A 144,179-nucleotide genomic window follows, 5' to 3' on the forward strand; every position below is an offset into this window, starting at 1 on the left:
AGCATCACATCGTAAAAAGGGATTAAAAGTAACATTGTTAAATTTGACCAGTTTACGTGTTATCTCTATGGGAGTGCAGTTTTTCTGGAAATGAAAACTGACATGACTATCTTTATCGAGCACTAGCTCACTTATGCTTCGGTGAATTTCTCCCATATTTTAGTATGTTGTAGCTGAGACTTTGGGCTATCGTAAGTGTGCCCTTCGTTTTTTCATACGGAGTCGGCATCATGCCCAAAAACTTGGTTGAGATTAAAGCTTATCTTCCATGTATTTTCATATTCCTTTCTTTCTGCAACTTTCTTTGCAATAACTCAAGAAAAACAAGCTCTATCAGCCCAATATTTTGCACATGTTTAGTTTATGTCACGTACATTATTTCATAAAATAAAAACTACTTGATCGGGCACCTTCTTGGGTATGTAAATTAGGGTCAAAGGTCAAAAATGTTTCATCCTGTATCTTGGTGAATACATGTCTTATCTTTCCCATATTTTGCATACGTAAAGACCATGTTACAAGAATCATTTCACAAAATAACCACTTTTTGCGCAGACGCCATCTTGTCTGTGCAAAGTAGGGTCAAAGGTCATATGTACTTCTTTCTTTATCTTCATTATGACGTGTTATCTCTATGGGAGGGAATTTTTCTAGATGTGAAAATTGACATGATTGTCTTTATCGACGACTAGCTCAATTACCCTTCGGTGAATTTCTTCCAGATTTTAGTATGTTGTAGCCAATGTAATACTCTTTAAGTTTTCTTCAATCAAAGTTTTAATCGGATGATGTCTTCACCTCGTGAAAATAGATATAATGTAACCTTGTCAAATTTAACCAGTTTACGTGTTATCTCTATGGGAGGGAATTTTTCTGGAAATGAAAATTGACATGACGGTCTTTATCGAACACTAGCTCACTTACTCTTCGGTGAATTTCTCCCAGATTTTAATATGTTGTAGCTCAGACTTTGGGCTATCGTGACTATACCCTGCATTTTTTCATACGACGCCGAGATCACGTCAAAAAACTTGGTTGAAATCAAACTTATCTTCGATGTATTGAGATATTTCTTTCTTTCTGCAACTTTCTTTGCAATAACTCAAGAAAAACAGCCCCTATCACGCCCATATTTTGCATATGTTTAGTTCATGTCACTTACATTATATCATAAAATAACATTGATCAGACACCATCTTGGGTATGTAAATTAGGGTCAAAGGTCATAAATGTTTCAACCTGTATCTTGGTGAATACATGTCCTATCTTTCCCATATTTTGCACACGTAAAGAGCATGTTACAAGGATCATTTCACAAAATAACAATTTTTTGCTCAGATGCCATCTTGTCTGTGCAAATTGGGGTCAAAGGTCAAATATACTTCATTCTGTATCTTCGTTAGTGTATACGGAATTGTGTACCATAGATGGCAGGTCTGACTCCCTTTTCTAAATGAGAATCCAAACATCACACGGCCAATGTCCACTAAACACAGATGAAACCGGTATGGTCATGCCTATTGGGATCAGGAGACTCAAATCGTTGATTTACGAACAGATCGGATCACCTAATTTGTCAGTGTTGACAAATTCCAAGTCTAGTTCTTCTTCTTTATTTCTCCTCAAAAGTTGTGTATCGATTAGCTCAGAAAGTGCTCCTCCTATCAATTTCAAAATTATACCATATATATATCGTCTCCCAAAGACGGCAATCGAACTAAAATCAAAGTGATCAGTCGACCGTGACGTCACTATGACGTCATTATATGAAAACACATTCTCAATCATATCTCATTAATGGAATGGAATTTTTAAATGAAATTTACGTCACATATATTTCAAGTTATGCGCATTCTACTCATATTCTCAAAATTCATATTTTCTCTTAAAACGTGCGCGTACGCGCGCGTTGAAATATTTGTATGCTCAAATCGAGCTCAAATTTTTTTTGCACACGTTTCAGACCATTTGCAGCATTTTTTGAAAAATTGAAAAAATTGGACGGACGCGTACGCGCGCGCACATATTCGCACACACAGCTCATATGCAATGGAAATTTTCCGTTTTTTTACACTTATCGGATGCCTAAAATGTCAAGGAATATTTCTACCAAGTTTCAAGTCAATCCGACTCAATATGACGTCATATGGGCCCGTCAAAGTTGAAATTCCGCGCGCGCGTCAATGGCGATATACAGTGCAACGATGCCAAAAAAACGCCAATTTTAAATCCGATTTTACTCGTCAGGATGGACGGTAACCCCCCATTTTCTTTACATATTCTGAAAGCTGATGAGTTGGACATGTTATTTCATGGGTTGGCGATGCTGGCAAAATGATTAAAAGATATCAAATTTCTCAATAAAGTAAAAAAAGTAAATTTTCAAAATGACGTCATCAAATTTCAAGTTCACTCGTGCGTATCCCACTTATCCTTTGCCAATTTACATCTAGATTTCAGTATGTTGTAGCTTATTGAATGATCTTTCATTAATATAATTACAACATTTTGATTGGATGACGGCATCACCTCGTAAAAATGGATTGAAAGTAATATTGTCAAATTTGACCAGTTTACGTGTTATGTCTATGGGAGTGCAGTTTTTCTGGCAGTGAAAATTGACATGACTATCTTTTTCGAGCACTAGCTCATTAATGCTTCGGTGAATTTCTCCCAGATTTTAGTATGTTGTAGCTCAGACTTTGGGCTATCGTGAATGTGCCCTCCATTTTTTCATACAATGTCGGCATCACGTCGAAAAACTTGGTTGAAAATGGCACGAGGCTTCGATGCAGCGTCATTTTGCTTAATACACAGGGCCTATGGAGAATGAAATAGGTCATTGCGTAGCGCATCCGACTCGTAATCCTAAGGTCCCTGGTTCGAGGCTCACCCCTGCCAATATTTTTTTTGAATTTTTTTAAACACGTTTTTACTTCTTTTTCTTTAGTTAATCTTAATCTCCCTTTCCTTACTTTATCTTTTTCTGATTTTTTTATGCTTCTCCTTCAAATTTCTATAAAATAACATATTTTTTTCTTTATTTTTCTTTCTTTCTACTACTTTCTGTGCAATAGATGAACAACAACAATGGCTATCAATCCCATATTTTGCACATGTTTAGTATATACATGTCACGTACATTATTTCATAAAATAACAACTACTTGATCGGACACCATCTTGGGTATGTAAATTAGGGTCAAAGGTCATAAATGTTTCATCCTGTATCTTGGTGAATACCTGTCCTATCTTTCCCATATTTTGCACACGCAAAGACCATGTTACAAGAATCATTTCACGAAATAATCACTTTTTACTTTGACGCCATCTTGGGTCTACAAAGTGAGGTCAAAGGTCAAATATACTTCATTCTGTATTTCCGTTAGTGTATACGGAATTCGGTACCAAAGATGGCAGGTCTCACTCCCTTTTCTAAATGAGAATCCAAACATCACACTACCAATGTCCCGTCAACACAGATGAAACCTGTATGGTCATGAATATTTGGATCAGGACTCAAATCATTGATTTTCGAAGAGATCGGATCACCTAATTTGTCAGTGTTGACAAATTCCGGTTCTAGTTAGGTGATCCGAGTATCCTCTCGGATCACCTTCTGTTTTTGTACGGATTCTTTCTTCTTCTTCTTCTTCTTTTTCTTCTTTCTCCCCAAAAGTTGTGCATCGATTAGCTCAGAAAGTCCTCTTCCTATCAATTTCAAACTTATACCATATATGTATTGTCTCCCAAAGACGGCAATCGAACTAAAATCAAAGTGATCAGTCGACCGTGACGTCACTATGACGTCATTATATGAAAACACATTCTCAATCATATCTCATTAATTGAATGGAATTTTTCAATGAAATTTACGTCACATATATTTCAAGTCAAGCACATTCTATTCATATTCTCAAAATTCATCTATACCTTAAAACGTGCGCGTACGCGCGCGTTGAAATATTTGTATGCTCAAATCGAGCTCAAATTTTTTTTGCACACGTTTCAGACCATTTGGAGCATTTTTTGAAAAATTGAAAAAAATTTACGGACGCGTACGCGCGCGCGCATATACGCACGCACAGCTCATATGCAATAGAAATTTCCCGTTTTTTCACACTTATCGCCTGCCTGAAATATCAGGGAATATGTCTACCAAGTTTCAAGTCAATTCGACTCAATATGACGTCATAAGGGCCCGTCAAAGTTGAAATTCCGCGCGCGCGTCAATGGCGATATACAGTGCAACAATGCCAAAAAACCGCCAATTTTAAATCCGATTTTACTCGTCAGGATGGACGGTGACCCCCCATTTTCTTTACATATTCTGAAAGCTGATGAGTTGTACATGTCATTTCATGGGTTGGCGATGCTGGAAAAATGATTAAAAGATATCAAATTTCTTAATAAAATAAAAAGAGCAAATTTTCAAAATGACGTCATCAAATTACAAGTTCACTCGAGCGTATCTCACTTATCCTTGGCTAATTTTCACCCAGATTTCAGTATGTTGCAGCTTACTAAATGCTCTTTCATTAATATATTAACAACATTTTGATTAGATGACGGCATCACCTCGGAATATTGGATTGAAAGTAATCTTGTCAAATTTGACCAGTTTACGTGTTATCTTAATGGGAGTGCAGTTTTTCTGGAAATGAAAATTGACATGACTATCTTTTTCGAGCACTAGCTCACCTATGCTTCGGTGAATTTCTCTAAGATTGTACTATGTTGTAGCTGAGACTTTGGGCTATCTTAAGTGTGCCCTTCATTTTTTCATACGGTATCGGGATCATGTCCAAAAACTTGGTTGAAATCAAAGCCTATCTTCTATGTATTTTCATATTTCTTTCTTTTTCCAACTTTCTTTGCAATAACTCAAGAAAAAACATACTCTATCACCACCATATTTTGCACATGTTTAGTTCATGTCACGTACATTATTTCATAAAATAACAACTACTTGATCAGACGCCATCTTGGGTATGTAAATTAGGGTCAAAGGTCATAAATGTTTCATCCTGTATCTTGGTGAATACATGTTCTATCTTCCCCATATTTTGCACACGTAAAGACCGTGTTACAAGGATCATTTCACAAAATAACCACTTTTTGCTCAGATGCCATCTTGTCTGTGCAGATCGGGGTCAAAGGTCATATGCACTTCTTTCTTTATCTTCGTTATGACGTGTTATCTCTATGGGAGGGAATTTTTCTAGATGTGAAAATTGACATGATTGCCTTTATCGAGCACTAGCTCACTTACCCTTCGGTGAATTTCTCCCAGATTTTAATATGTTGTAGCTGAGACTTTCCGCTATCGTACGTGTCCCCTTTGTTTTCATATGGTGTCGGGATCACGTCCAAAAAAGTGGTTGAAATTAAAGATTATCTTCGATGTATTTTCATATTTCTTTCTTTTTCCAACTTTCTTTGCAATAACTCAAGAAAAACAGCCCCTATCATCCCCATATTTTGCACATGTTTAGTTAATGTCACGTACATTATTTCATAAAATAACAACTACTTGATCAGACACCATCTTGGGTATATAAATTAGGGTCAAAGGTCATAAATGTTTCATCCTGTATCTTGGTGAATACATGTCTTATCTTTCCCATATGTTGCACACGCAAAGACCATGTTACAAGAATAATTTCACAAAATAACCACTTTTTGCTCAGATGCCATCTTGGGGGTGCAAAGTGGGGTCAAAGGTCAAATATAGTTCATTCTGCTTCTTTGATAGTGTATACGGAATTCGGTACCCAAGATGGCAGGTCTGACTCCCTTTTCAAAATGAGAATCCAAACATCACACGACCAATGTCCCTAATCTCAGGTGAAAGCTCGAATCATTGATTTTTAAAAAAAAAAAAAATCGGATCACCTAATTTGTCAGTCTTGACAAATTCCGAGTCTAGTTAGGTGATCCGAGTATCCTCTCGGATCACCTTCTGTATCTGTACGGATTCTTTGTTCTTCTTTTTCTTCTTCTTTATTTCTCCTCAAAAGTTGTGTTTCGATTAGCTCAGAAAGTGTTCCTCCTATCAATTTCAAAATTATACCATATATGTATCATGTCCCAAAGTCGACAAATTTTATAAAATCAGAGTGATCAGTCAACCGTGACGTCACTATGACGTCATTATATGAAAACACATTTTCATGCATATCTCATTAATGGACAGGAATTTTTCAATGAAATTTACGTCACATATATTTCAAGTCAAGCGCATTCTACTCATATTATCAAAATTCACATTTATTATTAAAAAGTGCGCGTACGCGCGCGTTGAAATATTTGTATGCTCAAATCGAGCTCAAATTTTTTTTGCACACGTTTCAGACCATTTGGAGCATTTTTTGAAAAATTGAAAAAATTGGACGGACGCGTACGCGCGCGCACATATACGCACGCACAGCTCATATGCAATAGAAATTTCCCGTTTTTTCACACGGATCGGATGTCTGAAATATTAAGGAATGCTTCTACCAAGTTTCAAGTCAATCCGACTCAATATGACGTCATACGGGCCCGTCAAAGTTGAAATTCCGCGCGCGCGTCAATGGCGATATACAGTGCAACAATGCCAAAAAACCGCCAATTTTAAATCCGATTTAACTCGTCAGGATGGACGGTAACCCTCCATTTTCTTTACATATTTTGAAAGCTGATGAGTTGTACATATCATTTCATGGGTTGGCGATACTGAAAAAAATGATTAAAAGATATCAAATTTCTTAATAAAGTTAGAAAAGTAAATTTTCAAAATGACGTCATCAAATTTCAAGTTCACTCGAGCGTATCTCACTTATCCTTTGCCAATTTTCACACAAATTTCAGTATGTTGTAGCTTATTAAATGCTTTCTCATTAATATATTAACAGCATTTTGATTGGATGACGGCATCACCTCGTAAAAATGGATTCAAAGTAATCTTGTCAAATTTGACCATTTTACGTGTTATCTCTATGGGAGTGCAGTTTTTCTGGAAATGAAAATTGACATGACTATCTTTCTCGAGCTCTATCTCACTTATGCTTCGGTGAATTTCTCCCAAATTTTAGTATGTTGTAGCTGAGACTTTGGGCTATCGTAAGTGTGCCCTTCATTTTTTCATACGACGTCGGCATCACGTCAAAAAATTTGGTTGAAATTAAGGCTTATCTTCGATGTATTGAGATATTTCTTCCTTTCTGCAACTTTCTTTGCAATAACTCAAGAAAGACAGCCCCTATCACCCCCATATTTTGCACATGTTTAGTTCATGTCACGTACATTATTTCATAAAATAACAACTACTTGATCGGACACCATCTTGGGTATGTAAATTAGGGTCAAAGGTCATAAATATTTCATCCTGTATCTTAGTAAATACATGTCCTATCTTTCCCATATTTTGCACACGTAAAGACCATGTTACAAGGATCATTTCACAAAATAACCACTTTTTGCTCAGATGCCATCTTGTCTGTGCAAAGTGGGGTCAAAGGTCATATGTACTTTTTTCTGTATCTTCGTTATGACGTGTTATCTCTATGGGAGGGAATTTTTCTAGATGTGAAATTTGACATGATTGTCTTTATCGAGCACTAGCTCACTTACCCTTCGGTGAATTTCTCCCAGATTTTAATATGTTGTAGCTGAAACTTTCCGCTATCAGAAATATGCGTTTTGTTTTTTCAAACGATGTCTGGATCATGCTAAAAAACTTGGTTGAAATTAAAGCTTATCTTCGATGTATTCAGATATTTCTTTCTTTCTGCAACTTTCTTTGCAATAACTCAAGAAAAACAGCCTCTATGACCCCCATATTTTGTACATGTTTAGTTCATGTCACGTACATTATTTCATAAAATAACAACTACTTGATCGGACACCATCTTGGGTATGTAAATTAGGGTCAAAGGTCATAAATGTTTCATCCTGTATCTTGGTGAATACTTGTCCTATCTTTCCCATATTTTGCACACGCAAGGACAATGTTACAAGAATCATTTCATAAAATAACTACTTTTTGCTCAGATGCCATCTTTGGTGTCCAAAATGGGGTCAAAGGTCAAATATACTTCATTCTGTATCTTCGTTAGTGCATACGGAATTCGGTACCAAAGATGGCAGGTCTGACTCCCTTTTCTAAATGAGACTCCAAACATCACATGGCCAATGTCCTCTCAACACAGATGAAACCTGTATGGTCATGCCTATTGGGATCAGGACTGAAATCATTGATTTCCCAATAGATCGGATCACCTAATTTGTCAGTGTTGACAAATTCCGAGTCTAGTTGGGTCTTCTTCTTCTTCTTCTTCTTTCTTTATTTCTGGACAAAATTTGTGTATCGATTAGCTCAGAAAGTGTTCTTCCTATCAATGTCAAAATTATACCATATATGAATCATGTCCCAAAGACGACGGGTCAAATAAAATCATAGTGATCAGTCGACCGTGACGTCACTATGACGTCATTATATGAAAACACATTTTCATTCATATCTCATTAATGGAATGGAGTTTTTCAATGAAATTTACGTCACATATATTTCAAGTTATGCGGATTCTACTCATATTCTCAAAATTCATATTTTCTCTTAAAACGTGCGCGTACGCGCGCGTAGAAATATTTGTATGCTCAAATCGAGCTCAAAATTTTTTTGCACACGTTTCAGACCATTTGGAGCATTTTTTGAAAAATTGAAAAAATTGGACGGACGCGTACGCGCGCGCATATATACGCACGCACAGCTCATATGCAATAGAAATTTCCCGTTTTTTCACACTTATCGGATGCCTGAAATGTCAAGGAATATTTCTACCAAGTTTCAAGTCAATCCGACTCAATATGACGTCATACAGACCCGTCAAAGTTGAAATTCCGCGCGCGCGTCAATGGCGATATACAGTCCAACAATGCCAAAAAACCGCCAATTTCAAATCCGATTTTACTCGTCAGGATGGACGGTGACCCCCCATTTTCTTTACATATTCTGAAAGCTGATGAGTTGTACATGTCATTTCATGGGTTGACGATGCTGAAAAAATGATTAAAAGATATCAAATTTCTTAATAAAGTAAAAAAAGTAAATTTTCAAAATGACGTCATCAAATTTTAAGTTCATTCGAGCGTATCTCACTAATCCTTTGCCAATTTTCACCTAGATTTCAGTATGTTGTAGCTTATTAAATGCTCTTTCGGTAATATAATAACAACATTTTGATTGGATGACGGCATCATCTCGTAAAAATGGATTAAAAGTAACATTGTTAAATTTGACCAGTTTACGTGTTATCTCTATGGGAGTGCAGTTTTTCTGGAAATGAAAACTGACATGACTATCTTTATCGAGCACTAGCTCACTTATGCTTCGGTGAATTTCTCCCATATTTTAGTATGTTGTAGCTGAGACTTTGGGCTATCGTAAGTGTGCCCTTCGTTTTTTCACACGGAGTCGGCATCATGCCCAAAAACTTGGTTGAAATTAAAGCTTATCTTCCATGTATTTTCATATTCCTTTCTTTCTGCAACTTTCTTTGCAATAACTCAAGAAAAACAAGCTCTATCAGCCCAATATTTTGCACATGTTTAGTTTATGTCACGTACATTATTTCATAAAATAACAACTACTTGATCGGACACCTTCTTGGGTATGTAAATTAGGGTCAAAGGTCAAAATTGTTTCATCCTGTATCTTGGTGAATACATGTCTTATCTTTCCCATATTTTGCATACGTAAAGAACATGTTACAAGAATCATTTCACAAAATAACCACTTTTTGCTCAGACGCCATCTTGTCTGTGCAAAGTAGGGTCAAAGGTCATATGTACTTCTTTCTTTATCTTCATTATCACGTGTTATCTCTATGGGAGGGAATTTTTCTAGATGTGAAAATTGACATGATTGTCTTTATCGACGACTAACTCAATTACCCTTTGGTGAATTTCTTCCAGATTTTAGTATGTTGTAGCCAATGTAATACTCTTTAAGTTTTCGGATGATGTCTTCACCTCGTGAAATTAGATATAATGTAACCTTGTCAAATTTAACCAGTTTACGTGTTATCTCTATGGGAGGGAATTTTTCTGGAAATGAAAATTGACATGACGGTCTTTATCGACCACTAGCTCACTTACTCTTCTGTGAATTTCTCCCAGATTTTAATATGTTGTAGCTCAGACTTTGGGCTATCGTGACTATACCCTCCATTTTTTCATACGACGCCGAGATCACGTCAAGAAACTTGGTTGAAATCAAACTTATCTTCGATGTATTGAGATATTTCTTTCTTTCTACAACTTTCTTTGCAATAACTCAAGAAAAACAGCCCCTATCACGCCCATATTTTGTACATGTTTAGTTCATGTCACGTACATTATTTCATAAAATAACAACTACTTGATCAGACACCATCTTGGGTATGTAAATTAGGGTCAAAGGTCATAAATGTTTCAACCTGTATCTTGGTGAATACATGTCCTATCTTTCCCATATTTTGCACACGTAAAGACCATGTTACAAGGATCATTTCACAAAATAACCACTTTTTGCTCAGATGCCATCTTGGCTGTGCAAAGTTGGGTCAATGGTCAAATGTACTTCATTCTGTATCTTCGTTATAGTTTATACCAGGGAGGTACCTCCCTGGTTTATACCGAATTTGGTACCAAAGATGGTAGACCTCACTCTCTTTTCTAAATGAGAATCCAAATATCACACGGCCAATGTCTCTAAACACAGATAAAATCTATATGGTCATGCCTATTGCGATCAGGACTCGAATCATTGATTAAAAAAAAAATCGGATCACCTAATTTGTCAGTCTTGACAAATTCCGAGTCTAGTTATTTTTGAGTTGGATCAATAATTATGAAGAGTAAAACATTATGCAAAGCATTTACCAGGATAGCATGGGGAAAGAAATTGGCTTGTGGTAAAATGCAAGTTGTAAATGTGAGGGCGATGGGAAAATATAGCCGATGACGAAAAGCAGGGGTTAATCACGAATAGTTTAGCAACAATTGACCTGGCCGGAATCCAATCCTGAGCTCATTTCTCTCTGTCGGTCCGCCAGGAATTGAAACACAAACCCAAATAGCGGCAGCGAAAATGGATACATGTTGGCTACACGATGCCCACGCAGAGGCATTCCTAAAGCCTCTTCGCTTTCAACCATCAGGTTGCAAAAGTTCACCGCGACCTCATAACCTGCTGCTGCGGGTTGATCGACCAGAGCTACCTTTGGTTTGTCCTTTGGGAAAGCGATTTGAATACGTAAAGAGCTGACACACTAGACCGTCGAGAAGTCATGCAATTCTATGAAATCTAAAAGGACATATCAAAACTGAATTGATATGTCATAAGGGTCTGGCAATATTTTAGACGGAAGATACATAGACATAATTATTGTAAATTACTCAGAAAAAAAAGAGAGAGAGAGAGAGAGAGAGAAAGTAAACACTTTTTTTAGTTTTTAGTTTTCATAGATTTTGATGAAAATCAATATATCATAATACTATATCAAACGTAATTTAATTGGCTATCAAGCTAGTAGGTAAATACAAAGAGAAACTTCACGCATGAATGAGCACATTCATTTTTGCCCTCCAAGGCACAAAAGTAAAAATTGCAAAATGTGACATGTTGTTTTTCATTTGGCAATGCCCTACAAGATAACAAAAAAAAAAAGGTTTAACACAATGGGTGACATGAATGACATAGCAAAAACAAGTTTTTGTTCTCTATCTCTTTATAACCTCAAACAAAAACAAAAGTGGGAAACTAAAGGGGAAATATAATAATAGTCTGTCACCTTAAACTTCAAACGACGTATTGAGTACTGGCATAAAGATCATAAGGTTAACATAATTTCTTTATTTCACTCTTTTTATTTAGTAATTTAAGGATTCATGAGATAGATGTAAGACCTTACGTTATTTCCAATTTTCCTAATTCGAAAACAAATTGAAATTTCTACCATTTTTGTTAATATTGCTTCTTCTCTTACTTCATCTGAATTTGGATTAGACCCAAGATTTTTCATTTTAATTTTCTCCAATACTTTTGATCTTTATTGTTATTTTGGACTTCAAAGATATCATAGAGATCAAAGGTTTATTTTTGCAACTTAATTCATGAGTCTAATTGCGTTAATTTTGTCTTTTGTTCTTATTATTATACGGAAGAGCACTTACGCATGAATGACAACTTGTTCATTTTTGCAATTTTTACTTTTGTGCCTTGGGAGAGAAAAACAAAGATGTTTACTTATGCGTAAAGATTCCCATTTTATTGACCTACTAGGCTGACAGCCAATTAAATTAACTTCAATATGGTATATAATCCATTAACTTTTAGTCAGTTATTCTATGAGAAATACAAAGTAGAAAAAGTGTTTACTTTTTTTGCCGAGTGTATTATACTAAATGGCCTACGTAAATACACTGTAAATACTTGTTAGTGATTTGTCATAATGCATTCACGTAACATTTTACTGCAGCCATGATAGGACGGGAATCGTTATAACAGTGACGTCACCTCAGGTAATATAATTCCAGAATTCGACTGCCTGCCGACGGGGCTATAGTGGAATGATGTGGATATAATATATAGTTTGTATTAAAAAAAAAAAAAAAAGTAATCCAAATTTGGAGGGCGACTTGTTATTGTAAGCTATGGAGAGCGCATTGTTGGTTGAAAGGAAATGTCTTGTATCGTAATGTAACACTTGATGGCCCCTTGAGGTTCTCAACCCCCACCCCGCCTCCCAAGACGTCAAGTGTTTATTCCACACGGTTAGTATGTTATGTATTTGTAAATGTTGTAGATGTATAAAGAATTTTTTTTTTTACACGGGAATAAAAGAAAAGTTGATAGATAGGCGTATACATGAATATTGTTAAAAATGAAAACGTCATTACTATTACTGACGTCATTCAGTCTAGTTATACATGCATTTGTAATCGCATGAATTACAATAAATGAAACTTAGAAACTTATGCCTATATACATGTATATTCATAATGTTAATCAAAATAACCCAGGGTGTGTGGTAGCTGAATCAATCTTGATCAAGGATTTTTGACATCAATTCATTGTTAAAAAACAAACAAACAAACAAACAAACTTTATAAATGATTATCAGTTTAGTGTATGGTTATTCCTTTACAATATCTCTATATGTGTGGGGGAATTTCCCTAGGTTCCTAATTTCTGTTGATAAAAATACAGGAGTGGATGTTGATGCCACTGCTATCATCATGTCTGCGTTCTCATTGGTCCGGTTGAAAGATGGAATAGTAATGACGATCGAATGTTGCCTGCTGAAATGTCTTGGAGAACAAAATCATCGTGAATACGAATTGCTATTCCCGTAATTTGTAAGCACTTGACTTGTGAAATCCTGATTAAGTGATGACATTCCTGAGAATACTCCATTTCTATACTGATCACTGTGATACTTAGCGTCATCAGTTTAATTTAGAGCAACCTGAGGGGTAGCACGCGTGCAAATTATGTGCTCACCGAATGATTTGTAACACACACACACACACACACACACAGACAAGAAATCTTTCTCCAGGTGTTCGGATGGAGCTCTTTTTATCTAGTATATTCCTTCACAAGGGGAAAAAAATGACGGCACTCTCTTCTCTTCTTTTAGCATACCAGTCAAAAGGAAAAGAAAATTGTCAAACAGAATAGGATGCTTATACGGTCCGAATCGTGTGAAGTAGTTATGAAGAGGTCACTTAATATCATTCTAGAGTGTTCTAATGAGATATATTACAACTGTTGGTAAGGGGAAATAAATGAATGACAAATGGCGGTAAATTTACAAAACTTACCCCCCCCAAAAAAAAAAAAATAAATAAATAAATAAATAAATAAATAAATGAATAAAAAAAAAATAAATAAATAAATAAATAAATAAATAAATAAGATAATAAAAATAATAATAACTAGACTCGGAATTTGTCAAGACTGACAAATTGGGTGATCCGAATTTTTTATAATCAATGATTCGAGTCCTGATCGCAATAGGCATGACCATATAGGTTTCATCTGTGTTTAGAGACATTGGCCGTGTGATATTCGGATTCTCATTTAGAAAAGAGAGTCAGGTCTGCCATCTTTGGTACCAAATTCGGTATACACTATAACGAAGATACAGAATGAAGTATATTTGACCATTGACCAAACTTTGCACAGCCAAGATGGCATCTGAGCAAAAAGTGGTTATTTTGTGAAATGATTCTTGTAACATGGTCTTTGCGTGTGCAAAATATGGGAAAGATAGGACATGTATTCACCAAGATACAGGATGAAACATTTATGACCTTTGACCCAAATTTACACACCCAAGATGGCGTCTGATCAAGTAGTTCTTACTTTATGAAATAATGTACGTGACATGAACTAAACATGTGCAAAATATGGGGATAATAGGGGCTTTTTTTGTTGAGTTATTGCAAAGAAAGTTGCAGAAAGAAAGAAATATCTCAATACATCGAAGATAAGTTTGATTTCAACCCAGTTTTTTGACGTGATCTCGGCGTCGTATGAAAAAATGGAGAGAACGTTAGCAATAGCCCAAAGTCTCAGCTACAACATATTAAAATCTGGGAGAAATTCACCGAAGAGTAAGTAAGCTAGTGCTCGATAAAGACCGTCATGTCAATTTTCATTTCCAGAATAATTCCCTCCCATAGAGATAACACGTAAACTGGTTAAATTTGACATGGTTACATTATATCCATTTTCACGAGGTGAAGACATCATCCGATTAAAACTTTGATGAACAAAACTCAAAGAGTATTAAATTGGCTACAACATACTAAAATCTGGAAGAAATTCACCCAAGGGTAAGTGAGCTAGTCGTCGATAAAGACAATCATGTCAATTTTCACATCTAGAAAAATTCCCTCCCATAGAGATAACACGTCATAACGAAGATACAGGAAGAAGTACATATGACCTTTGACCCCAATTTGCACAGACAAGATGGCCTCTAAGCCAAAAATGGTTATTTTGAGAAATGATCCTTGTAACATGGTCTTTACGTGTGCAAAATATGGGAAAGATAGGACATGTATTCACCAAGATACAGGATAAAACATTTATGACCTTTGACCCTAATTTACATACCCAAGATGCTGTCTGATCAAGTAGTTGTTATTTTGTGAAATAATGTACGTGACATGAACTAAACATGTGCAAAATATGGTGGTGATAGGATATGTTTTTCTTGAGTTATTGCAAAGAAAGTTGCAGAAAGGAAGAAATATTTCAATACATCGAAGATAAGCTTTAATTTCAACCAAGTTTTTGGACGTGATGCCGACTCCGTATGAAAAAAAACGAAGGGCACACTTACGATAGCCCAAAGTCTCAGCTACAACATGCTAAACTATGGGAGAAATTCACCGAAGCATAAGTGAGCTATTAGTGCTCGATAAAGATAGTCATGTCAGTTTTCATTTCCAGAAAAACTGCACTCCCATAGAGATAACACGTAAACTGGTCAAATTTAACAATGTTACTTTTAATCCCTTTTTACGATGTGATGCTGTCATCCAATCAAATTGTTTTTATTATATATCTGAAAGACCATTTAAAAAGCTACAACATATTGAAATTTGGACGAAAATCAACTAAAGAATAAGTGAGATATGCTTGAATGAACTTGAAATTTGATGACGTCATTTTGAAAATTTACTTCTTTAACTTTATTAAGAAATTTGATATATTTTAATCATTTTTCCAGCATTGCCAACCCATGAAATGATATGTACAACTCATCAGCTTTCAGAATATGTAAAGAAAATGGGGGGTCACCGTCCATCCTGACGAGTAAAATCGGATTAAAAATTGGCAGTTTTTTGGCATTGTTGCACTGTATATCGCCATTGACGCGCGCGCGGAATTTCAACTTTGACGGGCCCGTATGACGTCATATTGAGTCGGATTGATTTGAAACTTGGTCGAAATATTCCTTGACATTTCAGACATCCGATCTGAGTGTAAAAACGGGAAATTTATATTGCATATGAGCTGTGCGTGCGTGTATGTGCGCGCGCGTACGCGTCCGTCCGATTTTTTCAATTTTCCAAAAAATGCTACAAATGGTCTGAAACGTGTGCAAAAAAATTTTGAGCTCAATTGGTTACTTTTAATCCATTTTCACGAGGTGATACCGTCATCCAATCAAAATGTTGTTATTATATGACTGAAAGACCATTTAATAAGCTACAACATATTGAAATTTGGGCGAAAATCAACAAAAGAATAAGTGAGATACGCTTGAGTGAACTTAAAATTCGATGACGTCATTTTGAAAATTTACTTTTTTTACTTTATTAAGAAATTTGATATCTTTTCATCATTTTTCCAGTATCGCCAACCCATGAAATGACATGTACAACTCATCAGCTTTCAGAATATGTAAAGAAAATGGGGGGTCATTGTCCATCCTGACGAGTAAAATCGGATTTAAAATTGGCGGGTTTTTTTGCATTATTGCACTGTATATCGCCATTGACGCGCGCGCGGAATTTCAACTTTGACGGCCCCGTGTGACGTCATATTGAATCGGATTGACTTGAAACTTGGTAGAAATATTCCTTGACATTTCAGGCATCCGATAAGTGTGAAAAAACGGGAAAGTTCTATTGCGTATGAGCTGTGCGTGCGTATATGTGCGCGCGCGTACATCCAATTTTTTGAAATTTTCAAAAAATGTCCCAATTGGTCTGAAACGTGTGCAAAAAAAATTTGAGCTCGATTTGAGCATACAAATATTTCAACGCGCGCGTACGCGCACGTTTGAAGAGAAAATATGAATATTTATTATATGAGTAGAATGCGCTTGACTTGAAATATATGTGACGTAAATTTCATTGAAATTTTTCATTCCATTAAAGAGATATGATTGAGAATGTGTTTTCATATAATGACGTCATAGTGACGTCACGGTCGACTAATCACTATGATTTTATTAGAAGGATCGTCTTTGGGACATGATACATGTATGGTACAATTTTGACATTGATAGGAAGAGGACTTTCCGAGATTACCTCTACACAACTTTTGCGGAGAAAGAAGAAGAAAAAGAAGAAGAACAAAGAATCAGTACAGATACAGAAGGTGATCCGAGAGGATACTCGGATCACCTAATAATAATAATAATAATTATAATAATAATAATACAATAAAATAAAATAAAAAAATAAAAAAAATAAAAACAAGTTTAGATTGCAACTGATTGACAAATTGCCCTACATCGACGTAAATAAGCACTGAATTGATCAGTGTTTTTAGTAGTAGCCATGATAAAAAATCATGGGCGTACATACTCGAGCAGGATTCGAACCTACGACCTCCTGATCACCGAACAGGTCGAACCTACGACCTCCTGGTCGTAGGTTCGAATCCTGCTCGAGTATGTACGCCCATGATTTTTTATCATGGCTACTACTGAAAACACTGATCAATTCAGTGCTTATTTACGTCGATGTAGGGCAATTTGTCAATCAGTTGCAATGAAAACATCTCGACGGAAGAATTTCATGAATTTGAAGTTTAGATTGTACGGAGATGATAATAACCCACTCATTATGTACGACATCACCAGCACATCCTTGCCGATCAGACGGCAGTTATCTTCATTTCCAGTCCATGCAGCAAGAGTGGCGTGATATACAATGTAGCTGGTATACCCAGATGCTTTAGCGTACGATTTAATATATCAACGCATATTCGCAATAATCCGTCAGATTTGTATTAAAAGTTTGATGGGCAAATGAAATGGGCAAAGGCGGTCTTATTTTTTTCCCGGTTAATATAGATTATATAGATAATATAGTTTATGTGAGAAAATTTTCATAACTAATGATAGACGTCAGATAGTTTCCGTTCATCTTTCACCTTTGAGCACTAGTATAAACCACAATGCCCCCCCCCCCATGCTTTACCTAAATAATTATGTATGATAAAACCATCTGTATTGTTCCACTGCAAAGCATCTCCATTGTCCTTTCTCAAACTGCAGTCTTCTTATACAAGTCTTAAATTCTCTCACACAGACCTAATGACACAAGTACTCACAACTGGACCCCATGGAATTACCTATAGGCCTATAGTGCAGCTTAATATGGGCCATCTGTCATTCTTGTCAGATGGAACTGAAACAATCAAACAATTTATCACCTAGTTTCTCATGAAACAAACCAAGCGCCTTGTAAGCAGAGTGCACTTACAATATCATCATGCTCAGTGGAGACTAAACATCAGGCTCTATCAATCTTTCAAGTTTTTGAATAAGTTCAAATCTCGAGCACAGACAAGGTCATTTAAAAAGTATTGACAGGGGTTCACATCAGAACAATGCACACGGCAATACATGTCAAAGTCCTTAAACTCTTACAATTTGGGCACTATCTACACTGAATATCAAAGAGTGTTTGTGTTCTTGTTCTATTTTTGTGTTTTCCTTTTCTTTTTTTAACCTTTACTTTGGAAGTCTTAAATTTAGTTCTCCTGTCTTTTCTTGGCCCTTACTACCTAAATGAATAATTTTGTCACATTATCGTAAATTTTCTTCCACATGTTCACTGTATGTCTACAAACATGGCATAAGCTCCTCAAAAGTCTCAGATGGGTATAAGAGGGTGTTTTATATGCATGAGACGTGGAAAGATGACAAAACTATAACATTTACTCACATTTCTGTAAGTTAATCAAATGAACAATTTACATGAGCAAAGTGCAAGTTAATTTCTTTTGTCTAGCTCAAACAATTTTGGTTTCTGTTTTTTGTTTGTTGCTTTTTGTTTTTCTTTTGTTTTTTTGTTTTTTTGATCACCGAAAATGGTCATAAGGCAATTTGTCTCAAAATTGTCATCAATGTGTAGTTCTTTGAAACAGAGCTGGAGAAGTCCAGCATTCTCACATACTAGTACAGTATAACATTCTGCCAACAAGAAAGTAACACAAGGAGTTAGTCATACCAAGGTTTTATACATGGAGTTCCAACTGGCTGTGATTATTCAAATAGTTGTCAGATTTCTATTGATGTACAAAAGAATTCCACAGGTGCACTTGTGCCTTTGATGATCGATGTTCCACGCCGCCGTCTTGCTGAGCAATGTGAAGATTCATTTTGAACGTTATCATAATGTTGACCATATTTTGCTTATTTATTTATTAAATGAAATGAAATTTCACTTAATGATAAAGCATGTAACACAAAAGTCAATTCCGTTCAAAAATTTGCGCAAGTGTAAATCAGAGCTGTATTATGTAAAAATGTTTAAAATTGTACCATCCTGGAAAGCTGGTTTTATCACTTTTCCGCTTAATTTCCACAAATGAAACTAATATAGAATAATCTTCAAGTATAATTCTTTATTGATAGATATATCAGATGAGTGCCCGGGTATGCCCAGTCGAGTAATTTTCATGTTCACTTTGCTCAATTTCTATTAATTCGCGCATCCTCGTGTCTGTACCACCTACCTTTTATAAGAAGGGATAGCGAAGAAGTAATTACCATCACAAGACATATCTCCCTTTGAAAGTGGCTGGTGATTATGCAATGAGACACGAGTCAATTGTCTTCGTATCTGCGCGGCAGATCCTGTTTGGCACATGCTTCAAATATTTTTGAGTGGCGGCTTCGAACATGGGATCAAAGGGAATAACTCTGTTGTTACTCCATCTCTTCAACCTCCTTGGTCATACTCACAGAAAATACTTCACTCCACAGCTAATCAAGGATTACCCAAATTCAGGCAAACATTACCAAAAAGATACATTTTTCTTGTTTTCTGTAAGTTCAACATGATGAAATTTAGTTGGCACATAAAAGTCTATTAATGAGGTACATCACAAAAACCACATCCTTCACATTTTCTACAAAAAAAGCACTTAATTCCTGCATTACAGAAACTTTTTTGTTTGACTTGTTTTAAAAACTAACACAAAATGTCATTCAAGTCATATGGTCAAGTGACCACATGATCAAAATAAGCTTTTCCAAGAGCTCCACAGAATGCACTTTTCTAGGATCTTTGATAATGAAAATCATTTTTTATTTCATCTTTCAAACTGACATTTGTATTATCATGTTTTCTGTAGATTCAAATCACACATACTTTTTTCTTTCAGACTGACTTTTGTATGATCATATCAGTTTTCTGTAGATTCAAATCAGACTTCACTCCAAACTACTCTCTTTGCAATCAACCTCTACCAATTCTGAATGAAATTTGAGCAGTCAGAAATGAGACACACTTGCTTTAAGATTCGTATTTATTAATCTCAAGGTGATGAAAATTGCACAAGCTGTCTGCAGCAAATTATATGCAAGATTCTAGAAAAGAAAATTACTAGACAAGTAGAAAATTGCTAAGTGCAAATTGGTGATATCTTCATACTCCTCTTCTACAAACTACTTCTGCCCTAAAGCTGCAGAATGCCAAAGAAGGAACAATCAATTTGAACACACTATTCATACCCTTTAAGTAAAACTAAGTTTCCATGGGTCAGATAAGTTCGTGTGCAGTGTATTAAGAATCATACAGGAACAAACAACTTACACACTCAAGTGAGGAATTTGAAATAGAAATGAAATCAATATACACCAAGAAATGTCACTATGGTGACAAGCATGCCACAGCCATAATGCATGGTTCTCCCAATAGGTCTTTATTACGTCTTGACAATGTGTGGCAACAGTTTCACAAAATTAACCAAAAAACGAAAATAACATGTTTGTAACAAAAGTGTTAAGTGCTTATTTTCCTCGAACTACATTTGATTTGGATGGATGGATGGCTATATTGTTTAGGAGAGAAGGTATGTGGGGATTTGAGTGTTTTCATTTGACCTCCAACCCTTGTTTATGCATTTAGTACCAGTAATCTCCATGATATGGAGACAAAGTGTAATTTCAACATTAGATAGAATTTTAGCAATATAACCTCACCTTTGACGCCATGACCTAAAAAACCAAGATAATCATTATCAGACAGTACATGGGTATGTACTGAGTTTCTATATGATGCCCTGAGCCACTTCTGAGATATGGAGGAAAAGTGGAATTTAGTGGAATTTTCACTTGACTTTTAACTCTTTGGTCAAAAATTCCATAGAGAATCTCTATCTGATAATACATGTAAACGCTACGTTTCCAGAAAATACCTTAAGGCATTGCATAGATATTGGGGAGATACAACATGTGACATTTTGAGGATTTGACCTTGACCTTTCATCCTTGACCTAACGACCCCCAAAGAGTCCCAAGAGAATCACTATCAGGTAGTACATGCACATGTACCACATTCCAAGAAAATACCTTTAACCATTTCTGAGATATGGAGAAAAGAGTGAAATTTTAGCATTTTTACTTGACCTATAAAGGGGATGGCTAGTAACTGATCAGTGGGAATCAGAAGGAATGCTGGGGGATGATCGTTCCAATTTTTGTGGGATTCATTTAAGAGTACATTACGTATCTATTGTGTGAAAATTATTTGCTTCAGAATGGTCTCATATTCAAGTAATGTGTAGTTTAATGGTTCCAGGCTAGCATGCCTGTAGAGTGACGGGGCATTAAACTGCACATAATAATTTTCACACAATAGATATATAATGTACTCTTAAATGAATCCCACAAGAATTGGAACAATCATCCCCAAGCATTCCCACTGATTCCCACTAATCAGTTACTAGCCATCCCCTTTAACCTCATGGCCCAAAGCTTTCCCTGGAAAATCTCTATATGGTAATGCATGTATACACTAAGTTTCAAGAAAATACCTTCAGGCATTACAGAGATACGAGGGAAATATATGTAGTGAAATTTTGAGCATTTGACCTTGACCTTCGACCTTGAGCATGTGCACCACAAAGTTGAAAGGCACAACTTCGCCCACTCATACGTGTTCATATACAGTGAATATCAAAAGAAGAAAAATGTAATCCAACTTTGGAGGGCTACCATTTCTTAATTGTCAGCTATGGAGAGCACAATGTTGGATGTGAGGAAAGAAGAACTCTTCCTCTTTCCATTGGTAATGAATTATTTTGACAAATGTCACACATGACTCAGCACATGAACTTTAAAGACAACAATATGACAAATTGCACTTTTTCAAAGTTTGAGTGTCACATGAAAGAACAATGCATGTTTCACTGAATGGATGAGATCTGTCAATTAAAGTGGCCAAATAAACAGGCCATCCTGTAAGAATGCAGGTTTGTGTTTAGATCTCTTCGAACATTTTATGACACATAAACTGCAACATCGGGCTATCCTGTCCGATAACTTGGTTACTCCCACAAAGGCCGACCCACACAGTCCATTTTTCTCTGCTCATTCAACACAAAGCTTATAGCGACAAACCATGTCTTGATTAGTAAGGGAGAAAATGGATAATGGGTTACCCTTTATGGGAGTGACCAAGTTATCGACAACATGGTCATGTTAACGGTTACGGATCAGAAAAGGTTTTACCAGAAGAAACCCTAAACACAAACATGCAGTCATGCAGGTTGGCCTGTTAATTTGACCACTTTCACTGACAGATCTCATCCATTCAGTGGTACATTCTTTGTTACTTCATGTGACATTAAAACTTGGAAAAAGTACAATTTGTCATTGTTGTCTCAAAAGTTTGTCAACATAATAAATCAGGTATCAATGGGAAGAAGAAGAGTTCCCCTTTCCTCACTACAGTGAGCTCTCCATAGCTTACAATTAAGAAATACAGTAGTAGCCCTCCACAGTTGGATTACCTTTCTTTTATACAAACTGTATAAGTCAAGTTTCACTAGGACACCTCGAATAGTTGTTCAGTTGTCCACAAATTTGATTTCAGACAGAAGGAAGGGCAGACAGGCGGACGGACAGACGGACAAACAACCTGAAAACATAATGCCTACGGCGACACTTCATGGCAGAGGCATAAAAATACGGGTACTTTGTAGCACAGTCATCATCCTGTAAACTGTCATATTGAAATCAACTGCAATCCATGGGTAAACTTTGTAAATCAAAGTTTCGAGATGTACATGTATATATTATGATCTAGATAACCCAGACCACTACATGAGTAAAGTTCATGGGCAGATTTTACAACAGTGTTGTGCGCCTAGTCCATAAATTATTTTAATTTTCAGCACGTAAATATTTCTTAGATCTCAGATCTTGCACATTCTATCCTGTTTCTGAATTCATAAAACATCAAATGACAAGGATCTATTTTTAGGTGTTATATAAATTAATGGGGGGGGGGGTTATTCGTGCAATGGAAAGAATATTTCATGAAGTGAAAGATAAAATTATTGATCAATCATTTCATCTTTCAACTCATGAAATATTCTGTCCACTGCACTCATAAACATTCATTACTTGTATAATGAAATGTTAGTCTCTGACATAACAGAGTACTCCTGAGGAATGTGCATGGAGGCAAGCTATGCTATCTTGGGTTACAACCTGTCAGTTGGTTTGAACTACCTTTCTTCTTTTATCTTTAATTAGGACCTGCATGTTCATGATTTGAATATATACAAGAAAAATCAACTTTGTGAGCAATTCAAGGTACAAAAAAAAAAAAAAGTTAAAGTTTTGCAAGAATTTTCAAAGAGGACGGAAGCAGACTAGCAACAAGAAAAAGAAATGAATGGATGAATAAATAAATAAATAAATAAATAAATAAATAAAGGCAAAAAGAGAATATCTCCTCAAAGCTTCATACTTGACAAGTTGCGACCAACGGCAGTAAACTTTGATTTTGATTCACTCCTGATATTAGAGGAAGAGAAACAATGTATTACTCTTTGATTGACAGCAATTTAGCTAATTAAGATAATTCTCATCTTATAATGTCACATAGATGCTACTTTATCAGAGCTTACTCCATGTATGTATGGAAATACCACTCACTGCTACTTTACTTCAGATGAACAAATTAACTTTGGATGCTATATTCAACAAGAAGAGAATATCCTTGAGTTCGTCGGGGGAAAACAAATAAATGTCACTGAGTCAGTCATCATCTGAAAAACAAACAAAGTAATAAAGGCAGGATACCATGCCTGAATCTTAAACAAAGCCTGGTGTGGAGGTATGATTTCATTTCAACCATGACTTTGTTTGTACAATTCTTTGCTTGTGTTTTTCCTGGTACAGTGTAATCCAATGCCACTGCAGCCAATACTTTGTCTTTGTATCTACACACACTTTCACTTGACTATTTTATTCACTTTACTAGTATTATTCATGACAACATATCATTTCACAGAAATTCTCGAGGGGAAAACTCAGGGGGATAATGCTAAAATTCTGCAAAGCGTAAATATAGGATACAATAGGCAACAATGAAATAAATGAGGAACATGAAAATAAACTTGAGAGCATTTATCCTGGCAAATTTAAAGTGAACTAGTCACTTCTTATAAAACTTGTTCCAAAATCTAATAAAGTCAATCATAATTCAAAAACTTACCAAACTAGAAGATGTTTCGAACACTTCAATTGCCCTCTTTTTAACCAATTTATGGCAAAGAATTTAATCAACCATGCAAGTTCATAAATAAATTTTTTGATGTGTACTTCATGATGACCACAATCAATAAATATTCTATGACAATTGTATTGTCAATAGATTTTACAGTGATCATGAGTAGTCACAATAGGCTTTAACCTTTACCCACTTACACATCCACTTCCAGTTTTTCTATTTGCTTCATTTTTGGTTGGATGTCCTTTTTTAGGACATGTTGAATTGTACATGAACACTTTTAAAACTAATCAATTGCTGAAATATTCAGAAGAAATTAGAAATAACAATACCTCTGCCCCCCCCCCCCCCTTTTGGGTGGATGCTAATGGACTTTACATGCTGTAGCAATTCTTCAGTTGAACATCAGATAGTAAAACCTAAAAAAGAATGGACATGTCTCTACACATCTTCTCACATCAAAATTTCTGCTTATATCATAGACCCTAGCATAGTCTAATGACTGGCATCATTGCAGAGGGCCTCCTAATATCAAATTTGAGGGCATGCTTTTCATTAAAGGGAAGATAAACCCCAAGAGCAATGTGGATTGAGTGAAAGCAGCAACATTAGTAGAACACATCAGTGAAAGTTTGAAGAAAATCGGACAATCGATGCAAAAGTTATGAATTTTTAAAGTTTTGGTGTTGGAACCGCTGGATGAGGAGACTACTAGAGGTTATGACGTATGAGTGGACAACAATACCAAGAAAATATAAAGAAAATTCTACAAAAATCCATTTTTCATGAAAATTACAAATTCCATCAACTTGATATTGACATATGTTAAGGGTAGCAATTATTCCCCCTGCTTTCTGAAAGAGTTTGGTCCATTGCTCTTTCATGATTCTAGAAAAGTGAATTTTTGTTGAATTTTCTTTATATTTTCTTTGTATTGTTGTCCACTCATACGTCACATCCTCTAGTAGTCTCCTCATCCAGCGGTTCCAACACCAAAACTTTAAAGGGAACACAAACCCAAAGAGCAATGTGGATTGAGTAAAAGCAGTAACATTAGTAGAACACGTCAGTGCAAGTTTGAGGAAAATCGGACAATCGATGCAAAAGTTATGAATTTTTAAAGATTTGGTGTTCGAACCGCTGGATGAGGAGACTACTAGAGGTTATGACGTATGAGAGGACCACAATATAAAGAAAATATAAAAGGAATTCCACAAAAATTCACTTTTATAGCAAAATGAAAGAGTTCTTGACTAACCGCTTTCAGAAAGCAGGGGGAATAAGTGCTACCCCTAACATATGTCAGTATCAAGCTGATGGAATGTGTAATTTTCATGAAAAATGAATCTTTATTGAATTCCCTTTTTATTTTCTTTATATTGTAGTCCACTCATACGTCATAACCTCTAGTAGTCTCCTTACCCAGCAGTTGCAACACCAAAATTTTAAAAATTCATAACTTTTGCATCGATTGCCCGATTTTCCTCAAACTTTCACTGATGTGTTCTACTAATATTACTGCTTTCACTCAATCCACATTGCTCTTTGGGTTTACTTTCCCTTTAAAGATTCATAACTTTTGCATCGATTGTCCGATTTTCCTCAAACTTTCACTGATGTGTTCTACTAATGTTGCTGCTTTCACTCAATCCACATTGCTCTTGGGGTTTATCTTCCCTAAGCAAAAGATATGTCAACATTGATTAGGCAATTCTTGGTATTTTAAAGACGATCTTCACATACTCCAAGTCAATGCACTTCACAGAAACGTACTAAGACACTTTCCAAAGGGAAACCGTCGTTTAAAAAAAAAATGTTTTGCACTCTCATTTTTAAACACTCCACCCCCCCCCCCAAAAAAAAAAAAAAAAAAAATACAACAAAATCACGGAAAAATATTCTTTTCATGTTCCTAGCATTAGGCATTCCAGATATAGCACCTGTACAACTTTTTAACCCTGAATTAACAATCAATGCAAATGCTAATGTGATAGCCAAGATTGAAATTTGTCCATAAGCTTGTTTATTTTAAGGCAAGTCCAAGATAATGTCCCCTCAGATGCTCAAAATTCATTTTGATTTAATCAAAAAGTTATTAATATCATGTTGTAGCCAAAAAGTTAAACTATATATTTCCAGCAAAGAAAATATTGAATTATGCAAATTTATGCAAGAAATATGGCCTTAATTTGCATAAATTAAAAACAAACCTTACGTATGGGACAAATGAAAAATATTCATCTAAAAAAAAGCTGAATATGTTCTTTACCTAGTTCCTTTATGGACATGACCCCTGTATGAGCTGGTATAATTTCCAATTGTTAAGACAAGGTCAGCAGATCAATCAAGCAAATTATGCATTTTCCCAGAGTGAAATGTCCCATACATAAGGATTTGAGTATGTTTTTTTAAGTTTTTTCTGAAGATTTCTAACATTGACCATTTATTCATTTTACCTCCAGATTAGCAAAACTAAAAGTTGAAATTTAATTAGTCCTTCATCTTATAACTAATTAAATTTTGTTTATGTATGGGATAAATGCCTTACGTATGGGACATTACATGCAAAGTGAATTGGAAAACCGCCTTTTGACATGGATGCTATATGTCCTTACATTTGTTTGGTCAATGGTTATCTTTGCACCAACTCTGAAGGACATGTCTATATATCTGCCTCTCCTACTCAGTTGACCTCAGGGAGAGTGTAAGAACAGCATTATTGAGTCATTCTCTGAGTAACAAAGGAAAATAAAGAATATTTATTTCTACTTGTATTTTCTTATTTTCATTACAGGCTGTGTAGCTTGTCTTCAATTAACATTCTTCCTTTTAACATTATTTTGGACATTTTCTTAATTCAGTTATCATTTTCAACTTTACCTCTCTACTAAATGACTTTGTCCAAGAGAATGGGATTCTCTGAGTGTCATTTTAGGTGCAGTTCAGCATGTACTACAGGCTGTACAGCCTCAAAAGGGAAATCAAAACAATTGTGCTTGTTGCGCTCATCAATGACAACATTACAGGTCTTACCGAAAAGAAAAATCACTTGAGGTGACAGCAGGTAACTTTGTCATTACCAGAGTTGAGAGTGAAGGAAAAACCCTACGAGAATACTTTTTATTTTGATATCGATGTTTAATATTTCAACTGCACACCCTAAGAATATGTCATGACTTATCAAGGTCATGAACATGATTTCTGAAAATCCTGTAAAATGAAGACTATAGTTTATATTTGCCATGAACCACAATATCAATACTGGTTCTGTGGTTGGAGTGCTAAAACACAAATTACACAATTAAATAGGGAATTAAATTTTCTTTTCTATTTTGTGTTTGAAGAGGTAGATGTGCTCTGAGACACCATCATCAACTCATACTTACTTTGTACCCCACATCTACACAATTATCAACATGCATTGCAATCTGGTAGTGTATGATCAAATGAGGTTATTAGAACTTATCAAAATTGTAAGTTTTAGATCAGTGAGTTACTTCAGTGTTTCAAATCTAGAATTACATTTTCTCCTAAGATTTGAATGTACAAATGATAATCTTTCCTGTATCACTACACAAGCATGTATGTATATACAAAGTATAAACACAAATTTTGTCGTCTTTGGTTTCATAGACCTGAAGCCAAGCAATTTGAAAAAAAAAAAAAGAAGCCAGCATTGGTACATACATTCTTCTATCTCTTTGTTCTACCACGGCTTTTAAAATCTAAAGGTTTCATTCAAATTTGATTGATTTTGCAGTTCAAGCTAAAATTCACATGGCAAAACATGATGATTACAGAGCAAAATGAATTACAGCTGTACTTTTGATGTTGTTGTGTTTTGTGCTGCATTTCAAACAATTATAGAGCTCTATAAAAACTTAGACAACTTGCAAGGTAAGCCTGGAACTACTGAAAGTACCCACTTTAAACTGTATTTACAAATTACATTGTACATGACATTTGATTTTACAGTTGAAATTATCAAGACTACAAATTAGTCATGGTACATTTGCATGTATGCTACATCAAGGTCGCAAGCTAGAATTCGCACATTTTTTTTTTCTTTTTCATTTGATAAAAAACATTGACCAGAGTATTACAAATGGGCTAGAAATAGAGTGTCAGTATATACTGTATCTGTATACACCGTGTGTAGACATCATGAGGACAGTGTTAATGCATGACGGAATCCAAACTAAGACATTTAATTGTAAATTGGTAATTACTTTTATTTGTGTTGTTTTAGCTTTTGTTAGGTATCTGAACCAGGAAATTACCTACATAGAAGTCTATTTCGTTTGTTCCATGTTGTATTATGATTTGTGGAACTGAATATGACACTATGGGGAAATTTAAAGTCATTCCCATGAATACACTTGTGCACTATAAAGACAAATGTCCCATACGTAAGTTGAGGCATGTCCCATACATAAGGTGTACTTTCGTTAATTAAACCAACTTCATGAAAATATGCTTTATTCTTTTGCAGTGAAACTTTGCTGAAAGATACTTCAGTTTTGTACCTTTCTTCACTTCTAAACAGAACTTGATCAGTAAGGTACTTTCAGAGAATTTTCAATTCAAACTTTATTTTGAAAAATCCAGTTTTTCTCTGGTCCCATACGTAAGTTGTCATATTTTTCTTAATAAAATAATTAACCCAAGGTCAAATGATATCAAACTTAAACACAATATTCTTCTCAGGGCTACCAGTCCTCGTGGTGATAAACAGTAAAATCCAAGTGCTTCTTCATTACTTTTCAGAAGTTTGAAATCTCTGAATGTCCCATACGTAAGGTGCGCGATATCTTGGACTTGCCCTTTTAAAGCAGCCTAGAAGTCATCTTCACCAATAGGTTTTGTACGTGCTAATGACTGTTTCTTGATTTTTTCCAGCATTCCTTGACCAGCTGTAGAAGCAAACACATTGATGATACCCTCATTGCCCAGCCGAGTTGCCATGGCTACAGGTGTCTCATCTCTGTTATTTTTTACTTTTGGATTGGCACCATTACTGAGAAGGATCTCAACTCCTCTCTTCCCATCGTAGCCAAGTTGTACAGCTTCATGTAGAGCTGTGTTTCCCTTCCTGTCAATGAGATCAAATAAGAAATAATAATGTCATTGATATAATATACATTAACTTAGTCTCCAAGATAATGTCCCTTACCTACCCTGTGCCTGATACATTGGACTTTTGTGACAATAAATTTATAGATGAAAGAAAAATCCTACTAACTGCAGTGATTTTGGCCTTCAATTTTGTATTTTCTCTTGACTGGCCATGCTTTGCCATATTAATATCTGTACCAAGACTACAGAGAATGCTCTTACTCATGAAAATGAGTTTGATTTCTTTACAGTAAACTTAAGCCCTGAACCATCACTCATTATTCTGACAATGGACTCTTGTTACACCTCTTTCAAAGTGGTTTAGAAACCTATCCATCAATGTTTATTATTATGAAACAGTCAATTCGTTACGAAGCTACGATAGTCTATACATAAATGGTAAATCTTCTATCAACGCAAGAAAGAGAAAATGTGGACTTAGTTTGATCAGGTTGGAAACATGACTTACTGTCCAACTTTTCTGTGGCTGTCTGCACCACTAGAGATGAGGGCAGGCAGACACTGGAAATGTTTGTTGACAACTGCTAGAGTCAATGCTGGGATTCCATCAGTATTTTCACAGTTTGGATCAGCTCCCTGAAGAAAAGAAAATCAAATACACCCAAACAATTTAGGTAAAATGTCCTCAGCTGCCATTTCCCATGGGTTCAAATTGAGATTGCCTTTTAATCAGTGTTCATGCACATTGGCATTTAAACCAACCAGAAGTCTAAAATGGAATCTTCAAAAATCAGGTTGTATAGAAAAATAGTAAGATTCACGACTCAGTAATGAATGCTTTTCAAAAAAGCTGTCACAAAACATGAAAAGGCCTACATTTATTCATGAAAACTACTTACATTTCAGCATGGCAATGTACATGTTACTCATCAGTTTCATATTACTAGCTTCTAGATACCTCATTTAAAGTCATATCCAGACACAAGCAAGTGCCAAAATGTGTCTCGCCCATTCGCGTAGAAGAAATTAATGTTTTTCTAACTCCTGGAAGTTCATTGACCCCACCTATGACCCTTGACCTTGTGGTGACCTTCAACTCCCCAAGGCACATTTACTACCCAAGTTTGGTCACAAACGGACATACTGAGCATATATCAAAAGTTAAAGTTAATTGATCCCTGCCTGTGACCTTTAACCTTGAGGTGACCTTCATGTTTGCTAAAATGTGTAACTCTGTATAACCACTCTTTCCTCCAAGTTTGATTGAAATTGAAGTCCTCAGTAGAGAGTTATTCAAGTTTTTGTAGCGTTACATATGGACGGATGGACGACAGACGGACAGACGATGGACGGACACAGACACCGCAGACGATCCCTTAGTCTCCCTACACCTCCGGTGGGCTCAACAAAAATGGAGAAAGACAGTGTCCTGATCCCTGAGCCATTTGTATAACTCTCTTGAGCCATTTGCAAGAGAAAAAAAGTGAAATTTTAACATTTTCTCCTTAACTTTGACCTTTGATCTCATGACTCAAAATTCTTTCTGGAGAATCTTCATTTGGTAACTAATACATACACTAAGCTTAAAGAAAATACCTTCAGACATTTGTATATATATATATGGGGGAAATAGTGAATATTTGGGTATTTGACCTTGACCTTTTGACCTTTGCTCTTGAGCATGTGCCTTCAGAAGTTCATAGGCACAACTTCATCCACTCATACACACACATACCAAGTTTCATTTGGGTACCTCAAATGATTCTTAAGTTACGCTGTCCACGGAATTTATTACAGACAGACGGAAGGACAGATGGACAGGATCTTGAGGATGGACAACCTGAAAACATAATGCCTCCAGCGGCACTTCATGGTGGAGGCTTAAAAACAAAAACAAAAAATCTAATTGCATGTATCAAAGCATCCCACTCCTTCATTATTACATAAGGGACTTACATCTACAATTTGTTTTTTCAAACATCCTGAACTGTTTAGATGATCAGTTTTACACCATGTGCACTATACTCTTGTGCCATCAATGATTAAAGGGACATTCCAGACGATTTTCATAATTTCACATCATGTAGTACATAAATCAACAACTCCATGTATAGATTTGTGGACTATACTGTGGTTCTTGAGCAGAGAAACAATACTTTGAAAAACCTTAAACAAATTAAATTGGACAAGGACGATGACATAGGAGGTTCACATATCTCAGAAATGTAGCAGTGTAATTCCATTACAATACTGCTCGCTTGCGAGTTCACCTGTGTGTAATCGATGCATGTCTTCTTCTTTTGTTCTGCTTCCTTGAGCCCCAACTCATGCATCCCTATGGTGACTCTGCCATGTCATCATCCTTGTTCATTGCAATTTGTTCTACATTTTGAAAATATTCTTATTCTTCATCCCAATCATCATAAATTCTTAAACTCTGTCCTCAGTAAGTTGTCCAAATGTAAAAATCTGAAAATTATCCGAAGGTCTCCTTTAAGGAAGCTAAGTAAGTAAATTGCAAATGTTTGTGGGTTTTGAGACGCAGGATCTCATATATGAAATCATCATCGCATCCTTTGGTACCACACATTTCTGTCATTGTTAACATAATGGTGAGGATGCGAATATCTGAAAACTTGATTTGGTAATCCAACCACAGTTTTTGGGGCACTTATAGACTGTGCTTTATCAAAGACACTGCCAGCACGTGAGGGCAATATCAAAGGCTTAATTTTCTAAACACGTGTATCATACATAGTGTATGTGGGATAGACCTCAGATGGTATCTCTCTTTCTGGCCTCATATATCATATATTGTGATTTTCATAAAAGAGAACCATGTAGAGAATCCTACAAAGACCTCCAGATGTCAGGACTTGTTTTTAAGACCTACAGGAAAACCAATGCAAAGACTTAAGTTGTGACCAATGTACAGGTATGGGTGAAGACCTACATGTTAACACATACACATGAACACTATATCTAGAACACATTCCAAAAATATAATGTTTTGCTTATTGGCAAATCTTGTACAGCATGTGCCCTTATCTACATGATCAGTATCAGGTTAAGTACATTATGCCTTGAAATGACAATGATTACTATCGAAGCAAAGTTTTATAAGCTGTAAGAGTTTTAAACACCTTTTGGGAGGTGTCTCCAAATGTACATTAAATACAGATGTTGATCAGGTTCAAGTTGCAGTAAAAATTAAAGGCATACAGGATTTATTTTAGATGCTAAATGCCGACAAGCAAACAGACCTTCAGTATAGACATAGTGGACAGTAGTTTAATTTATTTCAATTCCATTCATTTATTTCCACATAGTAACTTAAAAGAAAATTACACATTACAATACAGTCAAACTCGGATACCTCGAATTCGTCGGGACTGAAGAAAATGGTTCGACGTACGCGAATTTCGAGGTACGCGTACGTCGAATTTTCTTCGACTTATCCGATGTTTATCGATGTTCGACGTTTATCGATGTTCAACATGGTGTCTGTTATAGTGCCTACTGATTGTTTGCATGCTTGTCAATTTGGATTGAATCAACTTTTATATGAATGAATTGAGTGAAAATCGGAAATGAAATCAAAATTTCAGAAATAAAGATTTTGGTGGCCCGATTGCGCCACCAAAAAAAAAAAATAAAAAAAAAATCGGATGTTTGCCTTTACTTTTGAAAATGAACAGCGGTAACAATCGGCTACATAAGATGCTAAAATAAATGTCAGGGGTTTGCGTTTAATTGTGGAAATGAATGACGGCAATATTCGACTCGGTATGATACTAAAATAAATGTCGGATGTTTGCTCATACTTTTGGAAATGAATAACGATAAGACTCAGCCCCGTATGGTGCAAAAACTAATGTTAGATATTTGATTTTGCGTTCGGAAATGAATAAGGATAACATTCGGCTCCGGAAGACGCTGAAATAAATGTCGAATTTTTGCTATGACGTTCGGAAATGAAAAACAATAACATTCAACTCCGTACGATGGTTAAATAAATGTCGGATGTTTCCTTATACTTTCGAAAGTAAATAGCAATAGCATTCGGCTCCGGAAGATGCTAAAATAGATGTCAGATGATCGTTTTTATGTTCGGAAGAAAATAGCAGTAATATTCTGCTCCATCATGTCCATATGATGCTAAAATAACTGTCTGATGTTTGCTTTTAAATTTCGAAATGAATAACAGTAACATTCAGCTGCGTTTAATGGTAAAATTAATGTTTGATGTTTGCTTTGACGTTCGGAAAAGAGTAACAATAATATTCAACTCCTGACAATGATGAAATAAATGCTGGATGTTTGCTTTTACGTTCGAAAGTAAATTGCAATAACATTTAGCTCCGGAAGATGCTAAAATAAATGTCGAATGTTTGCTTTGATGTTCTGAAGTGAATAACAATAATATTCAACTCCGTACGCTGATAAAATAAATGCCGGATGTGTGCTTTTACGTTCGAAAGTAAATGTCAATAGCATTCAGCTCCGGAAGATGATAATCATGTCGAATGATTGCTTTTACGTTTGGCATGTTTGGAAGTGAACAGCAGTAACATTCTGCCCCATACGATGTAAAAAAAAAATATTGGATATTTGCTACGGTACATTTCGAAATAAATATCAGTAACATTCAGCTATACGTTTCATGGTCCAAAATGTCTGATGTCTGCCTTGACGTTCAAAAATGAAAAACAGTAACATTCGGCTCCGTGCGATGATAAAATAATTGTCAGATGATTCATTTCACTTTCGGAAGTGGACAGCAGTAACATTCGGCTCCGTTCGATAATGAAATATATGTCGGATGTTTGAAATGAATAACGGTAATATTCTGCTCCGTACGATGCAAGAATAAATAACAGATTGTTGCTTTAACATTTGGAAATGATTAATGGTATTAATCCGCTCAGTTAGATGCTAAAACAAATAGCGGATGTTTGCTTTCACGTTTGGAAATGGATTAGGATAGTATTCAGCTCCGTAAGATTCTAAAATGAATGTCGGTTGTTTGCTTTTACATTTAAAAATGAATAACGGTAACTTTCGGCTTTTTACAATGCTAAAACAAATGTCGGATGCTAACAAATGTCAGCAAATGCTCCCATTTTCTCATTTCAAACGTAAGTTTTGACCTCCTCAATATAATGGGCAACTTTTTAAATAATCTCTACGCCTATTTGTCAAATCTTTAAACACAGAGTAAGATGATTGAATTTTCTATTCATTTGTTTTAGACATGGGCATCTGTATCACTTCAATAATGCTTATTAATAATTTGTCTCTGTTTAGTAGGACCGATTTAGTTTTTGTAATGTTTTTCCTGATTTTTTTTTTTTTTTGTTACCAGATTTTACTTTCGACCACTTAATAAAAATCAAAGATATTGGTGGCCCGATAAAACTTATAAGTGCGGAACCCTGTGTATTCTATTCTTCATTGTGATCGGCCTATACTTCCAGATTTTCATAATCGCATTGCTGGGGAAAAAAAAAAAGTTTCAGTGCTTGCGTTCTCGGGGAAGTAAACTTCGTGAAAGGCCAAAAAAAAAAAAAGTTTAAAAAAAGGCACTACGAGGGAGATTGATGTTTTGACAGTGGAGCGTGATTAATGGCAAAGATATAACTGTCAACGTAAGCAGGTGCGCCCCGACGGTTGGCCCCGACGGTTGAGAAATCTACGCGCACGGTATGACTGTCTCGATCAAAAATCAAAACACAGTGGTTAAAGAAAAGCAAATGATGGGGCAGCGCGTAGTGCTATCGTAAAGCACTCCATTGGCACGGGTGCTATGTGCATACCATGTACGTGTGTTGGTAGGTGTTGGGGATTTTCCTTGTCAGCCGTGTATCGGGTTCTTCTTGGGCGCGCGATTGTTCTGGGTCTCAGAATATTTACAATCGAGTGTGAAAACATTTGTGACATGTCTTCGCTGTCCACGCGCGCTTAATCGGAGATGCTGAGTGATGTTTGCAATTTCGATTCGAGCAACATGCTGGGAAAAACAATAAGTTAATTAAGATCGGGACATTAGATTTCCCTTCGAGGTAACCGAACTTCGAGTTATCTTTGTTCGAGCTACGCGAATTTTAATACACGGAAACTCCATAGGAACAATCGGGACTTTCATTTTGCCCCCGAGGTAAGTGATATTCGGCTTATCCGACGTCGAGGTATCCGAGTTTGACTGTACATGCATTTGCAACTTGCATCATGCAAGATGCAATGAATATATTAAAAGCGGAAGAATCAACATGCCTTTCAAAGGCTGATCCCTGTTAGATAGATTAAGAAACAAGTACTAACAAGGATTATGTAATAAAACATACAGAAGACACTGGACAATACAGTTTATGACAAAACAATAAACAAGTGACTAGGCAAAATAATATCTTTAACTCATTCATGCGTGCATCAAACGAAGTTACTGATTCAGGAGAAACTATTTAATACTTCCTTTTAAAGGACAAAAGACTAATGGTATACATTTGATATTATCTGGTAGGTCATTCCATGAAAGATGGCCAGCACAGACTAAACAGCAGTTATACCTCAGTACAGCAAAATCATGTACATTGTATGATGTACAAGACATGACATTACAGATGTCATATAAGATAAATCATTACTTTAATATGAGCCATCACCAGACTCTGCATTAAAGAATAGACACTTTCATCTACTACCATTGAGCTACTGTGTACATGTACACATGTAGTATCAACTTACCATTTCCATACTAGCACCAGCAGCATTATACAGATGAGCAAAAATGTCACTTTCTGGGCATGGCAAAGGCACTGTCTTTCCAGTTTCACTCCAGTATGTACAGTATTTATAGTGTGACAAACTTAGAAAATGCTTTAATGAGCGGTACATAGTGAATGATATCACAAAGTTTAATTAATCAAAAGATTACATCACTCACGGTCAGACAATAAGATATCATGGCATCACAACCAAAAAGTATAAAAGTATCTATGTTTCTTGGGAGAATAAAAGGAATTTTTATTCAGATGATTGCATTGATAATGATGGTTTGACCTCAATGATACAGTTTCTGCTCAACTTTTGTGAAATCTTCGCATGACTGCACAAATGGTTCATATAATGTGACCTGCCCAGAAAATTGAGTTTGAAGTCAGAACATCAAAATCGGTCAAAACCATCAAATTTCTGTTTTTGCATGATGCTGTAGTGTAATGTTTGTCTATCATCTGCCGAAATTTCGAAGCTAAATGATCAAAGAAAGTGCAAGAAATTAGCATTTCTCTGGGCCATGATTTTCAACTTTTAACAGAACAGAAACGTATCCCAAGATGTGTCCGAAGATTTGGATTTAATGCTACAGATACACTCCACCCCTAGCAACAAGGGAGTGATCTCATTGGCCAGTGCATGGCATCCTGATTACTGACTGGTCATGCATAGACCACTGGCGCTGAGCTTGAATGAACATCACGGAATTTACTATGAGCAGACCTTCTGATGTCAAGAGGTGAAGATTGTCTTACCTCGTGATTGCATCGGAAAGAAAACTTTGAAGGTGGTTTTCTGGAATCGCTGAGTTCATAGACCACTCGGCATAGTCCAATAAAATCATCAATATCTCCGCAACTGAGTGCTTTTATGAGTTGTGTTAAATATGAAATCAAAACGAAAGAGTAAGAGTATAATGTCTGAATGTCATTTTCAGAAAATCGACCTCGCTTGACTTTTGGATCCTTTTGTTGTAGCAGGTCACATATCAATGGCCGACATAGCTATAATTGCAAGAGTAATACTTCAGAGTAATAAAAAAAAATAGGGTATAAATTTATAGATTAAAAGCTTTGATCAGATGTCTGTTATGAATGCTCTATGATTCTTTGCGATATCAAAGTCATTCCAGAGTAATCTAAAAAGGCAAAAGCTTACGAAAATCAGTCAGAGAATACTGATCAACTCTTGGTTCCTCGACAGTTAAACTTTGCAGCTTTAAAGTGCATTTATCAAATTATTTACCAATTCCAAGCAAATAGCCTTTTTTTTTCTTTCTTTCTTGGGAGTTGAATGGTCATTGGTGGGGCTGTTAATAAGGTGATCAAGAGATAAGCAGAAAATGAAAGAGCATCTATTGTGGCTGGGAACAGGTCACTCTCTGTCAAATTGACAAGTTATCACCAGCCAAAATTCACACAATGCTGTCAAAGACTTCAAAGCATTCCGCTACTGTCAGTTTAGAAATCAGGGCCATAAACTACCTCACAAATACAATGGTGTGAGATTTGCAGTGTAACAAAAGATAAACAGCATGACAGAAGGGAATGTGTTATATACAGATTCAGAAAGGGATGGTATGAGGGAAATACAAGAAAGAGAGATGAGAATAGATGTAGACATTAGTGGAATTTTATTTCACAGTAATAAGAGTGATAAACACCCAACCACTGAAGACATGTAAAGCTTCAGCAATAAAGAAGGTACACTGATCTGGTTTACATGCAACAATTTTTGTACTATAGAATCTAATAGCTGCATTAGTTTGTGAATTTTCTAATTCATTCATGAACACAAAGCTGATCATCCACTTTATTAGGATGTTGTTGAGTCATGTGCTACTTTTTCACTCATTTTTGGCTTTCTTAATTGAATGGAGCCTAAAGAAATAACTAAGGGCCTGAGGGCAATGGTATTACTTTGCACTGCAGCAGAAATTTTCAGCTATTTAACACATGTATTGAAAATAAACCATCTGCCTCAAAATTTGTTGGCTTTGCTTTCATTTCAGATTTTGACAAAGCTCTTAAATACCAAATTTGATCTGAAATCAGAGTATTCAATTGTCATAGCACATTAGAAACAAATTACAACCATTACCACATGTGAATTGCATGTTCATTATGCTTAACCTTCTTGCAACAACCATATGTGTAATATTTTCACAGGATGCTAAGTGTACACTATCAATTTACATTTAAACATTCAACTTGAAACTACACTCATCAATGCACTAACTCAAAGTATTAACTTAGCTATATCTCTTGGTTCTAGAGAAGAAGATTTTTAACGATTCCTTAATGGGGGGGGGGGGGGTTGGGACATGGTGCCCATTTGAAAACAAGGCAAGGGCCAAAATGTGTCTCGCCCATTCGCGTAGAAGAAATATGTTTTTCTAAATCCCAGAAGTTCATTGACCCCACCTATGACTTTTGACCATGTGGTGACCTTAAACTCCCCAAGAAACATTACCAGCCAAGTTTGGTCACAAACGGAAATATGGATCAAAAGTTATGAGCCATAATCGAAACGAGCCGTAAAAACTTAACATTGGGCCCTAAGTTCGTTGACCCCTTTCTGTGACCTTTGACCTTGTGATGAACTTAATCTCCCCGAGGGACATCTACTATCCAAGTTTGGTCACAAATGGACATATACATCAAAAGTTATGAGACATAATCGAAATGCGCCGTTAAAACTTAACATTGGGCCCTAAAGTTCATTGATCCCTGCCTGTCCTTTGACCTTGAGGTGAGTTTCATGTTTGGTATATTGTGTAACTTTGTATAACCACTCTTCCCTCCAAGCTTGATTGAAATTAAAGTCCTCAGTAGAGAGTTATTCAAGTTTTTGTAGCGTTACGGACGGATGACGGACGGACGGACGACGGACAAAAGACGGACGGACGGACAGACGCCGCAGGTGATCCCTTAGTCTCCCGGCACCTCCGGTGGGCTCGACAAAAACTGGGATCCTACATCATGTTTGGTGAAAATCGGTCATGGTTTTCAAGAAGAGGATGAAAATATAAAAAGTTTACGCACGATGCACACCACATGAAGAGTGATTGCAATAGCTCACTTGAGCTTTCAGCTCAGGTGAGCCAACAAATCATTCTGAAAAGTCACAATGAAATATCACAAACCTATTCTTAATCATGACTGTGCATATGATATTGTGTGAATCCTATGGCAAATGTAAGTATTATACATCAGTTATGAAACATCAGTTACCGTCATGTCTTCAGTGAAGTTGTCACAGCTCATATATCCAAACTGTTTATTATTTTGCACCACTGTTCCTAAGAACCGGCGTAGGTAAACTGTCAATGAAACATGAACTCTACAAGTCAAGGACATGAGAAATTTTAATTTGAATCTACACCATGATTTTTCATGCCTTTTTTGCATAATGTCATTTAAAGAAGAAATCCGGGACTACATAAAGTCATGCTCAAATGAAAGACAAAAATATGAAACGCTCAAATATGCTCTTAATTTCACAAATATTTGACGGAACATATTTTTAATCATTTTGTTTAATATTTTCATTTTGCGAGATGCATTAAAAGTGAGCGAGACTGTTCTCTACCACAATGCAATTCCCAATGACGTACCACCCACACTTCCATTTTCTACGATCGCTGCCTGCCCTTGCCACAGAAATTGTGTGTGTGTGCCACTTGTATAAAGCACTATGTGTGAGTGTGTGTATGTACGTGTGTTGTCGCAGCGTTCAGCGTTCAGCTCACAGCGTGCGTCGCGTCCCACTACACCGTGAACCATATACATACGTACACGGTACAGCATACAGTTCATACATCGCTTGTTCTTTCGTTTATAATTTTCTCTCCGCTCTAATTATCGCCCATTTTGTTAATATCCGTTTATTGCCATACGTTCATTCTATGTGGTTTTACTGCAAGTGTCATGTCGGGTCCACCTGGATATGCTTTCCAACCAGAGTGGAATCAAGAAGAACTGACTGAGAGGGCTGCCGCTGCTGGCAGTGCTGATGCACATATCCCATCACGCGCGCACGAATGTCATCCTGGAACCAGTGCGACTCAAAATGGTCTTCGCATACAACTCGATTTGGATTAAATTTGTATGTCTTCACATCAGATTTATCCGTTCCAATGTTGTTGAGCCATTTTGCACACCGTTCCCTTTCTATTTCTGGGTTGGGTATCTGAAAGAAGCTCTTTTTCTTGCCTTTCCCAGGCTTATTCGTACACCCGTATGCCTGACACATCGGCATCTTCGCTCAATGTTATGATGCACACACGATGTCAAACAGCATGCATATCATGCATGCAGCTCAGTGTATATACAACGCAGTTGCGCAAGGTACTGTACGTGTATTGAGCTCCTCCTAAGCTCCTCCACAAATAAACTTCGCTCGAGCAATGTGAGGGTGAAACGTCATCGGGTCACGTGATTGATTTCGATTCCGTACAGCAATTAGAACTGTTTGGCTGAAAATATTCCCAAATGTAAAAATCTCGTTTGCTGCAACGGTTATGAAGTAAGGTATATCATTACGCTCATCGGAATCCTGGATTTCTTAACTATATTATGAATAACCTTTGTATAGGTCGTGGATTTCTTCTTTAACAGACACATTTTCTCATCATGTGTGATAAGAAATGCTGTTTGTGCATAATACATTCCACCTATTCTTCACTCTCATAAACTCATTTATCTACATGAATTCCAAGCTCGAAGTATTTTATTCACAAAAATACAATGTAAAAAATTTCATGAAAATTCTACCATGTAACATATGATCAGTTACCCTGGAATTGCCCAATAAAATGGGATCACACTTCACGCCCTTTGACCTGGTGGACATCTCAGAAACAAATTTTGATATTAACCACACTCTCACATGATGCACACATTATGAAGTTACTGCAGCAGCTTATATTTTTAAAGGTAGAACATACAAGTTTGTACACTTACTGAGACCATTCAAAAGCTATCATACAGATCGATAGTCTTTAATCTCTTTTGTAGATATGTATCAAGTTTTGTTGAAATAGAAGATGAAACAGTTCCTTCTGCACTCTGACTCACTTCAATCTCCCATAATACCCTGCCATTATCTCTCAGGATATTTGTCATTACAAGCCTCAGTCAGGAAATATCTACCCTGACCTGTGACCTCCCACTTGACCCCTGCGTGATGACTTCCACATGTGTCAGACAGTGACAGTACTACAAGCTTTTACATGTAACTTGTTACTGAACTCATGTGGGTTACCTTGCCAAAGTAAACTTCTGTGAAAGGTTTTTCATTTGCTCTAATTTGTCATCATTTCTGGCTAATTCAGACAATCACTTTGTCGACAAACACAGGAATGACTACACATCTTAAAGGGAAGGTAAACCCAAAAAGCAATGTGGATTGAGTGAAAGCAGCAACATTAGTAGAACACATCAGTGAAAGTTTGAGGAAAATCGGACAATCGATGCAAAAGTTATGAATTTTTAAAGTTTTGGTGTTGAAACCGCTGGATGAGGAGACTACTAGAGGATATGACGTATGAGTGGACAACAATACAAAGAAAATATAAAGGAAATTCAACAAAAATTCACTTTTCTAGAATTATGAAAGAGCAATGGACCAACCTCTTTCAGAAAGCACGGGGAATAATTGCTACCCCTAACATATGTCAATATCAAGTTGATGGAATTTGTAATTTTCATGAAAAATGGATTTTTGTAGAATTTTCTTTATATTTTCTCGGTATTGTTGTCCACTCATACGTCATAACCTCTAGTAGTCTCCTCGTCCAGCGGTTCCAACACCAAAACTTTAAAAATTCATAACTTTTGCATCGATTGTCCGATTTTCTTCAAACTTTCACTGATGTGTTCTACTAATGTTGCTGCTTTCACTCAATCCACATTGCTCTTGGGGTTTATCTTCCCTTTAAAGGTGCTGAATAGTTTGAACAGTGTCATCTGTACTGTTAAAACATAAAATCAAACACTCACCTGGGGATTGCAACATTATGTCATCAATACAACTGCTGTATGACAAGGCAGTTACAAAGGTTACCATATTCTGACCTTGCAAAAATCAAGATATTGAGGGTACTTAGGTAGAATGTAGATTTACAAAACTTATTAACTGACTGAAAAACCCCAAGTTTAGATGGACTTTAATGAATGGAATCAATTGGACACCTTCAATATGGACCCAGCCTTCAAAAAACACCAATTTTCAACCAATTACCAACATCCATCTCCAGCATGCAGTGGTTGATGAAGATGGGTGGTATCAATGCTATCATTTGGGATTTTTCCTTGGTAAAAACATTCACCAAAATGAAAATTGTGGTTTAAAGGTCATTTATCCCTTTTTCAAACGTCACAAAATTTCGCATGGTTGAAGAATAATCACTCCCAATATTATGTATGAAATCTAGATGGTACTGAATACAGTTATTTTTGCATATAGATATTTTCATGAATGAGGTCAGACATTTTTGCAAGATGCTTTCGCTTTCAAAAGCTGGTATATATATATATATATATATATATATATATATATATATATATATATATATATATATATTGTAGACATGGCTTGATATTAGAGGTGGTCTGGGGGCCCCAGGGTCACCAAAAATTCATGTTAGGCCACCAATTTTAAAAAAGACTACCTTTTGATGGCCTGATTAGTCAGCTAAAATTCAAAATGAATTTTTATATCTCCTCTTATTTCAGGCCACCAAAATTTCAAATTCAGAGATTTCAGTGGCCAAAACTGATCACCAGAGAACAAGGTTTGTGTCAAGCCCTGGTAGAGTTAAGTTGATAAGACCTTTCCATCATATGATAAGCCTGATTGTGATAAAGGGGTAATAGATATCCAATGAATTTATTTGGACCCTGAAACAATTCCAACTGTTATTCTCTGATTAAAAGCAAAGCATATTCTTGAGTGATATTGGTAAGTATTGCATTGTTTTTATTAACCTCTGAGGTGTATTACTAGTACTGTATAAGCTGTTATTTTTGTGAGTACTGAATTTTCTCAAATTTCGCAAAATCACAGTTGGATTGCGAATTGAACAACATGCGAAAATGTCTCAATGCACTTGGGTGATAGTGCATTGATGTTAGCGTCCATGGAATATCTTCATGCTAAGCCAAACAAATTCTACCCACAAACCTAACCCTTACCCTAATCCTAATCCTCACATAAAATTAAACCTAACACCCTATCACAACCCTAACTTCAAGTCCTTGGAGAAAATGATACAGGAGCAATTGTTGCAAGATCAAATGTTGTGTCGCTGCTTTCAATACAGCGGTGCACCATAGAAAATGCCCAAATTTGTTCTGAATGGTTCAGACCTATACACATTCACACAATGTCTGCATTGTTTTAACCATCAACAATTTGTGAGGAAAAATATAATCTATGATGTCAAAGGACTTGAAAAGATCCAGGAAAATGCCAAGAGTATAGCAATGAGCATCAACTGCGCTTGTCGCCTTGTAGGAATGCTCAAACAGAACATGCTGAGTTACAAATACTTTTCTCGACATCAGAAAACAAGACTTTAAGTGTAAATATCTTAAAGTTCTTTTATATATCGGTAAACAATTTTTTTCAATCTCACAGTGTAGATAATACTGGACACCATGATAACATATTGACAACATGAAAATGGTACATGGGGCACATGATTTGATTTGGGGGAGGGGGATTATACAACGCTGCAAACTGGCACTGGTCCAATGGTCCAGGACCAGTAAATATCACTGTCGGACCAGTGAATTTTTCAAGAATGGATCAGTTCAAAATGGAAAAACTGGGTACCTACCTGTCCGACAGACAGGTCAGACCAGTAGAAAAATGGGTTAGTGTGTAGCATTGGATTATAAGAGTATATCTGCGAAAATAATATTGGTCCACAATAAACTTTCTGTCCAAAACATCACTGAAAATTTTTCAAGAAGTTTTTGTTTCAAATAGTTTTGAAATACTGCAAAATTATTGCATGTACTCACTGAACCAAGTTGCATGACAGGAACCAAGTTGCATGACAGGCACCAAAGTTGTCTTGTAAATTTTTGACCTTATTTTTCTTTCTTATTTTCATCCATATTCTACATTCCATGATCTGAACTTATGCTACTTAGAAAAACAAAATAGTTTCATATCATAAAACCATATAAACTCACAAGTTGTAAAGAAACAAGACAAAAAAATTAAATCCCTTTTAAGAAACTGAAGAATTTATGATTTACAGAGAAGTGTATCTGAAGTAATAAAATACATCACAACATTTGTGCAGAAGGAATGAATCGAACATCCTAAAGCTTTGTTTTCCAGAATGGAAATTGCAGACACACACACACACACACTCACACACACACACAAATACATTTATATGCATACTGCATCAAAATTTATTCATAATTTATTCATTTAATGAAAGAAGAATGTTTTTCATGAATTCCAGCTGTATAATTACAGTCACATAGCTGCCAACCCTGAATGTAAAAAGTATGATCAGGAGTATTTTATGTGCCACGTCTGTGTGTGAATATGAATATTGTGAAAGTGTGTTCATGATAACAATAGCTTCTCCTCTCCTGAAAAAAAAAAGGAAAAAAAATTGTTTTACATAACACAGCTAGAAGCCATGCATTCTGTATCTAAGGTCTAAAAACAAAAACAAAACACAACTCACCTCTTCTAGTAACCTCTCCACTTCATCTTCATCACCATTTCCTTTTGGCCCAACTTCCCTCAGGAGGTCTTTGTCAGAAGGCTGCAGTAATTCCAAGACAAAAGCAATGTCAGCTGCCTCATGTCCAGGAGAAAGGACTGTGACCATTTAGTCACAAACTCACATGTTACTCAATTTTGTTCCAATGTGTCACCATTTGTGTCCTAATCATTTGACTTCAGATAATTACTTTATGAGTCCTCCAAAAAGTTCCATCACAGCATTAGGGATGCTTGTCTATCAAACTGCGTTTACACCATGTTCCACGCAACCACAGCAGCCCCGTTTCAGGCCACAGTGGACAAAACGGGATGGACTCGAAACAACGCAGTGAGATCGCATAGGCAAACACAACAGGCCGTGATTGCCATAGACACCGTGTCAGACTTTTAGACTACATGAAAACAACATAACGAGGCGGCACGTAATAGGCTGTAACAAAACTCGGAAGCTATCCGTAGCAGGACGCGACTGAAAATGTTGATAATCTAGCCTGACCAGACGCCATGAGAACAGCATCTGACCAGGGCAAGGACTGGAATGAACAAGACTAGAATGCGAAGGGGGGAAAACAGGAAAATGTCTCATCTACCTACTACGTTTCGGGCAAATGGTACCCCTTTCAGTTACCCTCTTGGCTCGGACCAGGAGCGGGCCAAAAATGCATGATTTACTGAAAGCAGTATGAGGCTGCCGTGGCTGCCAGGAAAATGGTGTGAGCACAGCAGCTTTAGTCAAGTTTCCTCAGAATACTCTGAATTTTAGGAAAACAAGAGACCAGGGGGTCTCGCATTCACCTAATTGTTACAAGTTCACCTTCCATGCATTCTTGCAAACTACAAACTGAGAGCATTGCAAACTTGGGAGATGGGCGGGCAGTTTTGACGGCCTCTATTGGGGCATATTCGCTCACACTAGTAAATATACTTGCCAAGTACACTTTTATTAACAAAATTTGACTATGCAGTTAAGAAAAAAAAAAATAAGACTTGAATGAAAAAATGGAAAAAAAAACCAAGAGACCCAGGGGTCTCGCACTCACCTGAGTATCGCAAGTTCACCTTCCATGCATGTATCTAGTAGACTCTTACCTGGAACATTGGAAACTTGTCATGGGGGTAGCTTTGAGAGCTGGGGGCATGGTGTCTACTTGCATATTCCATCACACTGGTATAAATATCTGCCAAGTACACTGTACTTTATATAATGTTGGACTATGCAGTCTTGAAAAAAAATGTTGGACTATGTAGTTTGAAAAAAAAAGACTTAAAGCTCTATCACTTCTGGTTCTAGAGAAGAAGAATTGTAAATATTTCTTAATGTGGGGGGGGGGGGGTATATTGGGCCCCCTAGGGGCCCCCAAGGGGAGCATGGTGCCCTGTTGAATAAATTTAGATCTTAATCCCATGGCATGCAACCTGCCAAGTTTGGTGAATATTCATCAAGGGGTCTTCAAGAAGAATATGAACATGTACAATTTAAGTCCCCATTTGGACCCATCCCATCCCAATCCCCTGGGTTTATGGGGGAGGGTGGGGGTTACCCCTGATTCTGCTATGAACAAACTTGAAACAACAGTCATTAATATACTGACTTATTCTACTAACTTAGCTCAATCACTTCTGGTTCTATAGAAAATCTTATAAGATTCCTTAATGGCGGTGGGTTGGGCCCCTTGGGGGACCCCCATATGGGGCATGGTGCCCATTTGATGGAATTGAGATTATATTCCTCTATAGGGATGCTACCTGCCAAGTTCGGTGAAAATTCATGATGGGGTTCTCAAGAAAAAGATGAACATTTATAATTTGGCCCCAATCTAGGCCCCCTCTGAGGCCCCCCAGGTGGGGCATGGTGCCCATATGATGGGAATGAGATTCTATCCCCTTAGGATTGCTACCTGCCAAGTTTGGTGAAAATTCATCATGGCATTTCAAGAAATTTCAAGAAATTTCAATGAAAATGTACAATTTGGGCCCCATTAGGACCCTTCCCCACCCCCTCCACTGGGTCTCAAGGGGAGCACCCCTGATTCCTTAATTTTGGGGGGTTTAGGCCCCTCTGGGGGCCCCCAGGTGGGGCATGGTGCCCATTTGAACAAATTGAGATCCTATCCCCCTATGGATGTTACTTGCCAAGTTTGGTACAAATCGGTCATGGGGTTCTCAAGAAGACAATGAAAATGTAAAAAGTTTACTCACGACGCACAACGCACGCCGGCCGCCGGAAGAAGAGCGATCGCAATAGCTCACTTGAGCCTTTGGCTCAGGTGAGCTAAAAATGAAAAATTCAATCCCAATTCAACCCCTAGATCTACTATAAATAACCTTGGAAGTGCACTCACTACTTTATTCACTCAGAGGTTTTCCAGTTTTGAACAATATCACTTTTTTCCCCTTTTTTAAGGGGGTTCTGGGTTTCTTGTAATAAGCATATAAATTGCCATCCTTGTGATAACACACTGGGTTTGGTGACAAATTTAACCATGTGATTTCAAGAAGAAGAAGGAAATGTGCTGACCCCTCCCCTTCCCCAAATTCAACTCAACCCCCCCCCCCCCCCCCCCCATCCACCCCTGGATCTGCCATGAACAAAGTATAAACTAACACTAACTAGCACTAACTTAGCTTATAAATCTTTTCTGGTTCTAGATAGAAGATTCGTAAAGATTGCTTATATTTGGGAGCTTTACCCCCCCCCCCCCCCCCCTCCCATTGTGCCCCTTGGGTCCCCAAAGTGGGGAATGGTGCCCATTTGCACATATATACATATTCTACCACCCTGGTGACATCCCCTCAATCTATCAAAACAAAATCGAAACTACAGTAACTAATCTCAAACCTACCCCCCCCCCCCAGGCTCCATGGGGGGCAGCCCAGCATCCACAAATCCAACTTGAAACTACAGTCATCAATGTATCAACTTTAATAATTGGGGGACTTGGAACCCCCCTTCCCTGGGGCCCTCTGGGTGTGGATAAAGCCTATTTGAACAAACTGAGATCCTATCCCCCTAGGTATGCTACGTATGTACCTGCCAACTTCAATGAAAATCCAACATGGGGTTTTCAAGAAGAAGATAAAAATGTAAAAAGTTTATGCTTGACGCATGATGAATGACGGACACCGGACGATACATGTAGCTCAATTAAATCTTTGGCTCTGGTGAGCTAAAAATGCCTGCCCAAATTGGGCAAGCGAATAGTTTTGAAGCCACCTTTTTTTTTCAGTTTTCCCCCTTAAAACCTGGAAAGTCAACCATACAGAAGCCCAAAGATAATCAACGTTTAATGATACAATGTGCTTTAATTTCATTTCAGCAACTTTTCAACACTTACGTTAAGACGCCTCAATGCAATGCAATAATAACACTTGATCGAATCAAGTTTGTTACTCTAATTGTTTTAGTGTGTGAATTAACGTGTGCTTTTCGTTCAAATTCAAGTGATTTCTACATTATTTTCTTGCATTTTTGTACTTTCTTGAAGGGCAAGTAAAATTCATGTTGAGGCAAGTGTTGTGCAACAATATGAAAATCTGCTTACCTGATTATACAAATGGTAAAATAAAAAAAAATAAAAAAAGTAAGGTAGCACCCTGCAAGGAGACCTTAAAATTCAACCAGTTTGTGTCAGGCTTTCAAGCGGGATAATGTCAAAAAGTAGGAATAAAGTAGGAACAAAATCTCTAAAAAAGTAGGGAAAAGTGGGACATGAGAGGGAAAAAGTAGGGCATTAAAGAAAAAAAAGTAGGAATAAATCAGGACACGTGCAGGCTTTTTGGAGTAGTTTTCGTTGATACTCACCAGAACTCTGGATCAGTGGCGTATCTAGGGAAAACGGTGCCTGGGGCAAACGCGAAAATTGCGCCCCTAAATTCTGAAAAAGTGTTCAACCCCAACCCCATCCCGGTAGGGACTTTAAAAAATGTCCACATGATATGCTTTTTCAAGCACCTAAAAGGGGTCTTTTGAGGGTGATTTAAATGAAATAAATTTTGATGAATTTTGGCGAGCGAGCGCAGCGAGCGAGCCGAACATTTTTGTATTTCAGCTGACAAAACATGGAATTCTTGTCATCTTTTGCTTATTAAATCTTACAATTCCAATCAAGATACAGTGACGGCCTTATAGGTAACGATTAATATCAACAAACTAAGGACTTGAAAAAATACTCTCAATTAGTATGCGCGAGTGAAGCGAAATTTGCATATTTCTGCATCATCATCACGTTTTGTTCTTTTTTTTTGCTAAATTTTGGCGAGCGAGCACAGCGAGCAAGCCGAAAAATTTTGTATTTCAGCTGACAAAACATTGGATTCTTGTCATTTTTTTTTTTTGCTTATTAAATCTTACAATTCTAATCAAGATATAGTGACGGCCTTATAGATAACGATTTATACCAACAAACTAAGGACTTGAAAAAAAAATACTCTCAATTAGTATGCGCGAGTGAGCGGAAATTTGTATATTTCTGCGTCATCATCACGTTTTGTTCTTATCTTTTTTTGATAAATTTTGGCAAGCGAGCGCAGCGAAGGAGCCAAAAATTTTTGTATTTCAGCTGACAAAACATGGGATTCTTGTCATTTTTTTGCTTATTAAATCTTACAATTCTAATCAAGATATAGTGACGGCCTTATAGGTAACGATTAATATCAACAAACTAAGGACTTGAAAAAATACTCTCAATTAGTATGCGCGAGTGAAGCGAAATTTGTATATTTCTGCATCATCATCACGTTTTGTTCTTTTTTTTTGCTAAATTTTGGCGAGCGGGCACAGCAAGCGAGCCGAAAAATTTTGTATTTCAGCTGACAAAACATTGGATTCTTGTCATTTTTTTTTTTTGCTTATTAAATCTTACAATTCTAATCAAGATATAGTGACGGCCTTATAGATAACGATTTATACCAACAAACTAAGGACTTGAAAAAAAAATACTCTCAATTAGTATGCGCGAGTGAGCGGAAATTTGTATATTTCTGCGTCATCATCACGTTTTGTTCTTATCTTTTTTTGATAAATTTTGGCAAGCGAGCGCAGCGAAGGAGCCAAAAATTTTTGTATTTCAGCTGACAAAACATGGGATTCTTGTCATTTTTTTGCTTATTAAATCTTACAATTCTAATCAAGATATAGTGACGGCCTTATAGATAACGATTCATACCAACAAACTAAGGACTTGAAAAAAATACTCTCAATTAGTATGCGCAAGTGAGCGAAAATTTGTATATTTCTGGGTCATCATCACATTTTGTTCTTATCTTTTTTTTTGGATAAATTTTGGCGAGCGAGCAGAGCGAGCCAGCCGAAAATGTTTGTATTTCAGCTTACAAACATGTCTTTTTTTTTTTTCTTTTTTGCTCATTAAATCTTACAATTCTAATCAAGATATAGTGATAGTCTGATTGATAACGATTCATACCAACAAACTTTGCATTGTTTGCATTTCAGCTTACAAAACATGGAATTCGGAATTCTTGTGTGAACACAATAAACATTGTTATTTGTCTGCGTCATCATCATGTTTTGTTTTTATCTTGTTTGATTTGGTTTTCTGTCCCTCCCCCCCTTCTCTCCCCCCCCCCCCCCCCACCCCGTCTTGGCGAGTTTTTTTTTTTTTCCTTCTTCTTCCTCTTCTTTTTTTCTTTCGTTTTCTTCTTCTTCTTCTTCTTCTTTTCGTTTTTTTCGTTTTTTGCGCCCCCAAGGAGTGGCGCCCGGGGCACGTGCCCCCCTTGCCCCCCTAGATACGCCACTGCTACCTGTAAATCTTAATTTGTACTCACAACCCTGCTGCCTCAGTCTCACTTTTGCTCCTTTGGAGAGCCTGGTAATTTTGAGCAATGATGAGAGCTGGATGAGCACTGCTCCATGTCCTAGGCTGCAATATCAGTGGGATCAATCACATCTGCACAGGAGCAAAAGCTGAGGCTGGCAGCAGTCTTGTGGTTGATTGGTTTGTGTTATACCTCTTTCATGCTGAAGAGGCTCCTCCCCACCAGTAAGAATCTGCAACTAGAGTCTACTCATCATTTCTGAATATCAACTATTCAAGTAGCCTTGCACATTTTTTTTTGCGGGGTTTTTCACCAAAAAAGTAGGAAAAAGTAGGAAAAAGTAGGATTTTGAGCAAAAAAGTAGGAAAAGTAGGGACAGCAGTAAAAAAGTAGGAAAAAGTAGGAAAAGTAGGGCCACTTGAAAGCCTGACATTGTGTATACAGCAAGTTTGTGTATAAAGATGGAAGAAAAGAGGGCACTACCACACGTTACAAGCAGCTAGATTTATGAATAATACACTTTCACACTAAATTTGAATAAAATCAGGAAGCACAGCCAATAACTCACACACAAAGACATTAACCAAAATATAATCTTTGACCCTATCAAAAGCAGAACATTGGGGGCAGCATGACCAAAAAACAATGAGTAGTCAACAATTTTACCATGATTCATCTCCATACAAATTTTGACAAAAACTCATAAAGAAATGTGGATGGTAGGGCACGCAGAAAAATGTATGAACATGGTGATGACTTTTGACCCTGTAAAAGGCTGAATATTGAGAACATCATAACCAAGCATTATAGACTTTCAGATTTGACAATGATGAGCATTTGCAGAAAATTGAACAAAATCTGTCACGAAATGTGGCTAATGGAGCACACGCAATCAGACCCTCAAAATCAACCTTTTTGTGCTTGTGTTTAAAGACAGAACAAGCAAGGGCACTATCACCAAGTTATAAGCACCTGGATTTTAACATGATACATCCCCATATCAAATTTGAACTAGAAACGCACTCTGAGAGGGCAGTCATCTGCCAAGGAGCTACTTTCCACCGATGATCTTGCTCTTCCAAAGTGATCAGTGATTTCCACCCACATGTATGAATGCCGAAAAATACATGCCCTATTTCCCAATATAGAAACCTCTACTGCGTGGCACGCCTCGCCCTAGCAGAAACTAGAGCACGCACTTTAGTGCACGTATGAAAACCTAAAAAATGCGCAGCTTGAACTTCATTGATGTTCATTGACGGCTTGAAGTTCATTGACCCTACCTATCAAAATATCGAAAATCCTTCATAAAATCCACAAAAGTTTCTGGATTACTACCAAAATGTAATCATTTGTTCCTTGTGAATTCTCAACCTTCCCTGCAAGTTTCATCTAAATCCGTTCCCAACTTTTTGAGTTATTTGGACACGGACAAACAAACAAACGGTAACGAAAACGTAACCTCCCCCCTTGGCGGAGGTAATAAGATACATCAAAAAAGAGGACCAGTATCATGCACATAAGTGTGACATGTCGATGCAGAGGCAGCAGCATAATACTGCTGAGTCCAAAGTATAGCTTATAGTAAACATACCCACAGAAACAATGAGGGCTAGAATAATATACTGGCCTTGAGGGTGGTACAACATTTATTGCCTGTTGTTCATCGAGACTTATTTTCATTAATTGTTGCAGTCTTCTGATCCAGCAATCAAAGGACATATATCTAACCAGTACTTTCAAAATTCACAACTGTTGAAGGGATCATCTGATATTACTCATATCTCACTACTTTTTCTGATATCAGTGAATCCAAATGTAGATTTGAGGAAAATTCTTTCATATTTGTTGAACTACTGCAATAGCAAATGATCATAGATCCTTATCAATTTCTCAGACCTTGGTTCTTAGAGGTGAATGAGAATACTTCAAATATGTAACTCCTAAACAGTGAATATTTACCTGAGAGGAAGGATATACTCACAGTCAGCTTTTGATTCCCTTGGTTTTTCTTGATGGTTTTCTTCTTTACAGGTTCTTTCCTTGTACCATCTCTTGTTACACTAGAAGTCTTGTCAAGGGCAGCTGAAATGCACAAAATAATATTCTTGTCGCCAAAGTGATTTACAACAGATGTCTTCATTAACAAATAAAATCATTTAGATTATGATGTCAACACTTTACAAGTTGGTAAAACTCAATTTCACCATCTTTTAGAATGCTTTATACGACAAGAGACCCGAGGGTCTCATGCTCACCTGAGTATTGCAAGTTCATCTTCAGGGGGAGGGGGAGGGGGGAGGGGGGAGGGGGAGGGGGGCCTGGGGTGGAGGCATGCTACCCATTCTAACAAACTGAGATCTTATTACCCTAGGGATGCTACCTGCCAAGTTTTGATGGAAATTGTACAATGCATTATCAAGCAGAGTAGTATTTTCAAATTATGAAATTTGACCGTAATTTGTCCCCTCTCCTCCCCTTTACAAGGCCCCCAGGAGGGGAATCCCCAGTTAGGCCATGAACAAACTCAAAATTATGGTCACTAGTCTACTTACTCATACCAATAACTCTCATGTAGCTCTATCACTTTTAGTTCTAGAGAATAAGATTTGTAAAAATTCCATAATTTGTGGTCTTTGAAATCCACCATGGGGTTTTTAAGAAGAAACTGAACATGTACAAAGTTTAGGCACAATGACCAATACACAATGCATGCCAGAAGGTGAAGGATCGCAAGAGCTCACTTAGGCAGTGGCTCAGGTAAGCTTAAAATCATATACATTTTTGGTTTAAAAAAAAAAAAAGAATGAAAGTAAAAAATTATTCTCTGAAGGGCTCGATTATAGTAAACTTGAGCACTTTCTCCAGTCAAGAAAACTTCATGTGAAGTTCACTGTATCTAGCAGGAGTAGAATGAAATGTGATTACTACGAAATAACTAGAAATGTCGCTACAGCGACTGGTTATACCCCCGCCAAACAGCATTTCATAAGCTTTGGTCAAAACAACATTTCATAAGCTTTGGTCAAAAAACTGAGGAAGTAGTTAAATCCGCAAGATCTTTCCTTGATCTTCTGCCATTAATATGCCGTTACCATGGCAACGTACTTTCGGGTACTGTCGAAAAATGCGTCTTGCACATCTACAACCAAAGGCACACATCTGTACCAAGTTTCATGGAAATTGGGCAACAACTGAGGAAGTAGTTTGCAACACAAAATTTTCCATCATTTTGGCTCATAATATGTGAGCTGTTACCATGGCAACATACTTTTTGTCACTGTCAAGAAATGTGTCATGCTGACCTATATCCTAAGACAAACATTCAATATGAATTCCATGAGAATTGGAAGAACACTGATGAAGCAGTTTTGCCATGAAGCATTTTGCCCTATATTTTACCAATAACATGCCGTTACCATGGCAACGCACTTTTTGCCACTGCGGAAATATGTGTCTTGCACATTAACATATTCAGATGAACATCTGTACCTAATTTCATAAAAATTGATCAAAAACTGTTTTTGCCCATAATATGCCGTTACCATGGCAACGTACTTTTGGGTACTGTCAAAAAATACATCTTGCACATCTACAACCCAAGGCACACATCTGTGCCAAGTTTTATGGGAATCGGTTGAAAACTGAGGAAGTTGTTCGCGACGCAAGATTTGCAATGGACCGACCGCCCGACCGACCGACCGACCGCCCGACCGCCCGACCGCCCGCTGATTCCTATATACCCCCTTCAAACTTCGTTTGGCGGGGGTATAATGATAATGATAATACCAGTAACAAAAACACAGGAAAGACGGTACAGCAGACACAGAGTTTAGCACAGAAAAGAACACACAGAAGAGAAAAAAAAATCAGACAAAGCACAGAATACAAAGAAAGAACAACACATGGTGAAGAGTGAAGGATCGGTCTTCACCTGGACTTGGAGTACTGTCTCTCCTTCCCTCTGTAACATCACTCAATAGAGTTCCTTTCATGATGCCCAGTGGCTTGCCAGTCATAGCATCCTTTGATCCTCGTAGGTTGAAACATACTGTCAGACTTAGTTCATAACCATCTTCGTGGACAGCTGCTGTTACCAACTAGAAATTGAGAAAGGTGGATTGATACACAAGTTTACTAACATACTCATATTATATGCACACCCTGATAACAAAGTTAGTTCGTTCCCAGCGATCAAATACTTCACAGAAGCCTAGCCATACATAGTAGTTATTCATACATGCAAACTGAATTTCATATATTGAAATGCACTCAGTGGGTCCAAGTGCATGGAATTGTTTGTTAGCAATGTTCTGAGAGGAAACATCCTCACAAATATGCATACATTACTCAAATGGACGATTACAGGTCACAGATAACATCAGCATTTCAGGTTACATGGACAAGTCCTGAATTGTTTATGAAAAAAACTAGAAATGTCGCTATGGAGACTGGTATGCCTCCGCCATAATGCATGGTTCTCCGAATAGGCCTATAGCACAATGTCTTGACAATGTGTGATGACAGTTTCACATAACTGGCAAAATATTAAAAATGACAGGTTTGTCACAAATGCATTGAATGTTCACTTTCCTTGAACTAGGTTTATTTGGATGAATAGCTATACTGTCTAATAAGAGTGCAGGTATTTAGGGATTTGTACCCAACCCTTTTATAAGTTTAAAGAAGAAGTGAAATTTAGCACTTTCTCTTGACCTTTGACCTTTTGGCCTTTGACCTTTTGACAAGAAACTTCCAAGAGAATCTGTATTTGGCAATACATGCATACACTAAGTTTCTAGGAAAAATTCTACAGGCATTGCATAGATGAGAGGGAAATAATGACAATTTGATGAGTTGACCTCGACCTCTGACCCCCTGACCTTTGACCCATGACCTGTAAATACCCTAAATGATCACTGTCAGTCAGTACATGCATATATATTAAGTTCCATGAAGATATATCTTATCTTGAAATATTTGTGAGATGTGGAGAAAAAAGTTAAATTTTAACATTTTCACTTGACCTTTGACCCTTGACCTTTGACCCCGTGACCCTAAAACCCAAACAAAGTATTATCCCCCCAGGATATACCCTCATACCAAGTTTGATGTAAAACCACAACACGGTTCTCGAGATATCGACAAAAACAAAACGGGACGGACGGACGACCCGAAAACATAATGCCTCCGGCCACTTCGTTGGCGGAGGCATAAAAAATGTTCATTTTATCAGCACTGATAAAACTGCTATTTTTTTTAGCTACACCACTATATAACCATTCTCTTGATTTGTAACAATAAGCAAGTTGCAAATTGCACATTTACATATTACATATCGTCGCTGGGGCGACAAGACCTCGTATCTCAAAAATGTCAAATGTTCAGGAGAGCCAAAAAACATGGCGGCCAAAGCACTATACTGAATGGGATAGCCGTTCCTTTGACATGCCGTGGTGGCTTCATTTTTGGGGTAAGACAGCTGGGATTTGGACAGGACATCACTTAACCGATTATTTGACCACTAATGCAAAAAAGTCATTTTCACCAAAATTTGAGATACAAGGTCTTGTCACCCCAGCGACGATATATATATATATATATATATATATATATATATATATATATATATATATATATATATATATATATGCAGGGTATGCTCTCAAAAAAGCCAGACAGACTAAAAGAATTTCTCAAACAGGAACACCTACATAGATTACATTGTATCACCAATACCAATCATATGAGTTTCATCGGGTAGTTGATTTTCATATCTCAGTTAAAGGGACATTCCAGATGATTATATGATTTTACATTATGCAGTACATAAATTGATAGTGCCATGTGTAGATTTGTGGAATTTATTGTTGTCCTTGAGCAGACAAACCAATATAAAAAAAAAAAAAACGATAACACAGAAAAAGGTTGATGACAGAGGAGGCCCACATATTCAAGAAGTGTAGCAATTTAATTCTATTACAGTACCACTTGCTTTTGAATAAGTTCCCCTGTATAGAATTTATGCATGCTTTCTTCCTTTGTTCTGCTTCCATGAGCACCCAATCAGGCATTCTTTAAAGTGAAGTTGCTATGTCATCATCCTTGTTCATTGTGATTTGTTATGAATTTTGAAAACATTCTTATTCCTTATCAAAATCAAATTAAATTCTGTAACACTATATCCAGTGTTCTCTATAGATGTTCAAATGCAAAAGCCTGAAAATCATACAGACATCTCCTTTAATACTCAAATATATTTCATATTTCTGGTATAAGCAGAAATGGGCCTGCCTACAACACTACAAACATCCAAGGAATTCTCTAGTCTGTAAGAGCCATATCACAAATGTGGCAATACTCTGACAAGTTCGACATAAAGTGGTACCTTGCCCATCCGAGGTTCCCCAATCATGTTTCTGAAGTCTTGGTTGTTCTGGGCATGTGCCTTCAGGTGCCCACATATGTGGTCCATTTGCTGCCTCCAGTACCCTAGGAAATGGGAGACACACAGGGTCACGACATATTTATACCATCTTGGTATAGTATGTAAAGCTTCTTTTTTTTTTTGCTTGGACTATTGACATAAGCACACACAAAATGATCACATGTATGCAACAGTAATTATGTTTTACCGGTGCCAGAATTGGCTACTGGCTTCCCACTTTGACAGTGATTATTCCTCTGATTCACTTTGACTGTTTTCATGAGATTTTGTGTTTTCAAGGAATTTTTTTTTAGTCAAGACTATCTTGTTCTAATGGGGTTTGCTTTTAATTTATGTACTGACAACTGTATGACCAAAGTTGATGAAGTTTGCTGAACTCATGATGTGTGGAATCCATTAACCTGTAAGTCAATGGTATTTTCTTCCTCCATGACTACTGTACATCCATGCTCTTGCTACTAGAGACGTCTGGTAAAATTAAAGCATAACAACAATAAATATGAACTGACTTTGCTCACAAATCATCTTCAACAGAAGTAGTTTGTGAATGTGAAAAGACTTTGCAGTGTCAGAATGTGATAGTCCTGAGATGAACTCTTTAACAAGAGTTGATCAAACTTCACCAGAGTTCTACAAACTAAACAGCAGACCAGGAGATCAACACTTCAAAGTAGATTGGGGGATTTGAGCATTCTTTGCAGACCTTGAAGGAGCCAGCTCACCCTGAGTGGTCAGTGCCTTCTGCTGGTGTGTTTGTATAATAAGCTACTGGAGCATTTGGCCATGCTTAGATAATCATCATGCTGTTGTTGTGTGGATCTAGCATGTTAAAATTAATAGTCAGTGAGATGTGGGTAGAGTGAGTGTACTACTGTTTGTTGTTGTTCATATAAAGGCCTGTGTCTTGTGGTACTCTATCATCTGCATCAATGTGGGGGTCTCTCTGTTGCATCAGGTGTTCCAGTCTTTGCTTGCTGTAATGTTCTGGTTGTTGTCTCAGTCAATGTGTTGTTCATGTTGTTGTTGTGCCACTCATTGAACTGGTAGCATGTTTGGTGTCTTTAAATCTGGTTTCAATAATAATCACTATTTCATGACAACATGTGAAACTTTATATTCCACAAGTTTCATTTTCTACATCAAATTTTGATAAAAACCATTTAACCGTTCTGTTTGACTAACACTGTTACATCCAAGGCAACTTGAAAATTGAGCAGAAAAACACAATATCAACTTCTGCTTGAAATCTGCAATGGCACTAGAAGCTTGTGTGGCACAGTTAGGCATATCTGTAACGCTATGTCAATTACTCACATGTACAGTCAACCTCGCCTAAATCAAATCTATTGGGACCAACGAAAACACTTCAACTTATGCGAAATTCGACTTCCGCGGAAGTCGTGTTTCCGGACAAAATTTTCATAATGCAGTGTCTTTTTTATGTTTTTATTGGCCGTGAAATTACAGTAGACGGTAGTAATATGTTGTTTTTGTTTTGTTTACGTTTTAAAAAAGAATCCTGATGCTCAATTATTGGACTGCAATAATCGAAATGTGGGAGTTTGGGGCATCATCATTTGTTTGGGGATGTCGTTTTTACTTCTGCAAGAATTTCAAAACAATTAGAAATTTTTTGTGAACTTTTTCCGCACAATGAGACATGATTTGATCGTGATTTGTTTTCGAAAATGTCTTTAATGTCTCGTCATAGCACAAGACCTTCGCCAGACGGGCACGATGTTTGCAAAATCTTTGTGACACCCCGAACAAGACCCCGAAATTTTGGAGAATGTCTTGTGTATGTTTTGCGAGATCCGCAAACGTTTGGTGCATGTTTCATGTATGACCTCTTTAATGCTCTACGTTTTCTGCAAAACAAAATCATAGCATATTAGTACATCCACACATCAAGCAACTATATACACTGTATATGAAAATAAAATTTTTAATATTCAAAAAATCCCAAAATACACTTTAAATTACTCAAATGCATGCTGAAATTATATTTGAAACTTAAGATCATGTGTGGGGGAACCTAGAAAAAAACAGATGCTTGTGAATTGTGGGGTAGCCTAGGTCATCAGAAAAAAAACAAACAAACAAACACTAAAGGTCTGCACACACATACGCAATGGAGAAATGAAAGGGAAAGAAAGGAGAAATACAGGAAAGAGAAAATCTTCAACTCAAAACAGCTATCAATCTCCTTGGACACATTATTCTCCAATGATTATTGAAAAATTTGCGTTACGTAAACGAAAAACACGCGATGTAACTGGCTGTATTTTAGCAGAAGTACATGTGACATTTACACATACATCATTAGAACTTGGCACAAACTGCGCAAGAATGCGTGTTTTTGTTTTGTTTTGTTTTGTTTTTTGCTTCATTGTTGGAACACATTCGGATAAAAACTTCTGAATGTTGGATTTTGCCATTCGTGTCCTTCGCAAATCGTTGCGAATGATTTGCAAGCATAGCGAATACTAGGGAATTTCAGGATTCTTTAACAGTTGCAATCAAATTCGTATACAATTGCAGTCAAACTTGCAAACTGTTTTTATTGTCGGGAACAGTTTTTGTTGTCGCAAAGAGATTTTGAACACGCTATGCTCGCAAACATTCACCACTCAGTGAGATTTGTGGTTTGTACCGGATTGTGAGGATTTTTTCTTCTTCCTTTTTTTTCCCCCAAACCCTGCTGCACCGCCCGCACATGGCTTGCCTCTACCCTGGTACATGTGATTTAATATGTTCTTCTCAGCCGGACATCAAGGATACAAGGGATATTAGGGCTAACTTCTATTCGACCCTTGAGAGTATTTTATTACAAAAGTGTGTTTTTTCCTTCATTTGTTTATTGAATACTGAAAGAATGCTTCACTTTCACGTTTGAATGATGTACGGGGAAAAAAACAACAACTTCGACTCATGCGATGGAATTAACATGTATTTACACAAATCTGGACTCAAAATTATCTTTGACATAGGCAAAATTCGACTTGTAAAACTTCGACTTGTGTAGATTATTTCAAAGAAATAGGTAAAGAGAAAATCCGAACTTTTCTGGAGCTTCGACTTAGCCGAGTTTTCGACTTGTGCGAGGTTGACTTAGGCGAGGTTAACTGTATGTTATTGTTCAGCAATATGTAATATCATAGCAGTCACAGATGTGTTAATTATTCACATTGAAAGTTTCATGCAGTTGCAGATATGGTATTGACGCCACTGACTGAGATAAAAGAAAATTTAAATCTTATTGGCATCTGCATCTATTATGTATATGTAAAGAGTTGATAAGTTATGATTTTTTTTCCTTGACATTCAATCTTGCAAACAATGACACAAACACAGAAAGGCCCTTTCACATTCATACACAGAAGAAACAATGATGAACTTAACACATGTGCTCAGTGTAAAGAGTCCTGTTAACACAAACCTGTAACTTTCATCAAAGCAGTGAACCAGCCCATACATTGGCAAAAAGAAAATGGTGGAGGTGGAACAAAACAAAACAACAACAAAACAAAACACACCCACACACACACACACACACACACACACACATTTTACAGATATATACATATTTCTTTTTTTGGGGGGGTTGTTGTTTTTGTACTGGGTCTTCCTCAAGTGTACAGGTAGTTGACGCACACCTTCTATGAAAAGAAAAATAGTAAGATTCATTGTAGCAGTAGTGAAAGCAGTGGAGGAAGTACTAGTTTCCTGTCTACTGCATACACATGGAACATCAAAATGCCACTTGCTTTCACACAAAGATGTAGATGTCAATCTCCTGGATAAAAACCCTACACACTAGTGTGAGAGATCACCTTTGCCTGGACTAACTGCTGTCAGGGTCAGTTTACGGTCACTCATTGAATCCATTTTGTTCTTAGCCTCCTGCTGCTCTGCCTCCCTTTTGTGCATCTCTTGCATGGAGGGGTAGAAGATGCCTGCTGTCTGAGTGGAAGTTGAGGCTTTGGGGGTCTCTTTCTTGGGTGTGGTCATTGGAACCCAAGACGGCTCTTCATTCTTGTCCACAACCTAGATATGAAGGACACACAAACGGGACAAATACGAGGATGAAAACCAGCTTGTAAGCACTGTTTGACAATGTCCCCATTTTAAAAATCTGAGCTGGATGGTCCAAAATGCTCTCAGTCTTCGGTGTAAATACGAAGCTATAGGGTCTGATATAAATTTAGGCTAACTGCTTCAAGGAAGTTAAAGTCTGTGAGTGACTGGACTTATATTCAGCATTTCCCCCAAAAAGTAACCACTCAGTAAATTGTTTGGTGATATTTGTTCACATATCTCTTGACAGTGACAGCATCATTCTAAAAATGTTTTAATAATTGTGTTCTTTTCATACACTTTAATATCTTGATATGTCCTAAGTTTATTTCCAAAAGTGAGCCACTACAATATTAAACAGTGCCTTCATTACAACCATGACAACTTTATTAGTTGTTGAACATGATTTGACAGTAGAAACATCACCCCCGTTTATGTTCTGTTGAAGTATAATTCCTTTTTCTAAAGTTATGGTACATTAGCACACTTTGCAGGCTACAATATGTAAACTTGTACAAAGGGAGTCATGAGATCCTCAAAATAAAGAAAATATAATGGCATATTTGGTGCTGAAAGAAACTAGAAATGTCGCTATGGCGACTGATGCCTCCGCCATAATGCATGATTCTCCCAATAGGTGTATGGTACAATGTCTTCACAATGTGTTATGACAGTTTCACAAAACTAACAAAATATTGAAATGACAGGTTTGTCAGAAATATCTTGAATGTTCACTTTCCTTGAACTAGATTTGCTATAATTGTCTAAGAGTGCAGGTACCTGTATTTGGGGAATTGAGAATTTTTACTTGACTTCTGACCTACCCTTTTATAAGTTTATGCATTGAGTAATTTTCAAGGTATGAAGAAAGAGTGTAATTACAGTATAATATATATATATATATATATATATATTTGCATTTAAACCTGACCTTTGACCTTTGACCTTCTGGCTGGAAATTTCTCAGAGAATCTCCATTAGGGAATACATGTATATATCAAGTTTTAGTCTTAAAAATAATAATGTAAGCATTGCATATACTAGTATATGAGGGAAATAGTAAAATTTTGAGAAGTTGACCTTGACCTTTGACCCCCTCACTAGTGACCCATGACCCCTACATTCCCTAGAAAATCCCTGCCAGTCAGTACATGTGTATGCACCAAGTTCCATGAAGATACATTGAACCATTTGCAAGAAAAGTGAAATTGTAACATATTCACCTAACCTTTGACCTTTTGACCTTTGACCTTATGACATGAAACTCTCTCTGGAGAATCTTTATGCAGTAGTACATGTCTACACTAAGTTTCAAGATAATACCTTCGGGCATTGCATGGATATGGGGGAAATAGCAACGTTTTTAGCATTTGACCTTGACCTTATGACCTTTGACCTCTTGCCAATGTCACTAAAATCTTCTCAACTAATTGCCCCATCATACATGATCCTTGGACCAAGTTTGGTGAAAGCTGCTTCATCCAGTTTTGAGTTATCACGTAAACAGATAAATTTTAGGATTTGACCTTGATCTTTGACCTTTGACCTCTGTCCAATTTCACTCAAAAACTAACCAAGTAATTGTCCCATCATACATCATCCTCAGACAAATTTTGGTGAAATTTGCTGAATCCAGTCTTGAGTTATCGCGTAAACAGATACAATTTAATGATTTGACCTTGACCTTTGACCTTTGACCTTTGGCCGATTTCACCCAAAATCTAATGAATTAATTGCCCCATCATACTTTATACTTGGACCAAGTTTGGTAAAATTCCAGTCAATATTACTCAAGTTATCGCGTAAACGAATGCGGACGTACGTACGTATGGACGAACGGACGTACGGACGTATGGACGTACGGACGTACAGACGTACGTACGGACGGACGGACAACCCGAAAACATAATGCCTCCGGCACCACTTCGTGGCGGAGGCATAAAAGGGATAAAAGTCAGACAAAAATATAAAGAAGTTTACTGAACATGTTAAAGCATACTGCATACCATTTCTGATAAGATACTATGGTGTCCTTGTATACTTTGTGGTACATTTTTGTTTTCCTAAAGCAACACCTATGACATAACTGCTTATTTGTCATAACACCACTGGTTGATTCACTAACAGTTGGAAAGACACTTTGTAAATGAGGTGTAAGAGGTCTTGTTCTTATTCAACAATCTACTGATGTTCTACTTCGGGGATAATGAATGTATAATAATAATAATAATAGCTGGTTTTTTATATAGCGCATTTCACACACACTTCATGGTCATATGATGGTCCCATCATACATCATGGTCATATGATGGTCATATGATGGTCATATTCACTTAATTTGCAGAGGTGATTGCGGGGTACTATCAAATGAGTTGCTGAGTGAATACATTTGTTAATAATGTAGATGACGTCAATCAGGGCTGCACACTAACCCATTTTTTCTGCTGGTCCGACCTGTCTCTGTCGGACCAGTAAATACCCCGTTTTACCAATTTTTTACTGGTCTGAACAGAAAATTTACTGGTCGACAACAACCAAAAAAAGCATTAAATGTCTGCCAAATTTATTTTCATGTTTTTTGTCGACACTCATCATTTTACAGATTAATATTTTGTAAACTTGCATTGTTTATGGATTATTACATTGAGAAGGAAGAAATGCGAATTGAATGTTGATACGAAAAGGAAGGAAAAAAAAGGGATTGAAATGCAGTTTTTTTACTTTCCTCCGAAAATTTCTTCGCGTATCTTGTATGCGTTCTTGAAAGTACACTGCACGGTCGAATTTGTGATGCTTTGTACTCCTATCTCTTCTTTGTGCATAGAACCATTTTAAAAGAATTGAATGTTTGTTTGTGAATTAACCCTAACTAGGCCGGGCTTTTTAAGATAGATGATACGGCCGGGGGGGGGGCCTCCCAGGCACCCCCTCCAGGGGGGCGTTTCATCAACGAGTTCGTCGGAGATTTCACCGACAAATTTGCTATCAGCCAATCAGACCAAGGATTTCATTAGCTTTTAACAATTGTCAGTGTAAATCCTTGCGTCTGATTGGCTGATAGCAAATTCGTCGGTGAAAACCTCCGACGAACTCGTTGATGAAACGCCCCCCAGATCTCGGCCGCAATCTCGACGAAAAGTGGCACACTCATTGCCTATGACGTAATCTAAAGTACAGTTAAGTTAATTTTTTAAAAAATATATCATTTATGCTAAATTATGCTAATTTATGCATAATGATGCATGAAATCAGACAATTTGGTATAAATCACTAAATAGAGCTCAAAACAGGCACATTTTTTGTGTAAATATTCTTTTTAGTGTCCTTAGCAAATGTAAGAGAAAAAAATTGTGCAATCAGAAAAAACTTCTTAAGTATTTTATTGTCTTTTTAATTTCTTATGTATTTCTTTGTTTTTTCGACTTTGTTTTTCATTGTTTTTTCAATGAAATTTGTCCACAACATTGTTCCGAACAAGAAAATATGCAATTTATTGATTTTACTCAATAAAACCCCCAAATAATCATGCTTTTATGAAATTTGCCTGTAAACACAGTTTGCATTGAAATTGTACACGAATTCACGTTTTTGAGCAATTTTTGGTTTGACATGCACGTACATATTTATGCGCAACTTCAGAACCGCGCGCCCGGGCATCGCAAATTTGGTGTCAAAAGAAAAAAGAAAAGAAAAAAGTCACGAAATGTCGCGGTGATAGCTTTTCGCGGCAGCGATACATCGCGCGAAATGTGGAGGGGGGGCCTCGGAGGCCCCCCCGGCCTTGTTAGGGTTAAAGTGTAAAATGATTATGAACAAAATCAGATTGTATCAACGCGTTTGTGACTTTTTGTAAACACCAGCGCATGTAGAGTAACACGTGTTACTTAACTTGCTGCGCATTTCACACTCTTGGTGCTCAGCTGGATTGCGATGATTTCATAAATTATTTTAACTGTAGTATTTTCTAATGCACGTGCCAGAAGGTGTTCTTTATTTTTCTCCCGATAATCTCTTCGCATTTGTGCATGCGATCTTGAAAGGTATATACGGCAGGGTCGAATTCACAATCCTTTTTTCGCCTATTTCTACCACAAATATCAGCCGGATTGTGACGATTCATGAATTACTTCGGATGTAATCTTTTGTGATGAACACAACAGAATGGTTGAAAATACGCCCTTTATTTTTCTCTCAATAATATCTTCGCATTTCGTAAATGCGTCCTCTCGGATTAGAAGATATGACACGGCGGAATTCAAGATTCTTTTTGCACCTCTTGTCTCCTCAAACTTCAACGGGATTGTGATGATTTCATGAATTATTTCGGCTGTAATCTTTTATAATGCATGCGCCACAAGGGATTGAAAATGTGTCTTTTATTTTTCTCCCGAATATCTCTTCGCATTTGTGCATGGGTTTTTGAAAGATACACAGTATGCAGGGCCAAATTCGAGATCCTTTTTGCGCCTACTGTTTCCTCAAATTTCAACGGGATTGTGACGATTTCATGAATTACTACGGCTGTAATCTTTTTACGATGCACGCGCCAAAAGGAGATGAAAATGTGTCATTTACTTTTTCCCGATAATCTCTCCGCATTTTGTAAATGCGTCCTCTCGGATTAGAAGATATTCACAGCGGAATTCATGATTCTTTTTGCGCCTATAATCATTGTCTCCTCAAACTTAAACGAGATTGCGGTGATTTCATGAATTATTTCGGCTCTAATCTTTTATGATGCACGCACCAGAAGAGTTGAAAATGCGTTCTTTATTTTTCACCCGAATAGGCCTATCTCTTCGCATTTGTGCATGCGTTTTTTAAAAAATACACAGCATGCAGGGCCAAATTCGAGATCCTTTTTGCGCCTACCGTTTCCTCAAATTTCAACGGGATTGCGATGGTTTCATAGATTATCATTCAGCTGTAATCTTTATGACACGCAGGCCAAGAGGGGCTGAAAATGTGTCCTATAGATTCTTCGAATTTCGTAAATGCGTTCTTAAAAGATATACAACACAGCCAAATTCATGATTCTTTTTGCGCCTATTGTTTTCTCAAACTTCAACAGGATTGCGATGATTTCATGAATTATTAATCGGCTGTAACTTTTATGATGCAGGCGCCAAAAGGCATTGAAAATTTGTCATTTATTTTTCTCCCAATAATCTCTTTGCATTTTGTACATGCGTTCTTAAAAGGTATATGACACGGTCGGCCGAATTCATGATCTTTTTTAAGCCTATTTCTTCCTCAAAATCAGTGGGATGTTTGTATACAGGGGAAACTCAATATAATGAGAAGGTCAGGACTGCCCACTTTTCCTTGTTACAGCTGATATCTTGTCGCACTAGTAGGCATAATTAACATAACATAAAAACACTAATTTGTACATATGGTACTACAGATCATGTTTCAACTGACACTTATAACCTGGCAATGTGCATGACAGAATTACTCTCCTTATGTGTAAAAAGATATTTTTCGCTATTTCTAAATGAATGTTTGAATTTGTAAATCTACAGATTGCGTGCGATTGTGTCATGATCGTTTGTGAATTGGTATGCGGTTCTGGCAAGCATGTGTTGTGTGTGGAAGACTTGAACAAACTAATGCTAGCCAGCTCTGTGTGTGAGACACATTTTGCATTTATTTCATTATGCACACATGTCTGAAGATTGGGAATTCCCTTGCAGAGAGCCAATCATAACATCAGATTGCCTTACACCTGCTACATCATGATGATAGATGTAAGCATAGGGCCATACATACTCTGGCACATTCGGTGCACATGGTATACAAACATGTGTGCGCACACACACACACATGTAGGTCTACAACATTCAGTGCACTGCAGAAAATACATGACGAAGACACAGTTTGTGTCGCATCATGCTGTAGGTATAGAATCTTTGAACATAATCGTACAGGTGAAGTAAAGCTTTACCCAAAAAGATTTCATTTTACCTAACTATAACAAGTTTAGTAGCTATGCTTCTCTTTGTTTGAAAATCATGAAATTTATCTTGTTATAGCAATTACAATTGTATCTCGTAACAGCCAATCTCGCTATACGAGTATCGTTTTACATAGACTTGTGTGTAAGGAAGTTTGGAACTACAAAAGTTTCCTCGTAACAGACAATATCTTGTTATAGCAGTGTTCGTTATTTCGAGTTTCCCCTGTATTACCAAAGAGTTGTATCTACATGGAAATGGAACGATATTTATGTACATAAAAAATTTGCTCCAGATTTTGAGTGGTTACATAAAGGTGTATGTGCATACCTGATATGGGGCTTTTCCTCCAACCGTTATATTACTATTTCTGGGATCAGCTCTAAGAGGAGGCTCAATGAGGACGCCACAGGAATGACAGAAGGAGGAATATGCCTGATTAGCAGCCTTGCATCGAGAGCATGTCAAGAGCGATGTGGTTGGTGCTGGCTGTGGGTAGTCATTAGCTTTTAACAATTGTCAGTGTAAATCCTTGCGTCTGATTGGCTGATAGCAAATTCGTCGGTGAAAACCTCCGACGAACTCGTTGATGAAACGCCCCCCAGATCTCGGCCGCAATCTCGACGAAAAGTGGCACACTCATTGCCTATGACGTAATCTAAAGTACAGTTAAGTTAATTTTTTAAAAAATATATCATTTATGCTAAATTATGCTAATTTATGCATAATGATGCATGAAATCAGACAATTTGGTATAAATCACTAAATAGAGCTCAAAACAGGCACATTTTTTGAGTAAATATTCTTTTTAGTGTCCTTAGCAAATGTAAGAGAAAAAAATTGTGCAATCAGAAAAAACTTCTTAAGTATTTTATTGTCTTTTTAATTTCTTATGTATTTCTTTGTTTTTTCGACTTTGTTTTTCATTGTTTTTTCAATGAAATTTGTCCACAACATTGTTCCGAACAAGAAAATATGCAATTTATTGATTTTACTCAATAAAACCCCCAAATAATCATGCTTTTATGAAATTTGCCTGTAAACACAGTTTGCATTGAAATTGTACACGAATTCACGTTTTTGAGCAATTTTTGGTTTGACATGCACGTACATATTTATGCGCAACTTCAGAACCGCGCGCCCGGGCATCGCAAATTTGGTGTCAAAAGAAAAAAGAAAAGAAAAAAGTCACGAAATGTCGCGGTGATAGCTTTTCGCGGCAGCGATACATCGCGCGAAATGTGGAGGGGGGGCCTCGGAGGCCCCCCCGGCCTTGTTAGGGTTAAAGTGTAAAATGATTATGAACAAAATCAGATTGTATCAACGCGTTTGTGACTTTTTGTAAACACCAGCGCATGTAGAGTAACACGTGTTACTTAACTTGCTGCGCATTTCACACTCTTGGTGCTCAGCTGGATTGCGATGATTTCATAAATTATTTTAACTGTAGTATTTTCTAATGCACGTGCCAGAAGGTGTTCTTTATTTTTCTCCCGATAATCTCTTCGCATTTGTGCATGCGATCTTGAAAGGTATATACGGCAGGGTCGAATTCACAATCCTTTTTTCGCCTATTTCTACCACAAATATCAGCCGGATTGTGACGATTCATGAATTACTTCGGATGTAATCTTTTGTGATGAACACAACAGAATGGTTGAAAATACGCCCTTTATTTTTCTCTCAATAATATCTTCGCATTTCGTAAATGCGTCCTCTCGGATTAGAAGATATGACACGGCGGAATTCAAGATTCTTTTTGCACCTCTTGTCTCCTCAAACTTCAACGGGATTGTGATGATTTCATGAATTATTTCGGCTGTAATCTTTTATAATGCATGCGCCACAAGGGATTGAAAATGTGTCTTTTATTTTTCTCCCGAATATCTCTTCGCATTTGTGCATGGGTTTTTGAAAGATACACAGTATGCAGGGCCAAATTCGAGATCCTTTTTGCGCCTACTGTTTCCTCAAATTTCAACGGGATTGTGACGATTTCATGAATTACTACGGCTGTAATCTTTTTACGATGCACGCGCCAAAAGGAGATGAAAATGTGTCATTTACTTTTTCCCGATAATCTCTCCGCATTTTGTAAATGCGTCCTCTCGGATTAGAAGATATTCACAGCGGAATTCATGATTCTTTTTGCGCCTATAATCATTGTCTCCTCAAACTTAAACGAGATTGCGGTGATTTCATGAATTATTTCGGCTCTAATCTTTTATGATGCACGCACCAGAAGAGTTGAAAATGCGTTCTTTATTTTTCACCCGAATAGGCCTATCTCTTCGCATTTGTGCATGCGTTTTTTAAAAAATACACAGCATGCAGGGCCAAATTCGAGATCCTTTTTGCGCCTACCGTTTCCTCAAATTTCAACGGGATTGCGATGGTTTCATAGATTATCATTCAGCTGTAATCTTTATGACACGCAGGCCAAGAGGGGCTGAAAATGTGTCCTATAGATTCTTCGAATTTCGTAAATGCGTTCTTAAAAGATATACAACACAGCCAAATTCATGATTCTTTTTGCGCCTATTGTTTTCTCAAACTTCAACAGGATTGCGATGATTTCATGAATTATTAATCGGCTGTAACTTTTATGATGCAGGCGCCAAAAGGCATTGAAAATTTGTCATTTATTTTTCTCCCAATAATCTCTTTGCATTTTGTACATGCGTTCTTAAAAGGTATATGACACGGTCGGCCGAATTCATGATCTTTTTTAAGCCTATTTCTTCCTCAAAATCAGTGGGATGTTTGTATACAGGGGAAACTCAATATAATGAGAAGGTCAGGACTGCCCACTTTTCCTTGTTACAGCTGATATCTTGTCGCACTAGTAGGCATAATTAACATAACATAAAAACACTAATTTGTACATATGGTACTACAGATCATGTTTCAACTGACACTTATAACCTGGCAATGTGCATGACAGAATTACTCTCCTTATGTGTAAAAAGATATTTTTCGCTATTTCTAAATGAATGTTTGAATTTGTAAATCTACAGATTGCGTGCGATTGTGTCATGATCGTTTGTGAATTGGTATGCGGTTCTGGCAAGCATGTGTTGTGTGTGGAAGACTTGAACAAACTAATGCTAGCCAGCTCTGTGTGTGAGACACATTTTGCATTTATTTCATTATGCACACATGTCTGAAGATTGGGAATTCCCTTGCAGAGAGCCAATCATAACATCAGATTGCCTTACACCTGCTACATCATGATGATAGATGTAAGCATAGGGCCATACATACTCTGGCACATTCGGTGCACATGGTATACAAACATGTGTGCGCACACACACACACATGTAGGTCTACAACATTCAGTGCACTGCAGAAAATACATGACGAAGACACAGTTTGTGTCGCATCATGCTGTAGGTATAGAATCTTTGAACATAATCGTACAGGTGAAGTAAAGCTTTACCCAAAAAGATTTCATTTTACCTAACTATAACAAGTTTAGTAGCTATGCTTCTCTTTGTTTGAAAATCATGAAATTTATCTTGTTATAGCAATTACAATTGTATCTCGTAACAGCCAATCTCGCTATACGAGTATCGTTTTACATAGACTTGTGTGTAAGGAAGTTTGGAACTACAAAAGTTTCCTCGTAACAGACAATATCTTGTTATAGCAGTGTTCGTTATTTCGAGTTTCCCCTGTATTACCAAAGAGTTGTATCTACATGGAAATGGAACGATATTTATGTACATAAAAAATTTGCTCCAGATTTTGAGTGGTTACATAAAGGTGTATGTGCATACCTGATATGGGGCTTTTCCTCCAACCGTTATATTACTATTTCTGGGATCAGCTCTAAGAGGAGGCTCAATGAGGACGCCACAGGAATGACAGAAGGAGGAATATGCCTGATTAGCAGCCTTGCATCGAGAGCATGTCAAGAGCGATGTGGTTGGTGCTGGCTGTGGGTAGTCAACATGGATAAGACTTCATATCAACACATCGGATTATATAGTATCAACATTGCATTTTACACTTCTTAAATGACAAATCTGATCTACTTTATATCTGTTTCACTCAAAATTATCAAAGATGGTTTGAAAGAAATTTGGATATGTTTGTATCATATCTCTTCAAGCCTTATTACATTAACATCATGGCATTCCACGGCACCTTGTAATTTCCGCTTTTAAGCATGTTAATGCAATGTCACTCATTTGGGGCAAATTATTTGTTGTATAGGGCCCCATTTTTTTGTCTCTCTCTCTCTCTTCTTTCTTTATAACACAACAACAATGTCAATCTGAGATGACTTCAATATCTGTCATCTATACTGACAATAACATGGAACATTTTTTTTTCAAAAATGTATCATATTCCTGTGAAAACAAAATGAGATTACCAAATCAGCTGTAGTAACCCATGTGAAATGATATTTCTTGAGAGCATTGCATGTCAGTATTTTGAATGAAATAAGACATGCTACAATGTGATTACAAATTCACAGTTTTAGAATGGGTAAATACAGCAAAGATACTCACCTTTGCTCCACACCAATCACAGTATCTGGCATCACTATTGTTTACACGCCCACATTTACTGCAGCACAGAAGCCGACCCTTTTGCCCTGGTTCTGGTGGAGCAGCATACTGACTGTAGGTTGGCTATCAGCAGAGGAGACAAGCATATGTTGCTGATGTTTTCATTCAAATACAGTTGCAAGGCATTGTAGTATTTTCAAGTTTTATGATTTCTATGAATTAATTTCTTACGCAGTAGAAAATGTTGACCTCGCAGCAGTGTATACACTTCATCTGCAGTGCCATATTACAGCACACATGATAAGAATCCTGTAAGTTTTATCAAAATTTGCCCAGTCCCTAAAAAGCTCTAAATATTGACCTTAAATCTTCAAATTAACTTACTAGACTCATTGTCTATTTGTGTCAAAGTTGATTCTTGCATCTTAAATCATTGTTTAGAGAAATCAAAGGTACTAGTAAAGTTACATAGGATGTGTTTCTAATTTAACTGACCTAATCCAATTGCCTCTACGATGATTTGTGCCATATTCGACTAGAATCTGATCAAGTAGTTCAAGTGGTTCACTCTCAAGTTTCACATGAGAATCTTCACTGTTTAATACACATCAATTCCATGTTAGATTCCATTTCAAGCAAGGAGATAGTTGTAGGATTCCAGAAAAACAGATGCTGGTGAAGAAAGAGTAAATGCCCTTATCATGCTTGATTCTTGCCTCGTATGGCTGCAGCTTGGAAGAGTGTGGGACTCACAATCACAATGACGATCACAATACCAGCTTTGCTACTCCTCGCTCAGACGAAAATGTTTAAAATCACATAGATTAGGCCTTTGGAGGCCTCCACCCTGTACCACTGGGACACCCATGGGGCTATCCCTTTCACTTGAACTTGTATGTCCTTCTACTAACAATGAATCCTTTCAAGTTTGGTATAAGTCTTTAACATAATGTATATATAAACACTAAGCAAAAAATATAAGAAATGGAATATATTTTACATAAAACAATTGTTTGTTTGTTTGTTTTTAATTTTGGAATTGAATAATCTGTCTGGAACATATGACTACCCGGTATTGACATTGTTGTCAAATGATGATTACCATGGTATGCAGCTGAATAGTGCCTACCTTGAGATGCCTGCTGGCCCCTGTCAAGGGGTACTCACACGTCACACAGTACTCCATGTTGGCAGGATTCCCTGTACCACATTCATCACACACCAGCTTGTCCTATAAATGGTATGATGATGATAATGACATTGATTTAAATAATAGCAATAGTTTTAATGATAACCACTAGAAATAACTAGAAATAACTAGAAATATCTGCTGCCATGCAACAGAAGTGCATTCTACTACTAGTTTTGGGGTTACATGTTTACCATGATAGCTCCGCATGGTAGTGGAAAATGAAACAAAAACAACTAGAAATGTCGCTTTGGCGACTGGTATGCCTCCGCTATAATGCATGATTTTCCCAATAGGTCTAGATAGTACATGTGGACGATGAGTGATTACATTTTCACAAAATTGGCAAAATATTGAAATGACAAGTTTGTCACAAATGTGTTGAATGTTCACCTTCCTTGACCTAGGTTTAATTGGATGAATAGGAAAGCATGTATCTAGGGATTTAAGGATTTTAACTTGACTTTGACCCATTCATACATTTAGGCATTGAGTAATTTTCAAGGTACAGGTGTGGAGAAAAAGTGCAATTTCTGAATTGAATAGTAAATTGTTACCATTTTCATCTGGCCCTTGACCCTAAAATTCATAAGATAATCACTTTCAGGTAGAACATGCATAATATGTACTAAGTTTCAAGATAACTTGAGCCACTTCGAGATATGGAGGAAAAAGTTAGTTCAGCACTTTCACTTAATCTTTGACCTTTTGACCTTTGAGGCAAAAAAAAGAAGAAAAAAAAAACTTTCCAGAGAATTTCTATTAGGTTACACATGCATACACCAAGTGTAAAAAAATAATAACCCTGCTGGCATTGCATAAATATGAGGGAAATAGTAAAATTTTGAAGTGTTGCACTTGACCTTTGACCCCATGAACCCTACATTCTCCAGATAATCACTTCCAGTCAGTACATGTATATACTATGTTCCATGAAGATACCTTGAACAATTTTCCAAGGCACGGAGAAAAAAAAGAAGTTTTGATATTTTTACTTGACCTTTTGACCTTTGACCTTTGACCTCATGACCCAAACTTTCACCAGAGAATCTTAATTGGGTAATACATGTATACACTAAGTTTCAAGAAAATATCTTCAGGCATTCAATAGATATGGCGAAAATAGTGAAATTTCATGTATTTGACCCTGACCTTTTGACCTTTGACCTTTGACCTCATGACGCAAACTTTCACCAGAGAATCTTAATTGGGTAATACATGTATACAGTAAGTTTCAAGAAAATATCTTCAGGCATTCAATAGATATGGTGGAAATAGTGAAATTTTATGTATTTCACCTTGACCTTTTGACCTTTGACCTTGAGCATGTGCACCCAAAAGTTGATAGGCACAACTTCACCCCCTAATACACATACATGCCAAGTTTCATTAGGATACCTCAACAGGTTTTGATAGTTACCTTGTCCACAAAATTCATTACGGACGGACGGAAGGACGGACGGACGGACGGACGGACGGACGGACGGACGGACAACCCGAAAACATAATGCCTCCGGCACCACTTCGTGGCGGAGGCATAAAAACAGGCAAAAGTAAAAAGTGCATCCAGTAGTGTGTTAAGTCAGCAACCTGAATATGACCATAGGCTTTATAAAAGATGTAACACTGAAGGCAGCATCACTAAAAACAACAGGAGTCTAGATTCAACCATTATACACCCAAGTACAAAATTTCAACACTACCTGTATGGCGCACACAAGAAGCCAACCAAAGTAAGATCTGTGCCCCTATGAAAGGCACAACACAGAGAATGTTACCAGAAACAGCAGGGGTCTATTCAATTTCACCATGATGCAAGTACATATGAGTTTTGAAGAAAATATACAAAGAAATATGGATGGAAGCGACAAACAAGAACTGTATAAAACTTAAACTCAGTCCATCAAGAAATGTGGCCAGTAGAGTGAAGACAAGTAAATCCTCAAATATTCAACCATCTTTTTTTAAATAAACAAGTACAATTTGTAACAGTGCTACACCAAAAATTACAAGTAGTTGACTGAAATACCTCAACAAGACACCAGCTAAAGTATGACCTCTGAGCCTATAAAAGGCAAAACACTCAGAGCACCATCACCAAAAGCAATTCCTATTGGGTGTAATTTCCACAATACTGCATCTCTTAATGAGTATTGAAGAAAATCAATTCAGAAATATGCATTGTAGCCTGGTAGCCTTCATGAGAAAGTCTTTGTTACAACTTACCCTGAGTTTGATAGAGGCCTGTGGAACAAGTTGTGGAGGTATATCTGTCTCACACACCAAACACTTGGAGACATTGAGTGGGATCATTGAGTGACATCCAACACACATACCAAGCTGCAGGAATATAAACATAATGAATTAAATGTTAATACGAATGGCCAATTGATAACGTCATTCATACAATACATACTGCACGTAAAATCCTGCTCTGGGTATTAATGGAATGAGACAGAACACTGAAGAATTAGAATGTAATTTGAGCAAACTCAACATGCCACCTTTTGGCCATGAGCTATTCATCACAGCGATGTTGTTGTTATTTTGTTTTTGGTTTGGTTTTTTTTGCATGAGAGATAAATTCAAATCCTGATATATAAATATAAAGGTTTGAACCTGTTAAATTCAGCAAAATTTCTACACAGGTTATCCTGCAGTTGTGCACAAAATAGCTCAAGAGCTATGGCAAGCATCTTGTATCAGTAGCATCTTGTTGCAGACTACCAGGTATATCAAGAAACTGATGCTGCCCTGCATGAATAGAAGTGATATGATCACAAATACACATAACTTCACTATGGGCTGCATTGTCACTCTATCACAGATGTAAAGTATTTGATTTATGAGACAGGTCTGCCATAAAAATTTTCACTTGAAGCTTCATATTGCATCTGACAAGCAATAACAAAGTCACCCAGGTTTACCCTAGGTCACTGTTAAATTGCCCAAAGTAGGGGTAACTAGAAATGTCGCTATGGCGACTGATGCCTCCGCCATAATGCATGATTCTCCCAATAGGCGTATAGCACAATGTCTTCACAATGTGTGATCCATGACAGTTTCACATAACTGGCAAAATATTGAAATGACAGGTTTGTCAGAAATGTCTTGAACTGGGTTTGCTATAATTTTCTAAGAGTGCAGGTACACATATTTGGGGAATTTTGGGAAAGTTTATGCAATGAGTAATTTCCAAGGTACGAAGAAAGAGTGTGATGACGGTACAAAATAGATTTTTTTTTTTTTTTTTTTTTGGGGGGGGGGGGCATTGAAACCTGGCCTTTGACCCTTAACCTTTGACCTTCTGGCTGGAAATTTCACGGAGAATCTCCATTAGGTAATGCATGTATTAAGTTTTGAAACTAATAATGCAAGCATTGCATATACTAGTATATGAGGGAAATAGTAAAATTTTGAGGAGTTGACCTTGACCTTTGACCCCTGACTATTGACCCATGACCCCTAAATTCTCTAGATAATCCCTGCCAGACAGTACATGCATATGTACCAAGTTCCACGAAGATACATTGAAGCATTTGAGAGAAAAGTAATATTGCAACATTTTCACCTAACCTTTGACCTTTTGACCTTTGACCTTATGACATGAAACTCTCTCTGGAGAATCTTTACGCAGTAGTACATGTCCACACCAAGTTTCCAGAAAATACCTTCGGGCATTGCATAGATATGGGGGAAGTTGCAACATTTGTAGCATTTGACCTTGACCTTTTGACCTTTGACCTCTTGCCAATGTCACTAAAATCTACTCAACTAATTGTCCTATCATACATCATCCTTGGACCAAGTTTGCTGAAAGCTGCTTCATCCAGTTTTGAGTTATCACGTAAACAGATAAATTTTAGGATTTGACCTTGATCTTTGACCTTTGACCTCTGTCCGATTTCAGTAAAAAACTTATCAAGTAATTGCCCCATCATACATCATCCTCCGACAAAGTTTGGTGTCATCATCCTCCGACAAAGTTTGGTGAAATTTGCTCGATCCAGTCTTGAGTTATCGCGTAAACGGATACAATATCATTTGACCTTGACCTTTGACCTTTGACCTTTGACCTTTGGCTGATTTCACCCAAAATCTTAGCAATTAATTGCCCCATCATACTTTATACTTGGACCAAGTTTGGTAAAATTCCAGTAAATATTACTCAAGTTATCGCGTAAACGAAAGCGGACGGACGGACGTACGTACGTACGGACGGACGGACGGACAACCCGAAAACATAATGCCTCCGGCACCACTTCGTGGCGGAGGCATAAAAAAGCTATACACAGAAGTGCTTTGGAAAACTGAAACTGAATGCCTGTCTTAATAAATGGATAAAGCAAAGCTTGTCTACAAGATAATGCTTGTCACATATCTACATGTACTTGTCCATGAAAAAAGTCCAATAAGCTTATAGGAAGAAGCATAATTCCAACCTGAGAAGGCTCTGGAGGAGGAAGTCTGACGTTAGGGAGAGGTGGGACCGGTGAGCCACAACAGATGCAAAACCTTGCAAATGGGTCTGCAGGACGGTCAGCAAAACAAAATATACACCTGCCGGGAGGGAAATACCATATTAACACAAATTTAGATTAAAATCGGTAACTGAATTGATTCTTGATATCATTTTAATTCTTCATGGAAAATAGACCATTCAGAGTATCTTAAATGATAGTCATGAAACAAAAATTAAATAGATAAATGAGGATGCAAACTGGAAAATAGCAGAGATGTTTCTAGTATCAAGTGTAAGATAGCAATCTGACAGTGATATAGAATACCAAAGTGTATGTAAATGCCATCACACATTTCCAGGATGATTTCTTAATCAAATATAATATATTTTATTAGTGGAAAAGTGAGCAAAGAAAATGGGATTCCATCGGGAGTCGAACCTGAGACCTCCGGATTGCTAGACCGGTGCTCTACCGACTGAGCTATAGAAAGCCCTAGTACAGTGTTCGTCCCAGAAACCCTTAATTCTCAATGCTCGGGTGGTCAGAAGCTATAGCAGTGTGTTTGTGTGTGACACACACGCACACACTTAAACCTGGCATAAACCCGAAGGATAATTCAACTTGGGGATAAATGCGAGGGATCACCGAAGTGATGCAGCTTTTTGAGATTGTAACAAATAAAGACAGAATAAACTGACCAGAAAGAATATAAATTATTGGTGGAAAAGTGAGCAAAGAAAATGGGATTCCATCGGGAGTCGAACCTGAGACCTCCGGATTGCTAGACCGGTGCTCTACCGACTGAGCTATAGAAAGCCCTAGTACAGTGTTCGTCCCAGAAACCCTTAATTCTCAATGCTCGGGTGGTCAGAAGCTATAGCAGTGTGTTTGTGTGTGACACACACGCACACACTTAAACCTGGCATAAACCCGAAGGATAATTCAACTTGGGGATAAATGCGAGGGATCACCGAAGTGATGCAGCTTTTTGAGATTGTAACAAATAAAGACAGAATAAACTGACCAGAAAGAATATAAATTATTGGTGGAAAAGTGAGCAAAGAAAATGGGATTCCATCGGGAGTCGAACCCGAGATCTCCGGATTGCTAGACCGGTGCTCTACCGACTGAGCTATAGAAAGCCCTAGTACAGTGTTCATCCCAGAAACCCTTAATTCTCAATGCTCGGGTGGTCAGAAGCTATAGCAGTGTGTTTGTGTGTGACACACACGCACACACTTAAACCTGGCATAAACCCGAAGGATAATTCAACTTGGGGATAAATGCGAGGGATCACCGAAGTGATGCAGCTTTTTGAGTTTGTAACAAATAAAGACAGAATAAACTGACCAGAAAGAATATAAATTATTGGTGGAAAAGTGAGCAAAGAAAATGGGATTCCATCGGGAGTCGAACCCGAGACCTCCGGATTGCTAGACCGGTGCTCTACCGACTGAGCTTTAGAAAGCCCTAGTACAGTGTTCGTCCCAGAAACCCTTAATTCTCAATGCTCGGGTGGTCAGAAGCTATAGCAGTATGTTTGTGTGTGACACACACGCACACACTTAAACCTGGCATAAACCCGAAGGATAATTCAACTTGGGGATAAATGCGAGGGATCACCAAAGTGATGCAGCTTTTTGAGTTTGTAACAAATAAAGACAGAATAAACTGACCAGAAAGAATATAAATTATTAGTGGAAAAGTGAGCAAAGAAAATGGGATTCCATCGGGAGTCGAACCCGAGACCTCCGGATTGCTAGACCGGTGCTCTACCGACTGAGCTATAGAAAACCCTAGTACAGTGTTCGTCCCAGAAACCCTTAATTCTCAATGCTCGGGTGGTCAGAAGCTATAGCAGTGTGTTTGTGTGTGACACACACGCACACACTTAAACCTGGCATAAACCCGAAGGATAATTCAACTTGGGGATAAATGCGAGGGATCACCAAAGTGATGCAGCTTTTTGAGTTTGTAACAAATAAAGACAGAATAAACTGTTTAAAATAGTGAAATTTTAAAATAGTGAAATTCTAAGAATTTGACCTTGACCTTTGACCTTGAGCAAGTGCATCCAAAAGTTGATAGGTACAACTTTGTCTCTTCATACATACATATGCCAAGTTTCATTTGGATACCTCTAACAGTTCTTATGTTACGCTGTCCACAAAATTGATTACGGATGAACGGTGAGAAGGACGGATGGTCAGAAGGACGGACAGACGGACAAACAACCCGAAACATGGCTCCGCCAACACTTTGAGGCAGAGGAATGAAAACTCACTTCAGGAAGTCTGTCTCTCTCTGTAGTCTGTTGGCTTGAGTGAAATTTTCAGGAATCTTCTTCACTTTCTCTTTGCTGTGTCCATTACCAGAATCACTTGTCTGTGAGTCAAAAAGTGAAAGTCCATCCTACACAGCATGACAATGTGAATTCAGTTGTCATCACAACTTTACACCTTCAGGAAATGTTCCATAATTGTATAGTAATACTTGACATACACTTATTACAAGATGAAGGACATACTAGATTTAAAGAAAATGAATACAGGAGAATAATTCTGAAAAATATTATAATCATACAGTATCATAAAATCTGTAACTCTGGTTTGAAAACATATGACAAGATGATATGGATACATAATGTATCAAATATCACTATCAGGCCTCCAATTAACCGACTGCCACCGACGGCCATGGCTGTCGGTGCCCCTCTCGTTGGCCGCAATGCCTTTTTATTTTTGATCAAAGTTACAGCCAAAAAAAAATGTGCCCTTTTTCTTGTGGCCGTGGTGCCCTTCTAGAATGAAAGTTATCATTTATGACGTATAATATGGCCTTTCTCAAAGTCTACACTTAACCCTAAAGGGGCTGGGCTTTTTTGGCTATGCTCAGACCGGGGGGGGGGGGGGGGGGGGGGATGGATTCCGCCCCCCCCCCCCACCCCCCCCCCCCCCCCCGAGATCTCGGCCATCGGTGGTGCGATCGCGATGAAATTTTGCATGCGTGAGACCCGCGTCATAATCTATAAGATTGTGTCATATTCTAATATCAATTAATTAATCATGCAAATTAAGCTCAAGATGATATTTCAGCCTAATCAAAAGCATTGAGAGTCTAATTTTTGATCTGTAAATCTGTTTTAGCATATTCAACAATTGCACATCACAAAAACTTCAAAAATTTCAATTCTTATGTATTTTATTGTTTTCAGAATTTCTTATGTATTTCTTTGTTTTTCAACTTTTGTTTTTTTCTTTGTTTTTTCATTGGAAATTGTCACTGACCACTTTTCTACCATAATTAGCACAAAATTAATCAATGAAAGTGATTAATTGTAAAAATAATCAGGTTTTTATGACTTTCATGACAGAGCACTGTTTTCCATAGGAAAGGTACACAAAAGCACAAAATTGTGCCCGTTTTGGGGTGACATTCCGTGACAAAAATGGGCGTGGCTTCGCAAAAGTATGCGCGGACGTTGCAAATTTGGTCTCAAAAGTTGCGCGAGACTTGAACGAAGAAAGTCAAGAAGCCTCGCGACGAGGCCTTCTCACGTTACAGAATTATAGCGCGAAACGTCGAGGGGGGCGGATTCTGCCCCCCCCCCCTTTTAGGGTTAAATAAGCTTGAACAACTTTCCTGATCTCAAATATCATACCTTCAGTTCACTCGCGTCCCAATATATCTGATTCAAACTCAAAGTATCTTTCCGAGATACGAGACGACGTGTACGTACATGTACGCCCGACCGGCTTTTACTGTCCCGACTGCCTCCGCAGTGCAGCGGCCATAGAGTTACTAGCTACAATGTAGGCAGCGCATATTCAGATAGAGTAGTAAAGAGTGAACACGAAGTTCACCAAGAAAAAAGAATAATGCCACGATGCCAAGGTGCCAGACTGGGGAATGGGGAGGGGTGGAGAGAGAGAGAGAGAGACCAATCAACAAAGGAAACCGCGCGTACTGACACATTCTTGGAGGTCATGAACTGTCTGGGGTCTTGGAGATGAACAGGGAAAGAATGTTTAATTATCAATAGCTCAAGTCGAAGCCCCAGGGCGAAGACCCAGGATTACAAACGTAATGATTCTTTATTTCTTATCACTCTCCTGCGATTTGGAGGTGTTAGTAGTGTGTCAAATTTTTCGTGAAAACACATATTTGACTACCAGTGACAATGAAAGAATTGTATTTTTTGTGCAGTTTTTTTTTGTTGTTGTCTTTATCCTGACTAATATTCAAGTTCATATGAAATTTCTGATGTCTTTACTGCTGCATCAACAGCCTAATATAAATTACTGGAAGATTTTTAATACATTTGAAATGTCAAATTTTGAGGATGCAAATATGTGGATAATCATCGGATGTGGATGGTCATCATCCACATTGATTTGTACCCTCTAAATTTGTCATTTCAAATAAATATAGTAGGCAATGTGTCAGAAAATTCTGAAGCTTTGTGAATATGAATTTTTTTGGCAACCTTCCATTTGAACTTCAGGAATGATAAGCTCCTATGATTCAGCAAAAATAACTCAACAAATCTGAGATAAACTTCCTTCGAATTGAGAACTAGCACGCAGATTTGCTGGGTGTGAGACCACAAGAAGCTTCAGCTTTGCTTTGAGATTGTAACTCGGGAAGTTCTCACAAACTCCTGGATCACCCCTCCCTGCCAACTCCAACACGTTGCTCCCCAATGTGCATGGTGAATGCATGGTGTCTCGATGTCACCATCTATAGATACCCGAGGCTGCTTTGTTTGCTCCCAGGCCCTCCATCGAGCAATTCACACGCGCGCGCAAATTCCTTTGCCATGTGGTTTTGCCAGCCAGCTGTCGTAATGTGCTTTGAAGTTACATGGCAGCCTGGCCTGGCTGGCCTGAAAGGGTGTCGAGTTTCGATCATTACCTAGGGACCTACTGTTGTTTTTATTCCTGTTTTAAAAAATGTCGTTTCACCTGATAGTCCAAGAGCATTAGGTAAAAAAAGGCCTAAACCTGGACATTTTTGGTAACAAGCTGGTTTTTTCAGGATAGGTCCAGAAAAATGTCTAGAATAACAGAATAACATACTAAAAGTCCTCATAAATCCTCTTTGAGCGTTTTCCGCAATCCAAGATGGCGTCCAAAATGGCCGCCATTTCCAGAAATTCTTATAACTTTTCAACCAGAGAACCCAAATATAATTGTCTAAATATATGTTTTGAAGCATGAAGAACGCAATAAAATACATATCAAGAGATGTTGGTGCACGCAAGTACGGAAATCCAAGATGGCGTCCAAAATGGTCGCCATTTCCAGAAATTCTTATAGATTTTCAGCCAGGTAACCCAAATACAAAATTTAACTGTCTAAATATATGTTTTTATGCATGAAGAACTCAATAAAATACATATCAAGAGATGTTGATGCACGCAAGTACCAAAATCCAAGATGGCGTCCAAAATGGCCGCCATCTTCAGAAATTCTTATAGCTTTTCAGCCAGATAACCCAAATACAAAATTTAAGTGTCTAGATGTATGTTTTGAAGGATGAAGAACTCAATAAAACACATAGTAAGAGATGTTGACACACACAAGTACAGTAATCCAATATGGCATCCAAAATGGCCGCCATTTCCTGAAACTTTTGTAACCTTTCAACTAGGGAACCCAACACACAATTTAATCGTCTTTACAAGTTTCGAAACATGAAAAACTCAATAAAATACATATTAAGAGATTTTGACGCATGCATGTACTGATTTAACCGCTCGAGCTCTTCCTAATTATGGAAAATGGGATGCAAAATGGCCGGCAGTCACAATTTTATCTCACAATTATGTAAATAAATGTCAGTATAGTTTATAAGAAACTTTTTATTCAAAATAAAGTTCTTATGTGTAAAGTATACAAATAAAAGCATTTGGATGTTAAACTCAAGGAGTGTGTCCTTGTTACGAGAGAAATATTTCACCAACAGATTTGTTGCTACACAGAGAGCCTATTAGAATGCAATATCTTTTTACCACATGGTTTATTTTCGTCACCTCGAGCTCATGAGATGAAGATTTAGTGCTAGCCCCTTTTTATTACCAACGCATTTGATGTCTACCATGAGGTGAGTTCCAGTTGAAACTGTCAGTTATCACTTGAGAAGTAAAAAAAATTCTTTGAGAAGTAAAACATATCATATCTGTGCTACATAAATGTAGACACTAATATTAAATTAGTGTCTACATGTGCTACAAAATAATGTGTGTTTCATCACATGACAGTGAATTTCTTTGGTGCAGTATATTGCTTACTTAAACATATAGTGTCTAAATTATCTTATCCATTTCGTGTAGATTGGTAAAATTATATAATGAATAGAAATCAGAGAATATGGCACTCACAGATATTGGTACTTGGAGGAGGGATACTCCTCTACCACACGAGGAACCTTTTTTCTTTCTTTTTTTTACTCGAAAGTGAAACATATAGTGCAAACGTTTAGTAAGATACTGTATTATTTCCATCAAAGAGTAGGAAATTGGATATAAAGTAGTATTCAGGGAAATGGGCAATATATGGAAGGGTGTGGAAGGGGGATCCCCTCCCCCTCCCCCAACATGAGGGAGATTTTGCATTTCCAGACATAATATTCAGACATCTGATGCACTCTATTGGTGAAATATTAGATTTTTATTTCCATCAAAAAAGGAACAATATGTGATATGTAATCATGGAAGTGCGCGGTTATAGGGTTGCCTGCTCCCACACGAGGAAAAATTTTGTATTTTCGGACTTAAAATTCACAGAGCTGTAACACGTTTGCACCCATTTGGTGAAATATCCGATATTTGTTTTCTACTTGAAAACGTTAGGAAAAATATATATTCAGGAAAGTGTCGGGAAGGGAGAAGTGTGAGAGGAGGATACTCCTTCCAATACGATGGAAATTTGGGGATTTTCCAATTTGAAATTCAGAGATTTAGCGCACTCTTTTGGTGAAATACATGAGATTTGTTTTTGTCCTAAAAGTAAGAAAATATATATTTATGGATATATGCGGGGGAGGTATGAGGTGATGCACCCTCCCACAAAATGGAGATTTTTTTCAGGTTACGGGTTTAATGGTGCGCTCTGTTGATGAAATACTAAATACTAAAAAAATACTAAAAAGTGTAAGTAGAATAAAGACTAGTATATTCCAGGCAATGAGCTAGTAGAGGATGGGGGGGATCACTCTCGACTGGAGGAAGTTTTGCATTTCGATGATCATCATTAAACGGCCTAATGCACCCTTGGTGTTATATTGAGAAAATTGTCCATCCTCAAAGAGTCTCAATATCCCCGTTCCCCACCAACACGAGGGAGTTTTTACAATTGAATAGAAATGAAAATAATTGTACCATTTACACACATTTGATGGAATATTTGGGAATTGTTAATCAAAGGGGTATTTAATTTAAATTGGGGGAAGTGAGCAGTTGAAGAGTTAGGGCAAATTACCCTCCAATATGACGGAACTAGCTTTTGCATTTTGTAAGAGAAAGATCTACACACTTTTTGACGACAGATTCGGAAATTTGTTAATCTCAAAAGTGTACAAAGTCTATGGAAAGGGGCCGAGCGAGGGACGTTTAGCATTTTATGATTGCAATTTCATGACAAAGTGCAAATACTTCAAGTTGAATATTTGGAAAATAATAATAATTGTACAGGCCACCACCTTCCCCAAGGGGGGGGGGGGGTGCATCCAACCCAACTTATACCCGTTTTGCGCACATTTAAGGGAAAGATTCCACTGGACCTTTTGAGTTAAATGTTGAATCTCGAACATTATGTTGAATTTCTTTGTCTCTTGAAACAGGCTAAAAACAGCAATTTTTGATAAACAAACGGCGGCCATTTTGGGCAACATTTGGTTTTCGCGAAGAACTCACATGATTTTATTTGTACTTACGTGCTTCATGATCTCTGAATAAGTATTTCGCGGGTTCCTTATGTCTCAAAATATATATTTATACATTTAAGTGCGTATCGCGGTTACCTAGTTGCAGGGTTGTGAGAAATACAGGAAATGGCAGCCATTTTGGACACCATTTTGGATTTCTGAAAGTGCTTAAGTGTTTTATTTGTGTTTCAAAATCTCTGAATAAGTGCTATATGTGGTTCCTTGTGACTCAAAACTTATATTGCGACATTCCAAGTGTGTACAGTTGAAATCTACTTGCAAAATTATGAAAAAAAAAAGAAATGGCGGCCATTTTGGACGCTATCTTGGATTACGGTACTTGTGTGCTTCAACAACTCTTAATATGTATTTTATTGAGTTCTTCATCCTTTAAAACATATAAGTAGACATTTAAATTTTGTATTTAGGCTACCTGGCTGAAAAGTTATAAGAATTTTAGAAAATGGCGGCCATTTTGGACGCCATCTTGGATTTTGGTACTTGCGTGCACCAACATCTCTTAATATGTATTTTATTGAGTTCTTCATGCTTCAAAACATATATTCAGACATTTAAATTTTGTATTTGGGTTCTCTGGTTGAAAAGTTATAAGAATTTCTGGAAATGGCGGCCACTTTGGACGCCATCTTGGATTGCGGAAAACGCTCAAGGAGGATTTATGAGGACTTTTAGTATGTTATTCTAGACATTTTTCTGGACCTATCCTGAAAAAAATCAGCTTGTTACCAAAAATGTCCAGGTTAAAACTAATACTCTTGGACTATGATAGAAACGCGGAAATCGGGAATGTGTTACAGCTGTAGGGAAGAGGTTTTTGCTGTGTGTTGCACTTTGTGTGTGTGTGTGTGTGTGTGTGTGTTTGTTTGTTTTTCTCGTTTTTTTTTTCTTCTTTCTTTTTTCATAAACACCCAACATGCCCTTTCCAATGTGGCCTTGGTGCCCCTCTGACTGACCTAAGTACCCTGGCCTCTTGGAAAAAGTGCCCTTTTCTAAATGGCCTTGCCCCTCTAAAATCCTATTTCGAGGCCTGCACTATTATGCATCAAGGATAATTACTTTTGTGAAAAGTACATCTGCACCCTAAAATTTCAATTTGAGAGGTGTTAGGGCATGTCCTTAGTAAGCTAGGCATTTTATCGGCTTGACTCTCGATGGAGACGGACATGCAACTGTAGTTACTCCCGGGTTCTCGGCCACCGCCCTATTCGCTCGCCTCTTACTTTTTGAAACACGCTAACTACTGCTCAAGGATTTTGTGGCCCCAACAAATTGCCAATTGTCGCATTGTTCCAGTCATACCTCCTTTTAATTACTGGAACCATATTGTTTTTGGTAATTTGACCTCTTCTTCGTCGTCATACATACTTACCTGTGTTGACATGGCTTCTCGCAAAACCCGTCAAACCACCAAGGAGCTGAGCGCCACCGCTCATCTGGCCCACTCTGCTCGGCCCGGTTAATCCTCAAGTGAATCCAAGACTGCCGAACCCACACTTGCTGACATCCAACGCAGCATCCAACGCTCCTCTGCGAATGTCTGTGCGAAGCTCGACTCCCTATCTAGTGAAGTCGCTTCCATCAACAAGAAGATTTCCGACCTCGTGGATTCTGTGTCGATGAACTCAGATAAGCTTACAGAGCTTGAGCAGAGGAAACTACCTGACATGGAAATAAAGATGGCGGAAGAAATCACCAAGCTACAAGACAAGCTGACACTTATGGAGATCCATAGCAGCCGGTCAAATCTCCTCTTCTATGGCATCGTACAGGCACAGAATGAGCACGTCGAAGATGTACTTCGCGAAACTTTTACTTAGCTGGGGATTAGCGATGCCGACAACATTGCCCTGGTCAACGTACATCGCCTTCCTCGTCGCGACACCGCCACGCCAAACCAGGACAACACTTACCCGTCTCGTGACATCGTCCCACGTGCTATCATCGCAAAATTTGTGTATATGCGAGATCGCAACAGAATCCTGGCCGCCTTCGAAGACCGCCAACGCCAGCGCCAACCAGGGGCATCTAGTGCCGCCACCTAAGCCCAGGTTTCCCGGAGGATCACCGTCCGTACAGACCTTCCTCCAGCCCTGAAAGCCAAAAGGAGTGTGCTCGCAAAGGCTGCCTTTAATCTACGCAAGGAGAAACATGTGTCGACGAAAATTTCGCTGGTAGGTTCAAATGTGCTTCTATACTGGAAAGAGAAAGGCACCACGAGCTGGAATCTGTTTCAGGAATGAGTTTCTACAGCCTATGTAAATCTGTTGCATTAGATTTTCTTCTACTCTCACATCCTAAGCCTAAATTTGTCAGCAGGTTTATCAAGATATATTGTGGTTAAATAAAACACATATTTTGAACCGGGAGATTAACGGTACCTGATTAGGCTACCCCACAGTTAACTTTTTTCCGTGTTCAATTCTACCTTGAATGTTCACATCTTACCCATAATATTCTGTGTTTTTCCGTATATTATAACTTTATCCCGAATGTGTGTATCAAACAACACTCCTCCCGTGTACCTTGATATTTCTTGAATTACACAGTTATATTAGGCCTAAATGTGTCGTTCACGGCCCGCCATCAACTATCAAGAGGTTGTTATTCCTTAGTATTATTTGTTAAGCAGTCGTGAATGACTCGTTACTTGTTAGAATCTGAAACCCACATATTCGTTGTATCACTCTTTTTCACCAAACGGTCACGGTCATGTCAACTTAACTGAGCCAAGCATGCTCACCCCAGTATACGCTTATTACCCAGACTGTGGGTTTTTATCACATCAATTGTTTCTGCTGTACGAGACAAGGCTATTTCCTCTCACGATTGTACACTGTACTTTTTTTGCTATACTCCACTTTAATGTGCCTAAATTTTCAATTGTTAGCAATCTTGTGTTTAGCACCTGACTGGACCAAAAGATTGGGGAGGGGGTAGGGTGTGTGGCCGTGACATCCCGGGAACGTGTCCAAGATATGGACGTTCGGAGTCTGATCTTGATTGTGTTCACATGTGCATTTTTTATGTGCTCAAAATTAGAGCAATTCCTGTTCTATGTTACTTTGGATATACTTTCTTCCTTGAATGTGTTACGATTTATTGTTACTTCTCAATGCATTTCCGGTTCGACGATCAATAACTGCCATAATACTCTGTATTAAGTGCTCCCGCTCGTTTACAAAAAATCACATGTCTGCAAGTGTATAACAAACTGCTGGTGTCTCTGATTTGTAAACTATTCGATAACAAATTATTGTTCACATATATACGTAAACTGAATTCTGTTTCTGGAAGATGCTTCACGTCCCTTTCAACTCATATAATATCCAGAATAACCACTGTAGTTCGGTGTGTGGTAACATTGATACCTGGGAATTTCGCGCTTAAATTTGTTAAATGCTTTTATGGTCACTACCTCGTCTTAGTGACGCAGATTGCCCGCAGTGCTTTTTCGCTATTTGTTTGCTCCACGGAATTTTCCAACACCTACCGCTCATCCTTTGATATTGTGTACTTGTTCCTTGTGCATAGTTCAGCAAGTTACATTGTATTCTTACCACCATCACTTCTTCCTTCTTTACCTCATGTGAATGTTAGTAGTTTTGTTACTATTCATCGGCGGAATGTTATTTTCGAGCACTGCTTCCAAGAGACATATGGCAACCATAGTCATGAGCATGCATTCCTAGTAAACAAGTCATTATGTAACTTGTGTTTGCCTATTTTCAAAAATGGCTGAACAAATTAACGTAAATCTTCCTCCCGCAATGAATAACGAAGTATTTGATTACCAGCCAGCTGCATTGAATTTTTCTTTAAACTGTTCTGACTGTGACGAAGGTGACAGAACCGACTTTGTCTCATCTTTAAATACAGAAACTCAACAATTAAAGCTTGACTTAGATACTAATGTTTCTGCTCAAAATGTATCCTCTTATTATCATTTGGAAAAAGATATCATCACCTTATCTCATTCAAATTCTAAATATCTTTTTGTTTCACATATTAATATTAGGAGTCTAAACAAAAATTTTGACCAATTATTTTTACTTGTTAACGAGTTGCAATTCACACATACTATTATTGGCCTCAGTGAAACATGGCTAAAGGAGACGTCACCTTCCTCCCAATTCATGATCAGTGGTTTTAAATTACTTACTAATAACAGGAATAGTAAGAGAGGTGGTGGAGTAGGTTTCTATGTCACACGAACTTTGAATTGTCAGTTGCTACATGAATATTGTATCATTTCAGAATGTTTTGAGAGTATTTTCATTGAGGTTATAACTCCACACAAAGGTAACATTATTTTGGGGGAAATTTACAGGCCACCTCATTCGGAATGAGTCATTCCAACCCTTCTGAATTTATTGAGTTAGTTCACGGACTTCTTTCTGACAAATATTTTGCCAATAAGACATGTATCATAATGGGTGACTTTAATATAAATCTTTTTAATTGCAATGATACTCCAATCTGCCAAGATTTCCTCAACCTTATGTTGTCAAAATCTTATATTCCCCTTATAAGAAAACCTACTCGTATATCTGATGCTACTTCTTCTCTCATTGATAATATATCTATTAACAATTTATCTTTTGACGTTACACCTGGTATTGTTGTTTCAGATCTCTCAGATCATTTCCCAGTATTCGCACTTGTTTCCCAGTTCTTCACGAGAAGAACACCAACTCATAACTCTGGTTTTCGTGATATGTCTGAATGTAATCTAAATAGACTTAGGGAGGGATTGAGGTCAGTTGACTGGTCTCCTATTTATAGTTCTGGAAATGTAAATGCGTCTTTTGAAATTTTCATGAATATTTTAACAACAAATTGTAATAGTTATGTACCATTAATAAAATGATCTCGATTAAATTATAAGAAAATACCAAGACAACCATGGATCACGATTAAGTCTATTAATAAGAAAAACAGATTATATTGTAGATACCGTAAATCCCCAAATGCTTTAAACAAATCTTTTTATATTCGTTATCGAAATACGCTTACATCTACTCTACGTACAGCTAAGCAACAGTATTTCTCCAATCAGTTTGACAAATTAAGTTTGATATAAAGGGTACGTGGAAGGTGATTAACACAGCTTTAAACTCCACTGTAGACAAAAATTCCCCAAATTCCATTTTTAAAGACCGTTGTTTAGTAGATGAACCAGGGGCGATGGCGGATGTATTTAACGACTTCTTTGTTAACCTCGGGCCAGATCTTGCCAGCAAAACACCGCATTCACGGACACCTTTTCATTCGTTCTTAGGGGATAGGAACGCACTGACTTTCTTTTTCGTTCCTATTGTTGATGATGAAATTAAAGAAGTTGTTCGTAAAATGAATAATAAAAAGAGTACAGGTGATGATGGTATTTCAATTTTTCTTTTAAAAAATGTGATAAATGAAATAGTTTCTCCTCTCGTTTATATTTCTAATCAATCTTTATCAAGCGGAAAATTTCCTGATAAGATGAAAGTCGCTAGATTTGTTCCTATATACAAAAAGGGTTCTAAAGAACATGTTTATAATTATCGCCCGATATCTCTTTGAACTTCAATTTCAAAAATTTTGGAAACGCTTGTTCATGAAAGAACTCTTAGATTCCTTGTTAATTGTAATATTCTTTCGAATTTTCAGTTCGGTTTCAGAAAGCAACACAGCACTACCCACGCTTTATTGGCTTTTATTGATAAAGTGACACATGCTCTTGACGATGCTTCACACACCATCGGTGTTTTTATTGATTTCTCGAAGGCTTTTGACACGATAGACCATGATATTCTCCTTTATAAGTTAAGCCATTACGGCATTCGCGGGACGGCCTTAGAATGGTTTAGAGATTATCTTACTGATAAAAGCAGTATGTTTATTTTAATGGTCATGAGTCCTCAATGAAATCAATTACATGTGGTGTCCCCCAGGGTTCCCTACTCGGCCTGCTATTATTCATCTTATACATAAATGACCTCCAAAACTCATCAGAGATTCTTTCTTTTATATGCTTTGCAGATGACACAAATTTATTTCTTTCACATCATAATTCTAATACGCTTATTCATATGTTAAACAACGAACTGAAACTTGTTCAGTCCTGGATTCATGCCAACAAGTTATCACTAAACATTGATAAAACATATTATATGCTGTTCAGTCACTCTTTGCAATTTATTCCTGGTCATGTCCAAATTAATGGCATTAATTTAACAAAGGTTGATAGTATTAAGTTTTTAGGACTGTATATTGATAGCGATTTATCTTGGAAGTCTCACATCAACTTTTTAACCAAAGTTTTATCTAGGAATGCAGGAATTCTAATCAAACTGAAAGATTACTTCCCCACCAATATATTGCAAATTATATACTCAACTATGATTTCCCCTTACCTCAACTACGGAATACTGGCATGGGGTAACACGTCCCAGTCTTTGCTTGACTCGCTCTTTCTCTTACAAAAGCGCGCTATTAGAATAATTAATAAGACTGGGTATTTATCTCATACAGATGAATTTTTCCATAAGAACAAACTTTTGAAATTGTCAGATTTGTTTTATTACAATTTAGGGATATTCATGTATAAATTATCCAAAAATGATCTTCCTGATATTTTTTTGCATATGTTTAAAAGAAATTATTCTATTCATAACTATCCCACCCGCCAACGTGACGATTATCACCTACCATGTACCCGAACCATTTTTGCGAAAAAAACAATTATGTATACAGGGCCGAAATACTGGAACGATCTCCCCATAGAACTCGCAGGTTGTTTGTCTTTGTCGACCTTCAAATACAAATTAAGACAGAATTTATTGAATAATTACATTGCGTAAGTCCATTGAAATTTCCTTCTTTCTTGTTTATGTGCCTTTTCCTGCTGTGTTGGTTGTTGTCATTCAAATCAGTTAAGCCTCTCTGTTTGCGCTCTTAAATTCCTTCACACCAGTACCCTTTTTCGTACCCTAAGACTTCGGAACGCGTGAACAGCTGGCTTGTTGTATTCCCCTCAGTGCTACATGTATACTGGCTGGTAATTCTAATTCTAATTCCAATTCTTCCTTGAATGTTAGTACTTGTATGTTCACTCTTTAAGTTTCCCATATCTCCTCTGAGGACTCGCATGTCGAGTTGTTCTCTTTTCACCATTATTCAAATCATATTATTACACTATTGTCAACATTGTTAAATCAACTGTTCTTACATCTGCAGAATGTGGTTGTCTGTATATCACTATTAATGTATTGAGAAGATTCTGTTAGTGCCCCAGGTATTTTTGCCTTTAATTTTTTTTTTTCTCTTTATTTTGGTCCTACGTTGCATCCGTGCTCCTCATCTTTACACTCTGTTCAGAATTTGGGACCTACGCTAACAAGCTCGCTTTTAAGTAGGTTCCATCATATTTCTTTAGCGTTATACATAGAACCAAACGTACGATGATTGACCGCTATATGTTTTACATGCTTACATTAATTTACTGTACATCCAAGCCGGATATTATGATTCACTATGTTTTTATTACATTTGATGTACATTCCTTCATTGAGAAGTATGAAAATAAATTGAATTGAATTGAATTGAAAATAATCACTCATCACAAAAAGCTCTCATTACTGAGAAATATTAATTTTTATTACCCGCACACAACCATGCATGTCGCATCAGTACCCACATCGCAAAATAGTAGCCGCATGTAGTGTGCACATTTCCTTTCCTTGCCTCTGTCTATAGATATCAAATACTTTCTACTGGTATCGCTTCGCATACTCTCTATATAGTATGCCTACATATACAGGCTGTATGTGCGCCATTCCGATGCCCGGACGCAATAGTAGTAAAGTTGCCTGCAAGGTTACCATGGTTACTACAGGCTGGTTATGGGTATTTCACTCGTATAAGTACTGGTATTACTGGTAAAGTGGCAGGACAAAAGGATCAGGCTAAAGTCAATATGTGTGCATTTCTTCTTGATTACCCAAGTCCACACCAACATAAAAAATAGACCTACTATGGTAGCAACATGACAGTGACAATCATGCACTGAGATGAGAAGCCTAGGCCTACGTAATACAACAGGTCACTAATTTTATTTTAAAACATTTGTGTCATGGCCTATGGATGGTGTACAAACAAAAATATGCTGACATTGCCGAGTTTACACGAGAATTCTAAATTTGTGGTCCCTAGCACTAGCAGGTTGTAGTACTACTACTAGCTAGTTTAATCCCGGGCGGAGCGGTGTGCTGTCGACACAAACATTTTCGGGTCACCGGTGTGCTTAACTTAATGTAGTTTGGCCTACTTCTAAGTCCTTACTCACACTACATTTCTAATGGGCGCTATGCTTTACAAGGTTTCATCGTATTTATCCAGAATTATTCATTAGTTACATCAAAATTTCATTAGGAGGTCTATTTTGGTATTTTGATATTTTGTTTTCTGGTATGACATTGTACACCTTCGTTTCTGCAACATTTAGTATGCCTTGCGAGTGTATTCACATAGTATGTAATCAGGGGGGACTGATCACAAAATTAGGCAGAGCGATTTCTCGCCAGAACACACAATCCAGCAACATGCAAACATAATATAAATACATGTGTATACACAATACAGAACTGTTTACACTGCACATGTCGCTGATATGAGAATGTGTGACCGTGGCCTGGCATTCGGCGGCACTGGCCCAGCCCCTGCTGAGTAATATGTACACAATATGTGTGTGTGTGTGTCTAAGAGTTCAAAAAGCGATATCAAACATCATAGTTTGCACGGAAAGTTATCAAACTATAAACAATTGAATGCAATCAATAACACTTTACGCTTAGTTTTAGATTAAGGCGCTGGTAATTTTAGGCATTTTGGATTGACCTTTTTAATTCGATATCTCTGTGTGGGAGCAACCTCACACTTTCAGAATTCTCAGAGACATTACCAATACAATAACCTACAATGTCAGAATTTATCCAAAATTTAGGGTACAGATACACTTTAATTCTAAGTTCTAAGATATGACACTTTAATTCTACGATCTAAGATTCATCTCACATGCAAGAACTTTCAAAGAAATTATTTTTTAAAGCATATTGTATCTATTTTTAAGACAATTACAGTATCTTTGCAATACCATGACAGCACAACATTGCAGACACGTTCTAGAAGTGCAACTGAATGTTTTGCTATATCACATACAGGTGTAGCTCGACAATACACATACTAAATCTTCAAGCACGCTATTCAATGAAGCAAAAAGTATGTTCAAATCAGTTTCCTCTTTTTGTACAACTACAGAAATATTCTCGATACTATACATTGATTTTGATGATTGTGAGCCCTCCCTAGAGGGTAGACAGGAAAAACAATACAATTAAATGAAAATATAATGAAGTCAATGTTATGTCCTTGAATGGTCACAATGAAATCGAATCCGATCTCACCTTTCCTGCCGTGATCTTGTGACCGCGTGACACACTGGGTTTCTTGGATCCCATGCGATTCTCCAGAAACCTTGTCCCAGTGGTAGGCTTTCTATATTCTGAACCCTGCACCGAGCCAGGTCTCCTTGTCTCTGCTTCTACCACCTTCTTCAAAAGTGCTGCTGTTGTTTTAGTTGTTGTCAGCTAATTTCAGGTATGACAAAAATGAGTGGAAATTTCAGATTCCAATTTATCCATTGCTAAAGCAAGAAAAAAAAGTTTTGACTGCATTTCTACAATGTATGGTAGACATTACATCATGTTAACATTTAGCACACACCAAGTACCCTAATCCTTCCTATATGCTAATTGTAAATGACTGAGCTTGATGAGGTGTGTACTTTCAAACAGCATTTCGAACTAAAAATGGATATAAAATTCTATAATTGATGCTTATTGTAACAACTGCACTATGTATCATGGTAATTCTAGGTAAGCATTGAATCAACATGTGGTGGGGTTGCAGATTCATAGAAAGAAGACTGCTAATTTACTCTCTGTAAAAATACTACATCTAATTCTTACAGTGGAATGCTATTCTACACTCAAATTGACTTCAATACATGAAGTGAAATACAGATATTAGCAGGAATAGTAGAGATTTCACTGAAATGCATCACAGAATTAATATTGAACAAGAGACCCACGGGTCTAGCGCTCACCTGAGTATCGCAAGTTCACCTTTCCCGCAGTCACTAATCTAAATTGGTCACAGCTCTACTAAAATTTGACCAGGCATTCTCAACTAGAAGATGAAAATGTAAAATAAGGGCCCAAATTTTTGAAGATTCCTTAATTTGGGGGGATGGGGCCCCCTGGGGCCCTCTGGGTGGGGCATGGTGCCCATTTTGATAAATTGAGATCCTGACCCCCTAGGGATGCTACCTGCCAAGTTTGACGAAAATCCATCATGATGTTTTCAGGAAGAAGATGAAAATGTATAATTCAGGCCTCCATTTAGACCTTCCCAACCCCTCCCCCCCCCCCCCCCCCCCCAAGAGGGGCACCCCTGGATCTGCTATGAACAAACTTGAAACTACAGTCATTAATGTACTCACTCATAGTATTATCTTAGCTAGAGATAACTTCTGATTCTAGAGAAGATTTTTAAAGATTCCTTCATTTTGGGGGGTTTGGGCCCCACCTAGGGGCCCCCTGGGTGGGGCATGGTGCCCATTTTAACAAATTGAGATCCTAACCCCCTAGGGATGCTACCTGCCAAGTTTGGTGAAAATGGGTCATGGGGTTCTCAAGAAAAAGATGAAAATGTACAATTTAGGCCCCATTAGGACCCCTCCCCTGGGTCCCAAGGGGGGCACCCCTGATTCTGCCATGAACAAACTTGAAACTACAGTCATCAATGTACTAACTCACAGTATTAAAGGGCGTGTACAGAAGTGGGGGAGGTGGCGTTTTGGATTTTAACTACTTCGTCAGCTGGAAACAAAATAGCTATGCATATTGATGTGAAATTATGAATCTAAAGCACAGGTGCCGTTTGTTTGAAGAAAATTGGGTCAGAAAAGGCCAAAATATGAATAAACGAACGAACGGAAAAAAGACGACATGCCCCAACTTTATCCGAATCTATTCGAAATTGGTTTGAAAAAAAAGTTGTTTAGCTCCCTCAACGGTGATGATAACGAAACGGTTACAAGTTTACATCGCGTTGCGATCGTACTCAATCGTATCGCAGAAGTACAGAAGTATACGTACACTGTACATTGAATCAGGATACAGCATGCACACTACTACACACTAATCCGTCGTCGATGGAGGTTCGCCAGGCAAGTGCCGTGTCTCGAATGACAGGGACTTCGCAGGGCTGCTGCTGACTGAGTAAGTAAATGCTGCTGACTGAGTAAGTAAATGCGACCCGCATTTCCAACAAGTTACCAACAAGTTTCGAGTTACCAGTTTGTTCTATGTCTAGAATACACGTACATCCATCTGGACTACGAGAGGGTTGTAATACCTACCGTTACTGCGTTAGTTTATTCGTTTAGCGTTTCACTCAAACTGTTGTGTTTCATACTGTTGTGTTCGCATGATTAGGTTAGGGAAACAAACTGCGACCGGCAGCCCCACACGCATAGCGTACTTGAGTATGCGTATGGGGCTGCTGGCCGCACACACCAAAGAGATTTTCCCTAGTGGTGGGGGGAGGAGAAAAATCTCTTTGCCGCACACCCATTACGCTATGCGTATGGGGCTGCTGGCCGCAGTTTAGGTTACAGGGATTTCATACATACAGGTACTCAGTATGTAGCCCACCGAGTTGGATTATGCAAACCAGACGCCGGTCGCTATTTTATCTAAGTTAGGACGTAAATAAAGACAACTTAAAGCATAATTCATGAAAAATTAGGCCTGAGGATTGTATTTTTAGAGGCCAAATAATGTATTCTGATCCTCCGGAAGGTCACGTGATCGCATCTAGTGCGGAAGGGGACTTTTTTCGGACCGTAGATGTACCATTGACGCCTTGTTCACGATCTCTGCAGAGGCGCAGGGTCAGTCCCATACATTGAAATTAGCGTCATTCATTCGGTCAAGTGAAACTCCGTGATCGTGTGTTGTGTATGTGGCGATGGCGATGGCAGTTGTGTTTGTACAGCTATTGAGCTAATTTACAACAATTGTACAGTGTACAAATATTGAATTATTATATTGGATTATGGATTTTACAGCTCAAGAAAGAATGATTGAATGACGCTGTCTATAAATTATAGTATAAACAGCTTGTACAGAGTCTTTATCTTCATCTCTTAATTATTTCCTGAAAATTATGTTATGTTCTAACGTGTGTTACTACTAATACTAAATAGGCCTTCTTCAAGTTCTACACTACAACCTTGTAGGGTGGTAACTATACACAGCCCAGTCACTGTAGGGTTGGACCTACTACTAATCGACAACCTAATGTTTATTTGCTTGATAAGAATATTTAACACTGAAATTCACGTAAAAAACTTGACCTACGTGATTGAGAAAATCCAGCTCTATCAAATGCCGTTGTTCCCTTTTCGATTCGAAGTTACAGTGCAAAAATATCGCCGACGAACTTGCGTGGCCTCGTTTCAACTCCCCGCGGTAAATCACGTTTTTAGGATCGACCGCTGATTTTGCATTGACAATGCACGTAAACCGAGTTGTATTGAACACCGTGTTGTACGAAGCTTTTTAGAAGCCTTTTAGAAACTTCCATAGACATTACATTGTGCTGTCATTACGATTCGGTGAAAATATTCATTCGAAATTTTGTCCTTGATTAAAACCATTAATGAACAGTGAATTATCTCGTTTTCCCACACCATCCTAATCTACATTGAAAGCCAATCCATTTTTATGTGCTTTGCGCGCAGAGAAGTGCGTACTAAGTGTTCAGTGCGCGAATTATACGCGGTCGGTTTCAAGAAGGGTGGTCGATATGTAGTAGGGCTACCATACATGGTACGTCACGACGTACCTATGTACAGCGACTGGGCTGTGTATAGTTAGTAGGGTGGTAGGGTAGGACTCTAGCCTGACCAGACCGCTGTGCACAGCACAACAGTCTGACATGTACTAGTGTTTAAACGTACGTAAACGACTGTCGCTTTTGACGGCAAGACCACAAAAATGTCTTTTATTTTGTTTGATTTTAACAGTAATACCATCCACCTATATCGTATGTTGCTGATGGTTGAGTTGAATTTGGTGTTTTGTTGGTATCCAAACCTTATTGTTGAATTTTTCGGAGTAGATTGTGCGATGATTCACTAAATTAACGAACAGCCACGAACGCTCAACCCGAGATACCGTGTTAGCATTTTACGTACGCCCGTGCGTTTCGTGTGTTACGTAAAGCTTGTCGTCTTCTACCATGTATTTCCGCGCGTGCTGCTCTCATGATATGACGTCACTCCGACTACCTCCGACTACCTACGTTGTAGCATAGGAGAGTGATTGCCATTCAATAACACGCAGAAGATGAGGAGTGAAGCAATACGGACGCTCACAGACCTGATTTTAAGGACGGATTTCGGTAGGTTTTTGATGTAATTAAAAAAAGATACGCATACCGATTATTGGATGATTATCATAGATTACGGGATTCCTTATATTTTAGTTTTCCACTATTCAAAAAGATATTCATGAAGGAGTCGCACAACCACCACTGAAAAATGACAACGTCTGCGAAGGAGTACACGTGCAGTGTACGCGACAGCGGCTGCGTGTAGTTAGGTAGGACTCCAGCCTGTGGCTGTAGGAGTAACATACATTGTAGTTTCTGGGACACGTTCTCGTAGGAGTAGGACAGGTTCTCGTTTGAAAGAGTAGCCTAATTGTATAGGCTACTCTTTCTTCTTCTTCTTCTTCTTCTTCTTCTTCTTCTTCTTCTTCTTCTTCTTCTTCTTCTGTTAAGTGCAGCTTCCTGCTTGAACTTGAAGATTACGCACTGCTGTAGTGTGTGAGAGTGTGCAGCCGTATGTGTGGTCTACCAGTGCCAGTCAAATTCCATAAGTAGGCCTAGTGTATTTACAAAACATGTAGGGTTGGACCTACTACTCAACGACCGCCGAATGTTTATTTGCTTGATAAGAATATTTAACACTGAAATTCACGTAAAAAACTTGACCTACGTGATTGAGAAAATCCAGCTCTATCAAATGCCATTGTTCCCTTTTCGATTCGAAGTTTCAGTGCAAAAATATCACCGACGAACTTGCGTGGCCTCATTTCAGCTCCCCGCGGTAAATTGCGTTATTAGGATCGACCGCTGTTTTTGCATTGACAATGCATGCAAACCGAGTTGTATTGAACACAGTGTTGTAGAAAAAGTCTACGAAGCTTTTTAGAAACTTCCATAGACATTACATTGTGCTGTCATTACGATTCGGTGAAAATATTCATTCAAAATTTTGTCCTTGATTAAAACCATTAATGAACAGTGAATTATCGCGTTTTCCCACACTATCCTCATCTACGATTCAAAGCCAATCCATTTTTATGTGCTTTGCGTGCAGAGAAGTGCGCGAATTATATGCGGTCGGTTTAAAAGAAGGTGGTCGATATGTAGTAGGGCTACCATACTGTAAAAGTGGATATTTTCGCGCGACTAATTTTTTGCGCTTTGCCGGGTGAAAAGAGTTCGCCGTGTTCTTAATTCCGCGGAATCAAGACACCCCACACAGGAACATTTGGCAAGCAAAAATATTCGTGTGCATTTATTTTCGCGCTAGTTTCTGGTTGCGCGAAAATTTCAACACCGCGAAAATTTCCACTTTTACAGTATACGTATGGAGTGCAAGTAAAAATCCATAATTTCATACATATCATGAGCTGCAGTGACATCTCCCTCAAGAAGGACTTGAATGCCTCGACTCGAGGGAGGATGAGTCAGCTGGGTCTGCTGGTAGGTGGTTCCATGCAGTCTCTGGCAGTTCTGGGGAAGAAGGATGAGCTATATACACTGTACACTAGATTGGTGCATAAAGGTGTCCTGAAGCGGGAATCATGCCCTCTTGTAGAAGATGTTGACTTTTGTAGGTATTGCTGCCAGTCATTGTTCACCAGATCATAACTTATGCGATACGGTACAGCATTACAAGACGGCTTTGTAGATGCCTGCTAGCAAGTGATGGCCATTGTGTAACCTGTCCAACATGGCGGTGACACTGCTGTGACATTTGAAGTTGCCAGTCACGTAACATGCACTTCGTCGCTGAACCATCTCGATCTTGTCCACATTTTTTCCTGGTGTGTGGGTCCCATGCTGTTGCAGCATACTCCACAACTGGATGAATGTAGGTAAAATAGGTGGCCTGCTTTATCTTCTGATTGCAGTGTCTGAAGAAAGATACGACGGAAGAAGGCACAAATAGAGTTTGGCTTCTTGACGGTGGCATCAATATTCCATATGCGCGTTGAAATTCAGCTTTCTGTCAAGATGGACGCCCAGATGCTTTGCTGAGTGAATTTCTTGAAGGTGTTGGCTGTGGATATTGTAGTGACCTATGATTGGGTTTCAAACGAGAACCTGTCCTACTCCTACCCTTAACCCTAGAATAAATTCTATATTATTGTGCCTACTTGCGAGACATTATTGACAAGAGTTTAGAGAGATTCTGGTATTTGATATAAACATAATTTTTAGGAAATCATCAAGAGTTGACCCTGCTGCACGTTTAAGACAAATAGAGTACCGGGCTTTTTGAATTGTTCAAGTTGGTATCCAACTTACTGTACAAGTGTACAGCTGTATTTTCTGTAAATACAGTGTAGTAGAGATGCAGAGTCTTCCACATCTACCAATAAAGTTTACGAGGATGTAGTCTGAATTATTCTCAGAAAGGTTTTACTTACAAGGTGTGTGAGTTATGAATTATTACTGATTCTTACATTATTTTTTCTCTCAATGTGTGTATACATGTATGTGCACATGTACGTACAGTGCATGTCTGTACTTTCTCTTTGCTTGAATTGGGGTTTACTCCATCATAATAATGTTTCAGACATGTTATGTGAATAATGGTTTAGAATATCATCTATTATTAATTTGGAGTAATGGCTGGGAAAATTGTTATGCATTTTCTAATCCTTTCTCTAATCTCTTTCTCTTGTGTCACATTGTACACGTAGGTATCCCCAGTACCTGACATCACATCGGTGTAACGTGCATATTTCTGGTGATTCTCTTCTCTGTGGCCTCCAGGATAATCTGCATGACATAAACGAGGAGATCTACACTGTACAAGCTATCGTTTGCACAGTTCTGTTTTGTTTTCCTGGATGCACCATTCAATCTCTGACAGATTTTATCAAGGAGAGCACTGCTGTTGCAAGAGAACATTTCAACTGATTAGTAGACTTTTTCAGTTCATTGAAAAACCTAGAGCAGTATGTCATCATGATAACCTAACTCAGAAAGGTGCTAATGTGATACATGTATGATACAATAGAAGAATGAAGTTGATATAACATATTATTCTATATCAACTTTATTCTTCATTCATCTTTACGGTAACATTTTTAGTAAAGACGAAGGTACATTTATCCTTTGAAAAGCAAGGGTGTTGTAGTAAATGTGAAGTTCGACCATTACAGATAATCAATGTATGGAACTACATGTACAAATGTATGCAATAATCTATAATGTATGTTAAATCAGTGCATGTAAATTCCTTTGGAGTCTGTACAGATGGCAGAAGTATGAGGGATGAAACTTCAAATGTTGCCTGCCCTCATTAAATTAGATATTATCCTTCATGATATTCTTGATAAATGTTAGGGAACCAAGTACTTTGTATGAAGTAGTATCTAGATGTCCAGCCATTACTCAACAGGGGGCATGTCTTAATTGCCGCTGAAGGTATGAATTTAATTTGTACATCACCACTGAAGCACTATAAGAGGTTTAGTGAGTATACATGTTTTGTTGTTGGTATTTTGGTTGTGATATTTCAGAAAAGGTTTCAAAGATATAAGAATTCTGTTTGATCAGGTAGGTACACAAGGTATGTCATCAAAAAGAATTGAATGGTCAAGAAGGGATAAGGAAGATTTTGACACAGCAGTTAGATAGATGATGATACAACATGCACTTCCACCAAAGTGGCCGAAATTTGTACATGTTCACATGACCGAGCATGCTCTTATCAGCTACCTATCAAGAAAAATTGTGGACCCTGTGAAAGGTAAGATGAGCAGATTTTTATACCACCTGGGGGGGGGGTTCATGTTGGTCAATACTCCACGTCAGAGTAGTCGAGTGAATTGTTACTGGTAAGGGGGTTGAATATCATTCACTCATTCATTTATTATAACCATGAAGAGAGTGACACACAGATATTTTAAATGTGTATGATGCTGCTTGTACACATGTACTGCAGGGCTGCCAACTCTCACGCATTGAGCCCGAGACTCGTATATTTTGGTCCTTTCTCACCCTAAAACTTTATTACATTTGCATGCATTTCTATTGATCTCACACATTTTGACTAAATTATATTCCTAAATTATAGCATTGGCCTATGGGAGTCTCCCTCTCAACTAGTTTCCAGTGTTGGCAGCCCTGATGTACTGATACATATGTATTCAGTTGACAGAGATGTTGGGATGATTAATTTGCCTTTGGACATTTCAGATAAGATTGTACAGTACATGTGTATACACTGTACAGCCAATGCTAAAGTTGGGGATGAAAGATTTCTTCACATAGATGTTTTGCAAGATGTTGTAAGGGCCAGTTCTGATCTGTCTGCTTTGATTTCTAGTGATATTGATGTTTTGAAGTGTATTCAAATGTTATATCTGCTTTGTTTCCAATAAGCATACATCATATTATGTACATGTACGTACAGTTTTGAATTGTTGATGCAGCTGCCAGTTTATGAGTTTGAAACATTGGCAGTGTGACCAATAGATACTTGCCTTCAAAGTACATGTAATTAAGGGCATATGTACATCTACACCTTCAAAACATTCTCTGCTGTTTGGACTGTTGATCAAGTTTATATTTTTATGCCTCCGCCACAAAGTGTCGTCGGAGGCATTATGTTTTCGGGTTGTCCGTCTGTCCGTCCTTCCGTCCGTCCATCCTTCCGTCTGTAATCAATTTTGTGGACATTGTATCTAAAAAACCGTTAGAGGTATCAAATGAAAATATGTATGAATGGGTGAAGTTGTGCCTATCAACTTTTGGGTGCACATACTCAAGGTCAAAGGTCAAAAGGTCAAGGTCAAATGCTGAACATTTCACTATTTCCCCCTCTGCAATGCCTGGAGGTATTTTCTTGAAACTTGGTGTATACTGTACATAACTACCAAATGAAGATTCCCCAGGGAGGTTTTGAGTCATGAGGTCGAAGGTCAAGGGTCAAGTGAAAATGTCACTTAATTCTCCATTTCGAACAAATATTTCAAGGTATCTTCATGGAACTTATGTAATGGATGACAGTGATCATGTAGAGAATTAAGGGGTCATGGGTCAAAGGTCAAGGTCAACTCCAGAGACTCCAACCCCAAGTACCTTCTGATCTGGAGATTCTCCCGCCGGAAACCCCTAGCAAACGGGAGACTCCAAGTTCATCAGTGCGAAGTTCCTAGGGTTCTAGATGCTCTCTGGTGCTATCCAAGCCTTATTTTTTCAACATACGGTAGCAATAAGTAAGAAATCATTTCCAACGGGAGACACAGAGCCAAGGCGGGAGGAATTAGATCTAAAGCGGGAGAACGGGAGATTTTGCAAAAGTGGGTTTTTCGGCAGGAGATCTCCCGTCGAAAACGGGAGAGTTGGAGTCTCTGCAGCTCATTAAATTGTCATTGTTTCCTTCTTATCTACATAAATGCAATGCCTGCAGGATTTTTTCTTGAAACTTAGTGTATGCATGTACAAGTATTACCCAATAAGTATTCTCTTTAGGGCTTTTTACACTTGTGTTTCTTAACCCCGGACTTTCTCTGACCCAGGACTATCGTTAGTCCCGTACCAATTTTTTCAGCTTTTTACACTCGCCAATTAGTCCCGTACTATCTCTTGTCCGGGGCTAAGGAGAAAACTGACCTTTTTACACTCGTATTTCTTAGCCCCGGACTTTCCAAACCACATGAATATTCATAATTACGCTGTGTACTGTACACGTACACGCACGCACCGGCAGCACTTGATTACCTCGTTTCTGATTGGTCAGTGAGGGTCGGACTTCGTCTCCGTCGCTCAGCCCAGGATTATTTTTTCGTTCTGTTTACACTCACTTGCTTGGCACCGCAATTGCGGTGCTAGCACCGCAATTGCGGTGCTAACCCCTGCTATTTTGCAGGGCCAGATAGTACCGTACTATCGGTGGGGCTAGCCCACTTTGGCAAAAACGAGTGTAAACAGAAAGTGGGCTAAGGATAGTCCCGTACCAACGGTGGGGCTAAGGCCCCCCTTAGCCCCACCGTTGGTCCGGGGCTAAGCAAAAATTTACAAGTGTAAAAAGCCCTTTTGAAGTTTCTTGTCAAAAGGTCAAAGGCCAAATGGTTAAAGGTCAAGTGAAAGCGCTAAATTTCATTTCTTCTTTAAACTTATGAAAGGGTCAAAAGTTGGGTACAAATCCCCAAATACCTGCACTCTTATTAGACACTATAGCCATTCAACCAAATAAACCTAGTTCAAGGAAAGTGAACATTCATTGCATTTGTGACAAACCTGTCATTCTTAATATTTTGCCAGTAATTAGTTATGTGAAACTGTCATCACACATTGTCAAGACATTGTGGTATAGACCTATTTGGAGAACCATGCAGTATGGTGGAGGCAAATCACTCGCCATAGCGACATTTCTAGTTTGTACATGTTTCATTTTGTTTCCAGTAAGTACACTTCATGATTATGTATACAAGTACACCTTCAAAAATTGCTTTTGCAGCTGCGAGTTTATGTGACCCTCTATTCATGTGTGTGAAGCCTTGGTGATGTGAATACTAGTAGATACACGTTTGTGTAAACCTGCCTCCAGAGTACTCACAGACATTTGTACACCCTCAAACGTTCATGCAGTTTGGACTATTAATGAAGTTATCTCTGTATCATTTGAGTGAAACCTTGCCAAAAGTGTAGATGGCATGTAATTTAAAGAGTATTGCCTCAAAAACATTTGTGTTATTCTAGCTTTACTAGTATTTATTCACTTACAAAACATTCAAGCAATATTCACAACTCTTCCATGTTTGTGCAACATGTACACTGGCATGTATAATTTGTTTATTGCCAGTTTGAAAACTTGCTTGCAAATTATTTATATAGATCTGCTTGATACAATGTAGCTCTGCAATTGTTCAAACTAAATGTACCTGGTACATGTACATGCGTTTGCTTTTGTCTTTTTACTGAGCTTCACCAGAAGAATTATTTTTGAAATGTTCACTGTACATCACAGTCAAGACAGACTGTTCCTACTCATGTTCCTACTCACAAGACTGCTGACAGTTGTACCTTGCATAGGTCTCTTACATGTGACTTGGCCTGAGACTGATACCAATTCCACCACCAAAAAAAAAAAAAAAAAAAAAAAAAAAAAAAAAAAAAAAAAAAAAATATATATATATATATATATAAATAAATAAGTAAATGGATGAATAGATAATTTAATAAATAAATAAATAAAATAATCTAAACTGCACTTGACTATAATGCTAAAAAGTAGATAAAACGGTAGACTGCTTATGCAGCTCTTGCTTTTGGTAACGTACATATTTTTGTCTTGTGTGTGATACATTGCCATGAAGAGTGATGGATACAGTACCTTGAAACTAAACTACAATGTAGTTCTTTCAACACCTACATGTAATAAATATGTGGAGATGTGTATACATTTATAAAGGAACTAGAAATGTCGCTTTGGCGACTGGTATGCCTCCGCCATAATGCATGATTTTCCCAATAGGTCTAGATAGTACATGTGGACAATGTGTGATTACATTTTCACAAAATTGGCAAAATATTGAAATGACAAGTTTGTCACAATTGTTGAATGTTCACCTTCCTTGACCTAGGTTAAATTGGATGAATAGGAGAGCATGTATCTAGGGATTTAAGGACTTTAACTTGACTTTGACCCATTCATACATTTAGGCATTGAGTAATTTTCAAGGTACAGGTGTGGAGAAAAAGTGCAATTTCTGAATTGAATAGTAAATTGTTACCATTTTCATCTGGCCCTTGACCCTAAAATTCATAAGATAATCACTTTCAGGTAGAACATGCATAATATGTACTAAGTTTCAAGATAACTTGAGCCACTTCGAGATATGGAGGAAAAAGTTAGTTCAGCACTTTCACTTGATCTTTGACCTTTTGACCTTTGAGGCAAAAAAAGAAGAAAAAAAAACTTTCCAGAGAATTTCTATTAGGTTACACATGCATACACCAAGTGTAAAAAATAATAACCCTGCTGGCATTGCATAAATATGAGGGAAATAGTAAAATTTTGAAGTGTTGCACTTGACCTTTGACCCCATGAACCCTACATTCTCTAGATAATCACTTCCAGTCAGTACATGTATATACTATGTTCCATGAAGACACCTTGAACAATTTTCCAAGGCACGGAGAAAAAAAAGAAGTTTTGATATTTTTACTTGACCTTTTGACCTTTGACCTTTGACCTCATGACCCAAACTTTCACCAGAGAATCTTAATTGGGTAATACATGTATACACTAAGTTTCAAGAAAATATCTTCAGGCATTCAATAGATATGGCGAAAATAGTGAAATTTCATGTATTTGACCCTGACCTTTTGACCTTTGACCTTTGACCTCATGACGCAAACTTTCACCAGAGAATCTTAATTGGATAATACATGTATACACTAAGTTTCAAGAAAATATCTTCAAGCATTCAATAGATATGGTGGAAAAAGTGAAATTTTATGTATTTGACCTTGACCTTTTGACCTTTGACCTTGAGCATGTGCACCCAAAAGTTGATAGGCACAACTTCACCCCCTAATACACATACATGCCAAGTTTCATTAGGATACCTCAACAGGTTTTGATAGTTACCTTGTCCACAAAATTCATTACGGACGGACGGAAGGACGGACGGACGGACGGAAGGAAGGACGGACGGACGGACGGACGGACAACCCGAAAACATAATGCCTCCGGCACCACTTCGTGGCGGAGGCATAAAAAGAACTTGTCGATTGTGCTCCTTTCTCTGTTGTTATTAATGAATAAAGAAGGTATTTTACTAGTTGATGAAAATGACACATGCAATAATGTATCGAAAGTTCTTTGCCTAGTTAGGTAGGCCTAAAATAGTAGAGAGAATAGGCACAATGGCCTCCCATTGTAGTGAAGTCCTTTAGGATCAGCAGTTTTCTTTTGTTATATCAAAATGTTGTTAGGTAACAGCTCGTTATTCCGTAGGTTCGTTATTCCGAAGGCTCTTTATTCCTGAGATTTGTTATTCCGAAGGTTCATTGTTTCGAATTTCATTTTCGGATTGACCAATCTTCGGAATAACGAACCTTCGGAATAATGCTACACATTTTCGGATTAACAAACCTCTAGGTACTATATAGGGAATTTGCGTGTTTCGGATTAACAACCCTTCGGAATAACGAACCGTCTGAACAGTGACCTTCGGAATAATGAACAGCACCCGTTATAACCGAGCAAATTTTTAAAAAAGTGGATACTGTTGTAAGCGGAATTTCGATATAATGTAACTGTGTTCACTTTGACGGGAGTAAAGGGTATAACTAGTGGTTATAGTATATTTGAGTGAATGCTTAGGATGCTTTGAATTGAGAGAGAGTGATCTGAATGATTGATGGCAGAATGAAACTGAGAATCAGACAGCACTTCCCATCAACGAAATCAGAAGGGTGGACAAAAGCAAACCAAATAAACATACTTGTACATTTTGTATTATGATTTACAAGAACAAGGGAAGACATGCAATCGAAAAGAGTTCCTTATGTCCCCCCCCCCAACCACTAATTTAAACAAAATAAACAAACCACCATTCCCCCTCACTAATAAACTAAATAAAGGTTATGGGAAGTCTTCCCATAAATAGCATAACCTTTATTTAGTCCATTTCTAGTAAAAAAAAAAAAAAAAAAAGCAATCTATCCCTTTTGCACAAACTAGTGGGGGGGGGGGGGACATAAGGAACTCTTTCCTATCTAATGACAGACACAAGTACAGTATATCACAGCTAGACGTTCATAACTGACCATGTCGAGTACATGTGTAGTACGTTGCCTGCATGGGGTCACTCGTAACACATGAACAAAGGCATCGAGGACACACGTCAATTTCTATATGTGGGACAATACTGATTTTCGCGATTTCGTGCCGAGAAAAAAAAAAAAGGAATGACATCCCCATGATTTCGGCTGGCTGCTGACCCATCTACAAATCATCACATTACGCTCTAGGTATCATCTTAAAGCTGAATAATTATTCTTTTACACGGTATAACTTTTGTTGGTGCCCTACGATGAAAAAGAAGACTTTTAGGAGAATTTTAGAAGAATATCTGTACCCATTATTTCCGGAACATCGGCAATTAATTAGCCACGAAGTTGATAGTCTTTCATGTCGTTCTTGGAAAAATGAACAAGATCACATCCAAGTTTTAACCCTTACCTATCAAATAAAGAAAAATCATGTGAAAATGTAATTCAGTGACCAAGATATGAGCATTTCAAAACGACTCTGCAATCGCGCTCTCCCATACCATGACCTGCGGGGTCAACTCGAGGTCACGCGTGCGAGGACTTGGATACTAGTATTTTACCATAGAGCTCTATTATACGTACAGCTCTGTATTTTACTCATTGGATAGGGTTTTTCGGGCTTACCGACTGACTGATCCCACCGATGTGGATGAACGTGTACGTGTCACAAACTGCACAGTTGGAGGTGTAGCCCACGGTGGTGTGTGTATGAGATACCTCCTTGGCTGTACACAGCCCAGTCGCTGTACGTGTATTCGCACATCACAGCGTAGTCTAGTACAGTACACTCTAGTAACAGCGTCTGGTCGGCCAGAGGCAGTTGAGTGCTCAGCGCGACTTCGCACGGTCACACAACAGACAGCGATTGCTTTATTACTGTAGCTATGCGTACAGTTGTAGCACCGTCGAGTCTCACTCGCTCTCGATCGGGCGGAAAATCGGGAGGAAAGTTTGTGGATGGCACAAACACACCGCATGGTGGTGCTGTTGAAGTAACGGCCGATCATACTTATTCGAAAGAAAAAACTGACCGCGAAACTGGCAAAACTAGATTTTGAAGCACTTCGGTGATCAGGTAATTTCAGGAATTTCAACCCTCAAAATCCATGTATATTAATGTCAGGATGCTATATAATACTCTACAATGTCTCGTTGAGAAAATCAATCGCGTTCGTGGCTTTTGGCGACAATTCAGGTGTCTAATCGACTACTGTACACGGGCTTTAACTTAGCTCTATCACTTCTGGTTCTAGAGAAGAAGATTTTTACAGATTCTTTAATTTTGGGGGTTTGGGCCCCCCTGCGGGCCCCCTGGGTGGGGCATGGTGCCCATTTTAACAAATTGAATTCCTAACCCCCTAGGGATGCTACCTGCCAAGTTTGATGAAAATCGGTCTTGGGGTTTTCAAGAAGAAGATGAAAATGTAAAAAGTTTACGCACGATGGACGACGGACGACGGACGCCGGACGAAGGGCGATCGCAATAGCTCACTTGAGCCTTTGGGTCAGGTGAGCTAAAAATGGAATATCAATTTTTTTTTTTTTTAAAACAGTAACAGTGCTTAGAATCTAGAATCATAAATGCAGATTAGATGAGGTGATTTATAAGTTAGTCATATCACATCACTTCCATCAACTTGCACACATATCTTCAGGCTTTACTTAATTTTTATTTCAATAACAAAATCACGAAGGATGCTGGTATCCCTCACATCAAATTATCATAAAGTTTGAATAACCCAGCAATGAGCTATACCTTCAGTCCAGGACTTTGGTTTCTTGCTTCAGCCTCAAGTAAACTCTCTTCATCTGTCTCATCGACCTCCTCCGGAACCCACTCCACGAAGAAAGTCTTACTGACCACAAAGCTTTCCCTGCTGTGATCCCTGTAATGAATTATATAAAGAAATATTCCTGAACTTTAGACTGAACAGATCGATGGTTCGAATTACTGGTCCATGTCTGAGAAAATGAATGACAAGTAAGCATGTTATAAAGCACCTATTATACTGTCTCATTTGGTAAACTGCCCATGTTCAGTCAGCTCCGTCTGACTTAAGCCCCACAAGATTTTTCAGTCAAATGCACTTATCTCATCCCCTTTATCAAGAAGATGGGTAAATGAGATGCAACTAAACTAAATATAGGACCGGAAAGGCAAGAGAGAGAGAGAGGGAGAGGGGGACATAGAGAGGGAGAGGGAGAGATGGAGGCATTTCTCAATATCTTGATGAAGTACTAAAAGCATTTAAACTAAATGAATAATTATACCACAAGGATGAATAATCCTACTTTGCAACAGCTACAGATTTGACCGTCCTCTTTCCCTCTGTAAGTCGGAAGGGTCGTTGGTAGAGGAAAGTAGTTCTCTCTCCAAGCTGCTGGTATGGATCAGGTTTCTTTCCATTGATGGTGTAGTAGATATTTGTATCTGGAGTTGCTGCAAAAACATCAGGTAAATCTTGAATGAGTTAAAAATAGATTTGCCTACTGCGTGAAATTCCCATCACTACAAGGTCTTTGTGTAAAAGTCTAAGGGAAACATCAGAAGCGCACACATCATTAATTCGGGTCTAGGACTTGTCCCCCGGAGGACAACTCCCCCGGGGACTACTCCCACCTGACAACTCCCCCGGAGGACGTCTCCCCCGGAGGACTACTCCCCCGGAGGATGTCTCCCCCGGAGGACGACTCCCCGGGGGACGACTCCCCCGGGGGACAACTGCCCCGGGGGACAACTCCCCCGGGGGACCACTCCCCCCAGGGGACCACTCCCCCGGGGGACCACTCCCCCGGGAGGACAACTGCCCCGGGGACATCTCCTGGGGGACAATCCCATACTGAACAGAGATTTTGTGTGTGTGTGTGTGTGTCCTAGAAATTAGAATTAAATTCATCTGTGTAAAAACAGTATTCTTTTTAAATAAAATTTAAATTAAAGTTGGCGTTACCTAAGACACGTCCATCTTTATAACAAAGTTTGTGAAATCTCAGCACAAAGTTTTTACCATTGTACACGCTACATGTAATGTCGAAAAAAAGTAGAAACGCAGGTCCATTTTATCACTGAAAATCGGTCAAGAGATAAACACATTGACGGATACACGCTTTTGAGGGGAGAGTTCATTCCTTAGCATGTACCTGTTATTCTTCATTATTTTATAATATTTTAAGAAGTCCATTCTTTGATGATTTTCTTTTTCTTTTTGCAATTCATGATTATGATAAGGAATATGTTAAATGAAAGAAAGATATCATTCAGAGGGGTGAAGACTCAAGTTTTTGAGTTTCTTCAGTTTGTCTCCCTCTACAAAGGAATATGTTGTTAGAAATACCCTTTTAATGGGGTTATGATTTTTATCTTAGATTCTTATGATAGTTACTATCCTGTACATGTCACTGTCAGTAATTTCATTGTGCAATTTTCATTTGTTATGTTGACTGTGAATTTATCTGAACATCATTACAATTCTTAATGTCGGAGAAATAATTGACAGAAAAAAATATGAATATTCTGTTCCTGAAAAGACTTGAACGTGTAAAAAGGTAATATCTTCCAACCGGCATTAGGCACTATAATGCAGAAACAGTATTAGCACTGGTTGCACAGTTACCATGCATCCTGAATGCACCAGCCACATACCGGTATCTGCATGACACACGTATAACATAACCCTTGCTGTACTATTGTTGGTAGAAAACACCAGATTGATAGCTAGAACTTGTTATTAAGAGTATGGTAGTCAATACTACTTGAAAAAATACAGAAAAAAATGCAAAAAATGGCAGTTGGGGTAGGGGTAAAAGGCAAGGAAATTTTATGCCTAAATATGGGCAAAAGGTTAGTATCATGTGGAAGATTAGGTTTTACACTAAAATTATCATTATAATCCATTTCCTTGACCTCCAAAACATGTGGTTAGACACCAAAACCATCACAATTGACCAAAATATAGCCGAGTTATAACCAGAAATGTCTTTTTAAAGCCGAAACGGCGACCAGCTTTTCGGCCGGGGCACCCTGGATTTCGCATTTTTCGTTCTTTTTTTTTTTCAAAAATGGTGTCAGTAGGCACAAAGTCATCAAACTAAGGTGTGATGAGCATGTTCTGAAAATGTCATCCTCTTTAGCCCATCTCTAAGAGATATCAAGGGATGACGACTGTAATATTTAGCCTGTTATTTAGAGAGTTCCTTAGTTGTTTCTTTCATCAGTCAAGCACACGATCTTGGCAGTAATTTGTTGTATTACAATCATGACGAGTTTGAACAATACAAATGCTTTAGCGATATCGATTGCATCGGATGCCCAAGGGAAGAAACGGACACTGGTCAATAAGTATATGTGCACATTTTGCACAGGTGATAGGTTGATATGTTTTTATTCTTCTAGGTCTTGGGTGCAAGTAAGGAAGTTTGCTGAGGTAGTACATCTACCTCCGGGGTTTCTCGAGAGGGGTAACTATAGAGCATAGCAACAGCATCATCTCTGTGGGGATTGGTTGGTGCTGCATAGCTAGGCACTAGTCTCTGCGTTCAAACTGTACTAATTTCAAACATTTGGCATCTCCCTTTTTTTAGAAAAGTAAAGTTTCTCTTTTTCACACAGATTTTTTCATTTATCAACTACCACTGAAACTTAATTAATACGCCATTGTCTTTTTAGGATTATCATGGCAATTATTTGATACGTTGTTCACACAATATACTTGTCCTATTTGAGTAATAATGGAAACACGTCTTGTTTGGGCGTGTTTGACTTGCCATATCTTATATCTTACATTCAACTTTACTACATGTCAAGTGTAATCATAGCAACACATCTTATAAACACAAACATTACTGATACTTGTAAAGTGAGTAACACTTCACTTCAATATTGAGATATCACGGCTTTGTATGACACATTACAACGCACTCTTATAATGACGTAAGTTCAATCTCGCTCTTCACACTTGGAGGAATACTTGTGATTGTTTTGTAAACTGTACTTGTGTTCACTTTTAGAAATGTGTTATTTTTGTCTTTGAAGAAACGTTAAATCATTGTTTCTCTTATAATAATCGACAAAGCTGTTACTTTTGATAAGTTAGATGAAACACTTTTATTGCACTCAAAATGTAACCAACTCTACTCTCCAGATGAATAGTTCAACATCTAAACATTATCACAATCCCGTGATCATTGTCATTTCATTTCCCGTCAAATTCCAATATCTATCCTATAAAATAGATAAGTTTTTACACTGGTCCATATTTTTGACCTGATCTTGTGATACGATATTATGTTGAGTCTTCTACATGTAGCTTTGTTGCATTTAAAGGTTTGTTTTCCGCTGTACCTCTTCTGATGTCAATTCTGTTTTGACAGGAGCATTTTTCCTTCACATTCCACTATGCAACTTCTTGGAAACTTTGTCTTTGAAACAACAATGCTTTTCGCTTCGATCAAAGTAATTTTACTGCACTTTTGTTTCTTGGTCAGCTTTGTTTGCACATTCTTTATTACTTTTGGTTTCAGCAGCTGACTAGCTGTTGGCAGGGTGGTCCTTGTCCTCCTCTGCATCAACAATTGTGCAGGACTAGCATCTAGCCCATCGATCGGTGTGTTCTGATAGTCAAGAAATGCTAAAAACCTGGATCTGTTCCATCTCTCATTGCCTTTTTCATTAGACATTGCGATTTGTACTGTCTTTTCAACTTTCCCATTGCTATGTAGAAAGTGATGAAGACGTGACATGCTTGAATTGGTACTGACAAGCAAACTCTTTGAAGTGGTCACTTGTAAACTGTGTACCATTAGGCCAAGTAAAAAAAGAAAGTAGTTTCTCGTCCGGGTTTTTTGAGCAAGGCGATGAGGGAGGTCCTTACTATTTGATATCTTACTATTTTTTCGAGGATTGTCAAAATGAAAGTAATATGTGTTTCTCGTCCGGTAATTCTGAGAAAGGTAACGAGAGAGGGCTTTACTATTTTCTATATCCAATTTATGAAATGAAATATCACTCTGGTAGCTGTGTTATGAGAGACCAGGTCCCAAGTGTATGTCTTGCCTGCACTCTGTGCATTTTCAAACAAATATATATACATGTATATGTACCATACTTGAAATGAAACTTCATGCATGGAGAAATACATTTGCTTTTTCTTTCCACTACAGATGTCAAGGGAAAATGACCATCTTAAAACTGGTATTTAGTGTTGTAATGGCATTTCTGATACCAGTGTACTTGCAATTCTGATGTATTGTGCTATTAATTGAAACAGGTATAAAACATGTCTTTCAACAAAATGTTCGACTGAAATAAATTCCATGATATTCAAAACACTGCTTTATTTATCATTGGTGTTTGTGACTTTTTGTGTCCACACAGCTGGTATGTATCTGCATTTCTTCACAGTACAATTGTAGCACATTCAACTGGAAACTGGCTTGTTACAATTGCAGATGGATGTCAAAATGATACTGATATGGCATTATAGCATTAAACATTTAATGATGTTTCTTCATGTTCTAAAAAGACATTTGATAATCACTCATCATTTGGATGATGAATGATTGTATACCACACTACAGATGATACGACTCACGGCTGTGTCCGTGAATTTACATCGTAAAGAAAAGTATCCCGCAGAAATACGAGACAAACCAGAATCCGTGGAAAAATTATTTATTTTGTAGATACACCCATTTAATAATTCTACATTTGCTGGAAAAGCGCATTCATTTTATCTTCAAAATATAAGAATACATCGCCGTCAGATGCAACGTTACAGAGCAGAGTGTACGGGCCTCTACACAGCTACAGACACGCACACTTTGCCAATAAACGGTGCGGCACGGCCACTGCATTACCGTACCTTCCGATACTGCACGCACATGCACATAGTCACAATGACAGGAAAATGTATACAAACTCCATACAATCCTCACAAGCATTTGTACAGTACAATTCATCCGCCTAAAATATGAGAAACGGGGAAAAATACGAACAATGCGCGAAATACGCGTGGAATATCAGCGATTGTTCGCAAAAATGTTGCCGCTATCGCGTTCACGACGTACCGAGTGCGCTGTACATCACAGCCCAGGCCCGCCCGCGGCCCGCCCATCCAACTACAGTTCGACTGCTTTGTGGAGCAGTGTGAAATGCATGCGTTATTACATACGCACTACAGAAGCTACAGCTGTACTACAGCTAAGTAGAGGACGCAAGGCGTAATGAGACGTCACCATCGGTAGGTGAATATTATTGTCAATTTCTTTTTTCGGCGGCCGAAAATATAGTAAATATCAAAAAAGTCAATTCGGCAACTGAAAATCGATGCCGGCGGGGAGCGGGCTGGGACGAGAATTATGAATTTCTTGGTATTTTCAGCGCCATTTTGAAAATAGTAAATAGTAAAAAAATCGATGCGGCGGCCAAAATCGATGCGCGCGAGGACGAGAAACTGGTTTCTTTTTTTACTTGGCCTTATCTGATACCACAATCTCCGGTATACCATTACATGCAAAAGTGTTGTTTGCATACTAACTTCAATTACTCTTACGCTAGACATTTTTTTGTTTTTGTTTTTGTTTTCCATGTTCAAACGTTATCAAATAAAACTGTGTGAAACAAAACTCAATTTTCAATTAATTGAAACTCGAATCATCCCATCTTTGTGGTTGAGAGATTTGTGTTGGTCGTGCGGGTGTGCTTTCCCAGGGCTGTTGGAAGATATTACCTTTTTACACGTTCAAGTCTTTTCAGGCACAGAATATTCATATATTTTTCTGTCAATTATTTCTCCAACATTAAGAATTGTAATGACGTTCAGATAAATTCACAGTCAACATAACAAACGAAAATTGCACAATAAAGTATTACTGACAGTGACATATAGGATAGTAACTATCATAAGAATCTAAGATGAAAATCATAACCCCATTAAAAGGGCATTTCTAACAACATATTCCTTTGTAGAGGGAGACAAACTGAAGAAACTCAAAAATTTGAGCCTTCACCCCTCTGAATAATATCTTTCTTTCATTTAACATATTCCTTATCATAATCATGAATTGCAAAAAGAAAAGGAAAATCATCAAAGAATGGACTTCTTAAAATATTATAAAATAATGAAGAATAACAGGTACATGCTAAGGAATGAACTCTCCCCTCAAAAGCGTGTTTCCGTCAATGTGTTTATCTCTCGACCAACTTTCAGTGATAAAATGGACCTGCGTTTCTACTTTTTTCGACATTACATGTAGCGTGTACAAAAGTAAAAACTTTGTGCTGAGATTTCAAAAACTTTGTTATAAAGATGGACGTGTCTTAGGTAACGTTAACTTTAATTTAAATTCTGTATAAAAAGAATACTGTTTTTACACAGATGAATTCAATTTTAATTTCTAGGACACGAATAAGAAACATCTCTGTTCAGTTATGGGATTGTCCAGCAGGAGACGTCCCCGGGGTAGTTGTCAGGTGGGAGTTGTCCCCCGGGGGAGTTGTCCCCCGGGGGAGACGTCCCCCGGGGGAGACGTCCCCCGGGGGAGTAGTCCTCCGGGGGAGACGTCCTCCGGGGGAGCTGTCAGGTGGGATTAGTCCCCGGGGGACTAGTCCTCCGGGGGAGTTGTCCTGATACGCATTAATTCATCATATAAATTTTTGCAATGTTAGTAATATGATTTAACAAAAGATGTATGGAAACATGCACGTAAGTTATCCTCAGCTTAGGGGGAAGAGGTATTTCAATTTCTCTTGTTCACAATCATATTTAGTACTTTTAGCAGTGATTGACACATGATGTCATCCATAGAATCTTGGTCTGGAAGGTTTTTTGTGGGTGTATCCAATAATCTGTTCAAATAAGAATGCCATAATTTATAATATTATATCATAAATGAGATATGAAACTTGTCACTTTAAGACGAGTTAGGAGATACAGTATGTACATTGGGGGGTTATCAGATATCGGTCGCCTGTGACAGACACATCTTCAAAAGGACAGTTAAAAATTGATGTACAGAAGTATGGTCTCATAAATTCAGAAGTAATCACACCCTTACATAGCATAAGCATAGGTCTCAATTTCGCCTCTGAAATCAATGGTATCATTTAAACACCAGCGATTGCATCTTGCATTAACTTCCCTTTATAAGCTAGGTACCAGTGCAATGTGTCTCAACATTATTGTATTACCACGGTATTCGATCACCAGTTATTGACTTACAAGAAGAAAGATACCGAAGTGAATGCTTTTTACCATGTAACTCGGGGTGACTTCAGCATAATACCCTGTTCTATATACTGCCCCATATGCCAACAACATCACTCACGGCTACCAGTGAAACAGCCAAGACAAAAATAAAAGCTTGGCTTTTTCCATATGCAAAATAACTCAAAAAGTTGTGAACGGATTTGAATGAAACTTACAGTAAAGGTTGGAAATGACATAAGGAATAGATGATTTTAAATTTTGGTAGTGATCTGGGAATTTTTATGGATTTTATGAAGGATTTCCAATATTTTAGCAGGTAGGGTCAATGAACGCAGGAGTTCAAGCTGCACATTTTGGATGTTTTCATACGTGCACTAAAGTGCGTGCTCTAGTTTCTGCTAGGGTGAAGTGGGTCACGCAGATGGATGATGATGACGTAGCAAAAGGCTTTTATTGGGAAATTGGGTGATTTTCAGCATCCATACGTATGGGTGGAAATCACTGATCTCTTCAGAAGAACAAAATCAGAGGTGAAAATTATCTGCTTGGTGGAGGTCTGCGCTCTCAGAGCAAATCTCTAGCTGGTCATGTCATTGTTGAGATACTGCTTTCACAAAATTCATCAAATGGGAATAATAAAAGAAGATGATTCCGTACAGATACAATACCTGGGGCCCGTTGCATAAAAGTTACTATTATGGTAACTTTGCCATCCAATGGTAACTTCCATGGAATTCTTGATTTTGATTGGCTGTTGAGTATTGTTGCCATGGTAGTTACCATTGGATGGCAAAGTTACCATAATAGTAACTTTCATGCAACAGGCCCCTGGTAGGTGACACATATCGTATCACCATATATCGCATCTACATATTCTTTAGGCCATTAAGTGACGATCAGGGTATAATAAATCAACAACTGAAATGTGAACATCCACGTGCATTGCATAGGTTATCTAGATACATTTCATTATAATTCATGGAACAAACATTTTGAAAGGTCAAGTTCATGTTGGATGTTTATGTGGATACAGTGAATGCAGCAATATAAGTAGAAAACATCGCCGACAGTTTGGGGAAAATCTGATAATCTGTTCAAAAGTTATGAATTTCTGAAGTATCTGTGCAGTCAATGCTGGATGAGAAGACTACTACAGTGTAAGATGTCACATGCATATAACGTAAAGGAAAAGATAGAGAAAATTTCACAAAATTTTTATTTTTCGAAGAAAAAGCACATGTACTTCCTAAACTTTGTCACTGACATATGTTAACCCAAATTGGGCCGCAGGGGCCACATACGGAATATCCCGTAGTGAATAAAATGACATATGAATGATGTCATTCACTTCCGCCGAGTACTATGACTGTACTATGCATTGAATGGCAGCATGTTATATACCATATTAAAGAGTTGTGTTTCCTCTTTCAAATGATATGTTTTTTTCATTGCTTGCTAATAAAGGGCGATTGTTTGGAGAGTTGTCTGTTTGTCGGCGTGTGTGTGCGAATGTTGCTGGGCCACTTGGGTGTTTGTATACACAGGTGCGTTGGCCCGATATGGGTTAAGGGTAACATTATCCCAATTCCTTCTGAAAGAAGCAAGTCAGGTGTTCTATTACTATGTGAGAAAAGTAAAAATATGTTTAATTTCTTAATATTTTCTTTATATAGTTATACACATGTGACATCACCAGCAGTGACTAAGCAGAAACTTCAACAATTTATAACTTTTGAAAGGACTGTCCGATTTTCCTCAAACTCTCACCGATGCATTCTTGCTGCATTCATTCAATCCACATGTATGCATATGAAGGTGGACATGTCCTTTAAATTTTTACCTGTTTTGAGCTCCACAAATGTATTTGTGTCGATATCATTCTTGTTTTTGCCTTGGACAGGGAGTCGAAGTGGAATGATGGATGGGACAACTACAGCACCAGCAGCCATACTGATGATTGATGTTCAAGATGGCAGTGGGGCAGATGAGACAATCATTGCAGTGAAGCAATAAATCTGAATATAACAACAACAAAAAAAGACAACACAATCAGGCCATTAATCAAAAACAAACAATCAAAAACAAATCAGAAATATGTAGAATGTTTGCATCGCAATTCATGGATGAATATTACATTTAAATTATGCAAGCTTCCACATTAAAGGGACTGTACAGTTCTGGTTGAGGTGAGGATTTAGCTTACAACATTTTGCGAGATCTTCAGAAACCACTCTATGAGATGTCAAAGAACATGCAATTCTAAGGGGTATTAAAAGTTTACTTGATGATAGTCGGTTTTGAAATGGCTGAGATATCCAAAAACAAGGTGAAACAAAGAGATCCTAATAAAAGGCGTGGCCTGTCGACTTTCATTATTATCACTTCTTTAGATATCTCGACCATTTGAAAACCAATTTTCATCAAATAAACGTTGAATCCTTCTTAAAATTACATGCTCTTTCATATTTCATAAGAGGCTTCTCATTATCTCACTTAAGGCCCCGTCACACTACAGTGTATAAATCAGCGAATGCCTAGCGGATGGGCAAAATTTGGCAAAGTCCAGATATGCTCAAATCCGCTCGAATTCGCAAGCAAAATGTGGCTTTCGAACGTTCGCCTAACGAAGGATGAGCATATGCTAACCGTGTCGCGAGCGGATAAAGTAACGAATGAAAGCGAATGCGTACAGTCCATCCAACGGATGCTGAGCGGACAAAGCGGATGAGCAGCGAATGCCCAACATATGCAGAGCGATACTGCGGCGATCACGTGACGGATCTCGGCTGACTCACACTTCACCAAATCATTTTGAGCAGTGACAGTGTCAAGTAATGTGGTGACTGTGAAAATGGCCCCAAAAAGAAGGAAGCAGAAGTCACCAACAAGTATAGTACTCCTGATGTCACTACCCTCGACAGTCCTCAAGATTCCCCTATTAAAGTGCACTTCCTTCTGATGACCATGTTGACGCATAATGTTGGTAGTCCAACATCCTCCATTGCGTCTGGTGCCTCCAACTGGAGTCGAGCTTTCACAATTACCATCGAAATTCCATGCAGAGATTCCCATTTACTACAGGTTGACTTTTATAGCAGCGGTTTACAATAATGTTCTCGATACAAGCACTGCAAGTGCTGTTATTATCTACCATATATTTATTACTTAATGCCAGAATACGTATAATGTAATGTCATGTAGGGGTGTACCATAGTGGATAAGACTCCCGATTCCCGAACCGAGGACCCGGGTTTGAATACCGCCCAGTGCTTCTTGGGCAAGATTTTGTACCTACGATATCCTTCTCGACCCAGGTGTAAATGGGTACCTGGCAACGCTAGGGTAATTAAATAATAGCAGGGCCCTCTGGTAGAGCAGTGGCAACACTGAAGAGGCTACAGGCTGGGTAAATAAGACCTTTTTCTTATTATTGTTATTATTATCATTATTATTATTATTATCATGTGTGCTATGAATGTCTATTTTTTTCCTACTTCGTTTAATATTAACGTGTGTTGCTGTTCAGATTTGGTGGGCGAATTTGGACGAACGGCGGACGAATAAGAAACGAACGCAGAGCAACCAAAACTTTCGATCAGCGGATGCTAAGCGCTTCTGCGAGCTGTGCATGCTCATAACACGTTTTTTCCCTCTGAACGTCCGCGCATCTAAAATCTAAAGCTCCCTATTGTCATTAGGCCTAGAATCTACTAGTCTAGCCTACCGGTACGCAAAAATGTGCGTGTCCGGTAATGGTGTCCCCTCCGGTAACACCATGCTTGCATACACTAACATTTAGTAGGCCCCCACTGCCACAGTACAATTTAAATTGTTACAAATTTATGAACTCAATACATATCGCTACATCCCTCATTTCACCTAACAAACCACCCATCCTCATTAACAAAATGATTTTATAATTAAAGAATACGCACATTGTGGGGAAAATTATCAATAGACAGGTCCCCATTATTTACAACTGTCAATCAGTCAATGGAATAGAGATTAGTACAACTGTAAATTATGACGTGATTATGTGACGTTGTTACGGTGCTGTGCATTCAAAGAAGGTACAAATATACCCTATAGATCTAGACTCTAATTTCTACGTTTTAGGATAAACAAACACAACATTTTCCACTGATCACTGGCACTCCCGGCCCAGATCTTACGAGCGCGAGTCCTAACGTTAGGCTAGCCCGACCTGACGCCGCAACATGCGGAGCACAGCTTCTCAGCGACAGTGAACTGCTCTCAAGTGCATCTGCAGCGGCCAAGCGTTACCTGAACTGAAGTTAGAATTACGGACGGGAATGGAACATGGACAATGAAACTGCTCCTAGAGTCCCAACTTTATCATTCAGAACCTGAACATAAACAGCTAGTAGAATAGTTTACATTCACAAGACTACCTCTCTCGTTAGAGAGTAGAGATGGAGTCAGCTGAATGCTCCTCTCCGATCAGTGGTGTGTAGCACTACGTGTTGTCGACATTACTCTCTGCCGGTTTTTCGTTGATCTGCTTACGATTGTAAGTACAGTACTGTAAATACAGTACATGTTCGCCAGGGCAGGTGAGCAATCGTAAATCCATTTGAACATGATTCGACTGGACCACTATTTCAAAGGGGGAAAGTATTTTACAGATAAATATTAGATCTTAGGATTTCACATTATGGACAACATTTTCCGACAAATCTTTTTTCGATATTTATTCATGTGAATAAAAAAACACAAACATATATAAAAACTCTGAGTAATTGACTTGCTCGTCTCGAGAGTTTTACTATCATTCCTGCTCAACGCCTTCTGCCCTCTCCTGCCACACAACCCCCACTCTCTACTATACTGGTACAGGTGTACAGGTGCCATAGAGATTCAGCTCTATGACAGGTGCCGATTTTGTCGCTCCTGTCCCCCGCCCCCCACTGACACTTGGACACTGTTACGGATGCACTTACAAGTAGGTGGGTTTTGTCTCTCGCTTCTAAGCGTTAGTTTTGACTTGCTTCCCAGAGTGGCTATGTAAACTGCATCCAAATGTAAAATATGAGAGACACAAAATGTTATGAGAGACACAAAATGATAATTTAATGTGTTTGCATGGATATCAAAACACTATTGCTGAAGTCAGGAGTGTTGGTCACTTTCAAGGGGACCAGATGGTTATAGGTACCTATCAACGGCGTAAATCCATACTGAGGAGTGGGGGGATGATCGGCGATAGTCACCATCACCACGATTACAAGCCCATAACCGGACCGGCGCAGCCCTTGGGGGGTGGGGGTGGGGGGGGGGGTGGGGGGGAGAGAAGCTTGCCCCCCCCCCCCACACACACACTTTACAGGGATCAAATGTCCCACTCTTTTCCATGCAAAGTGGGAGAGAAGTGGCAGCAAAAATATGAAGACTTTTTGTTCTTGTTTTAGTATGTTTGTTTGTTTTTTGGTCGTCAGCCGACTTTCGGCGGAAAATCAGACCTTAAAAGTATGAAGACTTTTTTGTTGTTGTTTCTCTTGTCTTTTGATGTTCTTTCTTCTTGAATGACAGGTGGTTTTGACACCGCCCCCCCCCCCTTTCAAAAACGTAGCGCAGCCCTGAATAATGCCCAAATAAATTCAATAAAATGCTAATATAGATATCCATTTCTTTGCATGTAATAACGTAGTAGGTATTTTCCTGTAGCTTTTAATTGTATTCTTCATTGCTCTTAATAAAGCAATCGTCCCAGGGGCATCGTTCCGTTTTAATTATGGGGGTTGGGGTGGACTTGGAGTTTGAATATCTGTGCGAGGGAGTGGAGCGGCCTAGCCGGGGGAGGGTGTGGGAGAGGGGTAACCCCCTCCCACACGAGGAAAATTTGGCATTTTCAGACCTGAAATTCACTTTTGGTGAAATTTGGGATTTTTTTTCCTATTAAAAACGAGTAAGAAAAAGAAATATTATAGATAATTGAATGACTACATCGTGGTATTTCAGCTGTTGCTCCGCCTGTCCGACATCACTGTGAAGGCCTACTAAATAGTGGGGCCTATCACCGGCGTAGCCAGGATTTGATCTTAGGGGGAGCGGTTAGATGCGAGGGAGCGATGCGAGCGAGGGGGGAGGGTGAGAACTTTTTGCATATTTATGTTGTAAATGGTGCAATTTGATGCATTTTTTGCGTGTTTTATCGACTTACGAAACAGTCCAACATGTTTAAGGTAGCAGTACATTTTATGTAGATTATTATTGAACAATTTTGCCTATAAAATGGTATCATTTAGATAAACTTCTTGTATTAATTCTTACACTGAAAATCATGAACGCGATCATGAATTTTGACAATGTGCAGTCCCCAAAAGGCCGTTTGTAGCTAGGCCTATATTTTTTCGCTTAGGCAATTAAGGGGGCGCACCGGGCGCAACTGCTGGCAATTACTGGCAGCAACATCGGGAGAATGACATAACGATTAAATGCGAGCAAGCGAAGCGAGGGAGCTTGAAAATGTTGACATTTTACGGTCCAAAAACTGCCGTTTGTAGCTATATTTTTTCGCTTTGAAAATTAAGGGAGGGGGAGGCGCACCGGGCACAACTGCTGGCAATTACTGGCAGCAACATCAGGAGAATGGCAGCGAAGCAAGCGAGCTTGAAAATTTTGACATTTTACAGTCCAAAAACTGCCGTTTGTAGCTATATATATATATTTTTTATTTTATTTTTTTTTTTTTTTGCTTTGGAAATTAAGGGGGGTGGGGCGCACCGGGCGCAACTGGTGGCAATTACTGGCAGCAACATCAGGAGAATGACATAACGATTAAATGCGAGCGAGCGAAGCGAGCGAGCTTGAAAATTTTGACATTTTACAGTCCAAAAACTGCCGTTTGTAGCTATATTTTTTCGCTTTGAAAATTAAGGGGGGGTGGGGGAGTTGCACTGGGCGCAACTGCTGGCAATTACCCGGCAGCAACATCAGGAGAATGGCATATCGATTAAATGCGAGCGAGCGAAGCAAGCGAGCTTGAAAATTTGGACATTGTACAGTCCAAAAACGGCCGTTTGTAGCTTTTTTTTTTTCGCTTAGGAAATTTAGGGGGTGGGGCGCACCGGGCGCAACTGCTGGCAATTACTGGCAGCAACATCAGGAGAATGACATAGCGTTAAATGCGAGCGAGCGGAGCGAGCGAGCTTGAAAATTTTGACATTTTACAGTCCAAAAACTGCCGTTTGTAGCTATACTTTTTTTTCGCTTTGGAAAGTAAGGGATGGGGGCGCACCGGGCGCAACTGCTGGCAATTACTGGCAGCAAAATCAGGAGAGCGAGCCAGCTTGAAAATTTTACAGTCCTAAAACTGCCGTTTGTAGCTACATCTTTTCGCTTTGGAATTTAAGGGGGGAGCCCGGTAAGCTCCGCCCCCCCCCCCCCCTTCCCTGGATCTGCCACTGGTAGTCAAGGGTGTCGGTTTATGTTCATGATTGGGGGAGGTATGACTAGCGAGGTGGCGTCGAAGTGACCAAGCGGGGGAAGGATGTCCAAAATCTGCACTTTAGAGCATCCCCTTATTGTTTGTGTTTGTGTGTGTGTGTATTTTATATGCATGGAAAAGTTAGGAAATAGCCCAGGTCAAGTCTTAATATTATTGACAATGCAAGGCATTTTAATATAGACAAGTATATAAAGCAACACTGCAAAATCAATAATCTAGCTTTGATATAACGAAGCGTAAGGTACAAAGGTGTATACATTCTACATCACATTGCGCAACATTGCAGCGACTCTTTTTTGCCGTTCGGATGTTCTGAGTACACTGTGCATATCCTGCTTATATTCCGAATGCCAACCAGGAATCACGTTGAATCACAATCTTTTGTCGGCTCCGGGCTTTTTGAACAATGTTTCACAGTATATACCTCTTTAATTACTAAACCCTTGAATTACCATTTTGGTAAGTCTTTTTTTTTACCAGCTGATGGGGGGGGGGCACATGCCCCATGCCCCCCCCCCCCCGTATAGTTACGCCACTGCACGCCCCTGCATACGAGGGTGCTTTTGCATTTTTAGAATTCAGATGAAAATATCTCGTAAACACATTTATGATGTAATCTGGGGGAAATTTCAATCCCAGAAGTGTATACTATTTTTTAGGGGGGAGGGGTGGAACCCTCCGTTAATTGAAAATATCTAGATATCTCCTTCCACCCAAGGAACATTTGCATATCTTTAAACTGAAGTAACAGACCTGGGCCCTGTTTTATGAAGAGTTAAAATTGATTATATAGTTGATTTCAACTGTAAGTCTATGGTAGCCTGTGTGGTAAGGAAATTTAAAATCGATTTCATCTTTTGATAAAACGGGGCCCTGGTGCACACTTTAGATGAAACATTTTGAAATCTGTCAATCTAAAGTGTATTAAGTAGAAATGACTGAACGGGGAGGGTATGGGAGGGGGGCCTATTAACCCCCTCTTATTTTGTATTTTCAGAATTGAAATTCAGCCATCTTTGGGTGAAATATTTAGACAGTTTTCTATCAAAAAAGTAAGAACATTTCCACATCTCGGGAGTTACGAGGAGGGGCAAAATGATCTGTTTGATCCACAATACATTTATGGGGGAACCATCCCTCCTTCATCGACGCCTCTGCAATATGAGGGAGCTTTTGTAAGTGAAAGATCTGCTGCACACTCTTTGATAGATATAAGGAAATAAAACGTCAATCTCAAAAGTGTACAAAGTCTATCAAAAGGGACCCAGTAGCGGAGCTTTTGCATATTTATGATTGCAATTCAGCGATCCGGTGCATAATTCTGGCGGTATAGTTGTACAATTTTCCATAAAGAAAGTTCGAGATTTGTCCTCATCTCGGGAATTGCTTGGGGGACAAATGATTTGTCTGCCCCCAACATTTCCGTGGGGGCGGGGCAAATGCCCCTTTGCCCCCCCCCCCCCCCCCGATAGATTCGACACCCCTGATCATCCCTGGGTATGCCCGTAGATGTATCAGAGTCATCATCGTTTCAGGAATGATTCAGGAAATAGAGGGGGGTTCAATTATGGCGGTATAGTTGTTGTTATTGTTTGTTTGTGTTCATACATAATTTGCAGATGGTCCCGAGTTGCTCGCTTCATAGCATGTTTACATGTAAGCCTATTTATGCTATTTGACGTTGTCAACGTCTGGACCATACCTTATGTCGATATTACTTTCTTCGCGAGCGAGCGAAGCGAGCGAGCGCTTGAGAAAATTATGTATACATTATCCTACAAGATAGAATACTGTTCAGCTCTGTTACCTGTCTGAAGGCGGGCGTACGAACGTCATGCAATATGCCAAAATTGATACGATCACATTTCTGCTTCCTCCATTTTTTCTCAAATTTCAGGGGGGATGATTGTACAGGCCATCCCCCCCCCCTCCATTTCAGGGGGGATATATCCCCCATCCCCCCCCCCCGGGATTTACGCCCATGGTACCTATGTGTTGAAATTAGAGACTATAACCCTCCCCTCGGTCTAGACACAGACTTTCACTAATCTTTATTCTTCCTATAAAAAAATAAGATAAAAGAATGTAGGGCCTATTCCAACAAACATATCCATGTTGGTGGGGTACAGTTAATTCTGAATATTCCGACAGAACCGAAACAGAAACAAAAGTAGTTCCAGTGTACAAAAAGAATGATCGTAAATGCATGGAGAATTATAGACCCATTGCCTTGTTACCAATATTCTCAAAGATTCTGGAGAAAACAGTTTATAAAAGATTGAATGACTTTTTGCTTCTTAATGATATTTTGATCCCCCAGCAATTTGGCTTTTGTAAAAAATTGCTCCACTAGTTATGGGTGTTTTAAATTTAGTAAATACAATCATTAGTGCAATTGATGATGGGAAGTACTGCCTTGGTGTATATTAAGCGCTTAGAGACTTGAATGTAATTTGCGCTCTATAAAAATGGTTTATTATTATTATTATTTTTAGATTTGTCAAAGGCATTTGACACTATTGACCACAATATACTCTTAAACAAACTTGAACGCTATGGTGTTCGAGGAGTAGCTTGGAATTGGTTTAAAAGTTACTTGGAAGAAAGATTACAATTTGTTGTTGTTAATGGTGCCAAATCACAATCCAGTAATGTAACTAATTATGGTGTGGCACAGGGATCTGTTCTTGGTCCGTTACTGTTTTTGATTTATATAAATGATATCATTAATTCGTCTCAATTATTTACTTATTCTCTTTTTGCTGATGATACATGCTTATTATATTCTCACAGGAATATTCACACTCTAATGCAGTCAGTTAATTCTGAAATTTGTAAACTCTTTGCATGGTTTTGCTGTAACAAACTGTTATTAAATACTGGTAAAACTAAATGTGTATTATTTAGATCTAGAGGGAAGAAAATCCCTGAAAATGTTATTCCCTTAGATGTTGGTGGTCACCAGATCAACAGCAGTCAACATGTGCAATTCCTTTGGGTTAAAGTTGATGAATTTTTATCTTGGAAAGAACAACTCAATAAGGTATGTACTAAAGTGTCTCGCAGTGTTGGTGTAATATCCAAACTTCGTTTCTTCTTTCCCCAGTATACCCTAGACCCCGTTTACAGTGCGGGGCCGTGCTCGGCCGCGGCCGAGCCGCGGCCGAGTCCGGCCTCAATTGCGCGGCCGAGCCTCGCAATTATGTCCGTTTACACTGCTGGGCTCGGCCGCGCTTTTGATTCAAACCTTTCAATATTTTGTCGTAGTGGCGCTCTGCTTGTAAAAAAACGCAATTTGGTATTGTCTGGTTTTCAGACCCTTTGCCAAATGAATTCCGTGGCGACGAAGTCGCCGTTCGGGCAAAGGCCTTTGCCGAAGAAAAAAAAAAAATCCTTTGCAGGACAAAACCACCTTAAACTATACTAGTTTTCGACGTTGAGGGGGTTAATATCCTGAATAGCGAAAGATACAGGCAGAGGGTTTGGAAGCCAGACTAAAATTGGCCGCGCAATTGGCCGCGCATTTGGCCCAGTTTGCGTTTACACCAAGAAGAGGCAGGGCTCGGCCGCGGCTCGGCCGCGGCCGAGACCACCTCCAGAGCGAGGCCAAATGCGAGGCCAATTTTGGCCTCGCATTTGGCCTTTTGCGCGTTTACACTGAAGCGGGGCTGGGCTCGGCCGCGGCTCGGCCGCGGCCGAGCCTCGCACTGTAAACGGGGTCTTCGTTACTTTATACAATGCAATTGTTATGTCTCATTTGATGTATTGCAATATTGCGTGGGGACACACATTTAGGACTCATGTACATAAGTTGATGTTCTTCAAAAGAAAGCTGTCAGGTACGTAACAAATTCAAACTATAGATCACCTAGTACTCCTTTGTTTTTGCAGCTACATATCTTGCCGTTTGATGAAATGGTTTCTCTTCAATGCTTAATATTTATGTTTAAATGTCGATCTCTTCAATATATATTTTTGTCTAATGTGTTTGTGGAAAATTCTTCCATCCATCGTTATAATAATCGCCAGAGTAACCTCATCCATCAGCCATATGCAAGAACACAAACTACCTTAAATTCATTCAGAATAGTCTGTGTTAAAGAGTGGAATAAGTTGCCCCGTAATATAATTAATTCCACTACACTGTCTCGATTCAAATTTTTGTGTAAAAGACACCTTTTCGACAGATTGAAATTAGGTACATGAATGTAGAAAATGAGATGAGGTAGCCATGTGTAAGTGTGCATGCATGTGTGTATGCGTGTGTGTGTGTGTGTGTGTGTGTGTGTGTGTGTTGTGTATGGGGGAGGTGGTATACGTGTACTTGTCTGCATTTATTATGTTGTATAATCTGTACATTATGTTATATTCCATGTGAATATGTTTACGCCTTGCCATACTGTAGCGTATTGTGTAAAGGGGCCCCGACCACAAGCTGTGCTTCACTGGGGTCCCAAACCTGTCATTCTAAATTTTTACAGTTATGTCTTGTATTTTTGTCATGTTTGATTTGGTTTGAATAAACTGAACTGAACTGAACTGAGAAACAGAAATTCCAACTGAATATTAAACCCTCCCTCTCCCCCCTTTACAAAGTCATCACTTGTAAATCATTTCATTTCAAATAAAATTGCAACTGCAATGGGATATTTGAATACTTCATAGTGACACAAAATCAGTGTAATAATGTAATCAGTGATGGAAAATATATACTGTCAACTGAAGTATAATGTTATAACTTTAATGATAAATAGCAAATAGAGTTGTTGGAAATGGAGGGGGCTGTTAAAAAGCAGGCAGGGTTGCACTTTCCTCATTAAAAAAAAAAAAAAAAAAAAAAAGAATGCCGAGCTAGCAAAACTTACCTATAGGCAAATTGTCAGAGGAAAAAAAAAGGGATAAGCATGGGAGGAATAACATTTCACTAGTATACCCTCTAGATATTGTCATGCAGGATGTATTATATAATAGTTTCTTATTATACACATTCATTAAAAAAAATCAGAAACATATAATATCCATAACTAAATCAACATATAGGTGACCTATTTCAATTAAACTTCGGCTGTATTTTTTAAGTTTCATTTTTCATTTTCCATTTCAATTTATTTTCATATTTCCTCACATATATCACAATAAAGTATATAAATACGAAAATTATACAAAACATAATTCAGATGAGACTTCATCGGAATGTACAGAAGTTTGGCTTGGTATAAACACAAGGTCTGTATGCATGCGAATTAAACTGTGGTCATGATGCGAAGAAAATATGATGGGGCCTGCGTAAAAGCATTAGCTTGTACAGCCGCAGGTCCCGTGAGTAATCAGATTAGGGGAAGTTTAAAATACGGATGTTTTTAAGACCAAATATAACTGGGAAAACCGATTAAAACAAACAAAACAAGAAATCCAATTAAATATACATGTATGTCAATAAATAAAAATACAGAAAGGTCACATGTTGCAGCAGTATAACCTACTTAGTAAGGACATTGGTAGAACAACAACTGCAGAGATTCAAGGGGTGTGTTGCAGAGTATAGAAGATGGCGTAACTGTATGACATAAATACATAAGTAGAAGGTAGAATAATGAGATTTGTCGTGAATGTAAACAATACCGAAAGCTCAGGAGTAACATTCCAGCATGGGTCCTAAAACCAAGCATTCCGTGTGACCATAGTAACCGACAGCTGTCACGCGCGAGAATTTCGATAACCGAGTGGAACAATAGGTGCATGAAGAGCGCAACAGGCAGACTGATCAAAAATAGTATTCATGGTTAGGATCCCGCCGGACTAACATGGGATAGACAAGGGGTAACATAAAGAGCAACAAGAACTATACGCTATGCATGCCGTACAATGTAGCTGCTAAGAAGATATTGCTTCAGTTTTCGTTTGAATGAGGTTACAGTGGTACAACTTACAAGTTCCATAGGGAGTTCGTTCCAGTATTTGGGCCCAGCGAACATAATGGTTTTTTTCGCGAAAATTGTTCGGGTACGTGGAAGGTGATATGCGTAACGTTGACGAGTTGGATAATCATGAACTGTATAATTTCTTGTAAACATTTGGGAAAATACGTCTGGTAATTGGTCGGTTGAAATTGAAACATAAACAGGCCAACGTTGTAATAAAATAACTCGGGAATTTTCAAAATGTTATTACTAACAAAAAGTTCGTTCGTGTGGGATAAATATCCAGTGTGGTTAACAATTCTAACAGCGCGTTTTTGTACAAGAAATAACGAATCGATAAGGTTTTTAGAAGCATTTCCCCACGCCAGAATCCCATAATTGAGATAGGGAGATATCAAAGTTAAATATACGTTCTGTAGAATATTACATGGAAAATTATAGCTAAGTTTGTTAAGAACCCCGGTATTTCTAGCAATAATTCTGCTTACATAATTAACATGGGTTCTCCAAGATAAATCACTATCGATATGAAGACCCAAAAATTTTGTACTGTTGACCTGTGACAGATCAATGTTGTTTATCTTGACAGGGAGAGGTAACAAAGGTGGCGAATTACTGAATAACATATACTGAGTTTTATCAATGTTTAAGGATAATTTATTAGCAAAAATCCAAGATCGAACAGAAACAAGTTCTTTATTTATTATGTTTATAAGCGCATCAGGATTTTGATGAGAGAAGAACAAATTTGTATCATCTGCAAAACAAACGAAGGAAAGAATCTTAGAGGAGTTCTGGATATCGTTAATATATAAAATAAAGAGAAGTGGGCCTAACAAGGAACCCTGTGGAACACCACAAGAAATCAGTTTTGGTTGGGAGTCGTGACCGTGAATACTTACAAATTGTTTTCTATTCGTTAAATAATCAGTGAACCATTAGCGCCTTTCCCCGAATTCCGTAATGATTTAACTTATAAAGCAAAATGTCACGGTCTATTGTATCAAACGCCTTGGAGAAGTCAAGGAAAACACCGACAGTGTGAGAAACATCATCTATAGCATGAGCTATCTTATCAATAAACTTGAGTAATGCGTGAGTTGTACTATGTTTTTTCCGAAATCCAAATTGAGATTCAGTAAATATTTTTGCCTGAAAAAAAAAAAAAAAAGTTAACTCTGAGTCTGATCATGGAGGGACAAGGCCTCACTTTTATGAGTTTGTTCTCACAGCTGTTATAATTTCTTTCAGTTTATCTTTTTTTTTGTGTGTGTCAGAAATCCAATCAGTGACCATTTTTAATCTTGTTTACATTGTTATTGGTTATTTGCTCATCGTTTACAGATTAATATTTGCCAAAAACTATTCTCCCTAGTTTATTTATTGTTTTTCTTTAAAATACTTTACACTTCATTATATTTTCATGATTTTTGTTATTTCTCTTTTTCATCTTTCTTTCTCGACTGTCACTTTGTGCATTGACCAGGCGGGAGCCCGGCCTTTTCTCAGTGTAAACGCAAACTGGGCCAAATGCGCGGCCAATTTTAGTCTGGCTTCCAAACCCTCTGTCTGTACTATTTCGCTTTTCAGGATATTAACCCCCTAAACGTCGAAAACTAGTATAGTTTTGACCTGCAAACGATTTTTTCCTTCGGCAAAGGCCTTTGCCCGAACGGCGACTTCGTCGCCACGGAATTCAGTTGGCAAAGGGTCTGAAAACCAGACAATACCAAATTGCGTTTGTTTACAAGCAGAGCGCCACTACGACAAAATATTGAAAGGTTTGAATTAAAAGCGCGGCCGAGCCCAGCAGTGTAAACGGACAAAATTGCGAGGCTCGGCCGCGCTGTAAACGGGGTCCAAGAAGAGGCCGGGCTCGGCCGCGGCCGAGACCACCTCCAGAGCGTGGCCAAATGCGCGGCCAATTTTGGCCTCGCATTAGCCTTTTGCGCGTTACACTGAAATGAAGGAGGGCTCGGCCGCGGCTCGACCGCGGCCGAGACCACCTCCAGAGCGTGGCCAAATGCGCGGCCAATTTTGGCCTCGCATAATACAGTTTGGCCTTTTGCGCGTTTACACTGAAATGAAGGAGGGCTCGGCCGCGGCTCGGCCGCGGCTGAGCCTCGCACTGTAAACGGGGTCTAGGACCCCGTTTACAGTGCGGGGCCGGGCTCGGCCGCGGCTCGGCCGCGGCCGATTCCGGCCTCAATTGCGCGGCCGAGCCTCGCAATTTTGTCCGTTTACACTGCTGGGCTCGGCCGCGCTTTTGATTCAAACCTTTCAATATTTTGTCGTAGTGGCGCTCTGCTTGTAAACAAACGCAATTTGGTATTGTCTGCTTTTCAGACCCTTTGCCAAATGAATTCCGTGGCGACGAAGTCGCCGTTCGGGCAAAGGCCTTTGCCGAAGGAAAAAATCCTTTGCAGGACAAAACCACCTTAAACTATACTAGTTTTCGACGTTGAGGGGGTTAATATCCTGAATAGCGAAAGATACAGGCAGAGGGTTTGGAAGCCAGACTAAAATTGGCCGCGCAATTGGCCGCGCATTTGGCCCAGTTTGCGTTTACACCAAGAAGAGGCCGGGCTCGGCCGCGGCCTCTTACACTGAAATGAAGGAGGGCTCGGCCGCGGCTCGGCCGCGGCTGAGCCTCGCACTGTAAACGGGGTCTAGGACCCCGTTTACAGTGCGGGGCCGGGCTCGGCCGCGGCTCGGCCGCGGCTCGGCCGCGGCCGATTCCGGCCTCAATTGCGCGGCCGAGCCTCGCAATTTTGTCCGTTTACACTGCTGGGCTCGGCCGCGCTTTTGATTCAAACCTTTCAATATTTTGTCGTAGTGGCGCTCTGCTTGTAAACAAACGCAATTTGGTATTGTCTGCTTTTCAGACCCTTTGCCAAATGAATTCCGTGGCGACGAAGTCGCCGTTCGGGCAAAGGCCTTTGCCGAAGGAAAAAATCCTTTGCAGGACAAAACCACCTTAAACTATACTAGTTTTCGACGTTGAGGGGGTTAATATCCTGAATAGCGAAAGATACAGGCAGAGGGTTTGGAAGCCAGACTAAAATTGGCCGCGCAATTGGCCGCGCATTTGGCCCAGTTTGCGTTTACACCAAGAAGAGGCCGGGCTCGGCCGCGGCTCGGCCGCGGCCGAGACCACCTCCAGAGCGAGGCCAAAATTAATGCGAGGCCAATTTTGGCCTCGCATTTGGCCTTTTGCGCGTTTACACTGAAGCAGGGCTGGGCTCGGCCGCGGCTCGGCCGCGGCCGAGCCTCGCACTGTAAACGGGGTCTAGGTCTTAGTATCTGAACCCCAGTCATTTCGGATCATACATTTCAATACATTTATTCTTTTCTTACATTTATCCGCTATGCTTTCAATGTGCTTATTTCATGTAAGTTTGGAGTCAAAATAAAGTCCAAGATATGTATACTGAGTAACATACTGTGTTCACCGTTTACCGTCATTTAGCCAGTTCGGGGTTAGCTCATGGGCACATCGGTACAAATGACCTTTCTTCTTTCTCAGTTGATTAGGCACTCCACGAGTTTTCAAGCGAGAGAAGGTATTTCAGCTTACCCGACGTAACAATTTATGGAATTCATCAGTCATGTTCAAAGAAAGAATGAACTTGCGTAGACCAGGTGACCAGAATGATCCATCAATTAGCACTTTGGAAAGCATCCATTTCATTATTTCGCATTGAATGTATTAACAATCTTTTTCTATTGATATTGTCAAATACCGCATTTGCTGTCAGGTGGATGTGCTAGCAAGCACCACTCATAATGATCACTTGAATAATCATTACATCACAGATGCTTATCTCAGTGAATAAAAAACCAACATGCTCTGCCGGTACTGATGACCTTTTTCTGCTCATGCTCAAAGTGGAACCCCGAACTGGCTTAGTGTGTATGATGCATAATATTATGTGTGTACAATGCATGCTGCGCTGCAGCCTATCATATTGACCGATTCTGTGACGCGCTTTGTGTATTATCGAAGCATCGACGTTTCTACTTCTTCTCTTATAGGCCTACATTGTAAACATGTAAATCCAAAATTTCACCAAAAGTGTGCACCAGATCGCTTAATTTCAGGTCTGAAAATGCAAAATCTTCCTCGTCTGAGAGGGGGGTATCCCCCCTCCCACACCCTTCCCCCACTCGGTCGCTCCGCTCCCTCGCACAGATATTCCAACTCCAAGTCCCTCCCCCACCCACCATCATTACAGAACGATGCCCCTGGGATGATTGCTTTATTGACTTAAATCAAGAAAAAAGAAAAATACAATACCTACAGGGACATAATACCGGTACGTTATTACATACAAAGAAATGGAGATCCATATTAACATTTCTTTGAATATATTTGGGCATTATTCAGGGCTATGCTACGTTTTTAAAGGGGGGGGGGATCAAAATCACCTTTCAGTCAAGAAGAAAGAAAATCAAAAGATACGAGTAAGAGAAACAACAACAAAAATTCTTCGTTCTTTCAAGGTCTGATTTTCCGCCAAAAGTTGGCTGACAAGCAAAAGAAAAAAACAAACAAAAAACAAAAACAAAAACAAAAAGTCTTCATAATTTTGCTGCCATTTCCCTCATACTTTATATTTCATGCAAAACAGTGGTACTACTAAGTGTGTGTGTGTGTGGGGGGGGGGAGGGCGCCAAGCTCCCCCCCCCCCCCCCATCCGCTGGTAAAAAAAAAATAAATAAAAAACTTACAAAAATGGTAATTCAAGGGTTAGTAAACTGCTTTTGAAATCGACATGAAAGGGGGATCAAGAAATAAGATATTTTTCTAAGATTTCTTTTAACCATAATTAAAGAGGTATATAACGTGAAACATTGTTCAAAAAGTCCGGAGCCGACAAAATATTGCGATTCAGCATGATTCCTGCATGGTTGGCATTCTGAATATAAGCAGGGTGTGCGCAGTGTACTCGCTTCGCTCGCTCCCATTAATCGTGATGCCATTCTCCCAATGTTGCTGCCAGTAATTGCCAGCACTTGCACCCGGTGCGCCCCCCTTAATTTCCAAAGCGAAAAAAATATATCTACAAAGGCAGTTTTGGGACTGTAAACTGTTAAAATTGTGAAGCTCGCTCGCATTTAATCGTTATGCCATTCTCATGATGTTGCTGCCAGTAATTGTCAGCAGCAATTGCGCCCGGTGCGTCCCCCTCCCCCTTCATTTCCAAAGCGAAAAAATATAGCTACAAACGGCAGTTTTGGAATTGTAAAAATTAATGTCAACATTTTCAAGCTCACTCGCTTCGCTCGCTCGCATTTAATCGTTATGCCATTCTACTAGGATGTTGCTGCCAGTAATTGCCAGCAGTTGCGCCTGTTGCGCCCCCTTAATTTCCAAAGCGAAAAAATATAGCCACAACCGGCATTTTTGGGACTGTAAAATGTTAAAATTTTCAAGCTCGCTCGCTTCGCTCGCTCGCATATAATCGTTATGTCATTCTCCTGATGTCGCTGCCAGTAATTGCAAGCAGTTGCGCCCGGTGGGCCCCTTAATTTCCAAAGCGAAAAAATATCGCTACAACCGGCAGTTTTGGGACTGTAAAATGTCAAAATTTTCAAGCTCGCTCGCTTCGCTCGCTCGCATATAATCGTTATGTCATTCTCCTGATGTCGTTGCCAGTAATTACCAGCAGTTGCGTCCGGTGCGCCCCCTTAATTTCCAAAGCGAAAAAATATAGCTACAAACGGCAGTTTGGGGACTGTCACAATTTTCAAGCTCGCTCGCTCCGCTCGCTCTCATTCATTTTAATTGTTCTGCAATTCTCCTGATGTTGCTGCCAGTAATTTGTCGTACACCGTCATTCCATAATCCATAAGGAAAAAATTACTGCGCAGTGGAATGTATCACATTCCGTTATGTATTGCAGTCCCCATTAAAGTTTCCAGACTGACAGCACACGCACATACGCGCACACACACATACACACGCACGCACGCACAAGCATGCATACACACCCTCAAAATTACTTTTCCACGAGGTGCCCCCTCGTGTTAGATTCCCATCCGAGTAAGTAAAGCCCATGACTTTTTTTTTTATTATTATTATTATCATGGCTTACTCAAAACACACTGAGTAAATCGGTGTTTATATAGCATGTTGAGAAGGGCGCTTTGTCAATCAGTTGCATTTAATTTGGCTCTTTCAACCACTCCAACCATGTTTAACCCAGTGACTTCCTGGGATACTACATTACATCTATAAGTTAAAGCAAAATTCAATGTAACTCGTAAGAAAAAGAATCAAGATAAATTTCCTTCATAACAACAGGGCTCTGGCACTGTAGAGGCGTGGGTTTGCCGTCTTCGACGGCCCTTCTAGTTCATATTGCCAATGAGTCGCATTGGCATAACTACGGGAAGGGGCATGGGGGGAACATGTCCCCTCAAATTGGCTGGTAAAAAAACCCAACAAAACATTTACGAAAGTAGGAAAGGAAAAGAAAGGAAAAGAAAAGGAAAGAGAAAGGAAAGAAGAGCAAACTAAAAGAAAGTGGAAGAGAAATACCCGGAAGCGTTCGCTCCCTTTGCTCACTCGCATTTTAAGTATCTTAAGCAATGCAGGTTATATTAATAATTACTATTCTTATAAAAGGGAATAGGTTTGTATCTTGTGTCTCTATCTAATGTCATAATGTATTATTCTTTTACTTAAAGAATTTTAGTATATAATATAACTGCAAGGAAACGGGCGGAGGTTGACCTAAAATAGATGAATTTCAGTGGATAATGGCCTGTGACCAATAGCCTTTTTCTATCATACCCACTATGAGAACGGAAGATGCCGATAAAATATACACCATCATGAGAATGGAGAAACAATACACTAGAACCTGTTCTCAGTATACAAAATTTCAATTTTTTATCGCTCGTAAATTCTAGGAACAAGATGGTTTCCAGTAGCGTGATGCCTGAATATCATACTATTTGGGTAACTATCCTCGAATGCGGCATAAAGATGTACTTTATACAAATCAAATTGTATTTTGATGACGAATCTACGTTTTAAAGAAAATAAAGTTTCTTGTCGGTCGCTCGCTCGCAGAATGGTTACGGACGGCAAGCGAAGTGCCCAAACAGAGTCATATTCGGCTGATAGCCTAGGTGATGGAATTATCTTATAGGCTTATAGTGAATTTCGGTGACGAAATCACGACGAACACAATACAATGTGATAATGATTGATGATAATAATTATAATAAAAATGATTATGATGATAATAATGATAATGATAATAATAATAATAATACTAAACAGAATGACAGAAATAGTTAAGATAGATTATGAAATGATTAAATCTGACATTTCCCTTTCCTTGTTTCCTGTTAATGTCGTGGATCGCTTTCATTATATTTGCATGTTTTATTTTTATGTCTACATGTCTCTGTATCTTCTGAATATGTAATTTCCATTGAGTTACATGTAAAGATAACAAATACCCATATGGACAATAAACGATGAATTGATTGAATTCATATTATTAACATAATTGTTATTGTCATTATTATTATCGTTATTATTAAAATTTTAAGGCTCATCGGCAAAACTCCTTTGAGCTTCTTCCCGCTTCCCACCCCCTCCCTCCACCACACTTCCAAAGCGTTCCCGCTTCTCCTGTCAATCAATTATTTTCAGTCAAAATGAAGAATAGATCTAATCTTAAACACCCCCCTCTAAAAAATTCTGGGTACGCCTATGGGTGGGACTGTTTCAAGTCGATGAAACACGCAAAAAAAAACAAACAAACAAAAACAAAAAAAAAAACATGCATCAAATTGCACCATGTACAACATCAAAATGCAAAAAGTTCTCACGTGGGAGGGGGAACACACCCTCCTCCTCCCTCGCCCCCTCCGCTCGCTCGGGTTCGGTCGCGTTCGTGATATTCAGTGTAAGAATTAATACAAAAAGTTTATTTAAATAATACCATTTTATAGCCAAAATTGTTTGCTAATAATCGACAAGTGGGACTGTTTCAAGTCGACAAAACGCGCAAAATCGTGCATCAAATTGCACCATGTACAACATCAAAATGCAAAAGTTCTAACCGTGGGAGGAGGGACCCCCCTCCCATCACCCCCTCCCCCTCGCTCGCTCCGCTTGCTCGGGCTCGGTCGCGTTCATGACATTCATTATAAGAATTGATACAAGAAGTTTATTTAAATGATACCATTTAAGGCAAATTGTTCAATAATAATCTACATCAAAAATATTCTGCTGTCTTAAAGGACAAGTTCACCTTCATAAACATAAGGATTGAGAGAATGCAGCAATATTAGTAGAACACATTAGTGAAAGTTTGAGGAAAATTGGACAATCGATGCAAAAGTTATGAATTTTTAAACATTTTTGCGTTGGAACCGCTGGATGAGGAGACTACTAAGGCTCGTGGTGTCATATGAGTACAACAGTATAAAGAAAATGTAAAGAAAATTCAACATATTTTCACTTTTTTCGCATAATGAAAGAGCATTTGACTTGCCTCTTTCTAAAGGCAATGGGAATAATATTACCCATAACATATGCCAGTAATGAGTCAAGGGAATGTGTACTTTTTTCAAAAGATGAAATTTTGTGAAATTCTCTTTATATTTTCCTTACATTGTTGTACGCATGTGACATCATACACTGCAGTAGTCTTCTCATCCAGCGGTGACTGCACAAAAACCTCAAAAAACTTTTGAACGGATTGTCCGATTTTCCTCAAACTTTCAATGATGTGTTCTACTAATATTGCTACATTCTCTCAATCCTTATGTTAATGAAGGTGAACTTGTCCTTTGAAACAAGTGGGACTGTTCCAAGTCGATAAAACACGCAAAAACATACATCAAATTGCACCATTTACAACATCAAAATGCAAAAAGTTCTTACCATGGGAGTGGGAACATCCCCCTCCCACACCCTCCCCCTCCGCTAGCTACAGGAAAATATCTACTACGTTATTACATACAAAGAAATGGATATCCATATTACCATTTTATTGAATTTATTTGGGCATTATTCAGGGCTGAATTTTTGAAAGGGGGGTGTCAAAATCGCATGTCAGTCAAGAAGAAAGAACATCAAAAGACAAGAGAAACAACAACAAAAAAGTCTTCATACTCTTAAGGTCTGATTTTCCGCCGAAAGTCAGCTGACAAGCCTAAAAAATAAACTGAAACAAACAAACAAACAAACAAGAACAAGAACAAAAAGTCTTCATATTTTTCCATGCTGCCACTTCCCTCCCACTTTGTATGCAAAAGAGTGGGACATTCGATCCCTGTAAAGTGTGCGTGTGTGTGTGTGTGGGGGGGGGGGACCAAGCTTCTCCTCCCCCCCCCCCCCCCCCAAGGGCTGCGCCGGTTCGGTTATGGGCTTGTAATCGTGGTGATGGTGACTATCGCCGATCATCCCCCCCCCCCCACCCCACCCCACTCCTCAGTACGGATTTACGCCGTTGCCCCCACTTTTGGAAACGCTCCGCCGCGCGCCGGCCCTGAGAAGAGCAATTCAAACTTCCCTTTTCTACACCACTTGTATCGGGAAAGTGCAGCTCACCTACCACCTGGGTGTGTTTCATCAATTTAGTCAGCGCTGACAAGTTGTCAGTCTCTGACTGTTACCATGGTGATTGTCAGAGACTGACAACTTGTCAGCGCTGACAACTTTCATGAAACGGTACCCAGGAAACTTCACCCGCTGAGATGAGAACTATCCCCGCTGAACGCTAGTTGGCGCACTCTTCGCCAGCGTTTACCGATCATAGAGCTCATGTAAATACAGCTCTATGTTACCGACCGAGTTGTAATGAGATGAGAGTACGCTTATAAGTACAGTAGCTTCTAGATCTAGGGCCTAACGTTACTTGTAAACAACGCAGAAGCTGATGAAGTTTCTTCAAGATTGTATAAGGTTGCCTACTACTGGAGCTGGATGCTGCAGAATCAGTGTGACTAAAGATTTGGATTGCCAAGATTTCATATTCGATCAGAACGGTGTAGAATCTACCTGTGTTACGCGTGTCGTCCTCGCCTCCCGGTCATCTCCCGATGCAACTTGGCGTCTCTGGCGGGTGCAGTGCCAGTGGTTTCTGCAGATCAGACGCTCCGCCGCCGAGTGGAGCCCGAGGCGTCCAGGCACGCAACCGGTCACCGTGCACCGCGACGCACGAATTGTCTCGCTACATACACACATGCACATGGTTGGTGTAATTCGGGGCCTGTCATTCGATCCGATCGTGGATGTGCATGAATGTGAGACAGCAATCCAGAGCATCATGTCGACAGCTTCGAAAGTTACTCTTGGACTTTCTGTAGTAACTGCTGCTGCCATAATAGCAGGGGTTCATCACAAGAAAAAGACTGATCAAATGGTATGTTTTGAATCAAAGCAAGAAAGGGGATTCTCCCCTTTAATTTATCGTGGTTATCTGGACCTACGACCAATGTTGTCGTTAGATTCTAAACTCAGCTCAAAACTGCATCACTTCTTGTAAGGGTTAGTGTTATGAAATCAGGTGTAGACTTTTCTAACACTCAACAGGTACTAGTTAGTTACACACCTGTCTGTTTTATATAAATTAAAGGGGCTGTACAGTTCTGGTTGAGGCGAGGATTTAGCTTTAGTTTTAACGTTTTGTGAGATATTCAGAAGCCACTCTATGACCCCATTTACACATACGACTGACGCAGGCGTGAGGCTGGCCTCACGCCGCCTCAAACGTAAGTGTAAACACACAAGTGGACTGACGGCGGCTTGAGGCCGCCCCAGTTTCGGTCCACCTCTGGAGGTGGTTTGAGGTCGGCTTCAAGGTGGCCTCACGCCGCCTTCACGTATGTATTTATAAACACAAGCAGACTGACGCCGGTTTTCGAGAGTCGAAAGTCACATGGGCTTGTGCAATACTGTAGTGCGGATACGTCATCATTCGTGATTTTGTTGATCTCGCGCGCGTCAGAAATCTGAACTTCGAATGACCAACTCGTCGTACAAATAATCAAATAAGTCACGTGCTTTCGTTTTCTGATTGATTTTGGTTCACTGGAGTCCTGCTGTCCTGGACTGCGTCGATGAGTTTTCTGCTCATTCAGTCGTTCTGTATCCTTTTGCTGTTGTTTTTGTTTGTTACGTTTGTGTAACTGTACTTGTAAGGTTTGTATTGTTTTACTTCGTATAGTCCCACCCCGTCACACTCATGAAAGCCTCACCACGCAGACTGGCCAAGCCGCCGTATATGTAAACGGGGGGGTAGTCAAGCCGACTTCAAGGCCGCGTCCAGCCGACCAATCTGCTATGTGTAAACACACTTTCGAAATTTTTTGGAGGCTGCTTGACGCCGGCGTGAGGCCGACTCGATAAAGCCGGCCCATGTGTAAATGGGGTCATTGAGATGTCAAAGAGCATGCAATTCTAAGGGGTAGGCCTATCAAAAGTTTGTTTGATGAAAATCAGTTTTAAAATGGCCGAGATATCCAAAAACAAGGTGAAGCAAAGAGATCCTAATAAAAAGCGTGGCCTGTCGCCTTTTATTATTATCATCACTTTTTTGGATATCTCGGCCATGTGAAAACCAATTTTCATCAAATAAACATTGAATCCTTGTTAAAATTACATGCTCTTTCATATTTCATAAGAGGTTTCTCAATATCTCACTTAGGAATCTTATAAACCTGAATCCTCATGCACTTGTCAATGTAATGACTCCCCCCACTACCCCCGGATATGGGTGCGTCATTTCCTCGTTTGGTCCGTCAAATTTTGTGACCCAGGTGTTCGTCATTTTACCAGCTTTGTCCGTCAAATTTTTGACCGAGGGGTGCGTCAAAATCCCATCATTGTCGGTCAAATTTTTGACCGAGGTGTGCATCATGGTACGTCACTTGGCTATGGAAAATAACACGCATTATTCTGAACCGAGGGGTGCGTCATGGTACGTCACTTGGCTATGGAAAACTGCACACAGTTTTGCACGCTACCAGTACCGGATACACGTACCGCGAGTGAAATTACAGTGAGTGCTTTCCCGCGGCAAGTGAAGCGTTTTGGAATAAGAGGGAAAAATGCTTGCCAGAATCTGGCAAGCAAATAATTTAAAAGCCACCCTTTCTCCTCACATTTTCCCTCCAACAAACCCATGAAATCATGCATAGATCTACTCAATCTCAAACCAGGGACTGTTCAGCGATGTAATAATTTCAACCTTACTGTCGAACACTTAGTGCCTATTGCATATTGCGATGCAACACCAACACACATTGCTATCGAAGAAAGTTCGTATATATTCCAATACAATGTGCGTCTAAATAATGTTCTGTGGTGACAAAGGCGAATTTTTGACAGTAAATGAAGCGGCATCAGAAGAAACTGCCTGCCACATGCCATTTTCTGCTGGCGGGATAGCCCGACAAGACGCATGACGCTGTTAGTACGCTGTGCGAATCTCTACGTACAGCGACTGGGCTGTGTATACAGCTGTAGTTACTCGCAGGAATGCCGTGGCGTGGTGTGTACCTGCGCTGCAGTATGCATCCACCAGACTAGCAATGGCCGCGCACACATAGCGCATCTGCACACGTGTGATTGTCATGTATGGATTGCATGCACAGAATACATATTCCCTTACGGAATATCGTAGCAGCAGCGTGATGTACGGTGAATGACGGTACGGTGCTTACAGGGCCAGGGTAAGGGAAACTTGCCGAAACTTTTACAAATTATGTTTACGAACCAAAAGAAAATGAAATTGCTTGAATAAAACGTATGCAAAAATCGTTTCAGTATTTTCGGGGGTGCGTCAAATGTACCAAGGATGTCCGTCAAAAAAATGACCGAGGTGTGCGTCACTTTCAAC

General features: G+C 38.5%; 1 protein-coding gene and 1 non-coding gene across 2 annotated transcripts; both read right to left on the reverse strand.

Moving 5' to 3' along the window:
- Nucleotides 1-28,231: 28,231 nt before the first annotated feature.
- Nucleotides 28,232-119,926, reverse strand: LOC140232969 (double zinc ribbon and ankyrin repeat-containing protein 1-like). Its single transcript, XM_072313078.1, has 18 exons — nucleotides 119,759-119,926; nucleotides 111,005-111,152; nucleotides 110,469-110,598; nucleotides 94,954-95,136; nucleotides 93,259-93,261; nucleotides 79,848-79,948; nucleotides 77,543-77,660; nucleotides 75,327-75,440; nucleotides 73,041-73,142; nucleotides 71,912-72,034; nucleotides 71,174-71,332; nucleotides 61,194-61,407; nucleotides 57,301-57,404; nucleotides 54,847-55,012; nucleotides 52,897-52,997; nucleotides 45,097-45,177; nucleotides 30,115-30,242; nucleotides 28,232-29,622 (listed from the first exon to the last, which is right to left on the reverse strand). The coding sequence occupies exons 1-18, from the start codon at nucleotides 119,865-119,867 to the stop codon at nucleotides 29,367-29,369; spliced, it is 2,340 nt and encodes a 779-aa protein (XP_072169179.1). The 5' UTR covers nucleotides 119,868-119,926; the 3' UTR covers nucleotides 28,232-29,366.
- On the reverse strand, nucleotides 79,285-79,359 carry Trnaa-agc (transfer RNA alanine (anticodon AGC)). Its single transcript has one exon. It is a non-coding gene; the product is annotated as a tRNA-Ala (tRNA).
- Nucleotides 119,927-144,179: the final 24,253 nt, after the last annotated feature.

Source organism: Diadema setosum, chromosome 1, assembly GCF_964275005.1.
Source record: "Diadema setosum chromosome 1, eeDiaSeto1, whole genome shotgun sequence".
NCBI classification, from domain to species: domain Eukaryota; kingdom Metazoa; phylum Echinodermata; class Echinoidea; order Diadematoida; family Diadematidae; genus Diadema; species Diadema setosum.

Bases quoted from the DNA above. Each gene is read 5' to 3' on its own strand.
- LOC140232969 (XM_072313078.1), bottom strand. From the start codon at position 119,867: ATGGCTGCTGGTGCTGTAGTTGTCCCATCCATCATTCCACTTCGACTC. The intron at 110,599-111,004 runs GTAGGATTATTC...AATTCATTACAG, and splicing joins AAATCTGTAGCTGTTGCAAA to GGATCACAGCAGGGAAAGCT. The intron at 73,143-75,326 runs GTAAGTTGTAAC...TACCATTTATAG, and splicing joins AGGCCTCTATCAAACTCAGG to GACAAGCTGGTGTGTGATGA.